Source organism: Oenanthe melanoleuca, chromosome 2, assembly GCF_029582105.1.
Source record: "Oenanthe melanoleuca isolate GR-GAL-2019-014 chromosome 2, OMel1.0, whole genome shotgun sequence".
Lineage (NCBI taxonomy): Eukaryota > Metazoa > Chordata > Aves > Passeriformes > Muscicapidae > Oenanthe > Oenanthe melanoleuca.
In genome coordinates this window covers 140,740,746-140,884,924 of record NC_079335.1, presented here as the reverse complement: position 1 = coordinate 140,884,924, position 144,179 = coordinate 140,740,746, and the positions used below count along the sequence as shown (strand labels likewise).

General features: G+C 40.3%; 1 protein-coding gene across 8 annotated transcripts; it reads left to right on the top strand.

Annotated features, from left to right (window-relative positions):
- The first annotated feature begins 42,281 nt into the window (after nt 1-42,281).
- On the top strand, nt 42,282-139,873 carry RBM33 (RNA binding motif protein 33). 8 transcript variants are annotated; one of them, XM_056483671.1, is made up of 19 exons: nt 42,282-42,550; nt 53,892-53,970; nt 59,430-59,478; nt 61,290-61,366; nt 63,929-64,229; nt 65,309-65,419; nt 70,901-71,072; nt 75,915-76,123; nt 77,853-78,162; nt 83,314-83,372; nt 99,133-99,292; nt 100,176-100,507; nt 100,996-101,235; nt 102,004-102,291; nt 109,931-110,569; nt 123,355-123,558; nt 124,968-125,156; nt 136,179-136,267; nt 136,448-139,873. In XM_056483671.1, exons 1-19 carry the CDS (start codon nt 42,523-42,525, stop codon nt 136,494-136,496), a joined length of 3,585 nt encoding a protein of 1,194 aa, XP_056339646.1. In that variant the 5' UTR covers nt 42,282-42,522; the 3' UTR covers nt 136,497-139,873. The 8 variants fall into 8 exon arrangements, with proteins under 8 accessions (XP_056339646.1, XP_056339654.1, XP_056339650.1 ...); XM_056483675.1 differs by having other exon boundaries at nt 42,311-42,550; nt 78,006-78,162; nt 123,358-123,558; XM_056483674.1 differs by having other exon boundaries at nt 42,311-42,550; nt 78,006-78,162.
- The last annotated feature ends 4,306 nt before the right edge of the window (nt 139,874-144,179 follow it).

Here is a 144,179-nt window from a genome sequence, read left to right as displayed (position 1 = left end):
ATGGATGGTATTTCCATAAGCCCTTGTTTTTGGCCTGACTTTGACTCCCAGAGAAGCTGATGGTAAATCTGCCATTGTATCCAAGAGGAACAGACTTGAGACAGCACTGAGCAAACTGAAGATCCCAGCCTTTGACTCAGGAGTGTAAATATTTTGCTTTTATGCACAGAGATTAGTAAATTCAGGGATGTTATTCAAAAGGCAGTTTGGTAGCTGCTTCACTGAGCAGCATCCATACAACTGAGCATACTTATCTCCCCCAGTTTTAAAAACTGCTGCTTGTCTTTAAGGGACAAGGACATAAACCACAAAGGCAGCTGCAGTCAGTGTCATAATCTCAGCACAAAGGAGACAAATGGTTCACAGACACATTATTCCCTTTGCACCCCTTGGGATGCTCCCCCCCAGGGGGATTCCTGGCTGTAGGGATGGGTGCTAGGAAATACCAACCCTGCTGCTGGCACAGCTGCCTGGCTCTCTGCAAAAGCTGCTGGAGTTGGTCACTCCTGTTGTTGATGTGCTGCTTTTAATGGGAAAGGAAAAGGGGAAAAGGTAAATCCCTGTTCATGTTCAGAGTCAGAAATATTGTTGTGTATTGAGAGAATTTAATCCACTCAGTAGAAAAGTGCCTGTATGAAAAGGTATCCAATAAAGATGTTCAGATGTGCTTAAATGAGTGGATTTGCAGAGTGGATTTTTCTGAGTTGTCTGTCCAACATATGCAGCAAAGATAGGAGAGCAACACTCCTTACCTTGCTATAGCAGGAGCCAGAGTGGTCACAAAAAGCTTAGATATCCACAGACACTGTTACCCATAAATGCACTCACTATTAGAGGAAGAAATGGGATTTGAGGCTGACATTCCAGTCAGTCAGAAGAATATGTCTGTGCTTTCCTGAAGCACTTCATTTGAGCAAAACAGCAATACAGATCCTTACCAAACTTCATCTGTATAATCTGCCTTGGCTAGGAAGCTCTTCTGCCTTATTGCTAAAAGTTGGAATTTGATAATTAGTTGAAGAAAAAAATAAATCTTGATCTTCTAAAGTTGGTTTGTTTTGGCGGGGGATTTTTGTTGTGGTTTTTTTTTTGGGGTGGCACATTTGGGTTGTTGGTGGTTGGTTGTTTTGATTTTGTTTTTTGTTTGTTTGTTTGAGACTTACCAGGATTCTCTATCTGGTCTAAAAAAATGCAATTATGAACTTGTCAAAGAATTCAATTCAGACTAATACCCTGACTTGAAATTTGTGTGTCTGGAGACTCTATCTGATGAACAGAAGTAGACATCAGCTGGCACAGTAATGTAAGGTGAAGAACACCATAGCAAAGTCATGGTGTGAAACTTGAAGGGGGGGATTACAAGGAGCATTTATATAGCAGCACTTTTATTACTTGGAGCTTTTCCCAAACAAGCTTGGTAACATCATGGCCAGCAGAATTGACATTCTGAAGAATTGACATTTTACTTAAATATTTTGCTCCTGCTGCAGGATCTGACCCTACAGTTACATTTAACCTGCCCAGAGCATTAGCTGAAGAGCAACCTTTCATGTCACACACTAGATTAAATCCTGTTCAGTGACTTCTCTGAGTGTCCAAGGCAGTATTAAGAAGTCCGTCCATCTCTATGCTGTGGTCTGACAGACACTTTCCCCAATGAGTTTTTGCAACAGAAATATTTTGCTGGGAAAAAAAAACCCCAAGAAGTCAAAGATTCAGAGTAAAGACTTGAGAGAAATCATCAGAAAACCCATATGACAAAAAGGGGTGGACAGTAGCAGAGGTTTGCAGCCTTTCTATCTCCTGTACAGTTTTGGAGAACAGTAGAAAAGAGGTAAGGTATTAATTTGAGAAATGGTTTGAGCTTATTTACTCTCATTCATGTTACATCTTGATAGATCCAGAGGAAGTCTAAGACCAGTCCACCAAAGTGACTTACATGAAATAGGATAGCTCCCTAATTTAACCTGTTTTAATGGAAGCCTCAGTGATATCTGCCCTTGGCAGAAGTGCACACTGCTGGAGCACCTGAAATGGGAAATATCTCCCCACCTGACACTGAGAAGCTGATCTATCTGAGCTGGACTGAGCTGGTTCTTGTTCCTTTCAGTTTCCTTATGCCTGTCCCATCAGACCTGCTGAAACAATCAGCCCAGGAGAGCCTGTTGCCCTGAGACATGAGTCAGAATCTTCACAAATCACTGCTCTGGCTACTGAAACCATCATCCATGGATTCATGAAGTCTTCTTATCATTCTGGAGACAAATGCTGGATTTTGAACTGGCACTTGAAATGATAACCACAGCTGGCATCAAAACCACAGGCACATGTGTGTCATCACCAAGTGTGACATCCACTCACAGCAGAGACAAGGAAACCTCTCCCAGTCAGAGCATGAGAGCAGGAAGAAGAGATGACAGGAATTACTGCTCTGCCCTCATAGGAACAGGAGATCAGAATCACCATAAGTTTATGTGAAAACTGGATTCCTTTTCAGTGTGGCCACTTTTTTCCTGTATGATCATCACAATTTTCTGTCAGCTTCCTGCTGAGGTGACAATTCTCATGCAATCCTGTTGGCCCCCACTTCCTTGGCTACATCTGCCTGCATTTACAGTGAGTTCAGGATCTTCTAGAAACAAGTTTCTTGGTGTTTGCTCCAGCACTCCCTCGAGTCAAAAACCTTGACTAAAATCCACAAAAACTGTCTGATGAATTCCTCTTCCTTAAAACCAGAGTTAATGCTACCATGACCCAGAAAGGGAAGAATTTGTCAGATCAAACAGCAGTGATCAGACATGGGGTAAGGGGGAAATTCACCCTTCAGATGCAGCGTGGAAGAACCATGTCAGGGGAATGTGGAGAGCAGCCCCTTTGGGAGTGAGTCAGACACAGAGCCTGCTCTGCTGGCTCCTATGGACACTGCTGGAAGTTGGACAGATGCAGGGCTGTACTGCCATCACTGAAAAGGGATTTCATTCACACCCTGGTATTTCCATGTCCTGAATTAAAAATGCAATGTTAGAGCACAGGAATGACAAAGTGGTGTTACATAACCCCAGAGTAAACTTTCTGGACAACACCCAATGACATTCTTCTGAAAAAAATTACAATTCAGGGAAAAAGCCTTGCCCAGTCCTTGGGTGTGATTCTGGGCAGAGCCAAGGTGCTGGTAGCAAGTGCTGCATCTTATATCTCACCCTGTCCTTAGCCTGCTCACTGACAGTCAGGTGGAGTTTTATCCTCTTGCTGTCCAAAGGCTCCAGACATTTCCATATGGTTTGAACTCCTGCCAATACTATAACTTGATTTTTTTTTTCCTGATGTCTGAATAATCTGGGGGTTTACTCTATGATTTTCTGCCTCTGAAAGTATTCCCTCCATTTATTGGAAGTACCTTGCCTGAGGTGCCCATGATGGCCAGCAGTTACCCTTCTTCATTTTGCTGTCACCTTTGTGTACCAATAGTATTTTTTTTCCTTCTGGATGGATGTTACCCCCAAGATTTGTTTCCATAAATCCTCATCAGAAGGAAGAAATTCTTCCCAAAATAGTTCTAGTGGGTACTTGTGTCCCTTGTCTCCAAGACACTGAGCCTATTCTTCATCTCCAACTCATATGGACCCTCCTCAAGAAAGGATCTGGAGCATCCCTGAGAGTTAGGGCATGCAGGGAATGAAGGAGGGGACAAGGAATGGGATAGTGGGGTTTGACTCACAAGCAATTTTTTTCTTTCTTTGTTTTCCACCCAGAAAAAGCAAACCCAAGCCCCCCAGCCCATGCTGTGCTATGGGATCCAGCCCAGTGGGCCAGCCTGGCTAACCTCCCATGAGGGGAGCATCAAAACATATGGAATCATTGGACCACAAAATCATGGAATGTTTGGTTAATAAGGGACCTTAGGGATCACCTAGGTCCCTTGCCATGGGCAGGGACACCTGTCTATAAAGATGCTTCCTTCCATCTCCATTTCCCTGTGAAATGCAGAGGGGCCAGCCTCAGTGTACACTTTGGTAAGAAAAGCTCTGTGAATAGAGAATCACCTCAAAATGAAATCCACAATAAAATCCAAAATGACAGCCACATGCCTTGTATTTGGTAAAACCTCGAGTTCAGACATTTATGCCACATGGAAATTTTGTGGATGGAAATCCTGGCCAAGCTACCTCCTACCCACTCTGCAGGGTTTGTATGATGGTTACAGGATTTGCCTCCAGAATTTTGGGGTTTGCTTGGGGGATTGTGCAGGTTAAGAGTGAAAGTATTTTTCTTTTACTGTAGGGACACTGCAGAGGACAGGGGCACCTTGCCCCTGCCTCCAGACTCTCTGGAGGCTGCTGCAGCCACAGGCTCTTGGCACAGCAAAGGCACTGTGGTGTTACTGCTGTTGTAGGGAAATAATGGCTACAGACTGCCTTGCTCAATTGGCAACAATGGGAAAGAAAAGCTTGGGTTTAAATAAAACCAGAGTTTAGCATCTCTGAGCTGGAGTTGCAGATGTGCCTAAATTCCCTGTAACTCCCTGACTCATCAAAGTCGTGCTGCCTTCAGCCTGAAAGAGCAAGGGGAAAAGACATCCCTGAGCAAAATTCTTTCCCTGAAATATGTTTATCCTTGCTCTCACCTGATCAGAGATCCTGATGCTGCTATCACCACCACCTGTGCATGTACAGGTGCTGCTGGAATGTGGAACGTGGATGGGGTTGACTCCACATCAACTTCACCTTGTGTGTAACCAAGGGTGGGCAGTGAGAATGAGTGTCAGCCTCAGCAGCCCAAAAAGGCTTTTATTCTCAGTGCTTCCTGATATCATAGACCTCCTCTGGCTCACTCTTTTTTTAACCTCCTCTGACATTTAGGGCTGGTCTATACAGGGGATTTAATTCAAATTGATTGAGGATGTGAATTTAGAGGGGAATAATTATTCTTGATTAACTCCCCATGTCGAAGTCTTCTTCCAAAATAAAAGTGCTTTATTTCAAATGGGTTTAATTGACTCCAAGAAAATCACTAGGTTGTTTTCTCTAAGAAAAAGAATAGATACAAAATGAAGAATACTTTCCCCCCCTCAATTTCTTGAAAAATGCAAGGACTTTTGAATGTTATGCAAGTTTTAACTGAAAATTGCTGTATGTTATTATGTATAATTTGCACCTCTGATAAACTGCACGCTGTAAAAATTATTGTTCCATGAAAATAATTACACAGCAGCCAACATAATTAGACAAGCAGCACAAAATCAGAGGCAGAAATGTAGGGCGATGCTGTGACTGGGAGAGCTGTTTATAGAGAGGCTGCTCTGAGGTGCATTTTATTCTGTCCACACATTCACACAGAGCCTGATTTACTGAAACCAAAACTGATTACTGAATGTAACAAGCCTCACAAAAACTTGATCAAAAAAAGGGTTCTCAGCCTTAGGATGAATTTTCCATTAAAAAAAAAAATTAAAAAAAAATAGCAAGACAGAAGATGAATCCCAGAATAATCAATACTTTTCTGGACAAAATCAGAAATTGGGGTGCCAAAAAATGTCCAGCAATACCAATAGTGGAGGCACTGATGCTGCTGCCTGTGGCATCCAGAAGGGAGAGCTGGAGTCAGGCAGGGTTCTGGTGTCACACATGGGCTCAGGCACTGATCTTTTACCACCCATATCATTGAACTCATCTCAAATATCACTATTTCAGAATATTTTATGGGACAGTGCAGGATGCAGTGAGCAGTTTAAGGTGAGGAATGTTAGCATGAGTCCAGACCCAACCCATGTCCTACCTTTGTTTATAGGGCAGGGAACTGGTCCCTGCCTTGCTGGGTACCAGCACAGACCTGCCCATATAACCCCCTCTTCCCAAATATGTGCTTTGTCTGGGTGCAGTCCAGCCTGCCCAGAAATGTTCTCCTGGAACTAAAAAGTTTGCCCTTATGAAATTGTCATCAGAGCTGCTTCATGTGATGCTTCCAAAAAATTGTTGCCATCAGCAAATCAGAATTTTCTGCATTAAAACAAGAGGAAAAAAACCTGACTTACCTAGAGCAACCAAAACTCTTGTGTGAATCAGTAGATGGGAAATCTTGTTCTGGGGCTTCCCAGGCATAGAAGCTACCACTACTGGCCAGTGGAAAACACAAATCAGGCTTTTTTCAGCTTCCTTTTTTCCACCCAGCAGCAATTTGCAGTGAAGCAGTGAGGGCCAGCAGCCCTGGATCCCAGCCCTGATTTCCAGAGCACAGAGGAACATGCTGGGATCAGGGTAGTACAGGGGTTACAGGATGGCTCATGTGGATAGAAACAGGCAGAGATCTGCAGAAACAGAGCCTAGAATTGAGACTTCTGCAATCACACCATGAGAAGTGGAAATCTTAATGCTCCCAGAAAATGTCTTTTCTTTGTTTTTCTGACATTACTTTCAGTATTGGGTTGCACTGTCCCTTCTCCTTTGCAAAGATGGAAGAACAATGAACAGGAGGTGATCATGCCACTCTTAAAATCTACTGTACATGTTACACATTTAACAGCTCAGCTGAGAAAAGAAAGCCTATTTCCATATTTATCTATTCTTTGTGTTCACTTCAATGTACATCATGAACCCCTACTCACACACACCAAGCCAAATCTTTCCCTTCTTCTTGAAGATCAACATCCTAATAAAATGCATTCTTTTAATTGCCCAGCCCATCAACCAAAACAGGTCATGGCCAGGTGTGTTTAACTGCCCATCTCACCATCCTGGTCACATTTCAGGTCCAGAATGAGAAACTGTTCAGCTTCTATGGCCCACAGCCCCCAGCTTGTGGGGGGAGGGAAGGTGGTGGGTGCAGGGGGAAAATTTCACTGTGGGGTGGAAATTGGTTGTGCCACATGCAGACATCTGAACTCAGCATCCCAGGGAAGATCTTCAGTGCCACTCTTTAGGCACAGCCCCACTAACCTCAGGGACTTTCAGCAGACTTTGGGCTCGCTGGGGCTGAGCCATTCTGAAAACAGGACTTCAGGATGCTTTTGTAAATTTTAGTCAAGGTGAATTTATACTGAAGTCTAAATCCACAGTTAATTACAGCGAAGAATAAATGGTTCTGAAGAGATTAGGGATGAGCTTTTGAAGGAGGCCTCTGAATTTTAAGTAACCAATTCTCTTTGAAAGTCACTGGATTTGGGCTTCTAACTCCCTTGCTCACTTTTGAAGATCCAAACCAAGGTTTAAAATTCATTCTGTTAACAAGCTAGCCAATATTTCTTTCCTGGGAAAGCAATCTTCTGTTATCCTAAAATTAAGACAACAGAGGGCTACATTTTTAGTTTTATTCTCCAAGGCTAATAATGAAACAATATAGAAATTGTGAAAAATAAACTACAGCAATTTAGATATTTAGTTTTCAAATCAGTTGACAGGCACAGCAAGGAAATGGTTTTGCCTCTGAAGAAATAAATGTAATAAAATACTGTTTAAATAATGTTTAAGTGATGTGATGAAAGATGGGTTCACGAACCCTCTGTTATGTTAACAATTAGCAGTGCAAGACACGGATTTTGTTTAAGAAATGTGTACTGCTAATAGTGGGGTCAACATATGAATAAACAAGAGTGGCACTATGCACTAGAGCCAGGCTCTATTAATATCTGCTTGGTTATCTGTACTGCTTTATTTATTGTACCAAGGTCTGCTGCAGTCAGTGCTGTGTGTCCAAGGCAGGTATGGGCAGCCATCCATACCCTTGGAGCTGGAACTGGATGATCTTTGAGGTCCCTTCAAACCCAAACCATCCTGTCATTTGTGCACTGGAGTGACTTTTTGCTCACAGTGAGGAAGGATCACAGGTTGCCCCAGTACTGAAGTCTGACCTGTGATGTTTGGGCCAGAAAAGTCCATGGGTTTGGGTTGATTGATGACCTGGGATCACCCCAGAAGATTTTTCTGGTACAGACTAACCAAGCAATGCCAGCCAAGCCCCTGCACTCTCCTCTCACATTCTCTTGTAAATTGTTAATCTCACTCACCATGAACTGGTCTCTTGGCCACAAGGGCACCCTGAGCATGGAGTTCTCACTGACAGGAGAGATAAACTCCTTGGAGTTGGACTTCAGAATACTCAGATGCCTTGGACAGCTTCCGATCCTCTCACTTCCAGCTGCCTTGGAAAGCTGCTGCCTCTTTCCAGACATGTCCTTGGACAGCTTGATCCTCAGTCCTCCTCAGTAATGGCTTGATAATCGACATAATTGCTAAATTAAGGCCTGAGAATCATGAGAAGGCTCTGCCATTTATAAGGAAGAAGCTTCCATCTTCTTATGCCTTATATACTCTCTTAAGCCTTTGAATTTACACTTGGGGATGATGGAAAGGTTTATTATCTGAGCCAACAACAATCCTCTTGCAGATTTGCTAAATGACCTAGCTCATCAAACACTTCCAGGGGTTTCTCTATTTACGTGTATGGAGGACAATCTGTGATTTCCATGCTGCAAAGCTCTGCTCCTGGAGGTTGGCAGGATAATGTCTTGGTCCAGGAAAACACAAATGACCCTCAGTTCCTACCATGGGCGGTGGAAGTTGAAGGTATCCAGCAACCACAGGAGCCCATGGATGGCAATGGGCAGTGTTTGGACCTCAGTGCAATGCCTGAGCAGGTAACAGTCTGTCTCTAGGTAGAGCATGTATTCTCTCTGTCATTCTTCCTTTTTCGTTCTCTGTCTTAATAATGCATGTAGCTCTGATTTATTTTTTATCAAGATTAACAATGGAACAATACCACTTCAAATATTAAAAAGGCAAAGAAATGTAGGTACTGAAAAGGAAGGAAAATACCTCAATTTCAAGCCTAAAGATTACTTTGGGTCCCAGAGGAAGCAGAAGCAATTTAGTGGCTGATACCCTTAGCAAGAAAAAAGGTTGTAAGATTAAGACCAACTGCTGTTTGGATAAGTGGTTGGTAATTGCACATATCAGCAATTATGTGCTGTCATATCATTTTTCTGCTACCTTACTCCTCTCTTGTGTCCCGTCAGGGTTTACTTGGAATGACCCTACATCTATGGTCCTCTTGGATTCACCTTCTTAATGTCATAGCACAGTGCCTCTCCAGTCCAAAGAAAAAGAAGTCATTATTACAGGAGGTGCCTGGTGGAGGTGCTCCTCTTCACTGATGTAGCTAGAGGCTACTGCTGTAATAACCAGGCTTCCAGGGAGAGAAAGGAAGAAAGAAAGGCCTCCTGAACCTGCAAAACCCCTCTTTGTCCTCCATCCTGGCAGTGGGAGAAGGGGGTGTGTGAGGGGAGAGGATGTCTGTGTGCAGGGCTCAGGTGCCACCCCACCCTGGAGGGTGCAGAATTCACTCCAGGTGACTTTGGGGGACTCAGGGGAGCTGGGTGCTCTGGGTCCTGCCTTGTCAGGGCAGCACAGGTTATATTGATTCCTCTTCACATGAAAAGGGGGAGCTTCTGTTCTGTACATGTAGGCTGCTTATAGCTCCTGCCCCGTTTTTGGGGGTAACAGGGGCTGGCCCTTGAGCTGAGCTCTGGGGCTCCCTTCTGCAGTTTGCCAGAGGCTTTGCACCACTCAGAAAAGCAAACACCATCAGAAACACCTTTTTCCTCACAGAAGTAACTGATTCCCCAGCAAAGTGTCAAAAGATAACAAAGTCTGTTCCAGCTAAACTCATCTGTTCATTGCCTGAGGGAAGCCTCCAGCTCATATGGCACCGGGTGCTCCCATGGAACAGAAAATATTTAGCTCACTAATCAGACTCAGGCAGGAGGTGTAAGTGTGGCTGCCTGCAGTGTGCCTACAGTGGGTCTGGAGAGGAGCTGGCCTTGCAGTGTCCCTTCCTGACCCTCAGTGATGCCTCTGGGGCCAGTGGCTGTACAGGGATGGAAAGCAGAGCAGGGTTTCACACCACACAAGAGAATGAACCCTGTCTCTGCAAGGGCCATCAGGGTGGGACCCCTGGGAAGGACCAGCAAACCCAGGTGCCAGGCTGTGGGAGATGCCAAGCCACAGCCAAATGCAGGAGTCTCAGCAGTGATAGTGAGCTGCTACCTCAGAGCTCATGGAAGAGCTAATACCCTTTGAAAAGCAGATAAAAGATTCATCAGCACAGATGAAGATATGAGGGCTTGGGCTTAGACAGCCTGCAGCTCCTGCCAAAAAAATTGTGTGGAAGGTAGAAACGAATTTAAAAGGTTGAGTGGGGGCCAGCAAGTCAATAACTGAATAATCCCACCCAGATAGGAAACCAAAGCATAAACAAGAGTCTCCACGTACTGACAAGTTAGCACTGGTTGCACTCTGGAAAGGATCCTAAAATAACAGAGATTCCTGTAGACAGAATAAACACATCTCTCAGTTGTCATCCTGAGCAGAGGGTAATTGCCTAGATGTCTGATTGACTCGCTGCTAGAACTAAATATGTACTTCTCTGACATGCTGTCACCTCCTTCACTGTGTGTCTGAGATTTTTCAGTAAAGCACATCAGGAATCAAAGCAAATGTCCACAAGGAAAGATGCATCTCGACCTTGAACTTTAATCACCAGCAAAGGGCTGAAAATGTATTTAAAAAGAAGTGAAGTTACTGCATTCCAGAGAGTGACATTTAATCTCAAAATTCCCTGGGGGTTTGTGCATGCATGACCCAACCCCCAAGACAGGAACAGGGCTCTGCAGCCCCAGTCTGGGCTGGGAGCTGGCACAGGTTCTTCCTGAGCTCCCCAGGCTCACCACAGCTCCCCCTCTGATCCCCATTCCTTCAGCATGGCTCTTCCCAGTTCACACTCCTGGTAGAGAAGGAGGATCCCAGTTCCCAAATTCATCCTCCTTCTAGTTTTAGCAGCTTTTTTACTCTGAACAAGAGTGTTTGATACCTTTTCAAAACCACTACAAGGCTCTCTGTTGGAGATTTCTGTCAATGGCTGAGCAGTCCTGTCCACCCTGCTCATGCTTTGCTGCATTCCCACCTCACAGCCAGTCTCTGATTCAGCTCTGTTAAACTTCTATTTACAGAAATGTAAGAGAACCTTAAAAGCCTTAACACTGGAATATTAATAGGAATATTCAGTAAGCCCTGGAAGCTGCAGGGGGCTGGACACAACTGTCAACACAATACTGATTTTCAGAAGTAAAGTGACCAAGCCAAATCCTAGGCTGGCCCAGCTCATGGGAAGGATGGTGTGCTGGTTTAGAATTCAATTCATAATAGATATGAAAAAATACTGTACTAAATGCAATGCAGTGTGAATTCATGAGGGCTGTTGACTTGGTATTACAGTCTAACATGTAACAGACTTGCATTTTACTTCATAATAATGACAGGTTGGGTACTGAATTCAACCAAAATTATCCTGGTATACCATATGTGAAAGAAAAATATTTTAAAACCACACCTTTAATGGTAACTACAAAAGAAAGCCATCAGTAATTGAAGGCAATTTTGAAAGAGTCCTGGTTCTAAGTCCTTGGTCTTTCATATTTTGCATCTGGAGAAAAAAAATCAGATCATCAGAGGGCACAGACTATATGTGGTTAAATGGAGCCCTGAGCAACCCCATCTAGTGGGTGGCATCCCTGCTCATAGCAGGACAGTTGGAACCAGATTTTCTTTAAGGTCCCTTCCAACCCAAAACGTTCTGGGATTCCATAATTAACAGCAAAAGGATAACCATGGATGTGGGTAACCTGCATCACTATCAACTGCAGCAGGTGAAATAACTCCTCACCAAACAAAGAATGCTGGGAGAACTTCCCTGCAGGCTGCACTGGAACCAGGCAAAACAGAAACCTGGGGAAATCTGCAGATGGGAAGGAGGAGGTCACACCACCTCCCACTGCAGGTCTGCTACTGTCCCTGCTGTGAAACTGCCTCCAGGAGAGCAGCCCAGCACTGCCATCAGGTGATGGAGCAGGAGAGGCTCTGAGAAGCTCTGCAAAGGAATCTGAAAACATCTGCAAAGGAATCGTGGCATGGGGTGGCTGGAAGGGCAGGTTCTCTTTTCTGCCCCCAAGAAAGGGACACAGGAAGAACAGGAGGGCTGAGGTACATGGTGAGGCAGGGAAAACCATGCACCCAAGAACAAGGCTATTTTCTCTATCCCTCTGCATTTGAGAATTCACCTTGGAGGGAACTGAATCCCAGGTCAGACTGAGGTTGTGAGGGTGGTTTACAAACCTGCCCCCTCCCCTCCAGCCTGTGCAGGAAAAAAGCATTTTCTAACAGAACTTTGACAGAGCAATCACTTTGTGAACACTGCAAATATATATATGAAGCAACTTATCTAATACATGTTCAAGATAGAAGTTTGAGATGTCAGAAAATTTTATCTGAAAAAAACAGGCATTCATGCACAAGAGGATAACTTGAAACTATCTACACATCTATTAAACTCCAAGCTTTAGGTAGATAGGGAAATCAAGCAGAAGCTAAAGCAGGGACACACATGTAAAATGATTTCTGAAGGCAGAACAGGACATCCCTAGAAGTACTGCTAAACTGAGTTTTGGGGGGGAAAGTGGCAATTACCCAGCCCAGGCCTCCTGCCCTCAATGCATGGCCCCAGGAGGGCAGTGATCAGCTGAGAGAGGCAAACGTGCCCCAGGGAATGGGATGGCAGGATGGCATCTCCACTGCAGCCAGCTCTTCTTCTGCCTTAATGACCTGCTCATCTTTCTCTTTTCTTTCAATTTGGGAATAACACAACAGCCCAGGGGGAGCTGGTTAGGAAGGTGTGCAGAGCAGGTAGGAAGAGTCCAGCCCAAGCAGAAGACAAGGTGCTCAGCTGGTGTTCCCTTGGTCTGATTTCATGCCACTGATGACAGGAAATGAGCCCAGTGATTTAAAACCAGGATAAATGAATCTTAGCTTGGGCCTACCTTAGAGCAAATTCCCTTTTCCTCCAAAATGGTATTTGTCATGAAGAACCTTCTCTCACAGAGACTGCAAAGCCAGAAGGCTTCCTCCATTCATTTACACATCAAAACTCAACAGATGATGAAGGAGAAGCAATTATTGGAGAAAGAAGTAGTAGTTCCCTTAGTAAAGTTCATTAATTCTCTTTTTTTCTCTGTAAAGTCTATGTTCAACAGAAACGTGATTATTCATATCCAGCACATTAATTTAAAGTGATTTAGCACAGCCAAAAAGAATGAAAAAATGCAATGTGAAAGAAATGTGTGGCAGTTCATAGGCAGGGAACCCCATCATTTCAGCTGGGCTGTGTCTGTCACACTGTTAGAGGAGAGGTTTGTGCACTGAGCAAGACCTTGAGGCAGTGCTCAACTGCAGGGTGCTGCTCCCCTGCCCTGGGCAGAGTTCAGCTCTGTCCCAGCAGCAAATTTGGCTGTTTCCAACTTCATCTTCATGATTGCTAAGGGGATGATGGCTGCTCTTTTTCACCCAGACCCATCTGCACAGAAGATGGATCCTGAAGATGATATTTTAAATTTCCATTTTCCCTTCAAGTGCCATTTGGATTGTTTTTTTCCCCTCTCCCACATTGTTTCACATTAGCTATATTCAACTGCAGGGAGTATCAGAAAATATTACCTCAGCCTGAGAATAGGTGTGCTCTCAAGTGACACTTTCCAATACTTCTGATTTATACCCTTTTCCTGCATTGATCTGTTGGGAGATTTCGTCAGCTATATCTGACATAAACACTGTATTATTCTGTATTGCATTATACCCTAGAAATCCACTCAAATCCCTTTGCTCCTCAAATTAAAGCAATATGCATTACAGTGTCCTGATTTCCTTCTATTCTTGCATTTGCATTTTTGTATCATGCTCTAGATTACTCATGTATATTTTGGCATAAGCATCTCCCTGCTCATTTAAGAATATTGCCTTTAATCTTCATTGTACCTTGAAGCACACGAAACCCTGGCCCCAAAGGGCACATGGAGGCTTTTGGTTCCCACAGTGGCTGAATTCCTGTGGGAGTTATTTAAAGCAAATGTTGCTGTTCAGAAGCCCAAGCCTTGTTCCAGGGCAATCCCATGGACACCCTCAGTGCCCTTCTGGTCTCACTGCTCCCCACAGCACACGAGGTTTGTGCCACACTGCAGATCACCATGGCTCTGGGAAGGGAATTCTCCTCCTTCCACAGTGGTGCAGACTGCAGCTCTTCAGCCAAAAGGTTTTAGTGGTGTGGCTGTGCATGAACTCCTCAGTGCTGTAACCATGCAGTTCACTTGCCTGCAGCTTCCTGGTGGCAGAAATGGAGCAGCAGCTGGAGGTTGTACTTTTGCTGCAAGAGAATGGGTTCACTGCATGGTTCTTATTCACTTTAAGTACCTTCTAACTATCAGAATAATCTATTACTGGATTTCTTACAAAACATAATTCTACCAGAGAACAGCTAATAATATATCACATACTCTGGCAGGATTTTTTTGATAGGTCTGCCTTACTTCCCAGATTTGTTTTGTAGGTCCAGTGTTTGCCCCAGTCAGATACTAATGGTTATACTGGAAATGTGTTCAGTCAGACACAGCCCTGAGCTCAGTAAAGCTACGACTTACAGAAAAGGCCAGGAAATTCTTTGAAAGAAGAGCTTCTGATTTTTCTGAGATAGGATACAGGCATGTTGGTCCAGAATTGCTCTGTATGATCACCAGTCTAGATAATCAGACACACTCTTTATGTTAGACTTTCCTGAGCTATAACATCCCCCAGAATGTGGACTGAAGCAAAGCTGGCAGGAAAAGAAGCCTGTAATTTAGGGACAAGTAATTCTTTCCATAAGTGGGAGGGAAAACTCAGGTTTTACTCTGGGTAATGATGAGACCATCATATCCAAAGCAATCCTATTGTTGTCTTCTCTTATTTTCAAACATCCAAGATGTCCAAGATTTGGTTTGAAGACCTGAGCACAACAGACTGCAGGCAATCACAGCAAAGGTGCCCTGACATGCTGGGTGGGCTCTCAAGAAGTATTTGAAAGCTGCAGTCCTTTACCAAGAGCAGTCCTTTATCAAGAAACCCACAGTGATAAGGAAGATCCATGTGCAAGCCATGACCATCTCAGTGAGCACTGAGATATGGGTCCAGTGTCAGCAAAAAAATGGAATATTGATCATTATACTTGGAAAACAGGAGCCTTTGTATAAGGCAAGGCAGAAGTTGAAGATAGTTTGACAAGAAAACCCCTGTAACCTGTATTCATAGGAGAAATGTGTCTGCACCTTCCACATCAGCACAGGAAACTTCCTTCTCCCCTTGTGTTTAGGCAATGCCCTCGTGCAGAGTCACTGATCAGTTGCATTGCTCCAGTAATGCAAAACTTTCCTTGGAGCACAGTCCAACATCATGGCTGGAGAACAGCATGTCCTAAAATCTCTCACAAAAATGCCCTTCCCTGGCCTTAACATTCAAGGCAAAAGTGCTGAAAATTAATAAAATTATATGTTCAAGCAGAAGAGACCAACCTCTGTTAATGTCCACAGGCAAGAAACAAAAAGGACAGACAAATAGAAGAGGGCAACGAAAACAGTTACATTGTGCCTACAAAAACAAGTAAAATACCATTGCATATTCATTAAGATTTGTTCAAAAGTTCAGAAAATTCCCTCCAGTAATGTAATGGGTGATAATTCAATTTATTTATGTTTTTAAGGCTTGAAGACTCGCTTTAATTTCCCTCAACTGTGCCTCTATTATTATTAATCTACTTATCTTCTAAAAAGATCGTCTAAACTACACTTCAATAGGGAATGTGATCTTTGGCCATGTAGGGCTTTGCAATTATCCAGTTCTGAATGAACTTGTTGTTGAAACATTTTTTAAGTCTAATGAAAACATTAGATCAATTCCTCGCAGTGATAGCTGTCATTAAATCAATAGTGTGTGTAAGTCCATTATACTGATATTTGACATGAGCTGCCGAAGGTCTGCTCACAATGAAACCATACTGAAGTGTGTCCTCTGCTAGGCATATTTTATGAGATAAAAATCTGTTAAGTCTACAGTAACTGAAACTTTTCTTTTTTAACTAAAATAAACAGAGATGTGAAATGTTGCTGTAACTCACACCAGGACCACCATGATCACACAGGTTTTGGAGCTGGTCCTTTTATCACAGCTGTGCTCTCAAATCAGTCAGAAAATCTTTTTATGATTGTTTATCTGTGTGTGTATTTGGCTTACAAAGAACAGGCAGAGCTTTCATAACAAAGCTCTGGTGGAGGACTTCATCCTATCCCCTCCAAAAGCAACAGCACTGTCACCAACTTCAGTGAAAGCTGGATGCTCCTCATGTCCCTGGGAAATGGACCAGGAAGAGTCTTCTGGCTGAGGATCCTCCCAAGGAGGAGCAGCATCTTACATCCCAGTGCAGCAGCCTGCAGGGGCAAGAAGCACAACCAGACCCATTTCTCCACAGGAAGGAGCAGTTTCATTGTATAAGCCATCATATTGTAAATGGAATGTACAAGCCATTATATTGTAATTGGGAAAGATAACTGAAGGACCTCTGGCTCTGTAGTTTAAAAATATTTTCCAGTGCCCTACAAATTCAATTTCCCACTCCTACCACGTGTGCTTCAGCAACAGCCTCAATGCAATCCTGTGAGACTGTCTCTCTGAGATGTCTCATGTCATACATTATGGACTCTGACCATGAAAGAAATATAAAACTTGAGAAAATGGCTAGCTGATGGAAATGAAGACTGCTGAGCCTGCCACTTCTCGAGATTTATAAACCCTACAATTCTTCAGTTGTAGAAGGTAACATTTGCTCACAGGCCAGGGAGCTGTGAGCACACAAGTGTAATAGGAACTAACAGCCAATGGCAGGCACTGACAACCTTCTGGCTCAAAAGATTGCTTTAAACTGAAAATCCAAACTAAATAATTTTGAGTATGCTAAAGATTTACCAAGAAGTGGGCAGAGGACCACTTAATCTTTGGAAATCTGGTCATTAGGAAATGTATTTTTTCACAAACAAATGCAATAATTGATAGGAAAAAACAATAGGAAAAAAACAATCCCACCTGAGGCATTCTCTGGGACTTTGGTTTCCATAATATTTGCAGCAGAAATCCCGTCCAGTGTGGAAGTGGAGGGAGCCCCGAGCAGACGGGTCCTGCCCTGCCCTGTGCGATGGCTCCCACTAATGGCAGCAAGGGAAAACTCGGGCACTCCCAGCCGAGCAGAGACAAAAACCCTCTGCAAACCCTCCTCCAACCCATTTCTGGTGTTTGGTTCTAAATGTCTAAGAGTACAGCTGCCAGCTAGACTTTCATGATTTTTTTCTATAGTCAGAATATTAGCATGACAGAAAATAATCTGGGTATTAGTCTCCTTGGATGGGTTTTATCTCAGCATCAGACACCTGCAATGGAGACTTCTGGAGATACAAGGGAGCAAGATCCAGGGTGTGATTCCCATTGATGGTCTGACTTATTTCAGGCATGGGATAAGTCATGAATTCGATTTTCCTGCTAACTTCTGTCTTGACTACACATGGAGCTGGTCCAGACAGGTGATGGAAATGGCCCCAGCATGACTGCCACACAGAAAACACCATCTTTGTGCTCAGCCAGTGAGAAAAACCACAGCTGAAATGAGGACACTATGTAGGATTCCCTTCTAGGAGGCCCAAACTGTGGGATCAGGGCCATGGGAGGGAGGTTCTTGTTTATGGCTGGGGAGAGTTTCAACCCCCTAGTCATGGGATCTTGGGATTTTGGTCAAGTCTGTGCTCCACTTCTGTAACAAGGAGAGAAAGTCCAAAAAGCTTGGGTGAGGACTGTAACCATGGAAGGAGATGGACAAATATATTTGTTTTACATTTCAGTTTTGAGCACAATAGAGATTATCAAAACAGCTGAGTAATTTTCTATTGGTAATGTTGCAGAGATATCTTTTTGCAATCAGATGCAGAGACCAGGTGCAGACTGTCCTTGGGTCCCACTTCTAAATCTCGGATACATTTTTATAGAGTGTCTGAGTCAAGGAATAAACATGAGAGGATTACAGCTAATCAGATAAGTATGTCTTTATTTAACTGTAACATCAAAAATTAAGCTTGCAGTATGTTCTTAAGAGATAGAGTCTTCAATCTAATTCAAAGATTTTTTGGAATGATTTTTTTTCCTTTTAATTAAATTGTGTTGATTTTATTTGACATTTGATTGCAAGCAAGCAGCCAGAATTTCTCCTTCACTGTCTGTCTCAAATCTGTGTGTAACATGTCACACTCAAAAGGCCACCCCACCTCTCCTGAACATTGCTGCTTTTAGGTTCTCTTTGGGTGACACAGATCAGCCCCTGGAACATTTCCCTCTGAGGAGCAGGATTCCTGTCCTGTGCAGGTAGCATGGTCTGCATTTGGCAGAGGAAGTGAACCTGCTGGCACAGGATGGGCTTTCCCATCCTTTTATGCTGGGATCAGCAACAAAGCAAACACCCAGGAAGATATTTTCAATAGCTTGTCCCCCTGCACTGGTCCACAGTGGGGCCAGACCAGCACAGGGGGCTGAAGAGATGTAATATTGCTCCTCTTCAGCAGCCTGTCCAAATCCAATGTGTTTTCTATTTCAGCTCCATGGATGAAAGCCTTAGGGCTTGTCTGGGGTCATTCCTCTGGTCTGGACCCAGTCACATACCTGCCATGGTGGCACAGTGGTGCAGGGGGAAAGGGAAAAGCTGTCACTCTTGATGGCAGTGCTCCTTGCAGGACCACAGTGGTGACCTGTGAGAAGATCCTCGTGTTCAAATCCACACATGTAACTGCAGAACCCAAGAAGGAAGCTACAGAGATACTCCATTTGTGTAGTCCTGGAAGATTAGAGAAAATATGGAGCTGCTGATGAATCAGTTGGGTGTCCTGGTAATGGAAGACATGGAGAAGGTGGAACTACTGGATGCCTTCTTTGCCCCAGCCTTTACTGCCTATGTCAGCTTTCAGGAGTCCCAGACCTCGAGATAAGAGAAGGAGTCAGGAGAAAGGAACAAGGAAATTCCCTTGGCCACAGAGGACTGGATTGGAGATCAGCTGTACCCACCTCACACCCATATATCCATGGGCCCTGATGCACACACAGGTGCTGAGGGAGCTGGCACATGTTGCTAAGCCACTCTCCACCATTTTTGAAAAGTCATGGAAAATGGGAGAGGTGCCAAATGACTGGAGGAAGGCAATATTACTCCACAATTTATAAAAGAGAGTAGCCAGTACTTTAAAGCAAGAACACCCAGGAAATTACTGGTCAGTCAGCCACACCTCCATCCCAGTAAAGGTATGGGAACAGGTCATTCTGGAGGCCTTACCAAGCATGTAGAAGAAAAGAATGTCATCAGGAGTAGTCAGCATGGATTCACTAAGGGGAAAGAAATTTTGTGGGAGCTGGGCCAGTTTAGTCTGCAGAAGACAAGACTGAGAGCAGATCTCATTTAGTTCATATCAACATCTCCAAGGTGGGGGCCAAGACAATGGTGCTGGACTCTTTGCAGTGGTGCCCAGCAACAGGATGAGGAGCAATGGCCATAAACTGAAACACAGGATGTTCCAGCTTAGCATGAAGAACTTCTTAACATTGAGGGTGGCAGTGCACTGGGAGAGCTCATGGAGCCTCCCTCTTTGGAGACATTCCAAACCCACCTGCACACATTCCTGTGTAACCTGCTCCAAGTGACCCTGCCTTGGCAGGGAAGTTGGACTGGATGACCTCCAGAGATCCCTTCCAACCCAAACAATTCTGTGATTCTGCCATATCTTAAAACAGAGTGAGAGTGCTTCAGAATAGGATAAAATAAATAATAAAAGAGTAAAAAAGAGGATGCTGTGCTCTACAGAAGTAATCACACAACTTTATTAAGGTTTCAAATCAGGATGTCAGAAGTTTGTAAACTGCTGGGAAAGAACCCTGTATCCACTCAGTTCCCCTCTCATTTGTTGCTGAAACTGGAAACTGCCCAGTGAACGAGGCAGGAAATTTGAGGAGGAAGGAGACATGGTGAAGGCAGCTGAATGGTGTCCTGGGGCACTGGCTGCTACCTCTGTCCCTGCTGAAGACTTTTTCTGAGAGACTGCCAAGTCATCCAAACCATACATTGAAAGCTGTGTCTCGGTAGCTGAGTCGGGTTTTGTTTTTTGAATGCATAAATTAATACCCCAAGTTCTGATTCACAAAACTGCTGAGCACTCGTTGCTGTGAAAGAAAACAAGGACATTGTCCTTCCAGCACATAAAATGCTAGAGAACGTGAAGTGTTCAGAAAAATCAGGTCATTAGGCATGCAAATTGGGTCATCAAAATTAGTGGATCTTTTTGACATTAATCTCTCTAGACTTCTTCCTGGGAAAACAGGGAGATCCCATACCCTACAGGAGAGTTGTGAACTAAATTAATTTAATGTTTGTTTCTCTACCAGCTCCCACTCCATCTGATGCTGATGCTGATGCTGTTTGCATGTGGGGTGGGTTGTTTCTTCCTCTTTCTCACTCACCACTGTCACTGAGGACATGGCTGTATGGCACAAAGCATCCCAAACCCTGGACTGACATGGAATGGGAGTCCTGCCCCAGCCCCTACAGGATGACTCTCACAGGATGATCCTACAGCCATCTCTGGTGATGGTGGTTCTATCTGGGCTGCTGGCCACTATGATTTTGAGCTCCCAAATTTTCACATTTGCTCATATTTGAGCATTGTTTCACATGTCCAGAGCATTCTTAGGGGCAGGATGACATGACAACTGCACAGCTTCAGGGCAGCATTCACAGAGCTTCCCAACAGCAAAAGCAACTTCAGACCACACTGGTTCCTCAAAGTGGTTCTGCTCCCCTCCCACTTAGACAAACCCAAGTCTATTAACCCTAAAGTAAAACACTGAAACTCCTACCACAGATGTTTAAAGTTAGAATTTCTCGGAACAAAGAGCTTATTCAGCTTGAAAAGCCTTACTACCCACGGAGAAGTGCTAATGTCTCAGCTCCAGCATCTGGGGGCTGTCTCAGCCAGTGCTCAGCCTGCCACCCCAAATCCTGCTGCCAGCAGAGGCTGCAGGGTGGGACCCCTCAAAACTGCCGTGCCTCCATCACCCACAGCTCTGTCAAGGGATTCAGGAGAGAGACATGGCTGCGTCTGAAGCCACAGTGATCATCAGGGAGGACTTATTTCAATATGTTCTTGAAACTATCTGATGTCAAGCTGGGTGTCCCAGGGGGCTGCGAGCTCCGTGTAGCTTGTTCTGCCATCTGTTTCCAAGGCAGCCACTCGTCTCTCCGCTCTGTGACCACAGATGGGGAGTTTTTCCCCCAGTGTGCATTCCTGTCAATACATGCCAAAGCCTTCCTGGCTGCAGCCAGGTGGAATCACCACCACGACAAGCACGCCTGGGAACAAGGGTGCTGCTGCACGGGCCTTCCCAAAAACCTTGGCTCACAGCATGCAGGTGAGCTCAATGAACAGAGCCAGCCTGCACCAGAGAGGTGCAAAAACCCCTCTGACCTGCAGGACACTGAGCAAAATCTCCAGCAGCAGAGCTCAAGAGGAGGTTGTGTGGCTCCATGCAGCCTCACTGCAGATTCGACCCTCCTGCTGGCTGGCTGTGGATGGTGCTTGTCCCAAATTACCAGCTGGCAACAGCAGCTCAGACACAGAAAATAATCCAAAGCCTCAACTGCTGCCTCCATGGAGATGCCTCATTTCTCAGTGCAGGCTTGGTGTGAGCTCAACTGAGCACAGTGTCCCCAGTGCCCCAGACTGCAAAGGAAACCTGCTCTGCTGACTGACCCTGCAGGGAAAAATCAAACACAGAGTGAGCACCAGGTCCCCCAATGGCCATAAGCAGCTATTGACCTCAGAAACAATAACAGTCCTTTTTTCCAGGGGTGATTATCACACCTTTTAATATTGAGCTGACACTTTTCCAGGGTAACTTGGGTCCATTTCTGAGCCTGTGGGCTGGAAGTTTTAAAGGGAGACTTTACAGACAGGAGACTGTAGATGGAAGTTTAGTTGAAAATTGGAAGACTTACAGAAAGGAGTGGGGGTTTGGTTGGGAAGGAAAGTTTTACAAAAAGGTCACAGATCACTCTCCACTTGTGATCCCTTTGGAACAGGTATTTCACCCAAGAAGAATAGAAACTGACAGTATTTATTTTCACTGGAAAGCAAATGTTTGTCCTGCTCTCACAGCACTTCTCCCATCACAAGGGTGGCAGCAGCCAGTGGCATTTCCCAGTGCAAGCAGCTCTGCTGTCCTGTGGGAAGACACAAATCAGCAGCAAAAGCAGAAAAGCATTTCCTTGCATATGAGGAAGCATTTCTGAGGTGGGTATGCCAGAAAGGCCTTCTGAAAATGAATAAAAAATATCATTTTTTACACCACTGATAGAAACATCTCTCCTTCATCCCCAGCCCTGCTCCCAGCAGCCAGAGGTGCTTAGCTCTCCTGCAAACCTGATTCAAAGCTCAGACCTAGTTGCTCCCTTGGGAGGCAGCATTTTGGGGGTACCAGCAGATGTTTGCATCTGTCACTTCTTAGGAAAGCCAAGCAGGACTCAGTGAACACAGAGCTCAACCAACCTTCCACCTTGGCAAAGCCTCAGGGGCTCCTGCTGCTCACACCTATTCTGAGCAGGCTCTGCAGAGGCAGCTGAGGGGGTCCCTGCTTCAGAGCACCACCAGGGATCAGGTATGAGCCCCAGGAATCATGAGGGACGTGGGGAGAGCCTGAGGTGCCACAGAGACACCAAAGGACCAACACTTCTCACCACAGATTTGTCCAGACAAATGCAACTTTTGACTGATGCCCAGTTCATCCATGTAGAGATTTCACCTTTGAAGCAGAATTAGGAACTAATTTATCAAGTGATGCAACGAAGTAAAAAAAAAAAATGAAACCACTTAAATAGAATACTCTGACTAGAGGAAAGGATAACTTTATTTGCAGATCTCGTCTCTACTTCCTCCATTAATTTACTTCTACTATAATTTAAGTTCACACATGCCTGTGAAACAACTCTAAGAACTCATAAAACTCTTTTCAAGCAAACAGATCAGTTATGCACATAAGTCTTTGAGGCATGTGAATCTCTGTATTTAAAGTAACTTCCAGAAGTGCTGTGCCTGCCATGAGCCCTCAGCAGGGTCTGCCTGCACACACTCATTCTGAGAGCCCACATATTGCACCTGCATGTCTGATGGCATGGCAAGGGGACAGCTGGCAGGGTCCCCTGGCTTGGGCATGCTTCAGCCATGGACCAAGCTCACCAGCATTTATGTGAGCACCCACACAGTCAAAATCTTCCTCCAGGTCTCTTACAACTGGGAAGCTGCCAGTGCTACATCTGCTTCTAGAAGCTGAGTCCTGTAACAAGTATTTGGACTCCAAAAAAGAGGGCCCCAGGAGGGAAAGGATTAGGCATAACCCTTAAAACAAATGAAGTCTTTGTGTTTTAATATCTGCATTCACATCTCAGCCTCTGTCAGGCTTTTCCCACAGTGCTTTGGAGGGTGAGCAGTCATGGCACCTTGGAGGGATCTGCTGGTTGAGGGAGCATGTCCTTACACAAACCTTCAAGAAGAGAAACACTTGCTCCTTTCTGCACCTGTATAATTCCCCAGATGGACACCCACTAGGGCTGCCAGATCTAAAATCTGAAAAATACGAGGTGCAGCAACCACAGCAGCTGGAGGAAGCTGTGGGGAACTACTTTCCATCATGTCATTAAAAAAATACATTGGAAATGGAAAAGAAGATGGAATTAAAGTAGAGGGGAAAAAAAAACAAAACCCACCAGAAAAGGAAGAATAAAAGCTGCAGAGAGCCCAGGGTAGAAAAGAAAGGGACAGATGCAACAGAAAACAGGAAAAACCTCCCATCAATTTCATTCCTGAAAATGAGTACTTTTAGAGAAAAATAACAATTTTGCTCTTAAAAATTTTTTAAGCAAAACCCAAAGAAAGAACTCCAAATGGACAAAAATGCTGGCCCTAATAAAAAACTCGTGATCTCCTCAATTTTTTAGGCAGATGACCAGCAAGATGACAACTTTTACAGATCGATCCTTAGGAAGCAGCTCTCCCCCCCGACTCCTGTCAAGGAGGACAAGGGATTAGCTCAGGCACTGAGGAGCTGACATAGTTAAACACTGCTGCTGGCAGATACAATCCAGTTTATAACTGAGGTTGTAAAAATACGCATGAAAGCAAATTCGTAGGAAAGAGGCTCTAATGAAGATGTATAGAAGGGCTGTAATGCCATGTAGCCTCTTGATAGCTAAGGCCCTGATCCTGCAAATTAAGCTAAGCGGCGAAGTTAATCAGATGCATAAGCATTTGCAACATCAGTGGTTTTTTTTCTTCCCCAAATGAGCTAAATTCAAAAAGCCTTGGTTTAAATTACAGGAAGATATTAGCAACATCAGTTCTTTATTAGGAACAGTTTATTCATTCAGGGTGTACAGTACGGAGCAACACGCCTGGCATGGTTAGCGATGCGTGAACCTGGAGGGGAAGAAATCCCTTTGCATTCCCTTCACAGCCAAGTTGCACAACAATTCAGGCTGCTGCCTCAGCAGCCAAATGGGCATTTTTCCAAGCCTAAAAGTCAGCAACCAACCCAAGTGTTAAGGCAGCTTTGTTCTCCTTAAAGCTGACCAGATATCCTTGGAAAACTCCCTTCTTCCTCCCCATCTTCTCCTCTTTCTCTAAAGTATCACAGTCATGATGTTCCACCCTAAATCAAGGGGTGAAAGCATCACATGGCATCACAGAGAGAGCAGCAAAACCTCTAGTTCATGGCAAAGCTATGGAAGTCCTGGTGAGGATGGCAAAACTAAAGCAATACACCTGGGGTATGAAGAGAAATAACACTCCAGGCTCTCAGCTCTTCTATCTCAGAAGTAAGTTTAAAGCTGTGGCAAACATGTTTGGTGGGGTGACATGGGAGACATCTTGTGCTTGTTTTCACAGCAGGGAATGAAGCAAGCAGCAAATCCTGCTATAATTTGCACACCTCAAGCAGATCACTGAAAACATCTCTTTTGTAGGATGCAGGACGTCTTGTTCAATGAGGGAGAAAAATTGTCAGAAGCTGAACAGGCAAAGGAGAGTGGGAATCTTGCTCCATGAGCAGGGCATCTTCATGATCACGATATAACCTGCTCAAGGCTGGGAGGCCAGGGGACCTTGTTGTCCCCTCAGCACATCCATCAGAACCCTGGTAAGGCTTTCTGAGTATGGTTTCTTATTGCAGTAAATTTTTAGAGAGGATAACAAAACTCATGAGACACTGCTGTGAGGTGGGCAGGGATCACCTTCTCCACACTGAAAGGCAGGGAAGGCTGGGGTGGGATGTTCAAGCCAAACCTTGATATACAGCAATCCTGTATAAAGGGTATAATTCTGTAAAACCTTTTGGAAAGAAATTACTTTATGTAGGAAGAAATAGAGCACCATGAGGAAAGAAAAAGAAAAGCAAACAAATGGCTTTTGATCTTCTGCAACACATCTTAAGAGGCTTAACTGAAAATTTCTAAACATATTTTCTCAGTATATATATCCTCTCCATTTTCTATTGTCTCTGGTAAGATTAATTTCTCACCCAAGCATTCCAGCAACCTCCTTGACTAATATTGCCTATTTAACAAATATTTTCATCCCACACTATGCTTGTACTTAATATTTTCATGCAAGTCTGTGCTGAATAGCCACAATCCACTTAGAAACCAAGAGTGCCTATAAAAATTTCACTGTGCAAGACCTGAAATTTCAGGGAAAGCCCCCAAATTCAGCAGTCACTTGTAGTCATCCATGACTTAAATTTTGCAACAAGAGCAAAGGATCTAACCTTGTCTTTGAACCTTGGTCTTGTACTGAGAAGCAAGATAGCAATGACAGGAGTAAAGCAGTTTTACTCACAAAGATACAATTTTTAGTTCCTCAGCCACAAATATATGGAAAACACTTTGGGTACATATAATTGTTCTTCCTTCCTTTTTTGGTCTTGGCTCTACGTATCTCCTATTGGTCTTTCCTGGAGATAAATACTGTGCCAGATGGACTTTTGTTCTGACCTAGCACACAACTTACACGGTTGTAGGACCAAGATCTAGCTTTCCAAAATCTTCCAGGTTTGGAAGCATTGAAAAATAGAAAAGGAAAAGGGAATGCCATCAATCTAGTAACAATTTTAAGTTCTGGTGGGTGGTGTTGTTACTATTATCATTATTATTATCACCATCATCATCATCATCATCATCATCCTCTACACTATTAATAATAATCAGAAAAGTATTAAGTAGTTACAGGGTGACAAGAAGAAAAACAAAAGAAAAGAAAGAAATCCCCAACCATTCATTTTATTTCCCACAAGTCAAAAAGAGACAATATTAGTACTAAATTTATTTTAAATTTTAGGAAGTGAAAATAAATGCTAAAAATTATTAGCTAAAACTAAATGCTGCTTCATTTCAAATCTGCAAGAGAAAACTGGTTATTTTTAAAATTTATTAAATATAATTAAATTAATTCCATTCATTCATGAGGCAACCTCTTCATTTCAGTTTAACCTCCCTGCATCACAGTGCCGGATGAAGGGGACTCAGAGGGAAAAGAAGAAGGAGCTTCCTGGAGTGCTTTGTGCTGAGCCTATTTTGGGTTGCATAGCAGCTGGTGGGCAACTGTGGGCAGCATCCATGAGCTATAGCAACGCTTGGGGTGAGGCTGGCAGCTGTGCCAGCCCTTGGATCAGCCCCCAAGCCCAGAAATGCAAAGACATCATGAAGCTGTTTTCCTCCCTTGTCTTGTGTTGAGCTTCCTGGGAGGCACGAGACAAAACCTGGCACTGACATCCTTCTTGATCTCTGTCAGCCAGAGCTTCCACGCCCAGACACATCCAGCCCATATGCACTCACAGAAATGAGTGTCAGAGAGCTCTTCTTGCAGTCAGGACCACAACAAACTCCACATGCACACCAGCTCTTGGAAGAACTGCTGGAATAAGACCAAAGTGGTAGGAAGGATGTTTAGGCCAACAAAGCCTGGCTTTCAAACTTGGAAAAGTTTGATAGCAGTGCTCCCTTAGCTTACTGCAGATCTCATTTGCTAAATTTAGGCACTAAATAGCATTGTTGACCTATTCTCTTTGCAGGATGCCTGGCATGGTGCAAAAGCACTTTCTGGGATAATCTGTTTAACACAACTCCACAGGTGCTGTGCACACTTTAAGGATACAACATGAGCTGGTACTTGTGCAATCACTGACATTTGCTCTTGAGCAGATTTGTATTGTCAGTGTAAATATAAAGGTGAGCAGGTTCTGGGAGGGACAATGCAAAGTCAGCACCGTTGGTACCAGAGCAGGCAGCACTTGCCCATGACAGGCAGCAAACATGCATTTCAGCACAGCTCCTGCTGGAAAGAGAGGAATGCAGCCATCAGTCCCTGGCTTCTGGCTAACTAAACACAAAATACTTGTCAACAAAAAAACTAACACAAGCAATCCTGTTTTTAAGTGGCTGCCAAAAGTAACATAGCCAAAACATAAAGCGGGTGAAAAATGCTGCATTTTCCCCTGCAGATTTCTGCCTGCAGAGAGCACTTGGCCACAGATTAACAAGGTCAGCAGCCTTTGCTCTGCAGCTGCAGCCCAACACCTGTCAGCTTAACCAGCTGGATTTGAAACCTTCCCCAAACCCACTGTCTCCATCTGGGAGCTGGCAGCCCCACTTGAGTTCAGGCTGGACTCATTCAGAGCCCAAGGCTGATGATAAATGTCCTTCCTTCCACTGGCATCTGCCACCTGGCACCTATGCTGAAGAGACACAGCACTTTGCTGGTATGTCACAGGTCTGTCCAAGGGCTCTCTGCTACTGCCACCACCCTGGGAGGTGACAACAGCAGCCAGGAGAACCAGGGAGCCTCAGCAGCAGAGTCCCCTGCCATCCCTGCCATGCCTGCCATGGAGCTCTGGCCAGGCAATATCATGGTGAGATTGGAATTGGAGCTCTCATGGCAAAGCAGCTGGTGTGAAATGACCTCACTGGAGACTTAGTACAGGATTTCTGGATGATGTAGTAAAGCTGATTGTAATGCTAATTGTCTTACAGGACCTGAGCATCCACCGTTGCAGGATCTGTCCCCTCCCCTTAAGGGAATTTGAATCCTGCTTTAAGTCATCAGTAAAAGTAGGATTTCACTAATTCCCAGCTGATTGTGTCACAGGAATGTTACACACACACCCACAGAGCAGTGTCTTCTCCAGAGAGATCTGGAGCAAGCATTTTGGGGCTGTGAGGAGGTTTGGGTGGCAGCTTGTGATGGCTTCAGCACTGGTTGCTGCAGTCACAGAATTACAGAACAGTCTGAGTTGGAAAGGACTCAGAAGGATGATGGAGTCCCACTCTCTAGTGAATGGCTGATAGAGGGATCGAGTCTGTGACCTTGCTAGCACCATGCTCTAACCAAGGGAGCTAATCTCAGTTTTGCTCAAGTATCTTATAAATTCTTATAATCCTTATAAATAATAAGCATAGTCCCCTCATCTCATGGCAGAGGTGAATGATGCTTCCAAAATAACCTTAAATGCTGCAGGTTGATCGTGCCTGGGCTGCCTGAAGCTTTTGCAGTACCTTATGCAACAGAACAATTCTCTTGCTTCAGTCTTTTGATTGACACTGGAAGGTTGAAAACACAAAGAGGAAATGGAAATTTCAGTTTTTCACCCCTGCTTTGGAAAGACTGGAGATGAAGACTTCATCTCAGCCATCTTTGCTTCCCATCAAAGCCAAATGAAAGGATGCTCCCACAGCTGCCACTCTGAAATCAGATCTCATGAACAGTCAACAAGCAAAGAGCCACACAGCCAGTTCTGCTCTTGTTTCTGGGATTGCCCACAGCTGTGGGGCAGGGACACTTGCCTCCCAAAACCCAGCTGCCACTGTTCTCTCTGGACAGCAGGACATGAAGTATCAGTCTGTACAGCAGGTGCTTCACAGTATCATATCCAAACACCTCCATATGGACATCTCTAGCCCTCAAGTGCCTCTCAATTTGTTCACTTTTCTTCTTTAAAGCAATGAAAGAAATGATGGGGTTTACTGGGTTTTTCCTAAGAGGTAAAGCTAAAGCTTGCTCCATATTGTTAAGCCAATTTTTAACTGTCTGGGAGCTACTGAGAAGAATTTACATAGTATTTTGTGATTTGAGGTTGAAAAGTGTTCCTGTCTTGAAATATTTTGTCTAAGCTTAGTTTCTTTGTCTAACTAGATCAGTAAATGAATGTGTGACCTGAACATAATGACTTCATTTTTAGATCAGTAAAAACTTCAAAGGAACATGTTCATTGCAGACTACAGAACTGTCCTAGAATATTCACTGAGATACTCTGCATCAGGAAACATATACATATTCATTAGTAGCTTTTATTTATCTTCAAAACACTACAGTTCTGAAACAACAAATCAAACAGAAGTCTAAAAAGCCTTTGTATTCAGCCAAGACTACTTGGGAAATGATTAGTATTACTGCAGTTGTACTGAGTAGACAGGGTGATTAATTAAGACATACTGGTTTGCTCTGGTGCACTCTATCCTCAGCAGAAGATCTGTCAAGTTATTGTGGTTTGTACAGAAGTTTTTTCCACATACCATTTCTCATGTTTTCTAAGATAAAAACAACTTAAGGTCTTCATGCTTTCAAATTTCTCAGGACTCTATTCATTGAAAGCAATGTCAAAAATCCTACACACCACAATCTTAATAGATTTAATTTGGAAATATATTTGCTACAATTTGAAAGTATCTTTCTGTTCTTTCAGTAAATAACCCCATAATTTGTTTTATGGGCCTTTGAGTCTGGGAACAACTGCCAGCAGTCTGTGTTCAGTGGAACAACAATCTTCTGGAGATTTGTGTTTGATTCGCCACAGAAATGAAATCTAACCTCCTAAGAGGGGAACAATGACCCAATAGTCCTGTATGAGGCTGAGAATTAGGGGAGAGGAATTCCATTTTGCCATAACATCAAACTTCTTGTGTGATCTTGGACAACATTCTGGTGAAGGTCTGTGCTGCCCTGCCTGGGAAGCAGCGTGACTGTGATGAATTGGTGTATCTGGAGCTTCATGGCACTGCTCTGCTCCTGGGTCCTGAGCCAGGTCCAAACGAGCCATGGGATCCCCCCACTGATCTGCATTGTAACCCTGGGAGTATCTCTGGTCATAGATCTGAAAAATCCAGAAAATGAGCTTTGATTCCTGTGACATTAGGCTTCAGCAATTGCTGAGGAAGCTCATATGTCTCTATAGGCCCTGAATTCTCCTGTAGTATTTTATTCTTAATTTTAAAATGGTAATGATAGTGGTGAGTGGTGAGATAGAGGAGAGCTTGGCCACCCTCTTTTGGGAGTAACAAGAGTTACAAGTAACAAGAGCTGGACCATTTATCCTGAGGACCTAAGGGTGTCTTCTGATGTCTTTCTTTACTGACACAGGTGTAGCCATTCTCTTAATAGAAAGACTAATTTGCTATTCAAATAATGGTCCTGTGGTGAGTAGTGTGACCTGAGATTGTGCAGACTGAATAAATGGCCTGTGAATACATCACAATAACACCATACTGATGTCTAACAGAAGGAAATCTGTATTTTTCCTAAACCAAACTGCAAAGAAATATAAGCAAATTTGACCCAGACTTCAAAGGCAGTGCACAAGATATTTCTTCTGTTTCTTGAGCTGATTTTGTCAGTAGCTGCTCAAAGTAGAATTGCATACTGATTCCTAATCTTCATCAAGTTCTGACCAAGGTGATGCTCTTATGAGATCTTTGTGTTAATTTCTCCTGCTGAGATTAGAATCTGCCTTGTCCTAGCTTTTGTGAGTGTCCCTACCTCAAAGAACTCACAGATTAAACATACAAAACAATAAAAGCAATATATTGGAAACATAGTAATAAGGATCATAAAGAAACAGAGGGGCAACTATGAGAAGTGAAATGGCCACTGTCACAGCACACCAACTCCCCAGAAAGCAAGTTGCATGGTTTATGTCCTACAGTAGGCACAGCCACTTGAGCATTGCACGAGGGTGCTCTGAGATAAGCACAGCAACTCTTCTACCCCTCACACACTCAATGAACAGTCCAAGGCTGCAGACTGCACTGGCACGAGCTGCTTTTTGCACCTCCTATTAAAACTGGCATTTCTTCAAAGGTATTCCACCTGGAAATTTCAGACATAACACTTTGTCTGAAAAAAGCTTCGAATGCCTTTTGGAGGTGGGTTTTTTCATTCTTCCCTCAAAGTTAAGAAGAACATTTCAGTCTCAATGGCAAATTTCAAAAGGGTTAATTGATATTCTTATCTTTTTTCCAACAAAGAGACATTACTGGATTCAGCCCAAATCCCTGTGTCCAGCAAAGCCTGAATTATCATCAGCAGCCTAACATGAGCTTAAGTTCTGATGTGCTTAGCTGGAGATATATTTTCTTCTTTTTACACCTTTCTTATTTTTCAACTCTTCTTATTCCACAAGTCCTTCAACTCCTTTTCCTTCATTTAGGTTCTCTGTAAGAGACTTCTCATGCCCTGCACTAGGAGGACATAAACAAAAGTATCATACTTTCAGCTTCTCTGGGTATACTTCTGAGCCTGGAAATTCCCTCTGCAATACAGGTCATCTCTGAATGGGAAAGCTTTAGCCTAGATTGATTCTGTCAAATACTCCATGGAAAATCCTATGACTATTCCAATTAAGATGGATAGTCTTCATACACCATCTAGCAGATGGAGCAAGACTCGATCTTTGAATTTACCAAAGGGCAAACATTATCAGATTGTCTGTGCTGAGGTAATGTGAAACTCTTCTACTTCAGTGAATTTGGGGCCAAGCTGTCAAAGCAAAGCAACCATGTGGAGCCTACTACAGAGCTTCCTGCAGTGAGCAGCTCGTTGGTTTCTTCAGGAGTCTTCCAGATGAGATGTTGGTGCTAAAGATTTGTACACACACACACACACACACATACACACACAAATCACTGCTTTGAGATAATGAAATCATTTAAAATTCCTTTGGATGGTAATACTGTGAAGAGTACACAACATACACATGGAGTATGGGAAGGAAATAAAAGCAGAGGAAGGTATCGTGTCTCGAAGAAGGTCATGGAAAAGGCTGGTAGTAAGACTCAGAACACAAAGCAGATGTTCTGGCTGAGGTTTTTGTTACAATAAAAGCCTTTCTTCTCATAGGGATCCCTCATCTTAGCATAATGCTGCAATAACTGCTGCAGCAGTCAGCCACCTTTTCCAGAACATAAACTGAGGAATTTTGGCAGGTATCAAATGATGTCTTCAGCACTAGCATGTGCAATGTCATGGCAATCAGCAATACTTGGCAATGCCCTTTGAAAAAATCTCTTGCATTAGATGGCCCATTCAGATGCACGCAACTTAAAAAACAGAAATAACAAAAGTAATAGCTGTAGAGTCACCCTGATGGAATGGACATTTTCACCAGAACTATTTTACCTGCAGGCAGGGTTTTTCTTTCAATTCTTGTTTAAAGAGTAAAGGACTTTTTCTTCATTATTTTCTCACATTATACAAGGTATCCTTATCACTGTTGGATGGTGAATGTAATGTTAACTATATATAATTTAATAAATTTATGCCCATATTGACACCAAAATAAAACCTGAGATTGCATCACACTGCTGTGATTTTATTATACTGTAAGTACAGTTTCAAACATAATAGGATTTATTCGTAGCATATTTACTCCGCTGAAGTGAGCATAAATATGTAAATATCTAAGGCTTAAACTGGGAATTGCCTACTGCTGCTTTCAAGTCATGCAGCACTCTCTGCACTCTAAATACAGGCTGACAGCAGAAACGGCAGAACTGCACTTCCAAGGAAAGTATTACAGAAGGATCAACCTTGCATATCATTACCTTACCCCTGACTCCTAATACAGGATGTCAGTGGACACACAGTTGCAGCTTGCACACTACTTTAATGGAACAACTACAGAGAGAGTGAGAGAGCACACATTGCTGATTGGGGCAGCTCCCTCTGGAGTGGGGTTTCAAGGAAGAAAAATCCCTTTTATAAGATACCATTCAAATGTACTAAGCAAAATAATTTCATGTTGAAATACATGTAAGTGAAGGGGTGTTGAATTTGTTCCCAGGTTGCCAGAGAAGAAGAGGACAGCAGAAGTGCCTGCGAAAAACACTCAGACAAAATCTTTTTCTGAGTGAAATAAACATGAAGTGTGTGGTGGGAAAGTTATTCTGCTGTGGATGCAGCTTCATTGGCTTCTCTGGAGGATGAGGCAGCAGAGACCTGTTTCAAAGACTTGCAGGCATGCGAGGTTACACCAATGTGAAGGAACTCCATGTGGGGTATATTATAGTGAAAGGACCCTGCTTATAGCTTTCTCAGAGGCAGAAAGCTCAAACAGTTTTCAAAGTTGCAAATAAATAAGTAAAAAGACACAGCAGAATTGCTCATGGGGCAATTACTGGAGGGTGGTTGGAGCAACAGAGAATAATACCAGCTCTGCAGCTGGAATTTCAGATCTAAGCAAATACCTGAGTGATTGACTTTAGCCATGTACATGTACATATTTTAATTCACACCTTTTCAATCGCTTATTGTCTCTGTGCCAGATAGTTTTTAAGAATGGGAATCAATTGCCCATAAAAGGTGTCATATTGTCAAGAATGGAAATGAAATCCCCTGGTTCCTGAACAAACAGACTCAAAGCAGCACTACAAACTTCTGCTCACCGCTGAGGCAATTTGCCTCTCGTGTAACCTGGAGGATATCTCTCATTATAATTGCTACTCAGTCCTGGTTTGAATTGCTCCAAGCTCTTCTAATACAATCTGATCCCTTCAGACTCTGCTTTACTGCCCTTGTTCAAGCATGAAGAATTCAAGCTGGAACAGGTGCAGAGCAGGATGATTAACAATCTGGGGAACAGGGGGTCTTTCACAAGCAGAGCTGCCAACGCTATCAATTTATGTGGTAGACAACTGCTTTGGGCAGTAACCTACTGGATTTCCAGTATGTGGCAGCTTAGGTTCTTGGATGCCTGGAAATTCAGGAGAATTTCACAGAGCATACACAAAGCAACTTGAGGTGGAACGAACAGCGAGTCTGATACGTCCCTGGTCCCAGAAGGGGCACAGAGTCAATTGGTGCTGTCACTTCTGGACTGGCAAGGACAGAGTGGTCCAAGGAGGGCTCTGCTCATGTACTGTGGTAAAGGCTGACTGATGTCTGGGCTTACATGAGGATGGGAATGAAAAACACTGGAAAGAAAGAAATTTCACTGTGCTAAAAGATAGTACCAGCATGGAAGTAAAAACAGGTATGGACTAGCCAGGGATACAGTCATACTGTAAACTGGAAGATGCCAGGTAATTCTGTACAGATGTTGTACAACAGCCTTCCTCTAGGGGAGGGGAAGGCAACAGCCCAGCTACTCCTAAAAAGAGCTTGAGCCTTTATGAAACAATTCTATTAAAAAAGTGTCTGTAACATTAGGGATTAAATCAGCTAAATCCAAAGATCCTGCCCTGTTTTCAACCATGCAGTGGCCCTTATGTGTGCTTTTCTCATAAAAAACATATGCCTCTCTCTTCTTCCTCTGGAATTTCCTCTGTTTTTCTCTACTGAGCATTAGAAGTAGTATTATTTTGTGTTTTCCAGTGTGTTCATCTTATTCTAAGTGCCACTCCTTTTCATTAGCCTTAATTTCTTTATATTTCTGCTTACATGTCTTTACATCACTTAAGTAAAAGATTAGAGAATTAGATATAATTTAGCTTAGTTGACAACACAGTTATTAAAATAACTGTCTTGAAGATATTTTTCCCTTATTTTTGTCTATTGTGCAACCACAATTTTTTCTAAACTCCACAATATAATCACAATTGTAACTCTTTGAAATAGTAAATGAATTAATCATTTTTATGGCCATGGGATCATGAAGCCCCTGGAAAATCTCTTGGAAATCAGAGGCTGTATTTCTACTTCATCTGAGAGCTGGTACATTGTGAATAAAAATGACATAAATCCTACTAATTTCACACAGTGAAGGCCACTGGTAACACTCCTCCCTACTACAACCTCCCTTACAAAAATCCATCTGAATCTTTAATACTAGGTCATGAAGAAAAAACAACCTAGAACTTAAAAAATAAGGTCTTTTCAATTAAAGATTTAAAAGCAGAAGGCACCTTATGTACCTTTTTCTTATCTTTCAGATAAAGACCTCTTGGGTAAGCTTGGTAAATCCTTATCTGCTAGATAAAGGGCCACTATGACGGGCCTTATCGCTTAATTAAATCCCAGTACTATGTACAATGAAGTCAATAATTTGTTATACAAGATAGCACTTCAACCTGTGCATTGGATAATGCATCTCTATCTGTTCCCTGTACCTCAGCCCACTGTAATGGGTCATGTTCCATAACCTGCTCCTGGGCTGCCAGGAATTCATTACAGAAAGAGTATCCAGCTTAACGTGGACAGGCTGTGATAAATAAATCTGTTGGATTAACTAGACAAATTAAAATCTCTAAATGATTTGATGCATAAGCCCTAATTCTATTATTCTTCCTTGTAAGGAATGTAGGTGAATGTAAAAAAATTGTGGATTTTGGACCAAATAAAATACTGGTTCTGCCATTGACTGAATCAGAAAAATAGTATAACCAAAGTTAATGTTAGAAGGTGTTGCAAAATCTGTGGACTAAATGTAGCTAGTGAAAAAACCACATGATAATGTCTAAATCCTGACCATCCTTGTGTTCATCAAGGTTCACATCACTCATTGCATTTACATCCACACATATCAAGATGAAAAGAGAAACTAATCAATAACAGCTCTAGCAACTATCACCGCATATCAACTGGAAAGGTCTTCCTGTATGTAAACCCAGTTCAAATGATTCTGTTTTCTACACAAATATATTTCCATAAAGCAGTCTAATACTTGCAAGCCTTCATTTCACTAATTGGCTTATTAGTGATGTGCTAGAGTGACCTGTTCGTGAGTCTGTTTGACAACAACACTTTTGTACACATGGAAAACCCATAAAATCAGGTGCATTGTATCTCTGAGTCTTTGAAGGACCCCATTGTAGCCTAAACCCATTACCCATTAGGCCCAGCAAGCACAGAAATGGCTTGGTTCTGTAGTAATGCACTGAAGTCCTCCAAGCCAGGAGTCTTTCCCTGGTAAATGTGGAAAATGTTGGACTCAAGATCTGCTAGCAGCACTAATCTTGCCCAGTACTATAAAAATAGAGACTCTATGGCTGGGATTTATTTCCCTTCACTTTGACCAAGAGAAGTCTCCCACGGCTAAAAACCACCATTCAGCTCACCTAATGTAACTGAGTGAAGAAGGTTACACAAGGAGCTTACTCTGACCTTTACACAACCAGAGGCTGAGAACATTATCCTCCCCTTAGGAAGAAGCCCTGAGGAGCATCTGAGCATGGAGCTGTACCAGTGCTGCAAGGCAATACGTCTGTCTGTGAAGGATGGGACATAAAATTCCCAGGTACTCAGTAAGACAAAAGGTCTAGATGAGGATGTGGTTCATGCTGAAGGTGCTGAGAGCTCTGGAGTGTGTTATCTTTACTAATTTATGCCAATGATGTGTTCAGACCTGCACGCTCAATGTTATGCAGAGACAATCCTAGCCACTGGGATAAACCATAAACTGACTCTAGATTATGCCACTCCAAAGCATCCCCATTAGGATTATTCTGTAAATTTAGCATCTCCACACATTTAAAGGGTTTATTGCTATCACATTCTGCTTTCATAAAGCTGAGGGTGCAAAAACTGCTTCCAGGAACTGCTGGTACTGATGCCTGGCTAAATATGCTCTAAGTTGCTCGAGCTGTGTGCAGGAGTTCCTGGATTTCACAGCTGGCTACTTCTAGCAAATTGTACTCCTTTCTGTGCATAGTCCCAGAGGATTTACCCATAAATGCATAGACATAGTTCTTGCATGTCTGGCAAACTCTTCTTGTATGCTTGCCAAGTTTTAAAGGGCAAGGAATCAACAGCTGATAATTTATGCCAGGAACATACAATGATCCAAACTCACCCCTCATGTAATTCTGGTAAAGACAGCAGAGTTCCAGGGGAGAAGTTGTTGGCTTAGCAAAGCAAATTTTCACTGACATTTGAGAAATACACAGTATCAATTAAAGCAGAGCTAATTATTGCTACTATTATTTGCATTGCAGTCGTTCCCAGAGGCTTTTAACGGGATTATAGCCTTCTGGCACGAGGAGTTTTAGGAACGTGAGCTCATATCTGGAAGTTCGTACAGGACTGCTGACATTTGGTACCTGTGTACAATGTGCAGAGGGGCTCCACAGAGCACCTCACAGGTGTGCTTTGCTCACAGGAACCTGAGCCACAGGAGCTCCCTGTGATGCTCTGAGGTTTCCTAGAGCCATCACATGCCCTTCTGCTCTTCTACAGCCTGGCCTGTGTCCAGAGAAAGCGAGTTCTTCCCAAAGCTGAGCATTTGGGCAAGACCAACATTGGCTCCTTGTCAGGAAGGCTTGGGAAACACTCCTAATCTTTATTTATTCTGATATGTTTATCATGGGGTACCACTCCCTTCACCTAAGAATGGGAGATCTTAGACATTATCCACTACATTGAGTCATTGTTGAAAGGAAGGACTGCCTTACATTTGTCAACTTTCACCCTGACTCATGTGCTGTCCCTGATCCTGGTGAAATGAAGCAAAGCTTAGTAAGATTTCCAGCATGCAGACTGAAAAAAAAACTAGAAATAAACACTGTAAAACATTTAACACTTGAATTTCCTTGGTGTTTCTTGATTTCTTTTCACTAGATTCCTAAAATAGATTGCAAACGCTAGGCCCAGAGCACTACCCAGGCTTCTGAGTGCTGCTCTCTGTTCAGAAGCCAAAGTACAGCACAAACCTCCCTGCAGCCAGTTGGAGCTGGTAAAAATTTATATATTTTACTCTACAAGAAAGTATGTGTTCTGTTGAGATTTTGATCTTTGGTGGTTAACCAGCTTTCTAGGGACTCCACACGTGACACATCAATAACACACTTGACACTTTGCTTGTTCAGGCCATTCCTCAGCTCACAAGCTCTCCTGTTCTCCACCCTCACAGCTGCTTAAGGGGTCCCAGGGTCACATTGCTCTGAAGAAATTACAGTTGAAATAAAATGCATCAAGTGGATTGCAGACTACAAGGCAGATAAACTGCAACAAGGGGATAAATATGTAACAAGAATGCAGGAGGAATCAGAAAGAAAAATTACAGGGAAACCAAAATTGGATACACACGAACACTGCCCACAGCTCTGAAACCACAGTTAGTCATGGGCTGTAACACACTCAGAAATGCTTCTGTTCAAAGTTTATCACCAGTGTTTTTCATAAACTTTGTTTTAATCTTCATACTACTCTCTTTCCTTAAGTAAGACATTTATTAGTTTTTAAGTCTTTGCAATTTCCTAATCTGCCTCTGTCCTTCCAGGGGATTGCCTCAAAGGGAAAGCACCTTTCACCAGTGTCTCTCTTTCAAGAAGTACTGCTGCTTCCTGTGACTGCAGTCACTGCCAACAGGTCACAGCTCAGGCCCAGTTACACTACAAGAGAGCAAATTTGTTTTTGCACCCCTCATTTGTACACTTTAAATGCAGAATTTCCTGTCAGGCATGACAGAACATTTGCTGCATCACAAGATGTTGCTGAAATAACCCAAGAAGTGTTTAGTGTCTGGTTTGGACTTGACCCAAAGCCAGGATTAACTTTGGATGGAAGATGGTACCTTCAGAGTAAGTGTCACTGAGAGGTTCAGCACAAGGAGGTTATGAGCCAAACCCATGACTGGATCACCCATCTTGGCCAGCCTGCCATGCTGTGAAAATTCAGTCTGGTTCTGCCAGACTAGAAAGCAAGCTCACAAAAAGGTAGCTGTGGTTCAAAAGTATATTTTGTCTATGAAATTAGGAACCATTTGCTATTGATAACACTGTTCTAAACACCTGAAATTTATTCCGAGTGTTTAATGGAATTAAATTTGGAAGGTACTGTACTGGATTTCTAATTGATTTTTAATCATTCTAGAGTGCAAAAACAAATAATGATTTAAATATAAACACAATTTTTAAAAAGATTATGTCTGCTCCAGAAATAAGTCACAAATTATTTTGAAACGAAAATGTTAACATCCAAACCCACTGTAAATAAAACTGATAATAACTATTAGTGTGGAAATAGGTTAATGTAGAGAAGTTAGCCTATAACAATTTTTACTGAGAGGTTTAAAAGAAGAAATTTGAGGCAGGAAATGCAAAGCCACCTGCTCCAGTAATGCAATGAGTGTAGAACCAGGATTACTGGATGTTGAGTTCCCTCTCTGTCATTTGCTTAATCCCCTTGCAAGACAATCTGTTGCATTCCTGACTGCAACAGGGTTTGCTTGGAAGACACACAGGCAGATATGTTATTTATGCAGAACTTCCAAAAGTATTTTTTAAACTGATGATGAATTAGTTCACATAAAATAATTTTAATTCTTGGTTCCAGAAGCTGTATGTTAACTTACCAAAAAGACACGAGCACATTTGCATTTTACAGCATGTTATTTTATAACATGGTGCAGGTAGTACAGAGAAAAATTTGTCGTTTTTTTAATACAGAATCCAGAGCAAGTATAGCTCCTGGAATTTGAAAATTCATAGAAAGTTCTGAGTGAAGGTGAGTAGAGTCACCATATCTATCTTTGTCATTATCATTTAGGTCCCTGTTCCACACCTGCTGAAGGTCAGACACCTGTGAAGGCCACTGTTTTTTCATACCAGAGCTGTGCAAAGTGGCTAAGGTGTTTGTATATTAACAAAATAATAGTTAAGTGTCCTATTATTCCTCTGTAACATTGGACTGGTCTGTTAAGAAGATAGTAAATTGGTTTCTGTTTGGACTGTCAGTCAAAAAAACATTGCTACTAAAATGAGAAAAAATATAGAGCATAAAATATCTATAAAATGCACTCTTCAACATATCTAAATTCCACAAAGCTACTCATTGTGAACTGTTTATGTTTAACAATTTCCCAGCATCCAACAAAAGGGATACAGAGAATTTTAACAAGAGAGCTTGTGAATTGTAGCAGGCTGCAGCTGAGCCTGGCTGAGTCTTGCCCCACACAGCCTTTAAAGGGTCCAGGAAACCTCTTCCCGTGCCAGGAAAACCTTTTGTATTGCAAACCAGCTTCAGGAAAAAACAGATCAATACCAAGAAGCAATTGGTGAACTCCTGGCCCCCCACTGAAATCATCGTGGGTTTTTACCATTGGTTGCTGTCTTCACTTATTGACTCTATGTCAGACAATCAGAGCTAGTCTGATGGACCACACATTAAATTATCAGCATGCATCACCTACCAATGGCCTGTTTCCCAAATTACAGACAGAATTTGGCTGAGTTTGTAGGACTACATAAAGAATAGCTGTATGGTTGTGAAGAAAACCTGAAAAATGAGATCAAATGCAATGTAGAGTCAAGTCTGCAGGGAGCACAGAACAAAGTGACATGAGAACTTCCCTATTCTCATAGCGAGGGTTTAATCAGATAACGCTGATAATTTAAATACTAACACTGTTAATTATTTCCATGAGGACTTGTCCACCTGGGAAAGTTTTGCCGTTTACTTGAACTAGTCTTGTTATAGTAGGCTCCATTAAACTGTTTTAGGTCAGATTTGGTTTCCTTACAAGTAGTATAACCTAGAAGTTTGTTTTATATCATGGCATAATTTATATTGCATTTAACCTGTCCTGTGCAGAATTCTAGATTCCCCTGTTAAAACTTGGAGAAATCAGGAAGGAAAAGTTGAAAGAAAAACTTATTGGTAATTACTTTTGGTAATTACTTTTCTGATCAGTGATCCTAAGTGATACACTCACTGGGTCCTTTGGAAATGAGGGGGAGCAAGTAGCCAAGCAGCCAGGAAGGGATTCCCAGCTGGCAGTGAACTAAACTGAGCATGCTGTAACATTGAACCTGTAAAGAGAGAACTTGGGTGAGGTTTGAGTGGGGAAGCAAGAACCACATGATCTGAACTTCTTCAGTTCAATTAATACATGGGTTAACTTCCCTGCATGCTCAAGCCTTGATAGGGGACCACAGATCTACCTAACACACCCTGACCTATGCCCTTCATGGTGTATTTAATTCATTAACTCATGAGGTTTTTTGTCACCCATGAGGCAGCTGGTGGTGGTTCAAGCTGGACTTGTGACCCCTCAATACAGCCCAACGTGTCCAGTTTGGGACCATCCATTCAGGAATGACTCTGGAATCGGAGCGGCTCCACAGAAAGGCGAGGAAGTCGGGGAAGGGTCTGGAGCCGGGGAAGGATCTGGGGCAGGGGAAGGGTCTGGGGCCCGGGAAGGGTCTGGGGCCCGGGAAGGATCTGGGCCCGGGAAGGATCTGGGCCGGGGGAAGGGTCTGGGGCAGGGGAAGGGTCTGGGGCCCGGGAAGGGTCTGGGCCGGGGAAGGGTCTGGGGCCCGGGAAGGATCTGGGGCCGGGCCTGGTGAGAAGCAGCCGCGGGAGCTGCGGGTGCTCGGCCTGAACAGGAGACTGGGCCGGGACCTCATCACGCTCTACACCCACTGAAAGGAGGGTGTAGCCAGCGGAGAGTCCATCTCATTTCTAATGCAATCCGCGATAGGACAAGAGGAAATAGTCTTAAACTGCACCGGGGGAGGAAGTTTAGGTTGCACAAAAAGGCCGGTTAGAGATTGGAGTGGGCTGCCCAGGGTGGTGGAGGAGTCACTGCTCCTGGAAGAGTTTAAGGCAAGACTGGACGTGGCACTAAGTGCTGTGGTGTAATCGGTATGCTGACGTTCCACCATGGGCTGGACTCGATGATCTCAGAGGTCTTTCCCAACCTAACCGAGTCCGTGATTCAGTGTGAGCTGCGCATTTCAGAAGCGGTACAAGGAGTCACCCACGTCCACAAGAGACACGTACAGACCCCCGGCAGGGAGCCTCTCCCTCGCATTCCCGCTGCTTGGCCAGGCCAAGAAACCTGCCGCCCCTCTCGCAGCCGGGACAGCGCGCCCTGCCCGTGTCCCGTGCCGTGCCCCGCCCCGGCCGCCATTCCGCCCTCACGCCGCCCCCGCGCACGCGCCCCGCCCGCCCCTCGGCCGCGCACGCGCGCCGCCCTCCCGCTCCGCGCACGCGCGCAGGGCGCCGGCCTGACCAACCAGCGGCGCGCGCCGCCTGCCCGCCCCCGCCGAGGAGGAGGGAGCGAGGTCCGCCGCCGTCCCGGCATGCAGCGCGGCGGCGACGGCGGTGGCGGCCGCCATGTTGTGCTAGTTTGTTGTTCTCGGGCGGCGGGAGCGGGGCCCGCCGGGCGCTGAATCCGAGCCCTTCCCGGCCCGTTGCCCGTGTCCTTCGCCGCGACACCGGCACCCGCCGCTCCGGCGGGCGGCACGGCGGCGCTGCCGCGACCCGCCGCTGCCGCCTGGGCCGGGCGCAGAGCCATGGCTGCCGCGCTGGGAGGAGGCGCAGGTGGGTGCTGGGGGCCGCCTCGGAGCGGCGGGGCCGCTCGAGGCGGCGTGCGGGGAGCCGCGGGCTCTGCGGGGCCCGCCCGGGGCGGAGGCGCCGCCGCTGCCCGGGCCGGGCTGGGAGCGGCGCGTCCCGCGTGGTCGAGGCTGGGGGAGCAGGAGCGGCCCTGGCTCGGCAGGGTCCCGGGCCGGGAGCGGCCCTGGCTCGGCAGGGTCCCGGGGCCGGGAGCGGCCCTGGCTCGGCAGGGTCCCGGGCCAGGAGCGGCCCTGGCTCGGCAGGGTCCCGGGCCGGGAGCGGCCCTGGCTCGGCAGGGTCCCGGGCCGGGAGCGGCCCTGGCTCGGCAGGGTCCCGGGGCAGGAGCGGCCCTGGCTCGGCAGGGTCCCGGGGCAGGAGCGGCCCTGGCTCGGCAGGGTCCCGGGCCGGGAGCGGCCCTGGCTCGGCAGGGTCCCGGGCCGGGAGCGGCCCTGGCTCGGCAGGGTCCCGGCAGCGCCGCTCCGGGTCCCGTCGTGCCGCGGTGGGAGCTGCTGTGGCCGCTCGGCCGGGACAGGCCCCGGAGGGACAGCGGCCTCGCCGCGTGTGCGGGGCCTTCGGGGGACGTGGGTGTGTTTTATTGAAATGTATTCCAGAATCACAGGAGCAGATAGATTGAAAAAAAAACTCTGAGACCATCCAGTCCAACCGGACATTACCGTATCAACTAAACCATGGTACTAAGTGACGCGTCCAGTCTTTTCTTAAACACCTTTAGGGATGGTGGGTATTTTTTCCCACAGTTTTTGCAGGTACAGGTGTATGCTTGAGAAACATGTCTGTAATCTGCGGTGTAGTTATAATTTCACAGACTGTTCAGAAGTAGAAGATCTCACTTGAAAAGTGTAAAATGAAGTCGGTGCTTGACTTTAAGACATTGAGGTGTTCGGTCCACTGTGCTTCTGCATGACTACGGGCACCTCTACACGTGGCATTTTAATAGACAGTTTAAAACCCTCTGTGGTTCTGACTAAGCAAACTTTAATATGAGAATATTTGGTTGGGTGATTAAAAGAAAGTCTTTCGAGGGTCTCTCCGGAGTATTCAGGAGAGGTACAGTTAAGAGGATATGTGTGTTTTCTGTGCTTGCTTTCACTGGAAGTAGCAGTTTTTGATGAAGACTGATCAGAGTGCTAAGGTGACCTCCTTGTCCTTGTCTGTACAAGAGTTTTTGGTGATTCAGTCTCTGTAAGTTGTTGCCGAGGAGGAGAGGGGTGGATGGTTCAGTGCTTATTCAGCTGCGGGGTCTGACTGCTCCATGGTTGGTTTGATGATAACAAGGCAAAACATAATGACGTTTTTATAGTAAGACTTGCCATACATAGAGGTAAATATGCCAAAGATATTCCCAAATTTAGGAGTTGAATTTGAGAAGAAGACTAGGAAGAACAGCACTACAGGTAAAATAACAAATAGTTTAATACCTTGAACATTTTTATAATAGTATTAAATATACTGCATTATTGGAGTTACTTTTAAAAAATCTTAGTGCTAATTTCTGTGGTTCGGATCTGTGGTTCCACTTGTGAGGTGGAAATAAGGCTGCCATTCATGTACTAGGTGGAAGTTTTTGTGGTATTTAAGGATAAAGTAATTTAAAGAAATTATCACTTTTGAAGCATTTTAGTTCTTTTCTTTAAAACTGCTTCAAGTTGAGTGAAGTGCTTTCAAGGGCGTGTGCTGCAGCAGAAGGCCTTCAACAGTGGTGAAACTGCAATTTCAAGGCTGATTTTTGTTGTTGTTGTGGAGTTCCATTTGTGTCCAAGGGTGAATTGGGATCCCTTTGTTCTAAGTGGGCACAAGCAGTTGTTTGTTCATGGTTCACACTGTGCTCATCAGTAAATGGTGGCCACTTAAAGATGATCCCTGCCCCATTTAGACAGTGTTTGTTTAGTCTTGGTGATCACTGTGCAACACTTGCTGAGTGTAGGAACCCACAGGTCACACACTTATGTCCATGTGACTACTCAGGGAAAATTCCTGGTTGAGGTTGTTAAATACACATTTCAAGCCCAGTCAAGAAAGCCTAGAACTTACAGAAGTGGATTATGCATGTATTTTTAGAAAGGGGCTGCTGCCTAAAGTCAGTAGTGGTATCATGTGAAAGAAGCTCTGAACTAAGTGGTTTTGTTAATTAAAAGTTTTAACTGTAGGAACTAATGTTTGGTATTTCATTTTTGAATTATTGGGGTGAGGGAAAGACTTTAAAATACAGACATAACAGCACCCCGCTGTTTCCTTAAAAAAAAAAGGGCTAATGATTGGTAAAATAGTACAAAATAGGTATTGGAAATATAAATTAATGTGAATTTGAAGACATTGTAGCATTACAGCTGACAAAATTAGATAGTTTTGGCTTTGAAGATGCAGATTTAAAGTTTAAGTCCTCTGTAAGGGTGTGTTACTGAGAATGAAATGTGAAATGTCTTTGTTGGCTGAACCTTTACATGTATTTGATGGAAGTAAGGTGATTTGGCTATTGAATAGCATGAATGGACTCACTGGTCATTTCTAATCTTTAAAACTTTGAGAAAATACTGGCATGATTCTTAAGAATAAAGCATTCACAAGTACTTTTGTGACCGGATGTGTTGATGCAGCAAAGCTTTCTAAGGATGAGAGTTAAGGCTCTTTTGGTGTTAGGTTTCACAAACTAGAAAGTTTTGAAGTGATGGTCTGGGACGTCTTTGGGAGTAATTCATAGCTGTATAATAGCTGGCAAATTCTTTAGCTAATCAGCCTGATTCAACCTGCTTCTAATTCTAGAATGGCTGCATGTTGGAACATGAAAAGTAGAGGTGGGTGTGCGAGTGATAAGGGACCTTGAGGGCTCATTGATAAGGCAATGCTTCCCAAACTTTGTTCCAGTTTTACTTACAAAAGCAGAAGCAGAGGAAACACTGAATATTGAGTAACATGATCTTAAAGGGTGAGTAGAGAGAGGATGGGGCTTTCTCTTCATGAGGAGAAGACAAGGGATAATGGCTGTGAATTGTACCAGGAGAGGCTTCACTTGCTACAAGAAAGACTTTTAACAGGGAGAATAATCAGTCACTAGAAAAATTTCCTCAGAGGCATGATGGAACTTCTGTTACTGGAGGCTTTGAGGATATGTAGATAAATTATCTCATCTAGGCTCCCTTTTTCATGGGAGACCAGGTGGTATTGGAGGGTTCCTTCAAACCTGGACTGTTATGTGATTTATTGATATAAGATAACAACCATTTTGTATAGCTGCTGAATTTTTTTGTTGATTTTTAATGCAGTCAGTGTGCAGCTAGTCTTATTTTAGAAGAGATGTTTGCAGGTTAAACAACAGACCATGTTCAAAACAAAGCAAGGAGCACTTTTTCATTGTCTGCCATACTACAATAAGGGAAAATTTTTGTAAATTTTCTTCTTTTCAAATTAGTTTACTTCTGATGAATGACAATAGCCTAGGAGACTTTGGGTGGAGATGTCCTTGGGTTGTGAGTCATGACATGGGATGGGGTGGAGGAGGAGTTAGGATGGGTACCATTGACATTTGTGTCCCTTCCTGCTGGAAGACCTGTACCTAGGGTAGCAGAATGGTGTTTCTTTACCTCTGAGGCTGTCATCAGCTGCATTTCATTTGAGCATGTATGAGGTTTGCTGTTGCAGTCAGCAGCGTGAGGACTTTAAAAACCTCTTGTGAAGCAGTTGATAAAAAGTGGAGAAAAGCTGATACTGCTAGCACAGCATGTGTGGTACGTTCTGTGTGTTGTGGGTCACTGTCCAAGGATGTGGTAAAAATTGCCCAGTGTGACAGATTCAGTTGAACTTGCTGTACTTTGGGCTATCCATGGACTGGAAATAGATTCTGATTTCTGCCTGTGTACACTAAAACTCCACGTCCTAAAGGCCTATAGAGCTTACAGTTCATGAAATAATACGCTCAGGGGTGTGCCAGGAATTAGTGCCCTCGTGTTGTACTTAGTATTGTACTAAGAACTAGTGCCAGAAAACAATGCTACAGAGAGATGTCCTTTACACACAGCAATTTTTAATCTCTCTGCTATTTTGACAAGGTTTCAGTCTTCTGAATGTTTTCTCTTTTCAGGTCATCTGCAATAAGCATAGCCTTAGTATCAGTTGTTTTTACAAAAGCCAGGCCAAACTTCTTTGTATCAAATATTAAATCTCAGATTTTAGGTCACATGGAATTTGTTGTCCAGAATAATTTAAGATGGTGGCTGTCACAGGCTTGACCAAAAAACTTCAAGTAAATGATGTGATTCATCCTGTGTTATATTGTGCTGTAATGCAGCCTCAGTGTTAACTAGAACTTTTGGTTGCTGTGAAAGATGCTGGAGAGTTTTTGAGAGTTGCAGTTTCTCATCAGCATCCAAATCCATTTGGGAACCAAACTCATGTGGATTTTATTAAAACTCTTGGCCTTCCTTTTCTGTTCAGCATTTGTAAAACAAGGACTATGGCACTTTTGGATTTCCAGAGCAAATATATTTTCTAGTTCAATCAGACTTTGAAAGTAATTATATTTTATTTGAAAGTAATTTTTTTTTGTGACTTGGTAGTTTTGGGTTTAGATGTAGTTTATTAATTAAAAAAGAAAAGGAAGAAAAAAAAACCCCTATTTATTTCAAGCATTGATTAGAAAATTTCAGTTCCAGACAGCATATCATAATTACTTCTGATCTTGCATATTGCTAGTGACTTGCTTTGCATACCAACTCTAAAAAAAAGTTGGTTTTAAGAAGATAAAAATAATTTCTCTTACTTTCCATTTTGCTTTATTTCTTTGAGGAAGCTAAACCTTATCTGTAGAAATAATTTGGAAACAAAACATTAAATACACTAATTGAGGAACGTGGTAGGCAATTGTTAGGTTTGTTGTACTTAGTCACCAAGTACTTTAGGCTTCTGTGAGTAATTGTTTACCAATATCAAGACTGTTCCTGAACAGATAAACTGAACTGTTTATGTTTGACTGTATTTTATTTGTATATAACGTGGTAGTAAGACTGAACATGATTTTTGTGATGTGTAGAGAAGTTGATTTTTTTTATAAGTGGGACTGGATTCGTGTTTGGCTTCATGAGGGCTTTGGTTTGTGGCACAGACTTGAATTCAGAAATTCCTGTTGACCTTGTAGGTTTTTTGCTGCCAGATGCTGTCAGGATTTGTTACCAGAAGTTTTTGTTCAACTGGTGTTAATAGCACAGACTATGCTACAGATACAGACATCCCTCGTGAAACCTGTTATTTTGTATAGCAAAAGATACCAAAATTCAGTTCGCTGTTTAGCTGTTTTTACATGGTGTACTCAGGTAAAAATCCCGTGTGCTGTGTAACCTTTAGCAATGAAATATGAAGAAAAATATTTTGTAGAAATAAGCTATTATATAAAGACAGTCTGGTACAATGTTTTTAATCTGGAATCTTGCTCTTGAAATGCTGCTAAGTTGTCATATTTAGTGTTTTGTATGGGATAGTGCAAGATGGGCTTGTTATATTCATTTCTCTATTCTCTATTTGAAGAACAGAGAAATGGTGTTTTTTCATGTGGTGAATGGCTTTTTCTCCTCTAATTTTCTTTTTTTTTTTTTCTTTTACTAGCTTCCTTACCTATCATAGAATCATATTTGGTTTATTTTTATTTTGCCCCAAAGCAGCGCGTTTTAGTTACTTCATTGAAAAATGTGTTGGATAAAGAGTGTGTAGAACATTTGAGCCATTGAACTATAGGATTATTGTGGCATCTCCATCTTGTTTTGGATAAGGAGAAGTCTTCAGTGCCATTTCAGTGCCTAAAACTACAATAATAAGCTTTGTGTTCATGAAAGTGTAATGTTGAAGCAAATCAGAACACAGAATTTTGTAATGTTCAGGTTTGTGAGACAGCATTTGCTTAGTGTTCCAGAAAGCTTTCAGGTGTGGGTCTGGGAGGAATAAAAATGCAGTTGTCAAATGTTTTTCTTACTCCAGAAGTCTTGGCCATCTCATTGCAGTGAAGTATTCCATCGTAGCAACAGTTGCTATGTGTGACTACCTTTTTAGGCTGTTAGTACCATTTTAAGATGTTAAGAGCTCTGCAGTGTTCTGCTGATTCACCTCCTACGCTTGTGAGACTTGACTGTGCAGCTTAAGACTTCCATTTTACACCGAAAAATTAGTGAAGGTTTTATTGGAGGAGTGCTCACAGAGTGAGAAACTGCCATCAGCAGAGCCAGAAAAGAAATGAGGCTTGTATTTTGGATTTCTGGTGTGGATGATCTGTTCTCATTGAACAGAAGAAAAGATACCAGTTTTGGCCATAATGTACCATAAAACCAGAACATAAGCTGTATGGAACAACCTGTATCACTGCTGGTGCAGCACAGAAACCTTTAGTGTGAGGCCCAAATGTGTTTGTGTGTATTGTACTTTACAACTGGCCAGAGCCTTGCATGGCAGGCTGCTGTAACAAATCAGCATCCTGAAACTTCCCTGCCACTGTGATCAAGGTGGTTTCCTTAGAACTGCAGTAGGAAGAGCCAAGTGGTGAATTGGTTTGGTTTTCCCCTCTATAACTGTTCTGCTTCCTTACTCAGTTAATGCTTTTTGGTGTTCGATAGGTCTGCTTTGGTTTGCTGTGGGTTTTTTTTTTTGTTTTAGTTTCCTGTTTTGCCTGGCAATTAGAGGGGGCTTAGTGTGTTTAGAGATCACCTATCAGCATCTTCCAGTTGGTACCCAGCTGATGCACAAACATCACCTTGGTGAGCTTTGCCATGGGAGGAAGAGCTGTGGCCAGCTCCTGGTGTGTCTTAGCAACAGTTGCTGTGTAGGGCTGCAGCGAGGCTGCTAGAAGAGATACAGAACTTCTCCCCTGCCATAGACATTTTAATGCTTTAAAAGTTTATGTTCATGGATTTCCACCATCCATTTTTTCCTTACTGTTTTCCACACAGTAGTATTCAGAATTATTTTTAAAAAACTTAAACTTTGGCTGTTGCTGACAGTGTTGTGTACTCTGCTGATGCTGAGTGGTTTTATTTCTGTGCAAGTTAATGTTTTACAGGCATTTAACCACCCATGACACAAACTTGATTTAGAAGTTTCTCAAGGAGGAGCAGCTATAAATGTTACATTGATTATTATTTACTGGTGTTTTGTAATGTTATTGCCTAGACAGGTGGAAGAAAAATAAAAGTCTGTGTGGTTTCAGAAATGGACAGAAAATGATGCCTCCTGAGGTCTATTAGGTATCACATTGCAGGAGCAAGGCTCAGTCCATTTCAGAGCTGCTGTCTCACAAGTAAAGGTAGCACAGAATGCTATTTGTAGATATGTGACTGTTGTGACCTCCTTTTCTAAAGAAAAGCTACAACCTGCTCTGGTGGGCTCTGACATTCCTTAATGTCAAAATGGCATAATTTGTAATGCTCATTTTCAGTGTCAGCTGTCACAGAACAAATAAGCATAAAAAAGAAAAGCTGTCTCCTTCTGTCCTGAAGATGTTTGTATCATATGTTGAGATGGAGAGAGAAGAGATGGGCACAGGGAGGTGAATGTGGAGCAGATATTGCAAGCTGTGGTCACTACAGGCAGATGGACCAGTCATTTTTGAGGATTTTGTGTGCATCCTGCTAGAGGGCAGAGGAAAAGAGTTTTGCTGGATGTAATTCAGCTTTGAATTTTGGTAGAAGTTGCTCATAAGTAGGGAATAGGGTGTGAGAAATTTGGAGGGTTTGGAAGAGCTAGAGGGTAGAGGTTCATGATGTTGGCTGAGTGGTGAGAGTTCAGGTCCACACTAGAAACCTTCCAGGATCTAGGACCTTCCTTTGTTATAGTTCCTTCACTAGCAGCAATAATTGGTTGAAATTTTTATGGCTGTGTAACTTTGATATCTGGATTAGAAAAGTCAACTGTAAGTTGTATCAAAAAGTGTTTTCACTGTCATGTGGAGAAAAGAAGGGTTTGGTGTATAATTTTGTGTTGTCTAGATTTAAACCTGGCTGATGTGAAGGTCCATCTCTGGAAGGATTATGTGCTAAGAGCTCAGATCTTCAAGTGCTCATGATTTATAGTACAACTTAAGTGCTAAAGGGGTGCCTGGTATGAAAAAGTGTATCTTGCAAGCAGGCATAGCTTATAAAGAATTTACTGTCTTCCTGATGGTGGTCATTGTCTTGAGCTGTGTTAGGCAATATGTGGACACTTGTTATTTGGGCTGCTGCCAAACCATTTGCTTTACCTTAAAAAATAATCTTTGGTGGTGGTTACATCAAGTCAGTGGATTACTGTAATCCAGCTGTAAGAACAGTGCCAGTGCAGGATATTTGTGCCCTTAAAATGTCAGTGCACTAAGACAGTCACTGCAGCAAGGTTTTGAATGACCATAAAGAGAGCAGTGTGGCCTTTTTTTTTTTTTTCCCCCCAAGACCACAGAATTAGTTAATTTAGTGTTCAAGAGGAAATACTTGTGCATTTCTTTGGCTTTCCTCTGAGAGTGAAATAGGAATTGGAAGAGGAGGTTGCAATATGTCAATGTTTGAGCAGAGAAATGTAAAACAACTCTTTTCAATGGTTTTAGTTCACATAAATGAATTAAAATATAAAATGTTAATAAAAATATAGACATATCTGTTGATAGTAAAGTGGAGAACCTGATGAAGGAGAATTTTTTAAATCTACTGTTTCAAAATAAAAGAGTTGCCACACTTGTCTCATGTTGCATCATAATTCATACCGAGCACTCTTTCTTTCTTAACTATTTATGATTGAAATTTCTGGTTTGAATGTTCTTAATATAGTGATGTTGCAAGATCTGGATTTTCTCTTTTTAATGTTTTTACCTTCTTTTAAACTTCCATCAATCACTGATATTTTGATAAGATAAAGTGAGAGGTGAGTAGGTTTGTCATTGCACATGGGAAATACTCCTTAAGGATACTGGGGTGAGTTTTAAGAGCTGAAGACAGATTTGGTTTTGGAGATTTATTAAAAAAACCAACCAAACAAAAAACCCAGATGAATAAAATAGTTCTTCCTTGGCAGTGTACTTGGTGAAAGAGTTGAATGCATATAGACTCAGGAGGATGAGTGGATTTATGGCATCTTAGTGATCCCAAATTGGAGTGTCACTGCAAGGACTGGTTTGCTTGACCTCCTGTATTTTGCAGACCATTAAACTGCAGCAAGTTTCCCTCTGTGTTGAGCATAACTTTTATTTTCCTACTTGTTTGATTCTTACCAAAGTTGTTAAAATGCGGGAAAAGAGAGTGAATCTAGGTGTGCATTCTCGGGCTGTAGTCAGAGAAGAGGAGAGTGGAGGTTGAGCATACGTGAGGATATGTACTTCCAGTTTCCAGGTGACAAGACATGTCTGAACAGAGCAAATGTCCTTTGCATATTCTTGCAGAGAAACTGAAGCTTTTATATTTTTAAATAGCAAAATTGTCATTTGCAAACTAAGCTATGCAAGAGGAAGTGGTGGGCTAAATTAGGGTATTTGTTGAGAGAAATATGGAACAGCAGTTGTTTCTTGGAAGGCAAGTGCATATTTAGGTACAGAGTATCATCTGCTTCAGTGACTTCTGTCAGTTTTACTGCCCCAGTTGGGATGACTGATGGTCCTTCCACCTTATTTCTATGTTCTGTGTCTTGTTGCTGGTGCTGACCTGACGTTTACTCCTGTTTTCAAAGTGCCTTTGCAGGCTCAGTGTCAGTGGATGAATTTGTGGCCTCCAAGGCAAGCCAAGATTTGGCATGATATTACCTTCACCTCCATTGCACCTCAGTTTCATGCATTTTTGGGGAACTGCTGTTTCTGGAATGACCTTTATTGGCAGAATTTGCCAGTGATTTAGCTCATGCTCTGGTGATCCTTGTCACAACAGTGAGAAGAGGCAGAGCTGTGTAGTACATTCTGGGTTTTTTTTATTGTTGAATGAAGATGTCAGTTGATAGTGGCTGACCATGAGACAGAAGCGTGCCCAGGTGGCCAAGAAGGCCCTCTTGGTTTGTGTGTGTGGCCAGCATGGCAAAGGCTGTGTCACCCCTTTTTGCTCAATACTGATAATGCCACATCTCAAATCCTGTGTTCAGTTTTGGGCCTCTCACTACAAGAAAGACCCTGAGGTGCTGGAGTGTGTCCAGAGGAGGGCAGGGAAGTTAGAGCAGGGTCTGGAGCACAGGTCTGATAAAGAGCAGCTGAGGGAGCTGGAGGGGTCAGCCTGAAGAAATGAGGCTCAGGGGGACCTTATTGCTCTCTACACCCACCTGAGAATGAATCGTGATTTTAAAGAGTTAAGATTTTGACTAAGGGTTAGAAGCAATTCATATTGATCAGAGTGTAAGTTAGATAAACAAATGAGAGGTTAATGGTTATTAGATGCTTAAGCTAGAGATAATAGAGGTATTGGTTGCCATTATGAGCTTGTTTCAGTTTTGTTTATAGAAGGAGATGGAGTAAGTGAACTGTTACAAGAGCAGATTGAAACCAGTAGAACAATGACTAGCACCTGGACTTTATACCAATCAATCACAAAGCAGCAGGGGACCTTGGATTGTGCCAGAGGGTCATGGAGACCTGATGAAGAAATTCCTTACTTTGTCCTTCAAGACCACTGACCCAATTCGAGATGACCAACCCAGTTCAAGAGAAGAATTGTGCACACGTGAAGGACTATTGGCCTCATTTTAATACAGAGCAGGGATGGGAGGTGCTGGGGTTATGCATATATATTGTATGGAAAACCTTGGGAAATAAATAGAGGGCAAGGAACCTTGTGTAGGTCTGCCATGTCTGTAGGGGACTGCCCCTGTGCAGCCTGCTGGCATCTTAATAAACAAACCACTCTCTAACTTTAACTAGTTGGAGAGTCTTTGTCCGTGAGGAGCCAAGGGGGTCTGTCTCTTTCTGAGGTAGCAAGGGACAGGATGAGAGGAAGTGGCCTCAAGTTGTGCTAAGAGAAGTTTAGATTGGATGTTTGAAAGCACTGTAAAGCTTTGGAACAGGCTTCCCAGGGGAGTGGAGTCATCATCCCTGGAAGGGTTCAGAAAACATGTGGATATGGCGCTTGAGGACATGGTTTAATGGTGAGCATGGTGGTGGAGCTGGGTTGATGTTGAACCTGGCAATCTTACAGGTCTTTTCCAGCCTTAATGATTGTATAATTATATGCTGGTATTCATCTCTTCGTGTTAGTTGAAAAGTAGAAGATGATATTTTTGCATCTTCTGAGCAACATGCACATCCCCACACCCACCCAGAAAATCCCATCTGTGTGGTTGCTTTGGCAACCTTTCATTCCAGTAAGAATTATTTAATATAGTCACCTTTTTTTTACAGATGATGACTTTGATCAGTTTGATAAGCCTGGTGCAGAAAGGTCTTGGAGAAGAAGAGCTGGTGATGACGACTGGGACAGGTAGGTAGAATATTTTCATGTTCAGTTTGTGTATACTGAATTGCATTGTTCTGTTTTCCCATTCTGGCATTTTGTACTCTAACATTTAGTGCAGTGCACATTTAGATTCAAATGAAGATGTTGGTTGTTCTGCATGTGTCAGCCAGTGCTAGATCGTGCCAAACGTGCTTGCCTTGAGGAATATAAAGCATTGTGAAGAGATGCCATTTAAAATTGGATAAATACAAAGTATTTGCAGCATGTAATTTTGCAATTAATGTTTTGGTTTTGCTTTTAAATATTTAGTAGACCTAGGTGATTTAAATAGAATTTGCTAGTACTTGAATTTACCCAACTTAATTTTTAAAATATTTTTTACTTGTTGTTTAAATTCTTATCCTCAAACTTCTTCAGTTTTAAATTGGGGAAGAGGAGGAGAGCTTAGGCATGGGCTTTTTCAACAATATGACCGTTTTAAATATTCAGAAGTGTGTGAGCTCTGGGTTATTTTGGGGGAGAATGTGTGTTCTTTTATGAGACAGGAATCAAGCTACACTGACTCTTTCTGGGAGAAAGCTTTTCTCTTATTTCTGTTATTTTTCTGTGATTCCTTTTTAGTAATATGCTTGTTCAGACTTGCCCAGTGGTTTTCACTCTAAAAGGGAGAAAAAAATATTCCAAATAGATTTCTGTCTTCTCTAATAATCACTCAAGTGATTGTAGTAAACAAATTTTACTGTAAGTAGTTTTCCACTGAGCTGAGCCCTTGGAATATATCAACTGCTCTACATTTATTGTCATTCCAGAGGCATTAGTTTCCTCTTCCTTGGCTTTCTGCTAGGTTGAGTGGATAGCTTTCATTGCTTCAGGAGACGAGTCTGTGACTGAGGGATTTGGACAGTAGCTCTGGTATGTACAGGGTGTTCTGCTGTGTGCAGTGAGCAGTGTCTGCTCTCTGTCAGGCCAGTACAGCTGTTAGAGGGTTGGATGCTGCAGTGCACCAAGGGGCTGCCCTGGGGTTTGAGAGTGTAATTAAAATAATTTGCCCAGGCTGGGTCACTCTTGTGATGCCTTCCATCCCCAGAATTGGCTGTTCAGAAGCCTTAAAATCAGTATTACAGGCAGAATGTTTTGTATTAGAATATTTTCTGAACTTTTGGCCTTTGTTGCATGAATGGATGAGCTCTTAGCTGCTGACTGGTTACATTTGGGTTTAGCTGCCCAACTCATCACTTGAGAAAATTTGGAAGAGTCAAGCAGCTGTTGCATCAGGAGTTGGAAGCTTTTACCCAGTGATAAACTCCTTGTTCAGAGCTGGTTTTAAAGGGGCTTGAGAGTATTTTCACCAAGCTGAGACTTTGAAGTATACAAGGATTTAGTTTTAGAAAAAAGTTTTGGTTTATGTGTTTTCTATTAGCTGTATTTAATTAAAGAGAGATGATCAAAAATTCAGTAGTGAAATTGTGAGGGGAGTGGTTTCAGGTGCAGAGCAGAGGATTCTAGAATTTCATCTTGCTGATTATTTCAGAAATTTTATTTTACAACATGCAAATAAAATATTATTTGCATGTGATGGAATATTTTTTTGGTTAATATTATTCTATTCAAATTGCTAAGCTGTCTTTGTAAATACTGAGTTTTATGGGTGTCTTGACAATTATAAATGCCGTACAGGGGTATGTTGCCTAATGTAATTACTTGAGAGTTTTACCTACTGGCCTAATTTAGTATAGGACATAGTTTCTTAAAGGTGGAAAAAAAGCTGGATGAACACAGTCTGTGTTTTAATCCTTTATGGCTTGTTTTCAACTGAAGCATCATTGGCGTGGGGGAGAGATGGAGTTCTGCTAGTCACACATCTTCATCAACCATGAGCTCTTACTGTGTTGTTACTTGACTGAGCCCCATTCCCCAGTCACTTAAATAATTTTGAATTTTCAGGTCTCTGTCCTTTCTCAAACCCTGGAGGGTGTTAAGTGAGAGTTGGAAGGCCCCAGTTATTTGGGAGTACAAATGTGACATTGTTCTTGGAGAATTCTTCCCATTTTTTACAAATTCTTTTCCTGAAACATTTGTGTCCTTGCTACTCCTCATGTTTAATGAGGCATGCTTATGAAATTGGAGACTTAAAAGGGCCAGTCTGACGTGTTTATCATGTTAATTTGTACATTTATCTCATTAAGTAGCTCAAAACTTGGGTTTGGGAAGAAACCTGCATTCTGGTGCTCTCCTTCAAGGTGACAGGATGGATTTAGTAGCTGATTTTTGCTGAAATTCACTTGTTCAGACCCTTCTTTGAGATTACTGATTTCTCTGTGCTGGCTGAAAACTTACCACTTTTTATTGTCTGCTATTTTTTGCTGGTTTTTTTTTTTTTTTTTTTTTTTTTTTTTTTTTTTTTTGTTTGGTTTTGTTTTGTTTTGTTTTTTTTTCTCATTTGAGAAAGCTAAATTTATTCAGTGAAGAAAACATTGGGTATTGGGAGTTGGGGAAGAGGAGGAAAATCTGTCTCTTTCATGTAAGAGCAGCAACCCCAAAATTATCTTAACCCAAAATTTCCTAGTATTTTGTGTCTTGATGATAGCAAGGGTGAGATGCTTTTGGTGCTAGCATAGGTGTGTACTTTTATTCCAGTTTAATTTATTTTATGTGGATTTGAGTGGAAATTGCAGCCATTCATTTTTGTCTGTTTCTCTCAGCTCTCCTAAGATCTGTTAGTGTCTGGAGGTTTTCTGTTTGTTTGCTTTGTTTTTTAGTAGTCAGATTTAGTCCTTGTGGTCCCTCTTTTTTCTATAGACAACTTCAGATTTGGCAACTTCAAAGGAGCTTGAGATAGTCCCACTTTACTGTGCAGTTTTTTCACTATTACTTTGTTTATTCATAAAGTTACTCATGGTAGTTTTTCTTCTTCTAATTTATCAATGAAAAGACTGTATTACATTGAATATTTTAATAGGTTTTGAAGGGCACCCTGTGAACTACTTTTTGCTTCTGATACAAATTTCGTTTATATCCCAGTGTTAATTTTTTTACTATCAATAGGCCAGAGTTTCCAAAAATCTAGAATGTGTTTACAATTAATTCTAGAGATAAAATATTAATTTTTTTCTAAGTAGCCACATCAAGGATTCTTTTTAGTAACGTTGTAAATAGGTCTAGGTATGTTTAGATAATTAATTTAATCCTTCACTTTCTTTTGCAGTCCTTTCCTTAACTTGAATTTCTTGCTACCTGAGCTTGGTTTTTGTCTTATATGCTCTTGCCATCTCCTGGAGTTTCTCTAGTGCAGTTTTATTAAAAGCTGTCAGTGATGGACCATAGTGCTGGGAAATATTTTCAAACATTTTGGTGCATTTATCAGATTACTGACAGTTAAAAAGATTATTGATATTTTTTTATATTTTAGAGACAAAATTGAAGTAGGAAATTCCTCTGCAACCATATCTGTTACATAGAATTTCCTGTCTCTGAAAGAAAAGGCTGAAATTCTAGTCAGTTTGCTCTTTGGAATGTGTGATGTGTCTTACCTCCCAGTTTTTGTTTAATATTACATTGAGCACAAAATGATTACTATTAGTTAATGTTCAGTCATTCCTGTAACTATTTGTGATGAATATCAGTGTATAAGTTCTGTTTACTGGTGCTAATATCTTATTTAGGGCTTATTTGGCGTATCATTTGTTCTTTGCTAGCCCACAAGATTTTTACAACCCTCACTCCCCCTTCCCTTCAATATTATCTGTACAGTAATTTGCTCTGAAAAAGATTGGTGCATCTGCAAAACCAACTGATTTGTTTTGGGATTGGCTCCCCATTTTCAAGTATTTGCCATGTAGTCCTAAGGAACTCTTACACAAATTCCTTTTCAGTTTATATAGGCCATTCTCACTTGGGATGATTTGATTTTTATATACTATCCAAGGCATGGTGGTTTTTTTTTTCTTTGTTTTTTTTAAGGTGTGCAAGTAGAAATAGTCTCAAAGTACAGCTCATATTTCAAATCACTGGCATCTCCTTTTAGTACTGATGCACATATTCTAATACATGCTTTTGTCAGTGACAAGTGTTTATTATAGAAGGGGAATCTGGTCATCCCTGCCAGTAGATAATTCTTTCACTGAAGGAAGAATGAAATTAAGCAATTTTTCTAAAGTTTAGCTCACCTGGAATGTGGTTCCTTGTATTGAATCCTATTTATGGGGCAGTTGCACTGTGATGGCAGGAGTGTTGTAAGCCAGTATTTCTGTGCTTCCTGAATTCTTGGGCACAAATAAAAAACTGATGAAGCATGAATTTGATTTTTTTTCACCCTGCAAATGTGTGTTTGACCTTACTCTGAACTTGAGAAGAAGGGAATAAAATATTTATGAAAGATCAAGGCTTAAATCTGGCCTTCAGGAAGTATCCAGGTGAATCATGATTTTAAAGAGTTAAGATTTTGACTAAGGATAGAAGCAGTTTCCATGACCAAGATGTAAGGTAGGTAGGTTAATGATTACTAGGTGCTTAAGCTAGAGCTAAATGTTATATTGTTTGCTGTTATGAGTTTGTGTGTAGGAGAAAGTGGAGTAAGTGAACCGTTAGAAAAACAGACCGAAACCGGTAAGAACAATGGCCAGCACCTGGGCTGTGTATCAATTAATCACAAAGCAGGGGGCCTTGCATCATGCCAGAGAGTCACAGAGACCTGATGAAGACTCTCCTGACTTCATCCTTTGAGACCACTGACCCATTTCGAGACCACCGAGCCAATTCAGGAAAAGAATTGCGCACACGTGCAGGACTAACAGCCTCATTTTAATATTGCATGGGGATGGGAGTGCTGGGGTTGTGCATATGCATTGTATGGAAGATCTTGGGAAATAAATAGAGGTCAAGGAACCTTGTTTGGGGCAGTCATGCCCTTTGGTGACTTCCATGCTGCCTGCCAGTGAATAAGCATACCACTAACTTTAATTACTTAGCGGGTCTTTGGCCGTGATCATACCGGTTTTAACGATTCCCAGCTCCTTGCTGAGGTGCAGCTTGGGACACATGGGGACCTGTGGACTGAGTCCTGCCCACAGGATGCTCCTGTCTCGTGTCCTCCCTGCGGAGCTGGAAATCAGCAATTTGGAGAAAATGGGTTTGCAACAATGTGTCCAAATGGCCTTGGAGGAGTGATCTAGAATGGCTGTATTTTGGCTGACTGTGCTGTGCTTGGCTAGGTTACTCTACTGGGTTTAGTTGATGGGATATGGGAAGGAGAGGATATAGAAATGAAATGACTGTGCAACAGCAGACATTTTTAATATATGTGGTTTGTTTTTTTCACTGAAAATACATACCTTTTATTCCCTGAATGCTTTGCTAAAATAGGCTTTGTGGTGGCTGGACAGCAGTTCTTGAGGCAGTTTCTTAAGGCATATGCCCTGTAAGGTTTTTGGTTTTGTTTTTCTGAAAGTCAGATTCTTAAATTTAAATTTGTTACTGTTTTACAGTGAACTTGATGACGACTTGCTTGGAGAGGATTTGCTAACTGGAAAAAAGGTGAGATGTGCATTAAAGTGAATTGTTGCAGATATTAAAATGTGAATATTGTTCAGCTTAGCCTGTTCAGGTGTTTGGTTTGACCTCATGTATTTTACAGTCACTTCCCCAAAGCCTGACAGGAACCTGAGGTCTGCCTTACTGCCAGAGCATTCTGCACCCAGGGCTTTGTTTCCTTTTGTGCAATATCTCAAAGTGTGGCTTTTAAAATAAAACTTAGAGATTTTTTTTTTTCCCAAGCCAGTTAGGTCTCCTTAATGCTGATTAGCATGATGGAGAATTTAATCCAAGTGCCAGTTTCCTTGCTATTAAAAATCATTTCTCAAAATACTAGCAGTATTTACCACAGAGGAAATAAAAAAGCTGTCAGTGTTCAGTGTGAAAGTTCACCCTCAGTGTGCACAATCTGCTGCCTTGCTGTCTGATGAGCAGGCAGAGGATTCCCCCTTTTAAAGTGAGGGGAAAAACATGGGAGCAGCTAAAACTGGGGAACATAAACAAGTTTTCCCCATGTCTGCTATAGACTTTTCCTGTTGATACCTATTTCCAGGATTGACCTGTAAAAAGAGCCATCTTTGGATTTTCCAGATATCAGTAGGAGAAGACAGGACTTCTCTTTGTGAAATCAGATTGACTGGTCACTTCTTTCTGTATTTTATCTTCTAAATGAACTAATTTTGAAAGTAGTTTTTGAAGTTTTAGTTGGAGATGAATAGGTTGTTAAGAAACTCAACTCTATTAAGAATTGAATTTTATTTATTATGGTTTTTTATAACTATCCTCTATATGTTGGAAGTTAGCTTCTTGAAATTATTACAGCTTCTGTAAGCATTCCCTATTAAAGATAGGAAATTCCTTATTCTCATTTGCTGGTTTGAAGAGAATAAAATTCCAGAGTGTAATTATTTGAGATGTTTGTTACACAGTTACCAAAACCAGAAGCAGTTAACATTGAATGGGCGTGATAAAGCTATTTACTTATCTTTAAAAATTATATATATGAATACTAACCAGTACTTGTTTCTCTAGTGTGTTATGTTTTTTTGTGCTTTTTCTATTCTTCTTTTTAGTTTACCATGTTGCAGGGCAGTATCCATGGGACTCATGTGGTGGGGTAATAATGGATTTCTCAGAAAGTTTTCCCTGAGTTATTTAGGCTAATCTTCCTTCTACTTAATCTCATCCCAGTACTTTGAGATAAATCTGTCATTGTGTAACCTTTCTAGACCTATTACTTTAGGGGTTGGAAGTGTTGCTCAGAACTGCAGTTCTCTCCCTAGGGGGTAATTAAAAAAAACCCAAACGTTAGCAACTGAAAGTTGTTTAATTTGACAGATCGGGAGGAGACACAGTATTTTCTTCTAATTTTTTTCTTCATAATAATTATTTTTCAGTTTTCTTTATCATATCCTTTCCTCCAGTATCGTGTCTCTTTTCTCTAGAAGTTGCTGTTCATGCATTTTCTTGACTTGCCTAGTGCATCAAGGTCACAAGGCTGTGTACAAGAGCTAACCTTTCTTCCTTCCTGGTCTGTCTTAAGTGGCTTAATCTTTGGCTGTATTTGAGACTGGATCAGTAAAAAAGAAGTGCTGTTAGGCAAATTTGAGTTTTGAAAATTTCTGTAGGATTGTCAAAGATGTGTTTTAAGATTTACAAACTTGTGTTTTGTGTTTTTTCTCATGGAATTAATTAATTTCTTCAAAAATATGGTCTTAGTTTGGGATGTATTCTTCATTAAGAATATTTAGTGTTCAGTGCTTAGTTAAAAGTTTGTATTTTTATGTTCATGATTGACTTTTTTTGAAACCTAGAATCAGTCAGACTTGTCAGATGAAGAGCTGAATGATGATCTTCTGCAAAGTGACAATGAAGAGGAGCAAGAATTTCGGTATTTCTTTTTTGAATCTTATTTTTGGTTACTCAAAGCTATGAATGACTCCTATTGTTAATAACTACTAAAGTTATTGGCATATGTTTAAAATAGTTTTGCTTTTTACCTAGCCAGCTGCTTAGCGATGTATATGTAATGTACTCAGTAATGTTGTTAACATTCCAGTAAAATTATTTTTTATTTTAATCTAACAAATTTATTCAAATCTCTTAAAAGCTAATAAGAAGAAATTGTGTCATCTGCTGCATATAGATTTAATCATAAGCACTTACAGAGCTTTCTTTACTACCTCAGTATTGCTTACTGTGGTAAGCTTCCTTTTCCTGATGCCAAGATGATTTTTTGCTGATTCTTTTATATACCATTTATATCACTTTTATGTAGCCTCAGTACTCTTAGCATGCATACTTGTAATTCCTAAAATATGATCATTTAGCATAATCCTAGTATTCTGTTAGGCCAGGAGACCAAACATCCATTGTAGTTGGAGGCTGGAAAACCCCACGCTACCTTGAGAGAAACCAAGGCCCTCTCTGGAATCCATCCTGTAAACAAGAGATTTGGCCCATCCAGGGGGGAATTCCTTGGGGTGGGAGGATATCACACTGTCCATTCAAGCCTCTCATTGGGGCATCTTCATGAGATATGTGCTGATTTGTAAGATCTATAAAATGGTATATGCAGTTTGTGTGTGTGCATGTTGGCACATTCCCCTTTGGTGAAGTGATGCACTATAAGGATCCTTACTAAATACCAAGGTAAAAACCCTTTATTTCTTAACTGTGTCTGGCTCTTAAATTTTAGGATCAAGGGAAAGGCATCACTCCTATATAGTCCTTTTCTGCCTTCTTTCTTTTGAAAATCTTACTTCCCAAGATTCCAAGGAGGGAAATTTGTGACTTAAATATTTGTGTACAATTACATAGCAGAAAATTTTGAACAGACTTAATAGACTGGAGTAGATATTCCATGGGAGTTTACTGAGGATCCTGCCCTGTGAATACCCTGTGGTAATACAGCTCTTCAGCTGAATTATGGGCATTACAAGTCAAAATGAGTGTGTTGTTTTTACTTTTCAAACTGGACTGAAGAAGGAGAGAAGATGTTTGTGATGCCAAAGTGATGGCAGTGCCATTGCTGCTTTTGATGGCCTATTGTTCCAGCTTTCCCTTACTGCATGCTGTGCAGGGCATGTCATCTGAAGGGCTGTGAATATATGTATAACATACATAGGTGTATCTCCATCTCAGATCTCCTGTCTTTAGCTGTAATTAGGATAAGAACTCCTGGCCTTATGTTGAACTGATGTGGATGTGATAAAATGCACCACCATCAGTTTCTTCATTGGCTACCATTTTCTTCTTTTCAGGAGTGAGGGTTGGACTATTCCAGTTACAGTTTTTGGCTGTTTTTTTTGCTGTATGTCCTCCTTGAGACCTGTGGGTAGGAGGGATGGTTGTATGACCAAACACAGCTGTGATAAATTACCTCAAATGTGATAATATTGCTCAGTGGAAGCAGTTTTCTGCAGACAAGTTTTACATATTTAGCAGTTTTATTGCCAGAGAGAGCCTTTCCCTTCCCCTTATGTTTCCAGTCAACCTCATGCTTCTCTAGTTGGGAGGATGATGGTAATCCTGCATAATGTCTTCACTTTTGTGTTAAATCTTCTCCTTCTAAGAGATGCATATATCTCAAAGCTGCCTGAATCTTGTTCCCCTAAACTTAGGAAAATGGAGAATAATAGCAATGTTATTTAAAAAAAAAAAAAGAAAAATTGTGTTTTTTATACTTGGAGCTCTCAAATCAAGAACTAGTCTGCTGTTGGTTATTTGTTTTTTTTTTGTGTTGATGGCATTAACTTTTGTAAATAGTAAACTCTTTGCTTTGCTTTGCCTGACTGCAGGTTACAAACTTGCCAGTTTTTGAGTTTTTGTATCTGTTTTGTTTTGTTTTTTTTTTTTTTTTTTTTTTTTTTTTTTTTTTTTTTTTTTTGTTGTTGTTGTTTTTTTTTGTTTTTTTTTTTTTTTGGTGTCTGTGCTGGTTAAGAATGTCTTAATCATTTTAATTACAGTTCTTGACTATTTATTTTATTTAAGTAGAACATTCAATCTATCATAAAAATGCAAGTTTGAATTCAAGATCATGAAGAATGAACATGTTAATACATTAAGTAAAAAGTATTTTACTGGAGCATTCTGAAAGATTGGGAATACAGATGCAGTTATAGTAATTTTGTGTATTTTTTTTTTTTTTTTTCCTGTTAGTCTTGGAATAAAACTTGAATCTGGTCTGCTTTGGTTACCAAGCAGGACTTTTGCCAGCTTGACCTGCTAAACCATCTGGTTGGTTTGATTCCCCTGGTCAAATAGCCTGCAGCTGGTGATAAGCTGCATTTTAGTATGCATTATGAGAACATGGCATGGAGTCAAATAGTGAATGGGGTATAATTCTATCCACCAACTTGGAGATTTTATGTTTGCTGGCTTTATTTTGCTAAATCTTTGTGAGTAGTTTCCAGTTAGACTTCAGCCTCTGAATTTCCCCCCTGTCCCACAGCTCTCCAGGTGTCACAGTGAGCCTCAATGCCACATCTGGCATCCTGACATCATACGAACTCTCGGAGTCCATCAACGATCCCTCACTGGAACATGAGTCCGAGTATGACCAAGGGGAAGATGAAATTGGTTATGACAAATCTGAAGCACCTGAAGAATATGCCTCTGAGTATGCAGAGGAAGGACATTATGAAGGCAATGATCCTGAACTGACAGAAGACCAAATAGAATATGGGGAAGAGCCTGGAGAAGAAGATGAAGTGCTAGACCTTGAAATCAATGAACCCCTAGATGAATTTCCAGTGAGTTTCCTTCTATTGTATCTTCAAAGATAACATTGCTTCACGTGCATAGGGTTTTAGACTGATTTAAAATCTGTTTACCTCCCTAGGGAGGAGGGGAAATTAGACCTATTATCACTGTCTGCCAGTTTCTTTATCTAGGCTGTGACAAAGTTTGTGTTGACAGCTTGTTTGGCGGTAGGTAATGCTCCTTTGTCATGCTGGAAAGCAGTTGAGAATCATGACCTTGAGGATTGTATCCTTAAGGAAGAAAACAGCTTTGTGTGGTGGAGGTACCCTGCCAATTGTTAGAAGTACTTAATGCAAAAGCTTTTATCCAGGCTTTAGACAAGATCTGATAAAGTCCTTCGAAGGTGAAAAGATTATTGACCTGCTAAAGACATCTTTAAGGTGCTAATATCCCAAAGTGATTGATGTCCTGCTTGTTCATCCTTTTTGTAACTGAGAGCTGTCTAAACCTGAATAAAGAGATTGGAGGTTAGTTCAGAAAATGTCACCTGCATAATTCGATATAATTTAAGCAGTGTAAGTGCATTAAGAACATGCACTGGCTTTAATTGCTAATGAAATGATTTAATCTTAATTAAACTGTTGGTGATCAGTGAGGTGTTTGAAAATACAAGCAAACTTAAGCAAGATTTTGCCTTTTTTTTTTGTTCATAATTTTTTAGAGTTGAACCTACTCATATATGTAAGCACTTGCAGAATGCTTTAAGAATGTTTATGTATGATGGGGTAAAATCTGATGTTAATGTATATGTGCTGTTGATGGGTGTTTCCTGTAAGAAAGTCCTGTTGTGTTTGCTTCATAAATTTATAATCACTGTAAATCAGGATGCAGATGTATAGAAGTAGTTGGGGCAAACAATATTAAGTGGGATCTTTATGATGACATTGCTGGGATATGAATGGAAGCTGTTTTGGTTTGGATAGTATTGAAATTATTGTCCATTATATGCTGTATGTTGCCATACTGAGAGGTGCAGTGCTTCTCTTCCACTCTGGAAGCTGTAGCAATGCAGTCAAACCACCTATTCAGTTAGCCTTGTGTCTTTTCACCTTCCTGTTTACTGCTTTAGGATGAAGATTACATGCAATCATATAATGAGCAAGCAATGGAAGAACAAGGAGAGTATGCAGCTGATGAGGAGTTGGAAGAATCCCAGACAATGGCTAATGAATCAGAAGAGGTATGCCATAAATTTAATGGAAACTTTAACTAGTTCTGCTACAATTTGATTTTGTAGAATTGTACATGCTGCTGGGTAAGAATTTATGCAACTTTGTCAATGTTGAATTTATGGTAGAATTCTATGTATAAAATAAATTGTGATAGCATCTATATTGTCAAATACATCAGATTTCTTCTTCCCCTTGGGATTAAAATCATAAGAGATGTTAATTTAGTCTTGGCTTCAACATTAGAAACTTCAGGGGCCCTTTTGGGTAGGAAATAACGGTAATACTGTAGTCTGTTAAATCTCCAAGAGCCATGGTGCTTCTCTTTACCAGGTGGATCACTGGTGCTGTTGGGATGTAAATACAGTTCTTAGGTATCTTTGGTATATCCCTTTGTGGAGGAGTGTAAGTGTGGAAGGTTTGGTATTTTAGGCAGGCAAAGGTGAGATTGTTGTTTTGAAAGTTGTGTTGAGACTGCAATTCCTGTGAGATTTATCTTTGATGAGAAAAATGGATGAGTTCCTGCATTTGCAGTAAGAAAGCTTGTGCCAAAGTCTGCCAAGTATGCATTCACTAATTATAGCCTGGCAATGATGCCTAAAGGTTTTTTAGCTTATGTATTTTTCATATATTTATAGCCTTGTAGGTTTTTAATATATGTATAACTTTCAGTATTTTTCCTGCCCTCTCTCACAGTTTAACAAATCTTTACTTTACATTCTTGAAATTCTGTTCAGTCTTATTTTTAAGAAGAGAATTCCTGACAAGGACATGTTATATTGTACCAGAACCTAAGAGGCATAACAAAAAAATAGGGCAAAGAAGCCTCTGGACCAGCTGGCCCAGAGCTGGATTAGTGGGGTAGTTGATTTCCTATTGGATGTACTGGCTATATGTGCTAATTAATTAACCTTACAAAAATTACAGAAATCCTGTGTCATGCATGTGCCATGCCATATTTTGTTCATCTGCAAGCTTTCATAAAAGAATTGCTTTTTTTTATCTTGCCACTTTAACTCTCTTGCAAGGTTTTTCCCTTTTGTTATTAGGCAAGAATGTGACAACTGTTTTTAATTTGCAGCAAGTTTTTGATGTAAGATTTTTTTTCCTTTCCCCACCAGGAATCTGCTTTAATATTACTTTTATTCCAGTTCTTAATTAAATAGGATTGAATGGATTACCTGCTGAGAAGTGTAGTCAGAGTATATTTCCTCTTTGGAGCTTTAACTCATCAGGAAATTAATTCCTCAAAGACACAGCAGCATTAATGTATGAAGTTCTGACAACTGGGTGTGCTGTGATGCTCCAATTGTATCAAACCTATCTTGGTAAAACAACATTTTTTGGTAGGTGGAGATCTGCATTGAAAGGGACCACCTGCATCGTTCAGCCTTCACTGTTGAAAGCATAACATCTTGCACCAATACACATAGTTAATTTCCTACTTCCCAAGTAATAAATCTACCCTTCAAAAGAACTGTGAAATCCTTGAACACTTTTTATTCCTTCGCTGAATTGGTGATACACACTTTTTTTTTGGTGTTTTGGAGGTGACCTGATGCATTTATGGTGTCTGCAGCCACAGTCTGAGATGATGGACACAACGCACATCATGTAAAATTACATAGCTGGGATTCATTGCCAAACTTACTGCTGTAAAAAAGCACAGCTTCATTTTGAGAGTATGAACTCTAGAGTGAGAATTCTCTTAATATTCACATTGTCTAAATTTGTCCCATTCAGAATTAAATTTGTTTCATTCAAATGGTGCCATCAGTGTGAGTTTTTAATTAATTTTGTAAATTGAGCTTTTATAGAATTTGTTCATCCTATAAGGTGAATGTTTTGGCCATACCTTCAGTCACTCTACATTTTATCTTTATTCTGATGGTTTGTAGATTGTCACAGGTTTCCTTTTTCCAACATAGTACAATCTTTTTGTTCATGTATTGTTTTGTATGGATCTTGCTTCCATTTGGCAGTAGGCTCACAGTTGCACTCTCTAAAGAATATCATAATGACAGAGAACCTTTTTAAAGTATTCACTTCTGTTCATTACATAGTTAGATGCCTGCCTCCAGCTCTGAAGAGTTTTGTTCTTTATTCTAGTGTTATATATCAGCACTTTTCCTTAAATCTCATAACATTCTATACTTGTAAGCAAGGCTAAGGGTTGGTGTTCTGCAACACGACAGTGGATCTGTAATGGATGTGGTACAAACAAAGAGCATTATTATCTTGTGGTTGAAATTTGCCATCTGAATAACAGAGGGGGTGTTGGGTGGTGTTTTAAGTGGTTACCACATTAAAACCAACTAAAGCCTCTTATTATATTGATGGAGAAATCTTTTGGTAAACCTAGAGAAAAGCCAACTGGCTGGTGAATTGGAAAATGATGGGGGGAGATTGGGGAATAAGGGAGGTGAGACAATTGTTACAAGTAGCACTCACGTGGGAGAAGTGAGGAATAGTCAGGTAATAGTCACCACCTTTTTTATGGCTTGTTTGTAAAAATTCTTTGTTTCACCTTTAATTTAGTTGGTTTTGCACAACTTAGGAATCTCTGGCACAAAGCTCTCCTGAACACTGGGAGGATCATGCTGTCAGTGTTTCTGCTGCTTCCCGTGAGCTGTGTCTGTTGCCATTCCTGCAGCAGCCTGTGAGCTGTTCAGGGCAGGAGCACTCCCTCCTTCTCCACAGCAGATCATAAACCCAGCGTGAGGAGCTCTGCTCAGTGGCTGGGATGTAGGGAATAGTTATTTAATGAGGATGGCAGGAACCTCTGACCTCGTGGCAGAAGAAGGATCGTTCTGTTTCTATGTAAGGGTCAGCAAAGCTCTTTGGTAGCTTTGTGCAAGGTGTCATAGTGGGAAGTGTAAAGCTGCCTTTGAGGACAGCTGCTGAGAAGCCTGGGCTGCTGAGTCCAGTCCAGTGACCTCAGGTGGCCATTCAAGGACTGCTTATACATATGCAGAGATACTAACAATTAGCAGTACTAAAGCCATTCCTGTAAGTAATATGTCTTAATTCTGTGTCTGCAGTTGTCTTTTTGAAACATAGAATCCATTCATGCTGTAATCTTGGCAAAACAGCTCCTTCTGTTCTACTGGAAGCTGGAAAAGGTCATGTAGGAATCTTGCATTTTACAGCTGCAGAAGAAACTGCAGGGGAAGGGTGTGTGCTCCTACCCTGCTCAGCCAGCCTTTCCTGCAACTGTATGGAGAGATTGTGTGGCTGTCAGACATGTTTGTGTCTCCATTGCATAAATCCATAAAAGCAGAGTTTCTACAGGGAATTTTAAACTAGCATTTCATTAAAACTTAGCAGAAGTTTTCAGGACAGTGTAGACTTTGTTACCCTTTCTAGTCCTGATTCTGAAGTGTGAGCTACACATAGACTTGCATGATTAAGTTTAACACCCATAGATGAGATTATTTGACTGAGATCACTCTTTGATTATTCAAAACCAGAATTCCAATGTAGCTTTTGAGGGCCATGGACTTAGAGAGTGGATGTGTCTGGGGTTTATGCTTTAGAGTAAAACAGGAGGCTCAGTGTAGTGTAAGCATGTCTTGCCAAACAGATTTTCCAGTTCTGACTTCCAAATCCTGTTCCTGAAGGGAAAGTTTCTAAAAAGAAGAGCAAGACAGTAAAATTATGGGGTTTGTGATATTTATAAATAAGCACAGGTTTGATAGAGATACTGCTGCACCTTGCTCTTTTGGGAGTCCCTCTTTTAAAAGTAACATGCCAGCCCTGTCTATCGGTGTTGTTTGTTTTCATTAAACCATGTTAGCATCTCTTTCCTTGCTAACATCCCTCCTCTGTTCCACAAGTATCAACTGCTTGCCCTCAAAGGTATTTTGATTATATGTGGATATGTTAATTAGGCCAGTGGTGCTCAGTTTGGGTTTGCTTTTGAGGTTTGGATTTCTTTCACTCTTGAAGGTTGTTTTTTTTTTTCTCCTGCTTTGCCTGCTGTTTTTACCTGCTTTTTTTTAAATACGATAAAGTTGTTACACCAAAATAAATGTATTTGTAACGTGAAAGCCTTAAAGCCTTTTGTAAAAATTGACTCTTTCTTAGCTATGTCTTTAAGCAGTTTTGTGAGGTCAGGAAATGCACTGCTTAAAGGTTTGTCTGGAATGGATAAAACACATCTTGGGATCAGTAACCCACTGAAGCCCTATAGCTAAGTATACAGTTCATTTATTCAGCAGACCAAAGCTGGAGCTTTGAACTTGAGTTCATAAGGTTTGTGGTCTTCTTAAAGCAGAAGCTGTCTAGCCAGGTCACTCTGTCTCTGATCTTGCTTCCCACATTTCTTTTTGGTTATGGATTAAGTTAGGCTGCTGGATAAGGAAATTTGCAATCTCTTGCACAATTATGCCATTAATTCTTTCCTGATTTGTGATTTAATATCTGTCCACCTGACTGTCACACTTGCTGTGCCTTTCTCGTATAAATTTCTGCACTGATCTGGTTAATTAGAAGATTAAACCATTTTTGCATGTTAGATTTGGCTCATTTTTTAACTGTCCTCAAGCAGCATAAAATTTATGATGTATTTAGTGGCTTTGCATAGAATTAAAATGCATGTGCAGGCTGTAAGAGCTGAACAAGTAGGTTTGTACAAGAAATAATCAAATACACAGTAGCCAAAAATTTTTATGGAGAATCACATGGTATTAGAACGTTTCTAGTTTTCAGCTGTAGAAATCCAGTATAACTTGTGTAATGCTCTGGCCTGCATGGGAAAATGAATTTTTTTTAAAGTTTCTATTAATTTGAAGGAGAGGGATCCATTTTCATTTTGAACATTGTTTTATTTAAATAAATGTTCTCTGTTTTAGAGAGAACTGAAAAGTAAATTCTGGAAACATTCCAGTAGCATCCAGAATACAAATTTAGTATTTTCAAATTTATCCAGTCTCATTCTCATTCTCCCTATCAATTACTGAATTGAAACTTGAAGGTATTTGAGGAGTAAAGTAAATGCATACATAGCTAGAGGAATGGGATTGAGATGCAACGTTATCTTTGTTGTTGATTGGGTTTTTTTAACAGCATGGTATTGACAGTTGTTAAAAGATGAAAAAAAATTAGGATTTTACTGTTCCTGTTATTTGTTCCTGTTATTTTGAACCAAGGTTTGTATCATAGTCAATTCAGTAATAAAATGTCAATCTGTGTGCAGAAGTACCTACTAATCAGATGGAGGTTCTAACTGGCGTTTCAATATTCCCTTAAATATTGCAGCAGATTTATTTTCTAAGTAGATTTTACTTTGTTATTTATTATATAGTACATATATTTTTATTTAAAAAAACTAAACATCAAGCTCTTAAGTGTTCACTGAGTTATATATGAGCACAATGTATAATGCCAGCAAAATTTATAGAGGGGGCTTTTAAGGAAAGATTTGCTTTTGATACTGTTTACAAGAGACGTGGTTTTTTGAGTCTGCATGTCCTTTGGTTTTTGTTATTTAGGCAGCTATTGGATCTCTGGAACTTCAAGAAGAAACAAAAGAAGAATCTGATGAAGAGGAGGATGATGATGAAGAGTCTGGACGATTACGTTTCAAAACTGAACGGAAAGAAGGAACGATCATCAGGCTCTCAGATGTGACAAGAGAAAGGAGAAACATTCCAGAAACTTTGGGTGAGATTTTTGTGGCAATGAATTGTTTTGCAGAGCTGTAATGAATGATAGTAAAGAGCAAAGGGTATTTTAGTTGAAGTGAATTCCAAATGTGTTTGCAGCCATAAGACTGTATTTCTACAAATCACATAGAGACTGTGTCTTGTTTATATAAAAGTTGCTGGTGGCTTTGCTAAACAGAATATTTCAAAAACAAGAGGGCACTTAAATAACTAAATTTCTACACATAATTGCAAGGTAAGTGACAACTGCATTTGTTTTCATATATCTGTGGATTTATTCCTTAATTTAATATAGAAACAAGACCAGCCAATGGGGAGAAAACCTATAGTGGAGCTTGACTTTAAAGGAAATGTGATTTGAATTAGACTTTTAAGTGGTGATCTGAGATGTAGCTCTTTGAAATGAATGTTTGGCAAAAACACAATATTGCTGTTGTGAAATTGTTTCTATTCATACTAGTTTTTCTTAATAATCTGTTGATGGAGACCAGATAACTGACCATGTGGTAGAAGGTTAAACCACAGAAAATTCTGTTTGCATATAAATACTTGCTTCCTTTTAAGATTATAGAGCAAATTTTTACAGCTGCTATGGTTAAAAAATGAAATTTCATTGCAGACCTACATCTCCTTACTCTAAAATATGAACATAGTTCAGAAAACACTTAAAGAGGAATTAACATTTCAGTTGAAGTTACAAACGTAATTTCCATCCTGTCACATTTTGGTGACCTTTTGTGACAGCTTGTCTCTATTGGAGGAGTGCATTCTTACTTACTGATTAAAGATGTCATTTGAAACCATTTTATTACCAGCAATAGTGAAATTAATCTTGACACTTAGAGACACTAGAAAAATAATTGCTGATTCACTGCATTAACTGTGTGTGTGAGAACTGTACCATCAAGATTAGACCAAGTGGAAAAAGGGTAGAAAGATATAAAAAAGATGGTAAAAAAGATGTAAAAATACAGTGTTCTCAGTAATGTAGCTAAGATATTTCCTAAACATTTTTTTTCATTCTAGATAAGTTAAAGAATGGTTTTTCAAAGTTCTGAAGAGGGGTATTGTAGGACAGCTTTGCAATTGATTTTTGACAATACCAAGTCTGTCACCTTTGATAAGAAATACATATCTTCTTTTAGTGCATGTAGGTGATGTCTTCTCAGAGTAGTAATTGTCATTATTCTCATGGTGTAGTTACCTGTTAAGGGATGTGGAGAGGAAAAATGTCTTTAGTATTACCAAATTAAAGTATTCCCTCTGTATCTGATCAAAAATACACAACCCAAACCCCCAGACTTACGCAGAGCCAATTTCCAAGTGCTAACAAAGGTCAGTTGGATGTGGTAGTAATTCTTGTTATGCCCTGCTTAGTTGGCTTATGTTCACTGTGGTGCCTCGTGGCTGAGATTTCAGGCTGGGCTAGGAAATTAAAATGAGTGTTTCAAATTTGTCCAGTTGCTCTGTATCCAGAAGCACAGAGTATAATCAGTTTGCAGATCTGGATGATGAGGAGAAAAGAAATGACATCATACTGCATGTCTATATAAATGAGTGTGTATTTGTAGTTATGCATGAGTTCTTAGCCAAGGGAGAAGCTGTATTTATGTGAATACCTGGCTGTGCTTTGGAAGAGCCCAGGGAGGGAAAGAGAATCTCTTCTTCCAGTGCTCATCACTTCTTTTCTTGAGCAGTCTGAGGTTGCTTTCAGGGAAGCAGGGACTGTTTTTGTTGCTTCCCTCCTTGCAAAACCATCTCCCATGCTATCTCCTCTGCTTGATATCTGTGTGTAGGACACAATGCTGTCTAATTCAATATGCAGCCCCTTGCATAATAGAACTGACTCTATTTTGCTGTGTGGTGATGTGTAGCTACATGCAGCACTTGAGGTGCTCATGGTATCAGTCTTAACTTTTGGAGGAAGGTTCTGAACCTGCACTTCATTGTCTAAGCAAAATTCTTCGCAGGTAGGACAGTTGCTCTCAGTGGCATGTTGTGGGGGAAGTGTGCTCAATGTTGATGTAATCTTTTTATTTTTAAAATCCAGTGGTTATGTTGTACTTCTGTGGTCACAGATGTAGTATGAATGTGAATTTATGTGTGGTTTTGTTTGGGATATTTTTTTTCCAAAGTTGATGCTCCATGTGTTCCCTAGTCTGGCTGAAAAACTGAGCGTGTGGACTGTGCCTTTAAGGTCATGGCCTGAAAAGTTTGAGAAATTTTGTGCAGAGTGGGGAAGAAAATAATTTATGTATTTTAAAGAGAGTGATTTTGCACATCCAGAGTTGATAGACTTGACTTTGTATGGATGCTGTCAGCCCTTCCCCAAGCTTAATCAGCACAGTGCTCTGGAGTAATTTTGATTGGAACAGCCCATTCTTTCTTCCAAAGTTGTTTCTATTTGGTGTCTCTGAATGTTTGCTCAAGAGGCTGAGAGACTTGGCCACAGTCTTGCTTTTTAGGAAGCGTAGTTCTGTTCCCAGGTTCATTAAAAATTGCTTTCCTCAGGTGTGATTTCTAAGCTATTTATTAGGAACTCGGTTCTTATCTTACTTGACCATCAGTGGTGGGTACTTGTTGCAGTGACTGAACTTTATTTTCAGGCTAGAGCCTTGCTGAGTTCAGGGTTGTAGTGTGGAAGATGTCAGAGAAAGTGGCCCTGCCTTTCCTAATCCTGGGAAAACAAAACAACTGTCCAAGCAGCAGCACTGCCGGGGTGCCCTGCCGGACTTGGATCGTTTCTGAATAAAGGAAAGGGAGTTACTCTTTTGCAACATAGTGGCACTATGTCACCCCATGGATATATGGGACATTGCAGTCTCTTTCAGGCAGATGAGGTCAAAGCCCACTTTGGCCCTTCCATGTTAGTGGGTTTCTGAAGAAACACAACTTGCTGCAGGTGTGGAGGAGTTTTGCACTCAGAGCTCAGTTTTTCCCATCTAACTGCCTTTTCACATTTTTTGATCTCTGTCAGCCAGTGATGGCTATGGCGGTTGCTTTACTTGCATCTGATGCTTTTGATTGCCTTGGGCAAGAGTACATTTCTCTTAATTTTTGTCAGAAATGCATATTTGATACCTAAGACTTGGGGGACTGTGATTCCTTCCCTTTCAGAATGCTTAGAATAAGATTTTCCTGATAGCCTGATTGTCTTGGGCTCTGCTGTGCAGGTGCCTTGAGGGCAAAGGTAGCATTTCATAGGAGTATTTAAGGCTTTATGCCATTCAGTTGTGGTGTCAGAGTGGAGAGAGAAGGAGGTAGAGAAACTTGTCTCGTCACCAATGTGCAGAAATGAAATAGGAAACTCTAGCAGATCTTTGGTTTTCAGAAGTCTGCCATGTATGCTGTGTTCTTACAGGCCACCAGCAAGTTCAGAACTTTTAAAAATTGAAAAGCTCCTGCTTTGTGAAGGAGCTGAATACTTCTGAAAACTAGGACATGCAAATTTTCAGTCTTTGCAGCTCAGTCATGCCGGTAGTTTTTGTAGCCAAGTAAGAACTACTGCCGCAGAGGGAATGCTCAGTGCTCGCCCTTTTCTGCCCTTCTGTCAATCCTCAACTTCAAAGACTACTAGAGATTACTTATGAAGATGTTTAAGATGGTGTTTTAAGTGGCTTTGGCCTTTAGACTCACAAGAAATTGTAAGAGTTTTCTAATTGATTTAGTTATGTATTCTTGGGAGAGGATATGTAGAGGTATGGAGACATAGTAATGTCTCCTGCCAGATGCTAATTACTTTAATTCTGTTATTCAGATATTATGGCCCCTGTGTGTAGTATTGACAAGTAAATACCATATTAATTCAAAATATGCTTCTGTTTTCAGGAGCGTGTTTGTTTTTAGTAGTTTAATTTGCCTTGTTAGAAGCAGAAATCAGCATTAGGGGTAACAAAGGATCTGACTAGCATGTGGCAAGAGATTCAGCTGCATGTTTTGAGTTAGTTTATTACCCCTTGTAAGTGATTGAAACCTGGTGAATGGTTCTGCTTATGCTTCCATGGTGTGTTTCCTGAAGTCTGTTGTAGACCTTTTCTGTGTTTTCAAGTGATTTCATTACCTGGGTCTATTACTGCATCATTTCTTGCTTAATGTTGTCAGCATTGTCCAAAGTTTCAAGCAGATTTGTCATCTTTGCTGAGTACTATGAGTTCTCTGGTGTTTACCTGTGATGTGAGTTGGGTGGGTGTTATCAGCAGCCATGTGTTTGACTTGAGCTGAGCATAGATTTTAACATGTGCTCTCTCTTCAGCGGAATTACTACTTGTGAAGTACAGCTGGTTCTTAAACCATAAAATAAAAATCAAGTATACAACAAAATAAAAATTAAGTGGTTAAGTACTAGAAACACTTCAGCAAGCAGAATGTCATTCTTTGGAATAGGTCAATGTGCAGAAGAGTCTGATAAATCAGTTTATATGGAAGACACAACAGACCCTTTACTGTAAAGTTTACTGAAAATTCACTATCTTGCCTGACATCTGCAAATAAGGATATGTTAAATATAACAAAACTTTGAGAGGCACCACAGTCTCCTGGGAGCAGAAGGCAGATTTCAGTACCATCTTCAAAAAGAAAACAACCAAACCTTTTTGTTCATGTTTGTTTCATTTATCTGCTGCTTTTTGCCTGTGCAAAAGACATGAGTATCTGTGCGTTTTCCTTTTAAAGATGTCTTTAATGAAATGTTAACATGCCACCTAAAGGAGATCAAAGTGCCTGCAAATTTTATGTTAGTTGCAGGGATTCTTCTACCGTTCTGGCAGTGTTTTATTTGTCATTGTGTTTTCCACCTTTTCAGCACAAAGCTAAAATATTTTCCCCTTTTCTCTCTCAACAGAGCTTTCTGCAGAAGCCCAAGCAGCATTACGGGAATTTGAAGAGAGGGAAAGGCAGCTTAAGCAAGGCCGATACGGCTCCAGAAGAGGAGGGAGAAGAGGAGGCTCAGTTATGTGCCATGGAATGGGAGAACAAAGGAGAGACAATAATGATAGGGGAAGAATGAAGGATCACAGGCCTGCACTGCTGCCAAACCAGCCATCAGCAATGGTACCTTTTAATCCCTAGTATTCTTTGAGCATCCTTGCAGGAAATTGTGGAAAAATGCATTTTAAATCATGAATCTTTGCAAAGGTGGAATATTTGTTCCAGTGTAGACCTTCTGCTCTTTCGGGGCATTGTTAGGCAGTATGGGTTTTGTGTGGTGTGATGATTGTAAAGGATGTGCATTGTGCTGTTACTGGCTTCATCTTGAGCAGTCTCAAGACCTCCACATGAAAAGTTAATTTTTTCTGATGAGGCACAGTTAGACTTATTCGCTGGTTTGCATGAGAATGGAGAAAAACTGAGTTTCTCTAAGAAGTCTACATGCAACATGGAAACGTGTTCAGTCCCACATTATTCATAATAATGCAGTTTAAAAACTACAATTCTGTAAAATACTTCTTGGGTTCTGTCGAGGTAATTTTTTTTGCTAATACTTCTTTCAAGAATCTATTTGCATATAAGCTATGCTACTATGGAGGTAAATGAAACCCTAGGACAGTAATTCAGCAATTCACTACTAGACAAGTTAATATTTTGGGATTTCAAGTAAAATTTAGCTTTGTTACTACTTTCTTTTTCTCTGCTGTGCTTTGTATCACAATATAAAAGACTTTTTCCATCAAAAAAACCTTACAAAAGCCAAAACCAAGCAGCAAGTGATCAAGAAATTAACACTTATTTTTGTTCACTATCATAAAATATACTGGAAGCTGAGATTGTAGAACAAGGTCTGTGTATGTCTTTGCAGGACAAGGTCATCTGTTAAACAGAGATGATTTTTTCCAACAGCAGTAAGTAGGTGCTGGTCACTGGCAGGAATTGGTGGATATCTCAGTTCTTGAGAGCCCTGCAGTAGTATATTTTGTGCTTTTTAAGCAGTGGAGGTTAATAATTTTTTTTCCTGTTTTGCTGCAGTCCTTGCAAGCTATTTTGATTTTAAATCTAAGCATTATTGTGCTCATCACAGTATCTTGTGCATACCATGTAGCTGCTTTGCTTTATGTGTGCTGCTGAAAGAAACCATGTCACACCTTTGCTGCTAAAAGGTTACCTCCAGTTATCTTCTTGCACTGCCATTTGGAAGGTACTGGACTAGGACTGAGGTCTAGTAACAGTGACTTGAGAGGCAGAAGAATGTCTCCAAAAAGAGACACAATATTTTTTTATTAGCACTGATTTTGGCCATTTGTTTTTAAGAGTTAAGCAGCAAGAGACTTTCTTCTACGTTCGGAGAGATACCTTTAAAAGGTATTTTCAAATGAGTTTTTTGTTCAAGCAGTATGGATAGGTGTGCTGTACTGATGTTGAAGAGTGTTTGAATTTGTGCTCTACTGATATCTGAATTTGTATGTTGACTTTTGTTAGTGCTAGATCTGTTATGTCAGAGAGGCTGTTCTATACATGAGAGAAAAGGTAGGGGATTTGTTTTGATACTAGGACTCAGATTTCTAGTGATCTTCACATAAACTTATAAAAAGTGAGTGAATGTGTGTGCATTCCCTGTGCTTTTTTGCTCTTTGCTGTCCCCTTCTTCATATGAATGTTTTTGATTGCTCCTTTGCTTTCCTATGCTGGTGGTTTTTAGTGGTTCCAGTTGATTATAGGGAAAAGAAGTTTCTCTGTTCATAATTGGCCTTAATTGTTCTCCAGAGATGTCTTGGTTTTGTGCTCATTTATGTCAGGATATTTTAACTTTAAAGCCTAGTGACTCTGTTCTTTTGTCTGACTTTAGACTCACTCACAGAGGTTAATTCCAACACACCAGCAACCTGTTATGAGTCTGTTCCAGCAGCAACAGCAGCAGCAGCAGCAACAACAACAACAGCAACAGCAGCAACAACAACAGCAGCAGCAGCAACAGTTACAATCTCTGCTTCCTTTACAGCATCAGCATCATTCTTCTCCTCCTCCAGGGCTACATATGCCCCCTCAGATAGAAACACCTCGAATAATGATGACTCCTCCTCCAGTGACACCTCAGCAACCGAAGAACATACACATAAATCCACATTTCAAGGGGACGGTAGTGACGCCTGTGCAAGGTGAGCTTTCTGAGCAGCTTCCCAGTCATGCAGGCGTGACTCATCTCATTTTTTGCCAGAGATGGAACAATTTGTTTGTTTATCACTTCATGGAAATGTGCTTCAGGCTTCTGTTTTCTTCTTGAAGCTTGAAACAAATGTTTTGCCTGAAGTAAGACATAATGTTGTTGGACTGTGACCAACTGAACAAGCAAAGCCTTTTCATCTTTTATCATGTTTGCTATTCTAATGTAAAGCCTGAGAAGAGCAGTAAAAATGGAAACTGAAAAGAGGATGTGATTTTTCAAAAAACAGTAATTGTCAATTTTCAAAACTAGGAAAGTACTACAATTGGTGAATTTCTCAGGACCATCTACCTGTTTGGTGAGAGGGTACTGAGGTACTCCTTGCAATGTAATTGCTCTGTGAAAGATACCAGTTGCTGTCCTTATTTGAAAAGATGCATGCCCTCAATTCTCCTTTCAGACTGACTTCTGTAATTGTTTTGATTTGCAAATATGCAAATATGTCTTTTCTCTAAGTTAACACAAACATTTGGACTACACTTCTGAGGGTAGCTCTCAGCAAAGCTGTTCATGTTACTGCTTATTGAGAAAGTGTTTAATCCCAAAGAGGGTTAGAAAAAGAGACACCTGCATAGTCCTGATTACATTGGGACAAGACAGACTAAATAAATAAATATTTATACATATTTACCATTAGGTTTTCTGTATTTTCCCCTCCTTCATGTCAGCAGAACTCTTAGCCAGTGCTATCTTTGCTTCGTTGATTTGACCAATGAAAAGTAGGGATTTGGCAGGGTAGAATATTGCCAGTATATGGAGGTCTGTTGTTCTTCTCACAGATGGCTTTGTAGTAGCTGTGTCAGAGAGCTTATTTTGCTTTTCCCTGTGGTGCTTCCAACCAAATTATGCATCAGGACAGATTATCTGGAAACACTCCAAAAGAACCTTTACTTGTGGATTTGTACCTTCTGTGCATTTTTCTAGCACTACCAAAGTAAGTTACTGTTTAATGAGAAGCAAAAATTGGTTTTAGGCAATTCTAGATGCCTTTGCTCTCTCTGTGAAACAGTATCAGATTTTTCTATCTAGGTAAGCAAACGTGATTGTAATCCTGGGAATGGCTACTGCGGGTTTGTCCTTTTGCCAAATGTCGAAAGTATCGTGGTGTATTTTCTTTCTTCTGTTTGAGGAGGGTTTTTTTCACATTACTGGGCAGCTTTAGGCTCTTCTCGGCTTTACCACTATGTCTGTGTCACTGTAGCTGTTGGTCTCTTGCTTGATCTTGTTCATAGTCTGTTTTTCAGTCTTCATGCACATCCTCATTTCCAGAAAGTTGTGTACCTCCTGCAGGTTCGGAAATCTTCAGTATTGAATTTGTAAGGAGGAGGGTGGTTCTTGGTTTTTTTTAGCTCTTTCATCTGCTGATTTTATGTGCACATTCATTTCTTGACTTGTAAAAGTCCAGATGTTCTCTTAGATTGAGCAGCCCTGGAGAATGAGTGATCGATTGTTGAATGGTGTTAAAACCTGCATTCAGCAAGGACATTCTTTGCTCTATGTATTGATAGCAGCTGCTTCATATGAAATCCCTTTGTGCCATTCATTTCACTGAAAGAGTCCTTGGCAAGACTACTGAATTTTTCTGCTAATAGGTCTGCAGCATACTATTAAATACAATGTTTTAAGTCGCTGTAGAAATTTAATCTTCTTGATTAGAGAGCATGTATTGGAAGCTGAGTCTCCTGCAGTGACTGAGTAGTGGCCATCTCAGTCTTAATCTGTTACATGAAAGTAAATGCACACATAAGGAAAATGTGAAAATGTATTGAAAATGTATTGGAAATTAGCATAATTCTAAAAATTTCAATGGTATTTGCATATTAAGGTGAATTTTAAAGCAGTCACTGCAGGCAAAGGGTAGATAGAAATTCCAGTGTAGGGAGTGCTGTTCCAAACTTCCTCTTAAAAAGTCTTCCTTTAATCCATCTACTTGAAGCCCCAGTAGGCAGAGACTGATTTTTGACAACAAAAGGATGTATTTCACTTAGAGCATCATTTCTTTCAGGATAACAGGAAGGATGAAAGATCAGATTGACTTGGTGTTCTTGATGATGTCCTGCCCCTTCTTGGCTGAACATATTTCCAGATATGTGAGGGGCTTTACACATTGGGGAATACAGTCAGATAGGTGCAAAGTTTATTGGGATTCTGTTGTTGAAAATGTGATGCCTGGAAGCTAAAAATGCCATGTCTGGAAGTGCATGATATGCACACTTAGGTTCTGGTAATTTTAATGGTGTGCTGTCATGTTTTAGTGTAGACTGGCATTTTTTCCTCTCTAATTTTATGGCAGGATAAAGCTCACACTCTTCTAATTGTCAGCACCAGAGACACTTTTCCTAACTGCAGATGATAGAAATACAGTTTTTAAACATCTTTTTGGTTTGAGTTAGTCTTGAAATGCATCGACTGTATCAGTATTTTCTAAAATAGACTCAAACCTCCTGTAAATTGTTACGAAATTTTCATGTGAATAAAATACCATGTACAGCAGTTCTAGTCGAGAACTACTTCAGCCTGAAAAGGAGTAGAAGCACTGTTGAGGAATCCTATCATTGGCTTATTCCTTTGATGTTTCAAAGGCAAATCTCTTCACAGTAGCCACCATCTCCCTGCCCAGCCTTGAATTCTGATTTGGAAAAATAGTTACTTTCAAGTCTGTTTTGTTTCAGATGAATTGGTACTATTTTTAGTCTTTGAAGCTCCATAAATGATTAAGGACTTGGTCTATAAAATCTCTAAAAGCTGATCCTCTGTGGATACCTGCTGCAGGTACTGTGCAGTTGGTGTTCATCTGTGCCTCCTGTGGCATTTGAATCCCATACCTTTTAGCTTTTCTCATAGTTTTCTCTTTTCTTTGTGTCCTGTTCTGCAAATTAGTTTTGAGTTGTAGGGAGTAATTTTTGCTGAATTGTGTCCAAACTTGGCTATGATCAATTTATTAGTGCTGAAGGACTGTACACAGATGTGCTATGAAATACTGATTTAACCTATGATAATAGGTGTTGCAGTTTTTCTCCTTAAATGTTTATACCACATGTAACTATTTCAGGGATACCGTGGTGCTGCCAAAATTGACATGAACTAATGAGCAGTTTATGGCAGCTCAGTATGCCATTTACCTTTTGAAAACTGTTTGGTGTCTTGGGAAAAATCACATTGTAATTCTCCTGAATTATCAGTGTGGGAATTGCTTCTTCATCTTTTCAAGTATAGCATTGGAATTTATAGCAAGAAGCAATTTAATTTTCTTAAAATAGTGTCTTACGCCATGCTGTGTCTTATTTTTGAAACATACTTTTCACACCTATGTAATATTTGCCATCAAGAAAATGAGGGTTTGAGACTTCTTTGCTTCTTAAGGAAGTGTCCAAGGATTGAAAGGGCTCAGAGTTTGAACTACTATCTTCCATGATTATGAAATTAATTTGTTTAAAATATATAAATATATGACTTTATATGCTACTGCTGGAGGCAGGATACTGAAATAGACTCTAGTGCTCTGTTCAATTGACTTTTCTGTACATTTCCCACCTTATGCTATTTTTCTCAGTGCCTCTTTGACCTGTAATACCTGAACTATTTTAGGACTAGGTCTGTCAAGAGCATCCTATCAGTATTTTTTTCCATGTGGCCATGGCTGTTTGATACTGACAGGTGTTCATTAGAAGCCAAGATGAAACTATTCCAGTCATTTTCTCGTGTAATGTGATACAAAGTTTGCCCACAGTCCTCCCGTGCTGAAAGACTGCTGCAATTAGTTTACCCCATCAGTCTCTGAACCAGCAAACCACAAGTACTTAAGAAAAGTGGATAGAAGCCAGACATAGACATGAACTGAAAAAAAACCCCGCTAATGCATTAGTTCATGTGCCTTGGTTACCAAGGGAAAAGGGATTTTTGAGGCATCTTAGCAGACTTCTTTGTTGGGAAATGCATCCAACCTCTCTCTCAAACTAGCAGCATTTCTTAATATCTTTCCTGCTCTGTAACACAGTAGCTGTCTGCAAAGTCAGTGCTTAACCCTGCCTGGAAAATGTTTCCGTATCATTTTCAGAAGTGCTAAAAACAAACTGGAGAAGAAACTTCCTAAAAGCTTTTAGTAAATGAGCAAACACGTTGTGTGGTTTGAAATGCTTTATTTAACTTCTCTAGGCCTTTTGTTTAACATGGAAATGTTAAATGTTTTTAACCACTTAGACAACTCTGATAGGAAATAAAAAGTGCACTGGAAAATGGGAAAGCTGTCTTTACACAGTAAAGTATTTGAGATTCAAATATAGGTTCAGTTCCCAAGGTGATCCAGCTGTAGCACTTTGTGCATTTTTGCCATAACATTAACTGAATGTTTTGGGAAACAGCTTTTTGTGACTAGCCTTTCAAAGTGCAGGATTTGTAAGGACAAATCATTAATTTTCATCCCCCTGAAGTACTTGTCTTAGAGGTTGTTTTTTCAGGAAAGGTCTCCTAATTCTTCTTGGTATCTCTATGCAATCCCAGTCATCTGAGATCAGCAGATCTGTGATCACAGTTGCCCACACCACTGTGGTGGCAAGGACAGACTAAGTAGTTTTTGTGTGCTGTTAATTGCAGCTGCCTGCCTCATTTTACCCTCATGAGCAGTGGTTTTATACCAGCTAGTCTCTCATATTCATCTTCTTGTGTAGCTTGGTGGTGAGACTGGGAGATGCCTAGAGGAAATGTTGAGTGGCGTGAAGTTGAGAAGGCAAATTAATCATGTACCCTTCTATTTGAAACATGAAATTATTGTTAGTGTCTCTGTCAGCTTTGTCTAAGAGATGTCTTTGGCTGAATAACTATTCTAGTTTGCCTTCCTGCAACAAGAAGCAATTTAATTCTGGAAAATGCAGAACTAAATTATGTAAATTAACTAGGAGAAGCTTAATTGCCCTGTTGCATGTTGCAGGGGAGGGAACGGTTGCTCAAAGTTAATTGTAGGAACTGTGACATATGAGAGTAAAAGTAGCAGATTTTAATAATGGCTTTTTGTTGCAACTCCTTTTGGAAATAACTACACCAACTGTTAGGTAAAACAAATGGTGTTAAAAGGTGTTTCTTGTTTCAGTGCCCTTGCTGCCAGTTCCCGCCCAACCAAGACCTGCTGTAGGACCCCAGAGATTTCCTGTGAGTAGCAGCTGTTTCTTCTTCTCTGATATGGATGAGCATACATTTGCAAGGAAATATTAATATAGCAAATAAAAGCTGTTCTAGTGAAATATAATTTTAAGGATTTGTAAATATTGACAATACACTCTGCAGTTGAAAATGTTTGTTAAAAGCTTAAGGTCAATGGATTTTTGAGAGTAGAATTAATTCTGTTTAACTGTAAAATTGTTGAACCAGTCTCTCCAGTGGGAAAGGCATGAATGCATCTTGTCTTAAGGAATATGGGCTTCATTTTATTACTCGACTCTTTCTGTATAAATAGAATTCTTATTTTATTTGATATAGTAAAAGGCTATTTGAAATAATCCCTAAGCTTAAAAAGCAGTAATATGTATTATTGTAAAATGCAGCAATCATTTTTATCATTACTAAAGGTATTTCAACAGCCTTATCTTTTTTATATAAAAAATAGAACTGGCATTGCATGACCTTGCTTTCTTTTATGTTTCTGATTTTGAAAACAAACAAGACACTTAGCTGCTTCACTAGGCTAATTTCACTTGATAATTTTTTTAACTCCATGAATGGAAGGAGAGTGCATACTTCTAGAACTGTTATCATCATTTCAGTTTTGTTATCCTAAATTTCTAGTTAAGTGTTTAGCAGAGTATTAAAATAAGCAAAATAGCTAGGATGCAATATTACCTGAAGTATTTTCAAGAAAAAAACCTGTATATTATGCTTTCCAAATATATAAAACACAAAAACAGCCTTGTTGATGTGTGTGGTGTTGAGGGAGGAAAATAGATGTCTGAACTTCTGTATAGTATCACAAAGTAGATTACTGACATAGAGATCAGATGTGCTGGAAAGAAGTAGATTTCAGAAACCTGCTGTGACTTTTGATTGCTCAGTATGGACCTAGTTTTTAATACAGAATATTTTGCATACAGGATGTATAACTGAGGAATTGTGATGTCTGGATTTTGCAGAGAAACAGTCCTTACATTGCTGCATTCCTTCTGTGACATCTTAAAAAAATTAAGCTGAAACTACAGTTTCATTAAGTAATTTCATGTTATATTTTATCTTCAGTGAAATATTTTTGAGCTTTTTAAAATTAAAAATATTGTGATTTTTAGAGGAAATAGTTTTCTTCAGACTTTAGAACCTTATTTACATTTTGAAAGTAATTTTAATTGTTATTTTTTTATGAAAACAAGTGTCTTACATTTGTTTTTCTTTGATGCTAAGTTGATTCACCAATAAACACAATTTGGGATGGAAAAGAAGTTAAAGGATAAGGAATATCTGTAAAGACATTGTAATTGGCATCTTTGAAGTGTGTTTACATCAGTGTAGAAAAATTGGGAATTAATTTTTTTTAATTGAGTGCGAAATTAGATTTTAGTTCTGTTCACTTTTGGGGTTGCAAGTTGAGAAGTATTGCAAACTTAACTAACCTATATGCAGCAGTTTTTAAAAGGGAATAAAGGAAATGGAACATTTTTGGTAGGACTCCTGCTCCTTTTGCCTGGAGGAAAAACTTGACTGCTTGCTGCCTTTTTTATTTGTATAAGCAATGCACCAGATAAGAGCCAGTGTAATTAAATTTTCATCAAGAGGAGGAGGAGGATCTGGCACTGTCATTTGGTTACCCTGGCTGGTTTTTTTTCTACTTCAGCAGTAACATGCTGCATGACCCTGAGAAAGTTGCTTCATCTTTCCACAGCTCACTGAGTTATAAAGTGGACTTCCCTTATGAAGTACTTTATAAATTTTGCATAGGTTATCAGTCATATTAGGATTAGGAATTAAGTGTCACTGTGTACATATCTCATGTTTGTTTTATTAAATGTAGTATGTTAGCTCTTGAGCTGAAGACAAATTTACTTTCTGGCTAACGTTTTATCTTGCAGAACTACCTTTTTTGCTGTTACATGTCAGATGCCTTTGTGCTGTTATAATTCACTTGTTTATGTATAAATGTTGACTTAAAGCAAGGCAGCAATGGTTAGACAATTTTGACAAGCCATTTGAAAAAGATCAGAGACTTACTCCAGACTACATTCTGCTTTTTCTTCATTGTGTAAAGAATCTCTGGATATGCAATAACTTGAATGTGCTCTTGTTTTCAGGATTGCATAATCAAAGGATAATAGTTAACTGATTTTTTCTGATTGCTTTGCTCCTAAAAGATAATGGGGTTAGAACTAAATATTTGCAGTCTGCTTTCCCCTTGAACTTTGAACTGGATGGTTTCTTGTACCTGAATGTGGCAGAGGTGGAAACATGAGAAGTAATTAAATTCTTGCAAGAAGAGACCAAATGTGGGCAATGCCATAACTGAAGGAAAAATTTGTCCCTGACTTTCTATCTAATGTAGGGGAGAAACCTCTCAGTGCAAAGTGAGCTCCAGATATGGGAAGAACTTCAATCAGAGCTAATCAATTGCCAGTCATAAATCTATTGGAAACCAGGTGTTGTTAATTTAGGGCTGATGAAATGACTTGTAACCATGTAATGGTTAATTCTTACAACCTTCTGCAGAAGGATGTAATTGAAGGGTTGAACAAAGTTGTAATGAGCATGTTAACATATGGTGTGAGACCTAAATTATAGGAAATAATGTAGTGCTATGTCAGGCTAGTGTTGATCAGGACTGAACCTGCTTAGAGTGGGGGCTGATTAAATTCCCTTAACCTTGAATCTCAATTTTAATATTTCAGGGTAGCTCGTGGTGCAATTATTTCTTTCTTAAAACTTAACTCTTGGAATGCTTAGAGAGGGAGTACTGGAAAAGATGCAAGGGAATGAATCTGTGTTGCCTACTAGAGTTACTTTAACACTGACAGTAATCTTGATTGCTTGATTCAAGTTGTCTTATCTGTTACTCTGTAAGCATTTGAGGTGACTTGGTGTGAATGGTAGTTAAAGGGTATGTGCAACTGATAAGGACTGAATGAATGGTGGATGTGAGGTGTCACAACTGAGAAATATGGTGAACTTGTGGGATCTGGGAGTTAAGGATGTGAGTTCTGTTTGTCTGAATTGTACAGTACTCGTGGCTGTAGCTCACAGTAATCCTGTCTTCAAGCATGGTTTGAATTAACCTGGACCTGTGCAAGTGCCAAGTGCATGTTTTCTTTAAACAGTTTAAAGAATAGATTAAATAACCTCTTTGGTAGAGTCCTTCTGATGGTCTGGCTTTATCATCTGCCTTTGTTTGAAGTGGTTAGAGGCCTTTTCCAGAGTTCCTGTCCCAGTGTCACAGTTAGTATTTCACAATGATCTGCTTTGGGGACTGATCCATTTGAAGGAATGTCACCGAAGACTTTATTCACAGACTGCTCTTACGGCTCTTCTGAACTTTTCATGTGTTTTCTGACCAATTTACTCATTCTTGTGGATGCTTCAGTGAAGTGAAAGGAGCTGGAGGGTTTTATATTACACAAGAGGGACCACTATAATTCCTGTCCTTCATCCAGTGTTTGTTATTTGGGCTAATTTCTCTTTGAATTTCTGTGTTCTGTGAAGAAAGATGGGGTAAAACAAGAGAAGAGGAAATAAAATAGAAAATGGAAGAGGTATTTCTAAACACTTTATATTATATAAAGGCTGCAGCTAGCTGACTATTTCCAGAGCATTAGTGAGTATGAAGCTGGAAGTTAAGGGATTAAAAAATCTGGATCATCAACTTATCTGAGTCCACCAGCACATTCCATGTCTAAAGTACTTCAGTGTTTGCCTGAAGAAAAATTTAAAGAAGCTTTTAGCTTCAAACATCATTTATTTAACTTAATGAACACAGAAGTAATAATACTGCATGACACGTGTGCAGTATTTTATGGACATACAGAAGTGAAAGAAGTGTTGTCATGCCCACATTAGGATGGAACATGGCAGAGGGAAAGTATCAGTGTTCTTCAGTCAGAAATTGTGAGGTATCCCCAGCATCCAGATTTGTGGCTTGAGTGCGGGGCATTTGGAGAGAAGAGGAAGTTGCAGAGAGCCTGCCTCCCACTGCTAAAGGCAGAAGAGAGGGATTCCTCAGGTCTAAGGTCATTCCCCTCTGTCCCTGCCCTGGATCCTCCTCTAAAGCTGCTGCAGAGAGAGCAGAGCCTGTTAATGGAGCTGTATGCCTTTGGCCAGGAAAACTTTCAGGAGCCTGGGATAAATTCTCATTTAGCTGTTGTCCTTAAGCTATCACCTTGGGTGTGATGTGAACTGGGCAGGTGTCCAGCCCACAAACACCTTTAATCAACTTGAGTTGCAGAGATGAAGTTGGGAACAGTCTGAAGTGGCACTAAGCACAAGATGAAGTGGCATCAGTGTCTACCTGACTGATTTGTTCCAGAAAGGCTTTGCTATTTTTTAATGCATGAATCTTCTCTTTTGATGGGACACCTTAGTGCACTGGAAGAGTGTCTCAGATAACTTTTGGTTTCATGTCTGAAGAAGCTAAATCGTAAAACATATGTCTTAGTATTTTTAAGACTTTATTAGGGTGATTTATCCTCAGGCCCTTGTGAATAGCCTATGTTGTTTGTCTTTTTTTTTCTCAGGAGTTTGGACATTATTTGTTTTTGGAACTTAGACCTTGTTTTTAAAATAATCTTTATCTCAAATACATTTTTTTCCCTTTAAGAGCAAATACCTTAGTAAACTTTTTTCATGTTCTCATTTAACATGCTTCCATTTGATCTCCAGCACATCAGGTGGTGGTGTCTCAAATGGATGCTGTGAAAGTTAGTTGATTCGTTTTGATTCATTTTTTGCACCATTTCTGAAAACAGTAGTTTTATTTCTGGGCTTTCAAGTGTTCTTTGTGTTCCAAACACTGTTTTTTAACATTTCTTAACAATTTAATCTGTGAGGGATTTTTAAACAAGTGACCAGTCATTGCTCAAAACAGAAGTTGCTGTCCTTCATGGTCAATTGCTTGAAACAGTTGTTTTTAAAAAAACCTATGTATTAGTGCTGTACAAATTAATTATAAAAGGTACATTAGAATACAGCTTACTTTTTTTTTCCCAGGTGATCCTTGGACTGACATGGATCACACCACCATCATTTTATCAAATATGGGTTGGGTTAATGGTGTTACAGCAAGCCTGTGTCTATGGCACCACCTCTTAGAGGATATAGAGGCAGGAATTTCCAGTGCTTTTGAGAACAAAACTCCTTGCAAAAGTGTTTGCTGTGAGTTAGGGGAAATGCAAATAGGGAGGAAATTTTCCCCCCATTGTTTCAAATTCAATCATGAGTTGCTACATGTGAGTAAGGGGTTTTTAGGAATTGTTATTTATGTGGGCTTATATTCTGCAGTACTCATAGTAAGGAAAAATTATAAACAGTCCTGCATCTGACCACAGGCAGTCATTTAAAACTGATATTTAGTAACCAGTACACAATACATGTTTGCAGCTGCATGTATGGAGACAAACTGTTAATGGAAATACGAAGCCAGTTGTGAAAATGATTCTCTACTTCCTCACAATTATTTTGCTTTAGCTATGGCTTCACTATAATGAGTAGCAGTAAATGAAATTTTCCCTCTATCGCTGTGTAGTAGTGGCAGATCACAGGTAGTGTAGAAAGCATTTTGTTTTCATTTAACAGAATACATGGTATCAGGTGGTGTTGATTGACATTTCTTGGATACTGCTTTACACAGCATTTCATGCAAATCATGTTTGAATGAGACTGCTGCATCAAATTACATTTCTTTCAGATTATAGCCCTTGCAGATGTGAGACACGGCTTGTTCAGCAGCTAGCAAAAGGCTTTGGTTTTTAACAGGTACTGTTTTCACAACTTGACTGCAAAGCTCTGTAATTATAGCACTTAAGGTAGTGAAGGAATGATGGGCACTTTCTCTTATCAGATCTATAAGTAGTAGCAAGCAAATGCAGCATGAGATCGCTCCAGCTGTCAAGTATTGTCAGGCTGCCATAGAGGGAATGCAGTTTAAAATGCAGGTGACATAATACCCAACATCCTCCATTTGCTAGTGGGCTTCTGATTAATCACGATTACCATACATTATCATACCATCAAATTTAATCATATCAATGAATTCCCATCTGCAGGAGGAGCAGCAGCAGCTAAACATGATGGTAACAGCTATTAAATAAGAGAGAAATGGCTGGTATCTAAATGCAGTAACCCTTTAACTTGTCATGTTGGCTCCAGTGTGCATGTGCTCTGTAGACAGTAAAATGGAGCAGAAAACTTGTGCATTTATATTTTGTACTTAGTGCCACTTACCTTTCTGTTAGGTGATGGCTGTTTAGCACAGCCAAAGAAAACTGGTATTGTAGATTTTTTTTTTTACCCTGTGTTAATGACAGTAAATTTTCTTCAATCTCAGCTTAGTACTTGCTGAACACAGAATCACTGAATGGTTGAGGTTGACAGGGACCTCTGGAGGTCACCTGGTCCATCCCTCTGCTCAAGCAGGGCCACCTGAAGCCAGTTGCCCAGGACCACGTGCAGATGGCTTTTGAATATTTCCAAGGATGGTGCAAGTGCTCAGGCACCCTTACAGTAAAAAAGTTTCTGTTTATCTAGTTATGTAGGTTGTACTTTGGTTTTTCTGTATTTCTATGAATGAAATGTGAAGCGTTAAAAAAAACCACTTTAAGCAAAGCACAGTTTTTTATCAACGCAAGGAGGGAAAAATACTATGCATATGCTATTCTGCCATAAATTAAACAATGTTAAAGAGTTACTTTGCAAAAATCAAGACTTGTAAAGAAATCCAATTAAAATATGCAGTCTGCTGAGTACAATACAGTAAGAGTAATCTAGAGCTTAAACAGTGAATAGAGAACTAAAACGTGTCTATTATAATACTAGAGAGTATTAGATGATAGTAATCTTAAGCTGTTTCACTGAGATGAGAAAATGTACTTTAAAATATAACTCAGTACATTTGTGTCATCACAATACGAAAAAGAATAAATTTATAAACTGGTGTTTATTCACTTTCTGTGCTTTCAGTTCTTGCTAATTCTTTAGAATGTGAAAGTGAAAATGCTCAATTTTATTATAAAGCAGTAAGTCACTACTGTAACAATAAAATAAGGCAAATCAGAGATTTATTATGAGTTGACTATAGGATACCCAAAATGATTAAAATGTTCTGGCCTTTTTACCCAATGCATAAATAGTACCTGCAGGCATACTAGGGACTCTTGAGTAGATAAAGTTCTAACATCAATGTGATTCTAAAGTCAGATATGAACAACGCATCAAAAATGAGATATCCCAACAGAACTAAAAATCCTCAGTCCAGCAATTTGATTACTGAATAATCAGGTCCTTTTCATAGTCCAGGTTAGCAGCAATTCTCTTATCTGTTTTCTGTAAAGCTGGCTGCTTCTTGACTTTTTTTGTAGCAACCTGACTATGTTTTGTTAAAGGGGGAAGTATTATCCCCAGGTCACATTGAAGTTCCGTGATTGTTTTTAAATAAATTGTAACTGCAACTTCAAGATTGGAGTGTAATGTAGAAATCTTGAATTTGATATTCATGATCCAGTTTAGTTGTAGCTTCAAGAATTGTTAGTGAATTGCTGACCACCAAGATACACATAAACATCATGATATTTCTGTGGAGTAGTTTCTGCAGAGTCCGAGGGAAAGATCTTATCTCATTAGTTCTGACAACAGGAGTTCCTGATTTTTTACACATCCATAAAACTGTTAGCTTTCATCCTGAAAACTTTGCAGAAGGATTTGATTTTTACTAAATGATTATGAAATCCCCATCTTTCAAGGGAGAGTTAATTGTTCTAAATGACAGTCTTCTCCCCAATTTGTTTGTATTGTGCTTAATCTTAAAAGTTAGAGGGCATTGATGTACAAAAACAATTATGCACTCTTCTACACCTCACTCCTGCAGAAGATTGCAAACTTAAGTGAAACTGAATCTTCTAGATGAATTAGTTTAAGAATTTAATGATAAGAGATTCCTTAGGTTTGTGAGTTCAGAGGTTTGGGTTTTACTCTTCCTTCAGTCTGTGCAAGTTGCAGCAGCTTGTGTGTCCCACTGTTTCTCAGTATGGTCTGTCTCTGCTGGGGGCACTCTTCTTTCGTCCATACAAAATCGATGGATGGGAGTGTGGGGTTTTTGCATGTTCAGCACTTTCAATTAGGAATTTAAATCTAGAATTGGGATCTCATTACCAGTACATTTTCTATGTCTGTATTTCATTAAGGACTCTCTGAAGCAGAAGTTCTCCTGTGGAGAAGTGGTTGCTTATGGGCCCGTCTGCTTTGTTGCTTCTCTTAGAAATAGCATTTGCAATATGAACGTGTTCCTGCTGGATGTATTGTGGGGATGCCCTGAAACTTGCTGAAAAGGGACACTTTTAGTATAAGATAGTTCTCATTTTTAGCTTTGGTCTCCTGAACTGTTAGGGATTGTCAGTCTGCTGGGAATACCCACCTCTCTCTGTATTGCCTGGGTTACTTACTTTAGCTATTTGATCATGAGTTGGCTTAAATAACAGAGGATTCCATGCCTTTCTTCACTTTTACTGGTTTACCATGTTGGCTGAATTCTATTTTGCTACCCTAAACATTGAAATAGGGCATTGATTTCCCTTACAGATGGTCTGTACTTCTGCCTAAGTCTCCCAACACTTTCTTATCTCTTGGAGTTGTGTAGTGTCAAAGAGGAGCTTGTCCAAGTTGCATGGTGCATTTTAATATTAAAAATTTCTTTCAGCTCAGTTGAAAATATCAAGCCATTCTCTCTGACTCGGTCTGCCTGTAGTGCCAGGATATGTGCAGTCCACAGACTTGAATCAGTGCTTGGCTATCTGTGTACAATCTTCCCCTCAGAAGTTATATTCTAGCAACTTTGAAAAGACTCATATATGCATAACATAAAACTGTTGTCTGGACTTTTGTGGGCACTCTGAACTTTTTTGTTCATGATTGGCATGAATTCAAGGTGTGTCTTTTGTATTAGGTGAGCTTATCCTAAATCTTTTGAGAAAACCGTGGTGCTTGCTAGGTTTAGTTCACCTTGATGGACTTATGTGATTGCCATAGACATCAGAGGAACAATAGTGAATCACTGAAACTGTATTTAAAAAGTATAAAAAATCATTTTATTACAATAAATTTCCATGAGTCATTCCTTTCTGTATGCTTTGCAAACTAAAACAATATACTGTGAAACTTGAAGACCCATGTTTTGTGGAAGATACTGATGCATATTTCTACTTGCAAATTTTTGAACCTTATCCAAGATATATGAGCTGGGTTTCCTACACAAGAGGATGAAAAGTGAGTTCCTTGCACAGAAGGTAGGTAGTTTAGGAAAGCTTTTTAAAAAGTCTAGGGGCTGCTGAAATAAGAGGATTAACATCTTGTGACAGATGGCTATAGTTTTAATTGTCACAGGTTATAGTGGTCATTATTCTTTGCATTTAAACCATATAAGAAGAATTAACTGAGTGGCCCTGCTTAACTGTCAATGGGGTTCTCCTAGCTCTTTGCATTTTAAGTGAGATTAATAAATGAAAACATGTTGTACAGGCAGGGTGTATTTTATTGAAAGATTCATGAAGTTTCAATGACATTGTTAAGGTATTTAATTAGTCTCATGAAAAAAGTGGAGTGACCCTTTTAGAGAAGCTGATAAATCATATAATAGCTGTTAGATCCTCTTTATTCCTTGCTTTATAAGATTAACTTTGTGCTAAGCAATTTATGCTAAGTTTTCCCTTTTATTGGTAACCAAAGTTATCTATGCTTCATGAATAGATTATTGGAGATAACATCATGTAATTAACAAGAGATGCAGAAAAGTAAAAGTACAATTTGTGTAAGAATTGTATGAGAGAAAATGTTAATTTCTTAACTAGGAAGGATATTTAAAGGGATAAAAGGAAGGCAAAATAGTGCAGTTCTTTGAAAGGATTAAAGTAACCTTATCTCGTGTTCTTTCAGAAGGTGGGATTGCACGAGTGTGTGAAAGTCATGTTCAATGAGCTATTCACAACTCTAATGAATTGTAGACGCAAGTTTGTATCGCCTTTTTTTTTCCAAAAGTGATTGATAAGGTGTAGGTTATGCCTTAGCTATACTGAATAATTGAAATTAGTAAAAGGGGAAATTGTACAACCTGCAGTTACTCAGAGTTGTATAAATATGTCAGTCTGAAGTGCAGTAAATTATGGTGTGTGTGGGAGGAAGAGTGGGTACATCTTTTTGTAAGAGTAAACAGCACAGAATCAAAGATTTAAAACAAAATACCTGCCAGTAGCACTTCACTGTGGTGTTGTCTTCTCCTTTGAAGTATTTCTGAAATGTCTGTGTTTGTTCTCTTAAGAAATCAACACAGAATCCAATTTCCAGTGTAATTTCCTTCTAGACCTCAGGTGTTATATTCTTATGCACCACCTTTTTTTCTTCTTGAATTTTCAAAATAAAATTTCATGAGGGTAAATCAATTTATGGAGTTCAGAGCTTTCCTTAAAAACAGGAAAAGATACAGACAGCTGCTGGGTCGCTCTTATGGACATTTGGTAGCTGTCATGGTAACCATTTCTGTATGCATGTGAACCAACCTTGTGGAATCTCACTGGGAAGACACATAAATTTTTGTCCTTGTCCTTTGTGTTAAGAGTTGGCCCCAATGTTGGACTGAGATGTAAAACCTTGGAACTGCGGCTGATCATATGAATTTACAATTTTCTTTTGTTAGGTTGGAACCTGTTAGCTTAAAAATAGGTGTTCTGAACACTGAGTAAGGAAGTTTCCTGAAAGATTTAATAATGGTGAAGTAATAGTTAAAATGTTTTTTGCAGGGACTCTTAGCTGCTGTGTGTACTGAATAGTTGGGTGTAATTTAAAACTGTCCGGATAGCAAAACCATGAAAAATGGGAGTAACTACTGTGCATATAAAGATTTATTATGCATCTATGTTACAGTATGCTTATTTTATCAAAAACAGACCATTATGAAACCTGGCTTTTGCACCTGCTCTTCATTAATTTTTGAAGTTAAATAGCTCTGAGTGGTCTTTTCTACCAAATACCAGAGGGCACTTGGGGGTTATTAGCAACAAATAGTTGCTGAATGTAGAGTTTAATGTTTGTGGTAAAATAATCCACTACTAAAATAGTAGTTTAACTACTGTTAGGCGCAAAAAAACCCCAAAAAACCCACCAGAAAAACCAAGCCCACCTTCAAAAGTTTAAGCAATGGAGAACTGTTACAGTATTTTGTACTGGTTTTAGGGTGCTTAGAATTTGACATAAGTAAAAGTTGAAGTGGTAGTATGGTTGTATTTGTGTTGAATTGGAAAAAAAAAGTCATGTCATTTGAGAATAATAGATAAAACATAATTTAGAAAAGTACCTATTATAGTTTATATCTTTTCTTTTTTAAAAAAGGTTCATATGTGTCTGGAGGAAGTTGAACATTAGAGTATTAGTTTCATATGTAGTGTGTGATATGAATCAATCACACAATCGAATTCCTATTGGAATTATCCTGGTTGCTTTTTCAGAAGAAAAATCTCAGTAATTTAACATATGAAAATATAAGCTTCCCCCTCCCTGTTTTTCTGTTACTTAGGGCAGAAGTTTTTGTCTTTATGGATATAGAAGCAAAGCTGATTTAGGAAGGAAGTGGAGGTCAGTCTCTCATGAGTGTAAGAAGGAAAAGAATCAAACTAATTTTTCTTTTTTAGAAGCAAACATTGGTAATTCGTTTTTCAGCAAATAACAAATGTCTTTGCAATTAATTTTGCATGATTGGCCTTTGGTTATCTGCCAAGAAATGTGATCAGTCATAATTTAGTAGTTTTTCAAAATGTCATATACATAAATGTCATATACATTTGATTGCTCAGCAATCAAATAAGTAGGTATTTGTTAGCGAACCTGGAATTTTAAAAAGTGGAAAAAACCCCAGAGTTCTAACTGCTAGGGATGAAAAAAGAGAGGCCAATAGGAAGAGTTCCAAACTTCAGATACTACCTTCTTGCTCTTTCTTGGACTGTTCTTAGAGTTATTTTCACCCAAACTTGTGTAGCAGCGTGTACTTATATGACATATACTATTAACTAGAGAAAAAAAAATCTTAATGTATCTTAGTGAGCATTTGTTGGAATTTTTTGACACCAGCTTTTAGATAAGAGTTGGATACCTGTTATTTTGTGTTAAACCCATGCAGATATTTAGAGGACGCTAAATGTTTTGCTTCTTAAGATGGATGGACACCTTTGGTGCAGAAGATCACAGGGGGCTTGAAATCAGCATTGTTATTATTTTTAACAGTAAAATGTCTTGCTGGTTATTGGTTCATGTATTTTTTTTTGTAAATAAACTATAATACCACTTTTTTAAAAAGTGTGAGCTTTCTTAGACCTAAAATGACCTTGTATTACTCAATTGTAAAACTTACTTAAAGCTTATTTCATAAAGATTTGTTTCTTTATTATGTGAAATATACAGCTGCTCTCAGTGTGTGTAATACTAATAGGCTTCAGTGGCCTAAACCAAGATGTGCTGGCCTCATTTTGAATCCTTTCAGCTGAAATTTTCAAAATACTTTCATTGCAAGACTGAAATAGTGGAAAAATACTCTTGTGCCCAAGTGAGTTATTTAGAAATGTTTTTTTATTGCTCAGTTTCCAAGGAAGAAAATTGAATTTGGCTGCAACTGAGGATGTTTCAGTACGTAAGGGCTGTGTGAAATTCAACAGGACTTTCCATGCATTTGCAATTCAGGGCTGCCTTAGGAGGAGATAAATCTGGGCATAATAATGAGGGTACAGGTTGGCAGGAGAGGGAAGGCTGGTACAAATAATTGTTTATTTAAAATAAACATACTGGATTTTTTTCAACCTGTGCCTGCTGCTTCTATGGCAGGAAGAGGAGGGGAGATGGCCTGGTGTAGGTGTACAGGCAAGGAAAATGGGCTGAGTGAAGTAAGTAGGAGATCTTGACCAGCTGCCACAACACAAGACCACCAGCTTGGAGTCTGGAAGCTGGGAAGCTGGATCCATGCTGGGATTAGGAACCAGTGGGCAGAGTGAAAGACACGATGGGAGTCAGAGAATGTATCTGAAGGAGTGAGAGACCTTCACTCCAGGACCAGCAGAACAAATAGGCAAATCGGGCAGGAAATTAATACTGAGGAAGATGCTTGAGACTGGGTTACAAATGTGGTTGAGAAGCAGAGATGGCTCCTTATTTTGAAACCTAAGCCTGTTGCCTTTCAGTCTAGCACTAAAACTGAAGTTTGGGAGTGAGAGGAGAGATTGGTAAGGATCTGTTACCTCGAGCAGGGCAGAATACATAGAGATTGCAAGAAATAGGTAGAGGAGCTGTGATCACTGCTCTGCCATTTGGTGCTTGGAACCAAGCCCAGACAGATCATTGTTGCTGCCAGTTCTTCAGCTCGGGTGGCAGATACGTGACACTTAAGATTTATTAGTCCAGGTTTCAGTAAGTTTCCACATAATTTGTTTTTTGCTGGCTATTTTACAAATGACTAAGATAAGTGTGGGCGTATGTCTATGGAAAAATATGAGGAATTTGAGACCTGCTGAGTTAAGCTCTCTGAAAATGGGGAAAAAAGATTGTCAAGACCCAAGATGCAAGATGAGCATGTGACTACGTGCTGTAACTCAGGTGCAAGATTAAAACCATCTTGTGTGCAACTGCCCTGTTGAACTAGGTTCTCCCATGCTCCTGTTGCAATGACCTTATGCATTATCCACTGGTAAACTAATGACTAAATAGCTAAAAATGAGTTTGCTGGGTGCCTCCCTCAAGGATGTGTAGCATGTGGAAGAGCTGTGTATTCTCTGGGATTGCTGTAAGAGCAATACTTTGAGAAGTAGGCTTTTATCACCAAGGCTTGCGAAATGAGGAGTGCATCTAACCTTAGTTTGAAAGTAGCTCTGGCAGCTCCTGTGTGCAGTGATGCTGGAGGTGTGCTTAGGGAGTGAAGGGTCAGGATCCTCAAGGTTTGTGTTCAGTTGATCTTTTGGCAGGCAGCCGGTGCTGCTCCACTCAGCATGAGGGAAGGGCAGTGCAATTGAACATCCTTGTTCAGCTAAACCTGAAAAGGTCTTTATGGACCAGGTAAATTCCACTTTATTCTATCTCAAACAATTCTTTCTTGCTCCAACTGCTGTTGTTTGCAGACAGCAAATTCAAAGGTAGTAGTCAGTTCCAAGGTGGCAGGAATGACGTATTTTAACTCTTTGCTTGCAGAAGTGTGGAGTTCCTCCTACAAACAGTGTGTGTTATGAGGGCTGTCATGCTTGGGTGTAATATAATGTCTTTTCACTGAATGAAATACGCACAGGAGACTAGCTGACTGGAAGCACTGGCAAGGGGATATAGACCCTTTAATCTCTAGGAATGTTAATGTATTTACAGTTGATGGCTGTATAATGATACAAAATAAGTAGTCACAGTTTTGGTCCCAAATAACAAGTCTTAGTATCTCACATATCCCCATTCAGGTGTTTCAGGAAGGCCACAGATTTAATAATGGTTCTGATCCTTGGTGCCTCTCACCTACTTGGGCCTTGCCAGTCAGCTGTATTGTGCTGGTAGAAGGCTGTAAAACAGCTCTGTCTTGTGCTGCTTTGATAGTGAGTATGCTCCAGGGTCATTGTTGCTGTGTGAGAAATTCTTATCCTAAAATTCCAGTCTTCATGCAGTACAAATATGGTAGGGTGAGACTGTGCATACCCTTGATGAGGGCAACGCAAGAGATAAAAGATAAGCTGCTGCAGCTTAGTTGTTTGGCCCTTTCCTGATGATGATACTTCAGTCTAGTAGGGAGTTTTTGGTCTGCAGTCTGTTTTGAAAAGCTTGTCTTGAGCAATACAAGTTTTAACCTTCAAGGTGAGCATCACATGTAGATCCCATCACTGATTTCACAATCTTTATTAAGAGGAAAGCAAGGATGTTCACAGATTACTTTCATTACCTACTTAATTTACTCAATAAGGAAGTGGTTGAGAATATCATTTATGCGAAGCAAAGCTTTCTCTGTATATCAGAGGTTGCCAATGTATTTTGTCAACTTTTGATATTAAAAAAAATTCTGGTGTGAATTACTCAATTAAGTGTGTCTTCTGCAGAGTTCAGCTTTTGTAATAGCATACTGCTTCCTGCAATATGCAAGGCATTAAGAAAAGAAAAAAATCCAATGCCTTACTGGAGGAAAGAAGATTGTATACTATTATAATGCTTCAAATGCTAAACTGTGAATAGACAGAAATGTTACTCTCCTCTTAATTCTTTTAGAAAGATGATTTCTTCAATTTTCTGGATGCCATAAATGGTCTGTCTTCCCCCACCCTTTTTTTTTTTTTTTTTGTAAAGCTGCTCCCTTCTGTAGCTTACAATGTGCTAAATTGATGATGAAGAATAGTACGGTTTATGAAGATAAATGTCAGGAATGTCTTCTAAAGTAGACATTCAGATTTTTTTGGATTAATGGGAAAGAAGGTCAATAATTGCATGGATTTCAATAAGCTTGAGAAGAAATGGCGTTCCTGTGGTGCTAGTGATTATTAAACATTGTGAATTCATTTCAAGATACTGTACTGGGGTTTAATATATCTTCCATTGTGAAGGAATGACTCAGTGAGGGCTGTCAGTTTGTACAGGTGATAGGAGATAATTCATGCAGCAATTGTATTTTTAAGAGAAAAAAGTTATAGCAGACAATACGTAAGTTTCTGTATGGTAGCCTTAATTTGAATTCTGCCTTATGAAACAGGGCCCTCCAGACTTCCAGCAGCACGCGCCTGGACCAGTTCCGACCAACTTCTCCCAAGCCCCGAGGCTGCCAATCCAGGACCAGTGGAGAGGGCCACCCCCACCCCCTCCACCACTCCCTCCTCCACCTCCTCAGGACAGAGATCCTTTCTTCTTAGCAGGTGAGCATTTCAATCCCATTACCAGTTAGTTAACACCCACCTTTTTAGAGTGACTCTGCACTGTGACTGTGTTTCCCACAACTTGCAAGTGTTCAGAGGAAACCTGAAGGCTGGAAGATCCCATTTGATCTAGACAGGCTGGTAGATGCCAGAAATTCTAGTTGTCTAGTATACTTTTTACTTCTTTTGATGTGCATTTTTACCTTTTTTTAAAAACGTCTTCACCTGTAGCTACCATGATATTTAGATACAAAAATAATTAACATCTAAGTGATTGTTGGGATGAAGTTGTTGCATTTTGTTATATTGTGGATAACAAGCTCTCCATACACTTGGGTTTCCTCTTGTAACTCTTTAAACCTCCTGGACTGTGTGTAAGAAATTTGTTAAGGTTAGATGAAATGGTACAGCCTAGCAAACAAAAGAGAGGGCAAGTGCATGTTTATATTTTACCATATATGTGTAATGTGTGTATATATATAATACTTTGCAGGTATTTACACATGTACAATATATAAAAATGTGCTAAATACCTGGTCAACAAATGGTGCCAATGCTTTATGAGTCTTCTGTGGTTTTAATCGCTGAAATCCTTCATTGATTTTATTAAAGTAGAGTTTCCAAAAGGTATTGCTGATTCCAGCAAAGTACCAGTTGTGCTGGTCTTTCAAGGAAGGATCAATTCCTTTTATACACAAGTGACAGGAGCAAGAGAAGGATAGCCTTGGGGGTAGGTAGCTCTTATAATTAAAACATCCCATACAGTTTTGCGTTCTGCAAATTTCAGGGCTACTTTCTGAAACAGACTAGATAGCGCTTTGTTTCCAAAACATGTTTGTGTCCCGGGGAGGTTGTCATTTAATCAATTCTCTGGTTCCCACAGATCCGAGGTTCCCAGGTCATCCCTTGTTCGAGCAGCGCAGCCCCCCGCCGCCTCCGCCTCCCCCGCTCCTGAACAGCGCCCACCCCGTTCCTACGCAGAGCCCGCTGCCCTTCAGCCCGCCCGGGCCCGCCTTTAGCCAGCAGGGCCAGCAGCCCGTGTACCCCCGGGAGCGGCCGGTGCGGCCCAGCATGCAGCCGCAGGGCCCGGTGGGGATCCTGCACTTCAACCAGCCGGGCTCTGCGGCCCCGCGGCCCTTCATCCCCCCGCGGCAGCAGTTCCTGCAGGCGCCGGGACAGCCCTTCCTGTCCCCGCACACGCAGCCCAGCATGCAGGTACGGGCCGGGCAGGGTGAGCCGGAGCCATCGGCACAGCAGGGCCGCCGGCATGGTCCTGTGCTGCTGCTGTGCTGGGAGAGACAGATGGATCTTCTCCCTGCTGCAGTGGCGCTCGGTGCCGGTGTCGCCGGTGTCGTGCCGGGCCCTGGCCCGGGGCCGCGCGGGGCGGCAGCGCCCTCTGCCGGCACTGGGCTCCGGCTGGGCGGGGAGCGGGGCAGCGCTTTGGGGATGTGCAGAAAGCCAGATAGCGTCATTAGAAAACGGTGTACAGGACAGGAACCCTTGATTTCGGCTTGGTTTTACTTGAACTGTTGCCTTACTGTGCAACGAACTTACACTGCTTCTCTTGGTCTATTTTTTCCTCTGTATGATTTTAGTTCAGCATGGTTCATAGCTGCTTACAGTTCTAAGGTCTTGGGAGGCTGGAGTGGCTTTTTGGGAGTTTGTTACCTTGAAACTAAAGTATTTTGTTTTTTCATGTGAAGGGTCCCATGCATCCTCCATTACAGCCTCAGCCACAACCTCAGCCTCAGCAGCACCATCACCAGCAGCCTCAGCAGCATCATCACCAGCAGCAGCAGCAGCATCACCATCTCCAAGGGCCCCCGCAGCCCTTGATGCCCATGAACCAGCCACAGTTCAGGCCTCACATGCAACCCACACAGCAGCAGCCAAATAACAGGATGCAGTGTCAGCCACGACAGGGTCCAATGAAGCCAAGGCATGTAAGTACCATGTATATCAGTGTCCTGCATGACTAGCAGGCATGTAAGCATAGGTTTCAAAACTCACCAACGTGGATTTTCACTTCTATTTATTCCCTTCCTGCTCTTTCCCCTACTTTTACCATTTCTTGCTCATTTTCTGCCTCGATCATTTTATAATCTGCATTGAAAAATACCATGGGTATATTTCTTTTCTCCTCCCGTCTTCAGTGTTGTTTTTGATTTGGGTCCAATAGAAGATGTTGCAGTTGCCCAAGCAGTAGCAGTGAAGGGGTTATGAAAGATAGATTTGCTTTATAAGGCTTTAAAACTGCTGGTAGTCTGATTGTTTGGGAGCCCAGTTCTGTGACACTTTTGATTTGAAGGCCTATCTGTTGATCAGTGTTCTGGTCCAGATAATACCTTTTCTGTCTTGTGAGTTTCCTCCAATGCAGCATATTCTGCTGCTTGGTAGGTTGGGTAGCACAACAGCCTGAAGCAGTGCTCAAGAAAATATAACTATAGTTTAGCATAATTGCTTCAATTAGGAAAGGAAATGACACAGTGAATCCAATTTCTGAGAATGGTGTTAAACAAGTGAATTTAAGTCTTTAAAATGTTATTAAAATGTTCTCATTTCTGTATTTTTTTTCCTGACATTAAAAATATTTTGCCTCTTAACAAAGCTTGTTTCCCCAAACTGAACTAAATCAGGAAGATATGAAACCAAAACCACTTCAGCCTGGTTTGTGGTGGAAGTCAGCAGTTTCTTTCCTTTCTGCTTCTCAGAGTACCCCATCACAGAACATTGTCAAGCGTTCGAATCAGCAGCTGCAGTCGAGCGCTGCCAGGAACAGCAACCTGCGCGAGCTGCCCATCGCCCCGTCCCACGCCATGGACATGAGCAGCAGCCGGCGCAGCTCCGCCCCGGCTGCTCAGGTCAAACCCATCACCAGCACCGTGCCTGCCACCAGGTCTGCCACTGCTGCTGCCAACTCCCAGGGAAGGCCTGAGATGAAAGCTAAACCAATCACTCCAGTGGGCCAGGCAAAGTCAGAAGGAAAATCTGAACCAGAGGTAAGGGATTTTTTTTTTTTTTTCTTAAACAAAAGACCAAAAAAACAAACAACAAGAAACAAAGTTCCCACCTTTAAAAAACTTTTCTGGTTTGATTTATGAACTGAAAGCATGCTTAATAAATTATTCACCAGATATTTTTTGGTGCCACTAGAGGCCTCCCTTCTGAATTGCACTTTTCTCTTCTGTTGCAACAGCAGAAATAGTCTCCATTGACATAAAAGGTCTGGAAGGTTTGAAAGGCTATGGTGAATTTGTTTTGCAGGAGGAATTGTCATTTCTACCAGGAAAAGGCAGATTTTGAGTAAAGTTGTTTAGTGATACAAGTCTCTGAAATACTCTTTTTCCCTATTTTTATCTTTGGGAATTATAATTTATTTTCAGGTGATTGTATTCTACAAAGAAAGTCTCTTCTTTGTCATTTTCTGTGATGTTGTATGGCTCAAAGGAAAAAAGAAGGCTATTTGGAGAGCTGTTTTCTTCATGCTGTTTTCCTTTAGGCTGTTTAGTCTCTACTAGGCCTTGAGCATTCATGCAGGAGATCATAGCTGTGCTGTCCGTGGCACTTCTTGCTTTTGAAAATCTCTTTTTTATGAAACCTTTTCATGTAAGGGTAAAGAGGAGATGCTTTTAAGCTTTCTGTTTTGGAGAAAGTGATGCTGTTTGCTCTGCTGGTATGCCGCACAATTGAAAAAATCAGATGCCAGTGTTTTCAGCTCCACTGGATCGTGTCATGTGAACAGATGAGCATTTCCCAGCACAGATCTCCTGGAAGCTAGAGAAGACTCTCCATGAGCTCTGTTACTTTGAGAGATAGGGTAGGAATGGACTGATGGTGTTCTTTATCCTGAGCATGATGGCTACATGCACCCTGTGTGCTTTGTCAGGCTATTCTGTGAAGAACTGTAAATCTTTATAGTTACAGTTAACCATGAATCTTGTCTCAAGAACCAGCTTTTCTTCAACAGCAGTTGAGAGCTTTAATTGTGATAATGGTGTCTTCCTTTTGAGCTGCTCATGATTAGTTTTTCATCTCGTTCTTGAATTAGGGATGGTCATAACTAATTTTCACAAATGAGGCACAAAAGAAACCCAAAGCTGTCAGTGTTTGACCTCCTGTGCACTTGCTTTTCAATGCAAATGAAAAAAATTAATCCTTTCTTTAGCTTTCAATTTTCACCTTTTTTGGAAAAAATATTTAAGTAATCTCTTTCCTCTCAATTCAGTCTTTTAGAACAATCTCAGTCACAGAAAATACAGTGCCTCTTAGAGAAGCCTTGTGTTTCAGACAATTAGTAAGGTAAGACTTGAAAAATCAGCCACAGGCCTCCCCATCTAAAACATCTTGAAGTTATTCTGTAGTGTAGTCATATGAAAATTAAGGCAGTAGTTCTGAAGTACCTCTGGCAGTATTTAGAAAAAGAAAAAAATATTGTAATTTTTTTTTTTTTAATTAAATGAATTAGAAACCTAAGCAAACAACCCCAAAGCAGTCATCTTGTTGTCTCCATTTTACATTTTAAACATACTCTAGCCTTTGGTTATCAAACCAACTAATCTAACCTGTGAGAATTCTTGGTGTATTACATATAAAGCTTTCTTTTTATTTCTCTGTCAAAACTCATTGAAAAAATTTGAATACCTGTTTCATGCAAGTTTTTGCTAAGCAGGATAAAAAACCAGGGTTGTCTTGGTAAAAATGAATTCTCCTAGTAAAAGCCTTGTAGATAAATTTGGCAAGCACTAGGAGAGTGTAACTGTGCACACAGAACCTTCTCCTTCCAAAGCACACCTGGAACAGAGCCTGGTGCTGCAAACAGTGTAATAGCAGTTGTCCCATTTCTGCTGTGCCTCTGCAGTGGTCTTGTTCACTGCTGCTGCTTGTCACTCTTACAGATGGGAATGCTGCACTAAAAATGTTCATTTACAAGCATTTAATAATATTCTTCACTGTTTTTGTAACATAGGTTATTACGTATCTCTCTTTAGGCAGATTGTAATGTTTTGCAGACTTTTTTGTGTTTTTCTTGTAATTAGCTGACTTCATCCTGTCTTTTGCTTTTGATGACAGTGAGAAAGAGTTAAGTTCTGTCACCTTTTCTAGCTGTGTGGCACATAACTGAATTGGGCAGGTTATTTTGCAAGTGTCTTCAACTGGAAAATTAAGACTTTTCTTTGCATCTTTCTTCCTAAAGAGTCAGTGGCTGTATTTATGAGTAGCCTATCATTCAGGAAGCACCAAAAAAAAAAAAAAAATAGAAGTATTGGCTGTCAGAGGTTTTGCTCACCCTAAATATAGATATTTGAAAGGTTTGCAACATGAGCGACTAGAAGATTAAAAACTGTATATTAATGGAATGCTTGTGCTCCTGTGAGGCTGCGAAATACTGGCCTTAAATGCCTGTTCAGAATAGCTTTTACTCCCCAGGATTTAAATTGTATATCCTCAGTCTGAAACATCATTTTGTCATTGAAATAGCAAAGTCTGGATGATGTGGGCCTAATTCTGCTCCTGTTGAAGTCAGCTTAGGATAAGAGGAATTAAGGCAGTATTAAGCATTTTTGAGTTTAAAGAAGAGGGAGAATGGAGAAAGATGATGTGTCTTTAGGAGAAATGGATATTTGAGCTCAGAACAAGAGGGAAATTAGTAGAGCATTGCATAAGTCATTGGTGTTCTGATATTAGTACTTTCATTGGGAATAATGTCCTTGATGTACTGAAAGAACACCTTCATATTCCATTCTTCCAAATCCAGGAAATTGTGAATTTAAGTTGTTGGATGTTTTGTTGCTGTCTTTTCTAACAACGCTTGCAATACGGAAAATAGTTGCTGCATTAAATTACTAGTTCAAATGTATCTGAATATTTTAATCTTTTTGGAAATGAACTACCTGAAAAATTGTAAATGTTTAAACTAGAATTTTCTCCAGTTTAAATATTTTTGTAATGATGTCTCCTGTCTTGTGCTTAGAAGAGTGTTATCACAGTTTTTGTTTCCAGTTGGAAATTAGCAAGAGGCCATTGTGCTTCTTGAAGTAATTTGTAACCTTACTCTTCATTCTCTCCCTGTTGTCCAAAATGTACAGCACCTCTGTTCTGTAGGGTGTCTCATATCTTCCTAGGTTCAGGAGCTGGTGTTATTAACAATATGAAGTGTGTATACATAGGTACCCTTTAATTCACGTATCTTGTGGGTTTGAACACAAAAAGCCAAATTATGCAATTTGGATCTGGCTGCACCTTTTGCAAACAGTTGCCATGTATTTTTAGACAGATTATTCTAGCCTCTTATGTTTTTAGTGTTACAGCTTAAAAAAATAAAGACAAGTCTGCTGGATAGATTTGTGTTTATGCCACAGATGAAACCATTTTGATTGCTCTGTTCTTGCATGCATTTTACTGAGACACGTACGTGATCCTGGTTGCATGATTGCTTTTTTGTTCTTTGGGAGCCAACCAGAACATTAATGGTGTCTGTTTCTTATGACTATGCATGTAGTTCTGATAGTTGGCAGTTAATCCTGCTGACCTCTGAAAAGGCATAGATTTGTTTTTAATTCACTACATGAAAAGCAAGCTGCTGGTACTAGGACTTAAATTGCAGTAGAAAGTTTAATTCCTTGATTCAGAGCATGTCCTTGGTGTCTTTTCCTGAGTCAACAGTGCCATTCTAGGTTCCCCATAAGAAGGATGTGGGACTGCTGCTTCCTTCTCTTGCTGGTGCTCTTCTGCTAGATTCAGGAAAGCAGCCTGTAATGTTTTCTTTTGATGTTTTCCATCAAAACAGCCTTGGACCTTAAGGCAGAAGAACCTACAGCTAAGGCTCAGTCTTCCTTCAAACCCCAGTGAAATGCATTGTGTTAAAGCTGTTCAAAGATGGATGAGAATTTCCACTTAAAAAAAAAAGGCAAAGAAAACAAACTCAAAACCTGGCAGAAAAAAGCCCCCCCCACAAAACCAAGTGCATGTCTGGCCTTTTGTACTCTGCAGCCTCCTGTAGAAGGAGGAACCATATACATGAACAATGTACCATTTCTTTATGTTGTGAAGTTTTCTACCTAAAACATGTGAAGCTTAATAGTTTATCTAGGGTGTGGTTAGCTAGAAAACCGCTCGGAAGATCACGCGGTGTACGAGGAGTTAGGGCCCCTCCCTCTCCACAGCGTTAGCCGATCACAGTCGGCATGGTAGAGTGACGTAAGCACCTGTCGGGTACTTAAGCCGGTGCCCGTCAATCAATAAACGCACTTTGCCATCCACCATATTGGTGTAGTGTGCAATTTGTCGTGGCCAGTTTGTAGTTTCGCCGCGGTCTCCCTCCGGACCAGGTCGCCCTTGCTTTGCGTCACCAACGCGAAGCAACATAGTGGTGCCGAAACCCCCGGGACACCACACGGGCGCCGAACCCCGTCCGCAACACTAGGGAAAAGGCTGTTCCATTTTTTTCTGCTTTTTCACCTACAGACAATGTTGCTTCCAGACACAGATGTGAAAATTATACTGGTTTGAACTTCGAAGGATGTGTACTTTCTCCCAGTTGATTCTGTAGGCAAAATGCTTGCTTGCCTTGCCTTTCTCCCCTTTTCCTTGGCAATATTATTACTTGTTGGAGAAGTCTGTACTGAGTTTACTGAACTAATGGGATGGAAATCATTAGCAATAGGCATTGTGTTCTGTGTTCATCTTGACCCTGTCTTGCCTGTTCCATATGCTGAATGTCCTTGTGACACACTATAGCTCATTTATATGCTGTACATCACATATATACCCCCACTCTTGAGGATGGTATATATAAGGTGCTCTTAAAGCTGAGGAGGAGGGATTTGACTGCCCATTTTCATCATCAGTCTGTACTGTTAGACCACTGTACAACTGATGTCGTACAAACATGATTTCTAGTGGAGATACTTCTGTTAACCATCACAGGACCTTTATATTACCTTCCTCTAGCTGCAAGGGTTTTTGTTTAGAATTTAACTGTATTGGTAACTTGCTTTTGAAGGATATAGGTCTACCTCTAGCCTGTTAACAGACTGATCTGCAGTTGTCATATAACTGTCTTGATGCTTGATTTTAACCTTTAAGAAGGGATTAGCTTCCTAGGATCATTACTAATTTCCTGAGTTAAGTTCCAGAAAGGAAAGGAAGGTTTCAGATTGTTTGAGATTAAGTTGCCTGAATATTCTACTAAGTATTCTTCAGACTTCATGTGTGTTGGTAATAGAGTTTGTCAGTCATCTTTCTGTGTGTTATTCTGGCATAGTTGGAATCAGTGTATCTGTCCAAGGGCTGTTGCAGGGATGTATTAGTCAGAGTCTCTTGGGATGTTCATTCCTTGTCTGCTGGCAGGACTCATTTGAGTGTGCTGCAAAGTGTAACCTTTGAGTTGGTGTTCTGAGCCTACCACATCGTGATCTGCATCTCTCAAGCCCTTCAGAACCTGTTAGGTGAAAAAATGAGCAAATCCCTCATAATGAAGGGCACTGGTAGAAATGATGGTCTCCTGAAGACTCATGCTGCAGTGTTCTGATAGAACATAAGGGCAAAAAAAATTACAGGGCTGCCTCCAAAAGTAAACTTGGTATTGGCTCATGGCATACATCAGGCTTGTTTAGATAAATTGTAGAATACTGTGATCTAAGCCCAAGCAGGTGAATAAACTAATACATTAAGTGAAACAAGTTTTCACTCTGACCAATTGTAGTAATTGTGATAGTGTCTCTGAAAACGACTGAAAATTTTATTAATTGCATCAGGATCTGCATAAAAGCACATCTTCCTCCTAGCCAGAGCATACATGTTTTCTCATCTTTTGCAAGCTATTTTTAATTGTCTTAATCTTTCTCTGTATTTTTTAAGGGTCATATTCTATATTTTTTGCTACAGTCCAGCATCTCCAGTTGTCAGTACAAGATGAAATATTTGGGCTTCGTCCTGTAAAAGTATGTTTCTGTGCCATCTATCAACACAGAGCTCTAATTTAGTTGTCACCGTGATTATTAATCACCACCATTATTTTCCATGAAGTATAGATGTGCATCTCAGTAGATGTAGCGTTCTCATGCAAAGAACTGTGTTAGACCTCATCCATAAACTACAACTCATACTTCAAAAATAAATAAAAATTGTAAAAATGCAATTTGGTTAGTCTTATTTAGCCTTTGTTTAGATTTCTGATTAGATACTAATTAGGTGCTTGTAATTGGACTTCTAATCTGAGACAATGAGCTGGTGTTTGGTAACTGTGAGAATAATTCCTGTCAATACCTGCTCAGGGAGGAAGCAACTACAGCTGAAGGAAACAAGCATCCAGGATTTGTGCATCTGGCTGCTGTGAGTGCAAGTCTGACTCTGCTGGGCTTTCACATCCATGAGCCAGCATTATGGCTGAATCTGTTCTGGTGGATGTTTTCTTGGGTTGGGGAGGATTCTGGATTAAAAGCACTTGAATATTAAAAAAAAACCTTCAAGTCACACATTTGGGTCACTTATGTTCAAAAAATGGCAGTTGTGTCAAAAACAGTTTGCACTCAGTTGCTGCAAGATACGTAAAGGTTCATCATGGATTCCCAGTTTTTGAGAAATATTTTAACACTCTTAATTCATTAATTTACCAGCATGCAAAGTATCGATACTTGAAGAGGCTGTGTTAGGAATGATTAATACATTTTGAGTAGAATGTTGTGCTCATTGCCATTTGTAAGCATTCTCTGCAAGTCTTAATATTTCAAATGGGTAAAAAGAGAGAAATAATAAAGTATGCTTCCTAATTTTGAAAAATATGTGATTTTATTGCAAGAGCCATTTAATTTCTTTTCCAGGATGATGAGAATCTGCATTTTCTTGACTCTTGTCCATTTTTATACAGCTTTTCATAAGAACCTGTTCTGCCAGAGTTGAAGAATCTTTAGAAAGGTTATTTGATGGTGTGTAGTACTTTCAGAGGGGCCCAGGGCTGGAATATTAAAGGCATTCTCTATATACCATTAATATTCCAACACTGCGTTTGGCAACATTTTGATTCTGAAGAGAGTGCATGAGTTCAAGGTCAGAGAGATTGACTTGTGCTGTTCATTATAACCAATTATTGTGTGACAAATGAGTTTGAGATCAGGCTTAAAATTCTGTGAGAAAAATCAATAGTTCTAATCAGGGCCTTTCAGGTCATTTACCACCCTACCTTTTGTTACTTTGTCAGAAAAGAGCAAGATAAAACCTGTGTGACAGTGGGTTGCCTCTGTATTGTTACCTTCTGTTTGAAACATATTTTGATATCTTGAATTATATTAATAGTTTAATTGGTTTTGGAAACTTTTAAATTAGTACCAATTTGTAAAACTTTTTTTATTATTTTTATTTTTTAGTATTCTGACCAGATTTCTCAAGTGGTATTAAAGCTTTTCTGTCTAGGAAGTGGTATATCAAGGCCTAAAACAGATTTGGGCTGTTTGTCTGTAATGAATAGCAAATAAACCTTAGCAGCACGTACCCTCCACTAATAGCCTCGCCTTGGTATCAGGGAAAATTCAAAAAGCTCTTCAGAGTTACAGCTTTACATCTGAAGCAATTTCATGCTTTTTTGACCCAGCTGGGCATCTGTTTAGAATTTTGTAAATTCATTTGTTTTTTCCTTTGTAGTATCCAGACGAAGATGAAGAAACGCGGTTGTATCGTTTGAAGATAGAGGAGCAGAAGCGGCTGAGAGAGGAGATCCTGAAGCAGAAGGAGCTGAGACGGCAGCAGCAGGCTGGGGCCAGGAAGAGAGAGTTGCTGGAGAGACTTGCACAGCAGCAGCAGCAGCAGCAGCCTTGCTCCCAGCAGTCCTACATGCAGCACGAGGAGGACTCCTCGGAGTTCCCCACCAACGGCAGCCCCTACATACCCCACTCCGGCCTGCAGACCCGGCACAACGTGAAAAACAGACTCCTTGTTAGAAAGCAAGACGCGGTAGTTGCCAACATCCACCCCAAACCCACAGACTTCCCCCAGGGCGCAGGGGACGGGCCGTACCAAGGACAGCAGATGAAGCCAGTGAAGCAGCTGAGGCAGACCAGAACAGTTCCTGCCAGTCAGCCTCAGGCAGCACAGAAAGCGTTGCAGAGCAAACCTGCTGCAGCGGCGCTGCCCACGGCCGCCGCGGCTCGAGTGGCCTCCGTCCCCGCGCGGCCCCAGGAGCAGAAGCCGGGCGTGAAAAGGACTGTGATGCAGCGGACAAACAGTGCTAGTGATGGGCCCCATGGCGGCAGCAAAGTCAGGGTCATTAAGTTGTCAGGAGGGGTAAGTTTACAAGGCTCATCTCATCTGTGTGTCTCCTCGTGGTTTGTTTCTGTGTGTTTGGCTCTGTGTAATCCCAAAATAAAAAATGGGCCTGAGCTGGTGAGGGAAGTAAGAGGTTTAGCCTGCCTAATAGTCTATATATTATATTTTCAGAACTGTAATTTCTTAGCAGTTATTAAACAGTTAGTTTTTCCTGTAATGCTATACTGCCAGGCAGTTACCAAAGAAATCATATTGAAATGCTCCTTTCTTTTAAGTTGTAACTTGGAGTCTGAAATCTAAAAGACTGCTCAATTGAGCTCCTTTTGCTTAGGGTTGATAGGTCTGATAATTTCTGAGAGAAAAGAATTTAGGTGACTGTATTAATTAAGGTTTCGTTAGAAAGGACCTGCTTATTTGGTAAGTGAGGCCACCTAATTCAGTTGTGTGCAGATGTTGATATTAACATGGTTTCTACTCAGGGGAAGATGGTTTTTACTTTCTTGGGAAGCAGGTTATGAAACTAATGTAAGCACTATGTTGCAGGGGAATGTTTTCTGTTAGAGGCTGGGTTTAAAACGTTGCCATTTCACTTCTGCATCTAAATGAGATTTTCTTATCTCTTGATGAGGAGTCTTTTATCTGCAGTGTGTCCCTTGAGCACTGGTGTGGAGGACTCAGGATTGTCTTGAGGACAGTGTACCTATTTAAAATCTGGGGTTTTAGTGAGAAAGTGTCTCGACCAAATTTCTTTTGTCTTAATGAAAATTTGTTAGGGCTCTAAAGAAACTTAAGATGAGGGGACATAGAGATCATGTTGTTGGTGATTGAAGTCTATCCTTGGATTTATGCTGAAGAGGAGAGAATGATGTGATGTAACAGCACATCAGAGGTGTTTTTCTGGAAGAATGCTTTAAAATTATTTGGGGAATTTAACAGGAGAAACAAAACAGTGTGTAACAGGGACTGGACAAGGCTTTGGAGACTAGGCTTTACTCTGTAAAAATGGGGGAGGAAATCGAAATGCCAGTGTCTTAACTACTTTTTATTAATGTTTTTCTACAGTTCATAAAACTTAATTGCACTCAGAACTGTGAATTGTGTAATGAGTGTATGGTCTTTCCAAATACTAGTACAGGGCATTATTGACTACATAGACATCTTGCACATCAGGTTGTTGTCAGTTCTAATTCCTCAGACATGGTGACTTAAGTACAGAAGAATAAAGTACTGGAAGCTGAAAGAAATTAATTCTGTTGAGCTAAAAATATTTATATATAAGTATGTCTGCAGGAATCCCAGTGGCCTGCAAGAGGTATGACAGGTTTGTGATTCATGCATAATTGAATAAAGCAGTCATGCACAACTTTTATTATGTGGTGAAACAAAACAATGCCAGTCACAACTTAGAGTTCCTCTTAACAAATAGTTATCAGTGCCCACAGCAGCATTCACAATGAAATAGTTTTTATCACAGTGCTCTATCGCAGAAGACCATGAATGATTTGTTTCAGATAAGTCTGATGGTAAGCAAGAGCAATTAGCTTAATTAAATGCATATGTAACTCCTCTTTCATTGTGTACAAAAGCAGATTTATTTTGGCCTCCTTAACTCCCAGATATTGAGGTTTCAGGAAGGTGAAGCAGGTTTTTACATGTAGCCTTTGTCACTGTTGTCATGTTGGCATGGACTTCTTAAGTTTCCTTCCAGCTGTGGGAGACTGAAAGAGAGCATTGCAGTTAGGTGTTAACACTGATCAAGATAGTGTATCAATTTTTAGTCAGTCAATGAGAAACTGAATCTGTGAGTGTATTTCTTTGACTGTAGAAGGAGAAAAATTCAAATTGAGCAGCAGGGCAGACAATTTTGTAGTCCATTTTTAAGAGGATTTAAAAGAAGAGTTAAAATGTGCTTGGACTCCAAATACTATCACAATTGGAGATCACATAGTTTCCACTGCTTTAGTCCTGCTACATGCTTTGTTTTTTTTACTATAACTTTCGCCTGAGCACTGAATGCAAAACAGAAGCCAGATCTCATATTCCCTAGCAGGAATTTTTCTCCTTAGCAGGTAATGGTGCTTCCTTGTACTCCCTGCCTTTGGTTAAAGGGTTGCTGGTATCTCTTACCTGTGTGCACTGTCTCAGTCCTGCAGCTAAACATCCCTGCCCTTGCTCTCTCTCTGTAATTACTTGTACTCATTTCCTGTCTTGGCTTCTTTTCTGCAGAGATGTTTTGAATAAGTTGTTGAATAATTTGTATAAGTGAGATGACTCATGATTAGACAAAATGCAGGTTGTCATTTGAAGCTTACTGGGTTTGAGTGAAGACCTGTCAAGTGTCTCTGTTGCAGCTGTGCACAGCACCATTGGGGAGCTCTCAGCTGAAGGAGCAGCTCGAGTCTAGAGCTGTACTAACTCCCTAGACCAAGCTGGCCTAAACCAGAAACTAGTAACAAGGACTGTTACTAATTCAGTAGGGCCAGCTGTAGAAGCAGGATTCAGTGGTTTGGTGTTGCTGATGGTGTATTTTGTGTAACAGCTAAGCAGTGTGGTGTGTTGGTGAGAACTGTGGAGTACAGATACTGTCAGAAGAGAATGGCTTCTTTTCTTGAGGGCAGTGTCTCTACCAGGCTGAGCATTTGTCTGTTTGTGTTGCTGGGCACAGTAGTGCTACTGAAGATCTCTGACCTGCAGGTGGAAAAACCCCTTGGGTCCTTAGGAAGATAAAATGGTCTTGCATCTCCTTCCACAATATTCTTTTGTGAGAAGATTTTACTTTTGGAATTTTAAGAATTACCATGTAAATTCCAGTAATACTTTAACTTGTTCAGTTTTCCTGATGCATAAGATGCCCTAATTTATGACTTCTCATTCTTCAGGAAAATGAAAGTAGAAAATGATTCAGCAATTCCAGTATGTCAGACTAAGTCTGTGTATCAAGGTGACACATTAGGTACTGTCAGTAATGATTTTGTCTGTTGATGCTTTTTTATTTTTTTAAATAAATCCCACCCTTCACCTCCCCCCCCAATACTGATTTGCCTATCCCTTTCTAATATACATGTAATATATGCAGGAATGCCAGTAAAGTGAATAGTTTTCCATTTTAATTGCTCCTTTAAATGTTATGTTCCTGGAAAATTAGGCAGGGTTTAGCACATGGACTTGAAATTTTCTTGTTGCTGGTTTGGTTTTGGATTGAGTTTTTTGGGGGAAGGGGGTTGGTTTTGGGGGACTTGGGTTTTTTTTTTGTTGCTTTGTTTTTGGTTTTGTTCTTGGTTTTATTTTTTCTGAGGAGCCCAGATATCTTTTGATGGATCCAGTGTGCTTTGTTTTTATGGCATTTCCTCAGAACTGTCCTTTTCAGATACAAGAGCTCAGTGTATTCACTGAGAATTCATACTTGTAAATTTTACTAATAAAGCATCTCAGACTTGCTGAACTTGCTGAGGAGCCTGAAGTCAATCCTAAAGTTAGTTGTAAGTATAAAGTCAATGAGAATGTAGGAAAGAAACACCTTAATAAATCACTTCAAAATGTGATCATAAAATTACAGAAAATAAGGTGTCTTGAAGGTGGGGATGAACTCTGTAGTACTCCTGACAGATTTGTCCAGCCTTTTTCTGAGATCTCATTATTGAAGATTTCCTGGGTCATCTATATCAAGTGTGTACATTTACGAGAATTTTTTCAGTGACAAAATCATATTTTCTTGCTGTAATTTTGAATTTCTGACTATTAGTATTATACTTGAAGGGAAATGGGAAAGAATTTCTCTCTTTGTGCCTGTCTTTTTAAAGATATCTTAACTGTTTCTGAGCTCTAATATCTTTCATTCTCTCTTGATGAGTCATGTTTTCTAATACCTTGGCTATTTGTGGTGCTCTTTTGGCTCTCTGTCATCAATCTGTTAAGAGTTCTAGTACCAAATGCAGTTGAGTTCCTTAAGTCAATATATTGAGAGTTGTTTTAGTCCTGGAAGAACAGGTTTGTACCAGCTATAACCTTAGATATCTTAAGATCATATAAAATATGTGCTGAACATGTTTTCTATTTAGTTGGTGGTTCTGTGGTAAATTACAATATCTTAAAATCTCTGTATCATTGTCATCTTATGTTGTTGTTGAATGATTTTTCTCTTAGCCAGAAAATGTCCTGCCATGCTCAGAGAGCTGTGTGTCTGTCCCAAAGACCTGAAAATGCTGGTTCTTATGCTGCACCAAGAACACACCAATCTTTGTCTCTGTGGAAGGCTGCACAATGAGGGTTTTTTCATAAATACATATATAGATAAAAATACATTAAAATCTTGGTGTTCCCTGTTGCATTACAAGCAGTAGTTTATAAGTGATCCTAATTCCTGAAATACTTCATACGAAAAGCTTGAAAAAAGGGCTGGCAAGTTCTTCTGTTTGAAAAGCCTGTCACAAAAAAAAGTTATTGGATTGCAAAAACAAGATGAAAATGGAAGATGGACAACTTCAACCGTATTTCAAGCAACTGGGAAGTGTGAAATGGAGTTCTAAATAAGGAAAAAAATATGATGATTGAGATGATTCTTGTTTGATAATGTAATATTATCAACCAACTTTGTTAAATGTTTGTACATGTTTCTACTTGCATGTATGTGTTCAAGATTAATTAAAAATATTTGACTTGAAAGTTCTTTAGTGCCTTTCATCTGAATATGTCAGGAATTGCAAACACTAAGAACTGTGGCATTTGTATGGGAAGTTCATGAGGGAGCCCTTTCCCCAATCCTTGACCAAGGAACTCTTGCCCTGTAGGGTCCTATAAGTTTTTAAGAAAGGGGAGAATGGCTTTGGTGTTTGTGTGTATCCCACGGTTTGAAGGAGGCATGGACAGTGCCCACTAGGAGTGGCTGAGGAGCTGCAGGAGCCCTTTTTGAGTGCCCAGGTACCATGGCAAAATGGGCAAGACCTCTGAAGCAGCATTAATGTAAATGCTGTTGAAGAAAGACTCTGCGTGCCGCAACCTGCAAGATTTCACTCTGGAAATATTTCACAAATGGATATTAGTTTCTTAATTGTGAGAAACTGTTGAAGTGTGTCCAGGGGAGGCCAAAAAGTTGGTAACAGGGACTGGAGCACCTCCCCTCAAAAGACAGGCTGAGAAGGCTGGGGCTGTACTTCCTGGAGAAGAGAAGGCTCCAAGGAGACCTTATAGAACCTTCCCAAAGGGGCTGCAAGAGAGCTGAAGAGGGACTTCTTACCAGGGCATGGATAGGACAAGGGGACTTCACACTGAAGAAGGGTGTATTTACATTGGATATTGGGAAGAAGTTTTTTCCTGTGAGCCCGATGAGAAACTGGAGCAGGTTGCCCAGAGAAGCTGTGGATGCCCCATTCTGGAAGTGTTGAAGGCCAGATTGGATGGGGCTTTGAGCAGCCTGGTCTAGGGGAAGGTGTCCCTACCCATGGCAGGAACAATGAGTACTAGACTGTGTCCTCCCAGACCTCCAGTGAGGATGGTCCCTATAGGGACAGACTGTTTCATGGACTGAGGCCAAGAGGTGGGTTGTGCTGTACTCTTTAGGGCATATTTGATTACTGGGAAAAGGAAATAAAGGGGCATGTGTGGGCACACTTAGCGAGTGAGAATTAAAGTGACAGCCAAACCAGACACAGGTAATTCATTTTATGGGCTTCTCATAAAATGCATGAAAAGAGAATGAGATATTTACTTTAATTGAATCTGAGTTTGCTATGGACAACTTAGATCTAGAACTGCAGTAAAGTATTTTCTATTGCAGACTGCAGAACAGGTTTCTCCTTTTCCTCAGGAGACTTTTAAATTGTATGTTGAAGAAGAGTGCAGCTTGCTCCTGAACACCCAGAAAGCACAGCCGTTTGTTGCTTGTCACTCTTGTTAAGTCTCAAAGGACAGTTTCTCTGCCATCATAAATGTTACAGTGCAGAATTTGTATTTGTGGGATGTTGGTGTTACACTGTATCTTGGAGCCCTGTTTCCTGATAAAGACAGCTGTGACACCACTAAAGTGCTTTACAAAGAGAAAGAATCAGATTTCATATGAAAATGCAGCCTGTTTACTTGGGAGGTTAGCTTGAAGAGTTGTACAGTTTAACATTTTGAGAAGTCATATCCCTCTGTTGAAAAGTTGGACCAGTTGGAATAGGCCTTTAGTGCACAGGTTTGGCTCTTGAGTCAGGAATGTTTGTGGTGGGAGGGAGTGGGGGTTGTCTTAATAAAGACTGACCAGGAGCTTTGGGCAGGACACAAGAGGGATTTAACTTGCCAGTAGTTTTAAGCTTCAAGGAACATGAACTAGAAAGGCCAGACACAGCACGAGAAGGGAAGTTCTAGCTGTACAGGTTCCTGGTATCCAGTACTGCCTTTCTGTGCTATAACTGGTGTCCAGCTGGGAAATGCTCCTCCAGGAGCTCTGGGCCATCACAAGTTTTTCTGGGCCATCACAAGTATCACTGATGTTTTCCAGCCAGAGCTGTTTCTCTGGGTCTTTGTCTGCATGTCCAGGCTTTGTGCAAAATTCCCTGTACAAAACTAATCTGACTGGCAGCTGAAAAGCAAACCAGGAAACTTTGCTTAAAACATTGTTTATATGTGGTATATATCTTACAGGCAACACAAAAATGAAGGTGTTTCTGGGACTATTAGACATGTCTATTCCGGAACCTTGATTTTGCTGTAGGTTTGACATATAGTTTTTATTATTTTTTTTTCATAATGAGTGGGTGGTTACTAAAAACCATGTGGTTGTGATTCAGCGTGATTTAAGCTGTGCTTTTGTCACTCCCAGTGAAACTTCATGCAGCATGGGTATGGCTGGGACTCTCTTTGGTCAGTCCTTTTCCATGCCTTAGTTCTCCTTTGAGGCAGATGAGGAGATACTTCAGTTAGGAGTTGTGTTAGTACGTGGGATTAAATGGAATTAGGGGTTTCTTCTGTAAGACCTGTTCTTCTTGCTGTTCTGACTTTTCATACCCCATTAGGCACAGAAGATACTCATCACATCATGGCTCACTGATGCGAAGGGAACTATTTCTGCATTTTATTTATTTATTTATTACTGGGTCTGGGTGCTCTGGCTTGGGTTAAGTTCGGCCTATACAAAAATTTTAGGCTTGGAAAAATAACCCCTAAATCACTAACCAGCATCAGAAATCTTTTTTTCTCTGGTGTGAGCTGGGAATGATTTGGCTCTTTCACCACTTTTGTAGTCTGATGTAACTTACTGCCGTGTGTACTTTGAGTCAAAACTAGCCCATTAATATGCCTTAAACCAGTTGTTAATGATGAGTTGTCTATTGATAGAGTGGCATTTTCTAGCCTGATGGGAGAGCAGTTTTAACTACTGCAGTTCTTAAAAAAAAACAAAAACCAAAAGAACCTTTTAAAGGTCCTAGAAGGCCTGGAAAAAAAAAGGTCTCCAGGTGTTTCTCATTGGCATTTGACAGATTGAAAACAGATCGTCAACTGTTCAGAAACAGTTCTTGGTCATGTCACTCGGTTGTGGGATATTTGGCAAGTGATTAGGCTTCCTATTCCCAGGGCCCCAGTCTGTCAGCCAGCTGTATCAAAGTGGTAAAGCATTTGGAGCACCAGGCAAAGAGAAATAGCTCATTACTAGGGGTTTGCTTTTAATACATGTTCCTGATAACTGCATTGAAAAAATACTCCTATATATTAGATGAAAGTCACTGTTCTGTGTGGTTTTTGCTTTGCATTTCTTTCTCCTTGTTAGGTGGGGATCACAGCTGTCTTTGTAGATGTCTGTCTCTTCTGCCAAGGTCTGTTACAGTATCAATTTAAATACAAGTTTACCTGTGAAAACCTATATAGCTCATGAATAGTCATTTCTCTTGTCCTGAAAGTAAAGATGAATTTAATAACTGAAAGGATGTTTTTCTTCCCCAATTACTGTGATACTTCAAAGGTACTAATTTCTAGAAATATTGACTTACACAGCTAACAGATGAGAGGTTTCTCCTTTCTTACCAGAAATCAATCACAGTACAGTTTTGCACTGAGATTTCCCTACAAGATTTAAGTCTTCATCGTGCTACAGAGAATTTGAGTTGCAATGCATCTCAGAAAAGCTGACAGCATTTTGCTTCTCGGTGTTATTTTTACACAAATCAACCAGAGTTTATTTATTCCCTTATCCGGCATGCGCATCCCTTTGCTATTGGACAATTTTGAATTAGCTTTACAAAGATTACATGGATAGACCCAGCATTGTGGTAGTTAATAGAAACCTGTGCAGTGAGGTCTGTGGGCTGCAAGATCACTAACAGTGCCAATGACAGTGAAGTATGGCCTTATCGAAAGGAGAATTCATAAGAGGCTGCCCTGGGACACCGCACCACTGTCCTTCTGTGTATCCTGACAATGTTATCTGTCCTCTCAGTACGGAGTATCAAATGTCTGTCACGAGTACAGAAATTAATTTAATGTCACCTGAAGACATGCAATTAATCTTTTAGAGGTTTTCATAATACCTTTACAGAAAGAGTTGCCAGTTTGGCGGATTTGGATTTTGGGGTTTAGCAGAAGATAAGGAAAATTAATTTTTCATCAGGGTTAATACAAGCTAGCAGGGCCACAAAGGCTGAGAAAAATGGTTTGGGAATTTGTCAAGTGTTGTCACTCTAGAATAATGCTGCTTAACGTCTGATAGGTGTAATCAAGAGTTGAGATTTCTATAGAAGGGGATTAATCAATTTGCTCACTACAGAATGCAAGTTGGTGATACCATTCCTTCATGGGGTTTAAGAATGAAAATAAGATTTGATCTGTCAAATTGCAAGCAGCTCTGACAGTATCAATAGGCATTTTTATCAGTACATTTTAAAGCATTTGTTATAAATAAATTTGTCCTGGTAATGTTGGTGGCAAATAAACTTCATCTTCATCATAAAACTGTTGTAATGATTATGACAGAGGGCTCCAGCTTGCTAAATTCAAGCAGTCCTTCATCAAATTCTGCTTTTAGAAGATTTGTGATCTCCTGTTTGACAGAATTCTTTCTATGTTGCTCAAAACACAACACTGACTATATATAGATCTGTATAGTGAAAGGCTGATGAAAAACAGCCTTGATAGGTATCAGTGAATTGGTTCTAAAAGTCATGGCCATTGAAAGGCATCAGTTCTTTTTGTTAGTCTAGTTTCAGGTCAAACTGTAGATTCTTCCAGAGCAGAGGTTTGAAAAACATTCACCATGTAAATCGAATCCTTTTACCTCAATCTTTTGAGCTTTGTTTATATACACACAGTATTTGAAATTAACCTGTTTTGGCACTCACAATATTTCAGTACTTGAAATTTGAAAGAAACTTTTTATACTTTCCCCTCAACAGAACTCCTGCAACTTAAATAAAGGCATTTTCATTACTCCAGCTTTAATTGAGTAATAGAAAAGTTTCTTTTAGGAGAACTCTTTCCTGGCTAGATCTTAGGAATGCAGACCCTTTGTAAAAACCGGAAATTTGGAGCTCGAAACTCTGGATGATTTATAATATTGAAATTAGGGAGTAGACAGTAAGAGGAAAACATTCTTTCTTCATTGATTTACAGACAAAGAATGAACATTCATTTTCTGCACAGGACTTTAGAGGAAATTTGAAGTATAAAATCAGAGCTTGTATCATTCAGTCCCACATCTCTGTGGTCGACTAAGGTGTTCTACCCGGTCAGCATTTTGTACATCAAATTATGTTAGACACGCTATGATGATGAATGAATAAAAAATTTAATGCAGCCCTATTGTAAAGTACTCTTGGAAAGAAAATTTTGAAATGGAAAGGCTGAAAATTTTAATACCTCCCTCTGTTGCTGGATATTTAAATCTGGGGAGGGCAGTGATGTACACTGATGAAAAATAACAATACAGAAATTGTTTTTAGGAAGAGCAAAAGTTGATTCAAGATGAGCTAGACCTGAGATGTTTTAAGTAGAAGAGATGTTAGCAATTTAGCTTCTGTGGTTTAGATGTCATTTGGGGTAGCTACTGCAGTAGCTTCAGTGGACTTACCTGCTTGCCTGTAATTTGCTGTGTGTTTTGATGCCAGTTCGTTGTACAGCTCACAAGGGATCATCAGGAGTCAGCGCATGTACAGTCATCTTTACAACTGTATGTCCTTCCCTCCCAAGTGTCAGTGTTTTCCTGTGAGCATGTGACCTGTCAGTAACGTTCTGAGGTTTTGTAGCTTTAAGTTCAGAAGTTAAAAAGCTCTTTTCAGGTGTTTTACTTGACTTGGTTCTTAATTGTACCTTGAAAAGCCACTCATTGTTCTCTTGTTTAGAAGTTTAAAGAATGATGGTGGTGGTGAGAGTAATTTGCTGCTACATAGGTTGTTCATTTTGGCTGGAACAGTGTTTGTCCTTGCACTGTCATGTCTTTAACCAGTGAAAAAGGGATTGCTGCTAAAATGCTTCTTCTGTGTTGTTTTGCTTGTTGGCATATGTCACTTAGCAATCATGTTTGGTTTTTAGTTCTTAAGAAAACAGCCAGGTTTTATCTTCAGTTGAAGCCAGGCTGCCTGGAACAGGAACAAATGCCTTGCTGACTTGCTCAGCTCTGTTAGGCCTGGAGCACTGTGTCACTGACTCACAGACCTCTCTTGAGAAGCAGTGCTGCAGTTTTGTCTCTGCTTCCCCTCTTCGAGACATCTCAAAACCAGTAAATGTTCAGAGCAGTAATGTAAAACAAGGGATTGATCCAATTGCCTTTCCTTCTTTTCGCAGGAGCAAGCAAAGCTTGTTCCATATCCTTTCTTCATTGTTTCTGTAGGTTTTCTTATTTCTGAAATGGTTCAATTCATTAAAAAGTTCAGAGCTTTCCACCTTTTGAGACTCTGGCAGAAGCATCTTGGTAGCAGCAAGGACCCATGGTGGCATTTGAGACCACAGCAGGGAACAAACTGTCAGATTTTTCATCAGTGCAAACCAATGTTGTGTGCTAATGCCTTTGACTCTGTTTCAGTTCTCTGTTCAGTTTATACAGTTTTATTTGGTGATAATTGAGCTTGGTAGTTAAATATTGGGTGGTTGTTGGCCATCCTAGACTTTTATGTGAAATGGTTATTTGCTTTTGAAGTTTCAGTAATGAGCATGTTGGATGTGTTTTGTACCTGAGGGCTTTGCTCTCAGATGCTCTTCCGATGTGCTGAGATCGTTTTTTGGTTTGGAAAGAAATGGTTACAAATATTTATGGTTCTCACAGCAGGCATTTAGCAGAGATTAGATTTTAACTCCCAGTTATTGCATTTAAATTCCTCCTAGAATTTTTTTGTTCCTTTTAGTTTCATCATCTTCTAGCTGCTGTAGGGTTGAATGAAAGAAATTATCTGATCAAGGAATAGAGCTTATGGTGGTGCTGATATCAGAATTAATACTAAAATGAGGATTTAATTCTGTTAAGGTTTTGTGCATATGTTTCAGTTTTTCAGGAGTTCTCTTGCTTTTATATTTTTGAATACAAATTAAAGAGAAACTGAATGGAAAGCTTTATAATTTCTCACTAATTGTTGCTCTCAAAGGTTTATATACAAAACTTTCAGTGAAGACTTGGTGCCATTCAGTTCAGTAGAGGAAAAAACGTGTTTGTGATTAGAGGTGGAAAAGACAGATTCAGATTTCTATTGCTTTGCCATTTTGGACACTGTGGACAAATGCAATGATGAGCTTTAGGATAATATTCCCTGTGGCAGATTGTGCTTTTGAGCTGTAGTACGAGGAGGTTTGAAGCTCATTTATCATGAGATTTAAGGACTTGGGTTCTTTAGAAGTTATGGCCTGCATATACTTTAAAATGTGGAGGCCTTGATTTAGAGATGTAAATAGTGAACTCCTGAACTTGCAAATATGAGACTGACCTACTTGCCACAGACTATTTCCTATCAAATCTTCACTGAGGCTTAGTAACCAGTCCTCAATAGGTGTTTCTTTTGCTTTTCTTTAATGTAGAGAGGTACTAGTTTGTATTCTCCATGAAAATAATCTTACTGTTAGACCATAAGTCTGTTCAAGAATCACCTATTTGTGGAAAGAAAAATCTGAAGTGTTTGGGTGGACGCAGTGGAAGGGAATAATTTCTCTCTCAGTGCTTTAAGCTTGTGGTTTTACTGTGCCTGATTGCACCAAGAGATGTAAGGGCAAGAGTTGCCTTGGAGAGAGAGACACTGAGATGGTGTTTCACTGTGTTTATGATAACAAACACATATAATAAGAGCTTTGTAAGGCAAACAAAAAAAAAACACCTTGAGGAGCTGTTCCAAGTACAGTGTCTGAGGAAGGGGGCTGGGATAGAAGTTGGCAGAATGCGTATGCATTTCAAAATAAATACCAGTTTTTAGCTAAAGAGAGGTTGGAGGTTTAAAGATGAACAGAGCATTTGCCTGGTTATTCCAGCCTCTGCAGTTCTTTGCTCCTCCTTTTGCAATGTGTCTGTCTCTCTTTGTATTAAAAAAAAGAAAAGAACAATAATAAAAAAATAACATACACCATGGTTCACATGTAACCTGGAAGGAAGAATGATTTGGAAAGAGGAGTGAAAACATCTTGTTCCTTTGTATATGAGAAGACATGATTGGCCATTATAATTATAATAAAGCCTGAACAAAGTCAACTGTTCTTCAGGTAGCACGGATTTATTTTAGGCTGAGGTGCAATTTCCAGCAGTTTGCTTTAGCAGGCAGAGCCCTGGACGCTCTGAGCGAGCTGGAATGTGGCAGGAGTCTGCTCAGGGCGAGGGTATGCAGTGCCTGGTCACTGAGCCGCTGTTGTGTTGTTGATTTCAGCAGGGGGGAGAGGATGCTGGCTTTTTTCACCCAGAGGGCCAACCCCAGCGGCCTCAGCAACCCCCGGAGCCGAAACAGCAGCCAGTGCGGAAGGTCACATTGACAAAGGGAATGCAGCAGCACCAACAGCAGCAGCAGGCACAGATCCATTCACCAGCTCCTCAAGGAGTCAAAAACATCCAGGGAATCCATCAACCTAAAAAGGTGATTTTTAGATGCATATTGCTGCTAGAAGTTTCACTGTCTAGCGTGTTACTCTATTAATAACCAGCATTCTGTTTGTCAATTGCTAGCGCAGGGCTGCATGACCCAGGAGATGCATAATTGCATATAAAGCTTTTAATCTGGAGAGACTTGTTTGTACCCAGCACAGACTGGCAGTGCCTGCAGGTTGCTTCATTTGCTGACGTTCTGGCCAGCTCAGCACTCCCTGGGGAAGTGCATGTGTCCCGAGACAGCTACTGGAGGGGATGGTAACCAACGTGTTTTCTGGCTTAAAAGCCAAGTGGTTTTTTGAAGTTGTGTTTAAGATTTTATTTTAGTTGTTTCCTGCATATGTAGGAGCACACAGCAACTTTTTCAGGATGCTCTTTGCTGGATCCCCAAAGCTGGTATCACTCAGAACAGTTGGTGATCTTGTAACTTGATTTTTGCACTCATCATGCACTGGTAGGAGGCAGGGAAGGGTCAGGGTGGCAGTGGCATGTGCCTTCTCAGCATTTGCAAGCTGGCACAGTCCTTGAAACTAACTGGCATTTTGGCTTTTAAGTTAGTTGTTGGTTTTGAACTGTTGGCCATAATCTTCCTACTTCACATATGGATAAAGTTTAGTTGCTGATGTTGAAGGGTATGAAAAGTTATTGCCCATCGTGGGCTTTCCAAGTAGGCATCAGGAAACTGTTGAATGTTGACTCAGTGTTAAGTGTTAACTCTGTTTAATGTTTTGTTACTCTGTTTCATTGTTATTTTCACACTCTCTGACTGTTCAACATTTAATTTGCAATACATAAATCCATGCATTTCCTGCTCCAGAGTACAGGAGAGAGGAATGAAAAATGTTACTTTAACATTATTTAGCCTTACGTAAATAAAACTCGGTTCTGGTAACAGATCAAGAGTTGGTAGCAGTAGGGATTGAAAGTGCTTGAAGCACTTTGCTCATCTTGTGAGTACATTAAATTTAACTATGGGTTAAGAATAGATAAAGGAGAGGGATCACCTGTTGGGTCTTTTGTCCAGACTCAAAATGTGGGAGCTGAGCACATGCTGCTGATGTGATCAGTGTTGAAAACCAGGCTGTCTGTTTTTGCAGATCTGAGATCTTCCACTGCTTGATTGATCAATTTGTGCTAGAGCTGAGGCTTCTAGGATGAATAAAGTATATATGTCAGTATATAACTTGTTATGCTGCTAAAAGAGGTTTGTATAAGCAGTGGATGAATATGTTAATAAATGGCCTTTCCAATCAGCAAACAGCAACAAGCTGTTTTAAATCAACGTATACTTTAATCAAGTCTTCAAGTAAATAGCCAACTTTTATATCCTCTGTCAAGTGCAGCAAGCAGAGTCAGTGGGTAAGTAAATCAAAATACTGTTACTTTTGTTGTTGGCAGGTCATTATGCACGGCAGAGGCAGAGGAGTAGCAGGCCAGATGGGCCGAGGACGCTTGATGCCAAATAAACAGAACCTGCGAGTGGTGGAGTGCAAACCTCAGCCCTGTATTGTGTCAGTTGAAGGGCTTTCTTCATCAACTACTGATGTCCAACTGAAAAACCTGCTGATGTCAGTGGGACCCATTCAGGTAGGTCAACCTTGGTTTATCATTTTTGTGCCAAAAGGCTTTCATTCCGGAAAGCTCAGTTAATTCCCTGACACTAAATACAATGCGTGTTTATTGGTAATTTATGTCTGAAGGCACCCCCACCCACACGAGCTACACCTGCTAGCAAAGACAAGCACGTGATGATATTGCAGCACAGGAGGCACGGTAGGATTTTGCTAACCATCACATTCCTGCTGCAAAATTCTCCTTCATTTTGGAGTTTCTGTGCTGTGTTATTTACCTAGGCAATACAAGCCTGTCCATTCTGTGAGGTTGTTAAAGCCAGATGGTCATATCAAAGCAAATGTATTTTGGGTGCTGTCCTTGTTTATTGTTGACTTGCACCTACTGTTCTTTTTGACATTTACCTTTTCCTGTCACTGCAGTCCTGTACAAGCACCTAATGACCCAGTGGACATTTTATACTGTGTAGCATCCTCTACTTTTTCAGGTGAAAACACTGTCTTCTTTGGAGGATTTTATTGATCCTTAATTTTTTAGAAGGTTCTCTTCAATAGGGACCTGTGAGCAAGGTTATGATATGCACACACTGTTGTGTCTGCTCTGCAGCTTCTGTTCACAAACTGCCTGATGTGTCAGTTAAATGACTTGAGGAAAGCAGGAGGTTTTCAAAGCAGTGAAAGGCTTAGGAGGCCCTGTCTGATTTATTGTTACTGCATTTAAAAATCAGTCAATGAATAATGAAAAATACAGGTGAGAAAAATATTTCTATTTTGACAGGAACAACATTTTCAGACAAATTCAATGCATGAATTGGAGGTGTTCTGTGAGACTTCTTTATTACTAGGATCATCTATCTGTTGCAAAACACACCACTCTCCTAAAGATGAACACTCTGCCTCACTTGTTCCTAATTTAGTAAATGGAATAATGCTGAATTATTTACGTCATCAATTCAGAGAGGTTTAATTTGTTTGGGAGAGCAAAACTATCCTTGCAAAATACTTTGTGCCTTCGTGTTCTCTAGTACTCTTGGAAATTATTCATACAGCTCCAAAGCACATTTATTCAGTGTTTACTTGCTAAATCTTGCATGAGAATATTAGAAGGAGATTAATAGAAACTCTGCAAGGAAATCTCACAATTGAGAGAAGTTATTGAGAATGTGCTAAAAAATTTATTCAGTACTCGCTGTTTCATAGCAAAGTCCAAACCCGGTCTCTCAATTCAATGTCACAGGCCAATTTAGAAGGATGTACTTACAGGAGAAAAAACAATGACTAATTTTCTAGTGGGATTTGATGCATATCTATGCCCTCCAGAACTTGTATTCTTGCAGCAGCATCAACTGTACCTTTGGAAATTATGCTTTCTGAATCATCATCCATTTTCACCATACAAGAAATCTAGAAGTAGTACTACTTGAACAATATGCTTGAATTTAGCTAATCATGCAGAATGCTCTTGTGCTAATTCTGCACTTGAATTTCAAGTCTGACTTGTAGAAGGCTAGAAATCTCCTGGTTTGTTTGAGACTAAATGATGTTTCACAACTATGAATGGTGAGATATGCAGGAAAAAAGTGATATGTTTGTAAGAAGAATATGAGACTGGTTCCACCATCTGTAATACTTAGCTTTTTGATTTTGTTTTTTAATGGTACCATAAGAAGCGGCACCACAGAAGTGTTAATGCGCCAAATGAGGAAGATGCAGCAACAATTTAAGTGACTTGTAGGACAGGAATGGGAAACACAATGCTTGAAAATCTGCATTATTGCTATCAACAGCAATTAGTTTTATACAGGTGGTGGTAGATTTTCAAAGAGGTCAATATCCTGAAGTTACACGAGTGGATTTTCTCCTGACTGTAAATTCATGTTTTAACTGTTGTTTGTGCTCAGTGCTGTATAAAATCCTCTGCAGGTGGGAGGGTTGGGAGGCTCTGATAGCAAAGGGATACTCAATTATTTCCTCATTCTTCCTTTAATAGGTGTTTCATGTAAGGGATTTTGCAGGGTGGAATGCTGAAGTGAGCTGCTGAAGAGAGCCCAGCAGTGGCTGGAAGGGCTCTTTCCATGCAGGCTTTGGGGGTTCCTGTGTGAGGACAGGGTGTGTGAGAGGCAGGGACCAGAGCAAACAGATCTTGGGTAGTGCAGAGCTCTAGTCCTCTAAGGTGGAGTGTTGGAGCTTGATAGACTGAAATAGGAGGGATTTGGAGAAATGGCAGCAGTGAGAAAATAGCAAGGTGTGAAATTCTAGCTGCTTTTGTTAAAATTAGGCAAGGTGCCCTGGTTTTTAGCTGGAGCTGAAGAAATACTAAGAAGAGGGAAAAGTGAGTCAGTTCTATCTGACTCAGTCTTTAAGATGTAGAATATCCTGTCTTCAGCTGTTGACTACATCCACCAAAATTTTCCTTAAGGAACTGAACTCTTTTGAGATCGAGATTTTAATTTTATTTATCTCCAGGGGAAATAAGTGTGTTGAACTCATGCTTAGTTTTTTGCAATTATAAAGGAAATTTAAATCAAAACTTAAGGAGTTTTCTTCATATCTGGATAGTATCTTGAAATGTCCAACCCCCAAATCCCTGGTTAAAGGTAAGGATTCACAGCTGTGGGACATATATCTCTGATGTTAAACAAGCACCTTTCTTCAAAGCAAGTTGCAAACACAGCTCAGAAATCTGAGTATCTTGTTTATCAAGTTCTGCTGCAATCAGGATGTGAATATGGGAGTGGCTGCACTGAGAGCTTGCAGAGAGGAGGAAGAAATACTTCCAAGGATCTTCTTTTTATTTGACAAGAAGAATAGACCCATGAGCACTTGTCCCACCTGGTAGAGGACCTGTGCTTAATCTTCTCCTTTCATGCTGAGGCATCTGTAAAGCAACTGATCCCCCACCAGTTCTCATTTCCAAATATCCTCAATTTATTACAGTGTGATCATCCTGTGTGTCTTTCCTCAGAAAGTGAATCTTTGCTGGCATAACAGTTTTAAGTTATGGGAAAAGTCTATAATCTGTCAATGGAGTTAACATGGATGAAGAGATTACTTTTCTGGGTCCGAAAGACTTGGGGTTTTATTTTTAGCTTTTTCTTGTCAGTATCGTTCTTGAGGTACAAGTACCTTGCACAGACCTTGAAAACTTCCCTCAGTTTATGATGCTCCAAGCTTTGCCATCAACTTTCGTTGAGGTATTCTGTGAGTCACAGCTTGGGAATAACTGGGCATGCCTGAGACAGGATGGGGGAAACTTGGAGCTGAAGTTGGAAATTTAGCATTTTTCCCTTCCCATACCCTAGAAATGAGGAAAATTATCTTTTCCCATGTATAACCTTTCAAATAACTTTGCCTGATCACTGAAAACTTTTTAATTCTCATCCCTACTTCACTAAAGGTGCTCTACTATTAATACAGGAAAATAAAATATCATTAGATTCTCTTAACATTGAATATATTAAAAGCTTTTGGGGTCCAGGAACATCCTCTTTGTTACAGCTGCCTTTTACAACTCAAACATGATGAAATTAGCAGAAGCACTCCCTTCAGCATAACACTTTGCTGTCATAATCTTTCTGGAGAGGATAAGCTTTCAGAAGCAAATAATGTACCTGAAGTAAAATCTCATTGCTGATTCTAAAATAATGATGTGTTATAAATAAAATCATGTATTCCAGAGTGTTGGAAAGTACAGAGGATTTCTGAGCACATCACTAAGCTAAAGCCTCCTGAGGATGGTGGTGGAGCAGTGACATTCAATGCACATCCATCTGGAACCACTTGATAAAGTAGATTACTAATAAGTTGCAAAGGTCATGAGAAACAGCACTTGTGGGTTTTTTTGTTTGTTTTTGGGTTTGGTTTGTGGGGTTTTTTTGTTGTTGTTTTTTTTTTTTTTTTTTTCTCTTTAATGTTTATACTGTCTAAAGAGACATGCCTCATCTAGTTATTGCCACCCTCAGATGAATTTTTTTAGGATGGTGGCAGGTAGAGTAGACCATTTTTTAGAGCTCCAGATAATTTGATTGCAGAGGGAATTGCTTTGTGGAGGGGTTTCATCATCATCTTTAATCATGTTTTCTTACATCACATAGATGCAAAAATAAAACATCAGTGCAAAATCTCAGTGTTTGTGAAGATTTAAGATCATAAATTCTGATGCTTTAAAAAAGAGAAAAAAGGAAAGATACATGGTTGTATATCAGAGGTAATAAGAATGTTGGAATTGTAGGTGTACTTTGAATAGTTCTTACAGATAAGGTTTTTACTCTGCTAACGCTGTCATTTCTGATCTGGGAAAGGAAAAGCAATTCCAGTGCTGATGTGCCTGGCTTTGCTTTCTTGGAGTGACAGTGCTACCTAGTGCTCAGCTGGTGTAAAGGCAGCCACAGCCAGCCCCCTGCCCTGGCTGCATTCCAAAGTGCTGCATTTGTCTGAGTTCACAGAGGCAGAGGTGGAAATGCCGTGGATGCACACACGCAGAACATGGGTGCTCTTGCAGGTCAGCAGGGGGATTCTCCTCTGGCATAAGGTGCTCAGGCTGGTGTGAGGAACACCTTGGTCTTTTTAGTTTTGAAAGCATTTTCAGCTGTTGCAGAAGCAATGGGAAAAGATATGGCCAGTCCTGCTCTCTCCTTGGGGCTGGGGGAAATGAAGAGCAGCTCCTGCTCCTTGTTTGTCCAGTTCAGCCTTGCTGTAGAGCTGTGTGTGAGTGAGAGATGCCCAGCTCAGGGACAGAACAGCCTTTCCCTTATGACACCTTGCAAATGGAAGAAGAAAGCTGAATACTTTTGAAGGCAGATAGTAGGAAGTCGGAGGTGGCAGAAAAGCAGGAAGGGGGAACAGAAGGTGGAAGAAATCAATTGCAACAGCTGAGGGTGAAATAAAAATATTCTGTCCCAGCCTCTCTGCCTGCTGCTAGTGGCTGGGAAGTGTCACGTCCAGGAAAGGTGCTTCAGGTGTTGGGAGACTCTGAGGACAATGAAAACATGTCTGCATTTATTGATGGGAGGGAAGAAAAAATAGAATCTGATCTTTCTGTTCAGAAGGTGCCTGCTGTGCTGCTATTTAACTTGTTGCAGAGCAGTTTGGGTCACACACTAGAGGTGATGTTGGTTGGGGAAGTTTGCTTTCTTTTTGCATAGACTTGATTTTTAGCAGCTTTATGTGAGCTGCCACTCCTAATCCCAGACCTACTGATAAACTGCTGGATAGTCCATTTACTTCAGTGAGAGAAATTAGTTAAAGGAGGAAACTCATTTCCCATGTGTCTCCTATAGTTGAAGTGAGTGCTTGCTCCAGTCTCATTCCTACCTGCTTGGTTTCCATCTCCCAGTGCTCTGTTATCTCCCTTTTAACTTCATACTCTGTGTAACCTTTGAGAGTTTTGGTGTCAAAGGTGTTTGCATTCTGCAAACAGTCTCTTCCTTTGTACTTGAGGATGTCCTGCTGTTTGTCTCAGGGCCCTTGGTTTTGCAGTGAATCTTTACTAGAGATTAATATGCTGCTGTGATCATACTGGCTATTTTGATATTGTGCAAGTTAGTGCAAATTTAATTACAGAGCTTGGATAGAGGAGAAATTTGAGGGCAGTGTAGATCTTCAGGCTTAAGGAAATATATTCAGAGGGAATGGTCCTTTTATGATATTCATGCTTTAGTCACTGGCTGGTAATAGTTCAGTTGCAGAAAAAGCCAGAGCTGCTGATTATTTTTTAAGTTGTTGAGTTAAGTATGTTTTAAAACAGCTTGTAAGCAAGCTCTCAATAAAAAGTATGATTATGAAATACTGGGTTTCTTGAACTTCCTATTCAGCCTAAGATCTGCATCTTCCCATGGCAGTTCCTAAGCAGAAAAAGGAGGCAGTCAAGATCAGTATGAGCTCTTTGCTTTCTAAATCCCTTCCATGTAAAATACTCTTCTTCACTCTGAACCAGCTTTTTATTTTTAATGCTAGAAATATGTCAGGATGTAATCTCTGTTCTCCAGAGTCAGACAGGAACATGCTCAGAATACCTGTGACCTCAGGCTGCTATCAGGAAGTGCTGCATGGTAGATCTGTACAGCCAAATCTGTAAAGTAACCAGTCATTTGAAATCCCTTGGAAGTTATTGTATGTATTGTCAATCCTTTCCACCTGAGTGGATCCCAGAAGAGGTTTTCATCCTCTGGTGAACATCTGACTGGGTCAACTCAAAGAGAAGATGTGAATGAAGTTGTTTTCTCAGAGCTGTGACGTTTGGGAGGATTGTGGTATTTCAGTTTAGGGGCTCATGATGGGAGATTCTGGTGTTGCACAGTGTGGCAATAGGGAAGTCTCCTGTGGAGGGACAGTGAGGGCCCTCCCATTAAATGAGTGGTGCTTGCTAGAACCAGCTGGTCTCCAGAGGCAGTGCTGCATCCTGCCCTGCCTCCCACCACTGGCCTTGCAACATCTGTAGGTCACAGAATAAAACTAAACTCAGATCAAATTGAGGTATCATGCTTTTGGGAAACAACCATTTTGTTGTTACAATGAAGATCATAAGACCAAGGATTGCTGCAGGAGTATTTGTTCTTTGAAAATGAGAGAGCAGCTGTCATTAGTCCTGTGTGGTGCCTGTAGCTGCTTTGTGGTGCTGCCCCAGGTCTGAAACCAACATACTGAATTCCTCTTGAGAAATATATATTGAATTTGCAGGACCATGTTTTTGTACTGAGGTTCTGCAGGGGTGGCCTCTGTGAGAAGCTGCCTAAAGGTTCCCCTGTGTCTGATAGAGCCAATGCCAACCAGCTCCAGGAGGGACCCATCACTGGCCTAGGCTGACCCCATCAGCAGTGGTGGTTGTGCCTCTGGGTAACCTGTTTTCAAAAGGGAAGAGGGGCTATTGAATATTATCACTGAAAAAAAAACAGCTGCCAAATTATTCAAAAAGGATGAAAATAATTAAATTAAACTAGCAAGGTAACATGATTAAGAGTTGCAAAATGAATTTTTGGATGTATTTTCCTAGCTTGTGTGTTTGGAATCAACAAAAGCAGAAGCTGATGCAGTAAGTCTTTGAGATAATGCCTTGTATATTTTGAGCTAATAAAATACCACAGAGTACAAAAGGAATGTTTTTTTCTGGCAGCTGTTAACACCATCTAATTGTAGGATCAGCTCTAAACTTCAAATCACCTCGAATTTGAAAAGACAGAAATAATGCAGTAGGATGAACATGCAGTAATTTTGCTTCAGTTTCTGCTGAATTTCTTAATTTCTATGCCCAGCCAATAGCCTGTCTGCTTAGGACCTACACCTGTGGTAAATGTGTTGTGTGCCTTATAATCAATGTTCATAAAACATAAAACTCAGAGCTTATTTAGTTAAGTGAGTAAGAAGGTATTGTCCCAAAATCAGAACATAAATAAATCATTTTTAGCTGGATGCATGATGTTCACACTTGCAAGTCATGATAGATGAAGATTTGTTTGAAAACATGGCAAAGATGGTGGCATTTCAGGCTGTGGTCACATCTTCTGGGTAACTTAGCTTAGTAATTGTCTCTTGTTAAAACAAAACCAGAAGGTTTTTTTTAAATCTATACCCAAAGGAGGTGTATATGCCTCATGTACCTTAACAAACATGAAGGGATTATTCATAATTTTTGCTGACAGTCTGAGCACAGCAGAGGCTGAGAATTTAAGTTAAACCCATTTAAATTATTTTTTTTTTCAGACAGTTTCCAACTGGAGCAGTAATGTTTGTGTAGCATTAGTTTATCCTTTGTTTTGCAGTCCTTAATTCTTAAATCTAGTTATGTGTAACTGCAGCAATTGAGATGATGCTGCCTTACCCAGGCTGGGTTATGGGTTATGTTTAGGTAGTTCAGTGAAGGATCAGATGGGTTGGATTTTATTTCCAAAATTGTATTGACCAGTGTAATTAAATCTGATAAAGATGCTTTTGAGTAAACTTACCCAAGAACTGATGCCTTGTTGCCAAAGCAGTTGAGTATTAAAATGCATTTAGTGTTTTGTGTTTTTATTGCTTTTTTTTTTTTTTTTTTTTTTTACTTTGGAAAATAAAGCAGTAATACAGTGTAAGAACACAGTACCCAAACTAGTCAGTCAATAAGCTTATTAATTCATAAGAAGGTATAAATGAGTTATCTATAATAATATTTAGATGCTTTGCCTAATTTTGTTAATAAGTCTGCACAAAACCAGAATGTCTTCCTTTAGTCAATTTTTTTACATGCTAATTACTGAGAAACTTGTTAATAATTCATCATCATGCTTGTATAAACTGCAAAATCAAATTTTGCTTTTGTGCCTCTCAAGAATATTAATGCAATAATAGCTCAGTTCTTGTGGGAAAAGCCACCAAACAGAGCTTCTCTTCTTCAGCTGATCAGAGCAGGGGTCTGGAGCATAAAACATTGGGAGAATCTGCTGTGGTAGTTGAGTGAGACCTGAGGAGGATCAGCTGGCAGCAGGAGAGCGGGGAGGTGGATCTGGAGAGGGGAGGGAAGCAGTGGCAGCAGGACATGCAGGGTGCAGCTGGAAGGATGCACCCCTGAATTCTTGTACAGGTCCTCTTGTTGAACTGTTCACTGAAATATTCATCCTTCTGGTGATTCAAACAGGTTTTTCTCCTATTAGAAGTGTTGACTTCTGTGAAAGGAACAGATTTTTTGTTTGGTTGGGTTTTTTTTAGTTTTTTAGAAATTCAGAGATACCTTTGTTGTCAATTCTTTCCAAATCTTATTTAAGGTCTGTGTTTAATTTTTAGTCTTCAAAGCATAGTCCTCAGTGACAGGATATACTTAGATCATGGTTCTTTCTTTCTTTCTAAGCAAGAAAAGTGGTGTCAAGAAAATGTGTGTTAAGATCTAGTTCTATAAATCATAAAAAAGTGAGATCAGTAAGGGAGGAGAACACAAACTTCAGCATCTGTCACTTATTCCTCCAGATAAACCTGCAGGTGCATTGAGCTTTATCCAGGTCTTTCACTGCTGCTTTCTGCAGCGTGACTGCATTCTTGTTGGCAAAATGTACTTAACTGTGTCAAGAGCATTCTGATTCAGAAAGAAATAAAAATCATCTGCTGAGGCAATTTTTAAGAGCTAAATCCTATTTCTCAGAAACAGAGACGTTGCAGTGATTTAGCTATACCTTTTCATCATAGCAGCTTTCCAAAAACTATAAAATGCAAATTAACCTGCTGATGCTTATCAGATTTGCTGAATCCTTTAACTTTTACTCAGCTTTCACTTTGAAATCACAGGCTGGTGGAAATACTAAACATCTGTGATTTTCCTGAAGAGAGGAAAGTTTCCTGTCAGTTACAAGAAGTTGCAAAATTAATTGCTTCAAAATCACAGATAGGTAAGTTACAGAAAGTGGCAAAGCTGAATTGTCAGGCTTAGATACAAAGAAACATGACTTATCAGGTGCCATGGCTCTTGTTAAATACACATCTTACCAAGAGAGTCTTAAGTGTTCAAAAAAGATAAAAGTATTTTAAGAATAGAAGAATTTTAATAGTAAATTTCATTTTGGCATTTGACATCTTGCTTAAAAAGCTCCATTAGATTGAATGGACAGGGAACAGATTAGAACAGATTACTAAGAGATACCAAAGTATGTCACCATCAAAATATATTTAGTGGGGTTCTGTGTTGTTCCCCAGGGAATCGTTGCTTTCTCTAAAGATCTGTGGTACTTTTTTAACAGTCTAGATGATGGTAGAGAATTTTTGAAGGTATAGTTTAAAAGCCTGAAGACTGACCATCAGAGGGCTGGAATCATCCAAGTGTGGGGGATGCAGCTGAATTCCAGGCAAAATGCAGGAATAAAGAATTATGTTCATACTTGTCCATCAGGAGGTCATAATCTAGAAAAATTTTGAGCTGTCCATATATATATGTGTGTGTGTGTGTAGATATCTAAATCTCAGTATTAAACTTTATGTAGAAGCTCAGAGAAAAGTAGAATGTTAATAATTCTTTATTCTGCATCCAAAGCCATAAGAGCAACTGGAAGCTGAATCAGAGCAATTCTGTCTTTAATGTGCTGCAGCATAGGCTATTAAACATCCTGAACTTTCTGTGAGATGTTGGAATCACTGTGTGATGCTGAATACTTACTGGGTGTTCTCACTCACTGTTGGATATGTAACTGTTTAATGTGTAAAGCTTCATCTTGAATTTCTCAAGTGTCTTTTGGAAAAATATTCTGTTATAACTGAAGGGCTAACTCACAGCATAAAGTTTAATCTTCCTAAATGTGATAACACCTCTTTAACAAGGCCACAGAACTCTCTCTGGGATCAGCCTGCCCTGGACTTGCTGCTGCAAGCAGGGAATAAGGCCATGAGTTCTCCAGAGCCCTGGCTGAGGTGTGCTGTCATTTTGGAGAGCTCAGTGCCATGTAGAGGGTTTGTCACAGTTCAAGTGTTGTGAACTGCTGCTCTCATGGTATGGGAGGCACGACTCAGATGGGGAGATGTGTGTTGTATGGAGGACTTGAATATGGTGACCTAATCCATCTCAGTGGGGTTTTGTGGCGGTATCTGTCAAAAGCTGGCCACTTGTTTTATAAAAACAGTGTGAGGATATGCAGTTGAGAGAACTTACCACTTTTTCTGTTTCTGCCCTGTTTAACCTTTGGAAAACCCTGATCCCTTAATGTACATCAGGTAAATGACTCCAGGTGCATGTGTGGGCAGTTGAGCCCTGACCAGTTGAATCCTTCTTACTTGGTGGGAGTTTGGCTGTGGGGCTTGGCTTATCTGCATGGATTGAATTGAAGAGTTGTCACCTTTGCTTTACAAGTGCTGATCTGGGTTTTCCAGGTGGTACAGTTACTTAATGCACCAACTCAAACACCAATATCTGGGACCCTGACTGCAGTCTCAGAAGTCTCCAGTCTGTTCTCTTATTTATAAAGAAATATGTTTCTGAATAAAGAAATACAACAACATTTCAGTGGGTTTCATGCAAAATAAGGGGCTATTGTGAAGTGGATCTCGAAGTGAATATTAAAAATATGTTTTGTTTTATTTGTCTCTACAGAGTTTACAGATGCTCCCTCAACAACGGAAAGCCATAGCAAAATTCAAGGAGCCAGCACATGCTTTAGCATTTCAACAGAAATTCCACAGGTAAATAATTAAGCATTGCTGCTGCCCCTGGTTCCTTCCCTCCTTTCAGAAGATAAAATCAGTCTCCTCTGGCTCAGGGTTTCTTTAATCCAATCAAGCATCTCTCGATAAGTGACCTTCATAGAAGCTCCATGCCAGAATCAGTCTGAGCACATTTAACTTTCTTTTAACTTTTAACAGGCACATGATAGATCTGTCCCACATCAACGTGGCACTGATTGTGGAGTGATGTCTTCAAAGAGAAGCCCCTGCCCCTGCCTCAGTGTAGTGTGGAGCTACAGACTCACAGTGGGAAGTGCATTGGGCTGGGAGCCCTGTCAGCTCAGTCTGTAACTGCTCTGTTGAACTACAGCAAGCACCAAGGTGACCTCCAGGAGAGGTGAATTCCAGAGGATCTGCAAAGGTGGAATTTCTGTTCGGTTTCTTCACATTCTGTTGTAACCACATGGAATTCTAGAATTTTTTTTTTTCAAAGTGCTTTCAATGCATGTAGACATTGTTCTTCAAGTTCCTACTGTGTGATCACAGTGACTTGAGAGAGAACGATTACAGCGAAAGATTTAAAAAACTTTCTCCATAGCAAAGAATATTTGATAATGGTTGCTCTTATCTTCAGTGCAAGGTATTTGAATGAAAACTCATTTTTCTAAACAAATTAGTTGCATTGTATACCTGAGAGCACAGAAGGTATTCTTGCATAGATTTGAACATGGTCTGCTTTGCTGAATAGCAGTTTGCTGAGAAGCTTTGGAGGTGACACTGGAAAACTGTAGTTTTGATCTTTGTAAATAAGTCTGTCTTTGCATTTTTCTGTTCCAACATAGACTTCCATCTTCTCTTTCCAACTCCACTTATTCCATGAAACCCTGTGTAGGAGGAATAACACTGCTGTATTTTCCCTTGGTTTTTAAAAACGAGGATCTTCGTCCTTCAGTAGCATTGTGGGATAGTGAACTCCGAGTTGTAATTAGGTTGTTTTAAATAATTCTGCCAGATGCAAGGAAAAAGAAATATTTGGTGGGTCACTTCAAAAATGTTATTCAGGAAGAGTGGTGCATTCCTGATAGTTCTTTTGGGCTAGTGTTTCCTGGTTGCCTCATGCTTTATTTTGATCAGGCTTTTTTTTTTTTTTTGAGATTTGTTTTGTGATTAATGATGAACAGTAAGAAACCCATAACTGAAAGGACTTGTTTTGATGTGGTGTTCCTGATACATAAAGGACTATAAGGACATTGTGAATCTCCTGGTGAATGTGTCAGTTCCCAAAAATGCCATGCAAACATTAAGGAGCTTATATTTTATTCAAAGTAAAATTCGTAATATTTCCTTTTGGTTAGAACCATCCAGACGGGGTTGCCAAAGGAACAATTTTTTCAGTTACTTCTGAATAAACTTATTAAAATGTCATCTTTATATTGGATTCCAGTTTTTATGAACATTTCCTTAGTTTTTAGACCATGATGTTTTGCTTCATGCTTTATTTTAAAAATACTCTTAAGCACTCCACCTAGTTTTTGAAGGGGGGAGGGACTTACAGAAGTGTAGGTTTGTTACCTGAGTGACTGCAGAAAAACACTATGGGTGTGAAATAAAAGAGCTGCAAATGGGGTCCAAAATAGGCATGCCAAGCTGGAAGGGATGAGCTAAGCAAATTTATAGGATTTATAGTACCTTTTTTTAATAGTATCTTTTTTTTTTTTTTTTTTTTATGATTTAATGGCACAGATACTTAATTGGCTTTCTTCCATTTTGATCCAGATTTTCAATTAAGTAAAAGTTACCAAAAATATTGAGGGAACAAATACTGTCAAAAGTCTTGTAAGTAGACCTGCTCTCTGTTCATTGAAATAATACAGAGTAACATGGTGCTTAGGAAATACTCTTTAAGTCCATTTGAAACTTAGTGACAGGACACAGTAGCAGAATGAGAATCTTTTCATGGAAGCAAGATTTACACCCACCTGTATGATTCATGTATAATGTTTAGTGACAGCCACAGTTGCTGTACATGAGGTGCTGTTAGTGCTTTGGGGTAGAGCCAAACCCAGGACAGAGCATGAGCTGCAGGTAGGAAGTGCCCAGTGGGACCAACCCCAAAGACCTGCAGATTGATCAGCCCCAGGCTGTTTAACTCCTCACACCATCAGCCCTGGGACCCCTACACTGCCTCCTCAGGTTATGTCACTTTTATTCTTAAGAAATAGCTGCTTTTCTTTGAAACAAAGCATTGAACAGTTGCTCATCCCACTGTTAGGGAGCAGACAAGGAGACATCTCAGAGTGGAGTTACAGTAGTGCATGTCTGGAAATCTGGGATAGATGCAAACAGCAGACAGGCCAGCAGCTGAGTTCAGCAGTAGGAACATCTGCAGTTGATCAGCTGTCCTGTCAGAAGCAAACATTATTGGGGTTAGAGGGTTTCTTGGAGCCTAAGAATATGGGTTTGATTCAAAAGTCAAAGAAGTTTGTAGAAATGCTCCTGCTTTGGGTTTTGAATCCATCCCAAAGAGCCTGAGGTTCAGCCAACTTAAGTTTTTAAAATTTTTATTCAGTTGGGCTTTTAATTTTTTTTTTTGAGACAAATGTGTGGCTTTGGAATAAAGATACAAAATGGCCTCATATCTATTTAAATGAAGGAGTGATGTGAGCAATGTCTGTTTAATGAGTAGATGCATCCTTTTTAACAGCAGTTGCAGATTATTGCTTGTGCAATAGGCAGAGTATGGGTGGATTGCTGGAGGTTAATTCAGCTGCTTACTGCAGTACCTGGGTACCTTCCTTCATGTGAACATACCATATGTATGTATGTCTATATTTGTTTTATTATACACATACATACATACCCACACCCTGTGTTGTCACCATATCTAATATCCTAAAAAACTCAGTAGCAAAAGTAGCAGTTAGGTGAGTCATTTTTTAAAATGTTTGTGTTCTCTTACTTCTCAAATCCTAACTTAAAAGTGGATTTCTTGGCATTGATTGGTTTGGATGAAACAGCTCCTTTAGATCCATTTGTTGTCTCCTCCCAAAAAAGCCAAAGGAAGTAGAAGTAAAGCTAGACAGACGTGTTCTTGATGTGTTCTCTTCCAGCACAGAGTTAAATCTGAGCATTTTAAGTTAACTTTCCTGGAAGATCTGTTGCAACCATTATCTTGTTCTTTCTTTGTAGTGAATTCACAATATGATGCAAAATGGAAAAAAAAGAGAAGGCATTTAATGTAGTATGTAAATATTGAACTTTTAAAATTAAAATGCTACTCAGAGTGCTTACAGTCAACCACATCTTAGCTATTTGTTAGTTTTTTGTGTTGTCTTATCTAAATTTAAATGGATATGGTTCCATAAATGTTAATGTGTTTTTGTGTATATCTTCAAATTTTTATAAAGATGCTAGTAAGTCAATACATATATCCTGATCTGTGTATTATTTGTTCAGTTTTTATTAGCATAATTTTATAATTATTTAAATAGGCAACTCCAGTAGGTGGTTATATGAAGTCAGCTTTTTTTTTTTTTTTCTAATTACTTCATTTCCATCTTGTACCACTGGAAAATTCACTTTATAACTATTCATATTTTGCCTTGACTAAAATACTGAATTACCCATATGATCTGTGGTATTTTAGTAGAATGTTCTACTTTTTTTTTTAATTAAAAAAAAACCCCTAAAACAACTCTGTCCTTTAACTTCTGAGGGGAAATGCAGTGCACTGTCAGACCAAGGCACGGGGTCTCTCTGGGTTTGTTCCATTGTGCTGTTTGCAGGTACAAATCAGGTCTGTGGTGTAATACTGTCCTCAAAAGTTGGGGCCGTTTTGGTTTTGCTGTTTTGGTTTCACAGTTCTGGTTTCACACCTGGGCCAGGTTGGTGGCATGGCAGTGTTACAGTGCCACACTGGGCACACTCAGGGTCCTTGCTGCAGGCAGGGCACCAGGACAGGTCTGTAGCATTTCCATAGCCAGAGGGATGCTGTCCTCAGCCTCACATATCCCCAGTGTGCCTTTGGGAAGGAGGAGTGGATACAAGCACCCCCTCTGCAGTATCCTTGGCTATCTGGTTTGTCCCCCAGGTTAAGTCTGAAGATTCGCTTCAGGTTTGCTTTAAAATGCCAAGCAGACTGAGCATTTTAATTCACTGATGTTAGGTTTCCACTGCAAGGATACAGATGAGAGTAAAACTGAAGGTTATTTGAGAATATTCTTGGAGGTCCTCATAGAGTTGGTTTTTTTTTTTACATCAGCTACTGGGGATAAGAAAATACATTTTACTTGGTGCTATTTTTTTTTCTTTTTTTTTTAAACATAGTATCTTTTATCTGTGTAGCTTGAAATGATGCAGTTTCCCTGGAAGCTGCTGCAGGCACTTCCTGCCATTTGCACTCAGTAGCTGTGTGTCTGTATGTGTGTGTGCTTGTGTCACCCTTGTAGCTGGGGTGAGAGGGGAGTGGGAGGCTATGGGGTTTCTTCTTTTGAGGGTTTTTTTGGCCTGGTTTTTTTTGTTCTTTTGTTTTTTGGGGTTTTTTTGTCTGCTGGGGATTACCCTGGATTTATCCTCTGGCATAGTATTGTGATGTTCCTGTCCTTTGTGTAGTACTGTGTCTGTGATGCAAGTCGTGGTACTTTGAAGGTAGATATTTGGCTTCACCTGGTCACTGTCAAAAAGGCATTTTTTGTTCAGAGAGACATAAACCTTTTTTTAATTCGGTTTTTTTGTGCTTTTGTTTTTGGTTTTTTTTTTTTAACATCTTGGTAGATGAGGAAGTAAATGTAAAGGAAACAAATCCTGAGCAGATTGCAGAAAGTTAGCTGTATTATAAAGGTAATTTAGGGTAACATAGTGCTTTTGTTTCAATGTTACCTTAAATGATGCCTTACCCTCTAGTTAATTCATAAACATAATACTTGAAAGTATTTTATCTTAAATTAGTATCAAATCCTAAGGATTTTCTGTAAGGTTTTTTTGTAACCTGATTTTTAATCATGGAGATAACTTACTGTCCACATGAGCACAGGGGCTTGTGTACAAAACCAGATTCATATTGGATCCTTGAGTATGCCAACTTCTGGTATAATATGGTTGGGAAGGATCATTTTGTTCTTTATAACGCTGCTCTTGGCAGGGTTGGGTTTTTAATTTGAAACAAATAAACTCCCTTTTCTACATCTCTGCTTATTTTGATGGAAAGTATGGTCCTTATTGCACTAAAGAAAACCTCAGGTGGAAAGTTAATCTCGGGGTCTTTTAGGTGCCTGTGTTGCTCTCTGCTTTCTTGGTTGGATGCACTGGTTTTTCTAACTAACTGGAAATGGGCTTTATGGATACACTTTTTCAACAGGTTACACTGCTTTTATTTCATGTAACAGCACTTGTGTTCAGTGGTTTTTACCATCTAAACTTTAAAACAGTATTGCAGATTACAAATAGTTCTGTAAAAGAACCTGTGTACAGTTAAATGTAGCTGTATTGCAATGTTGTGTGTAGTCACTTGGAAGATCAAACACTGCTGTATTGATGTTATGTTTGTTCAGGATTTTCTTTGTGTGCATCTAATGGATTTTAATATGCATGGTATTTTTTCCTAGTGTCTGTCAGGCTGAGTTTGGAACCTTACAGTTTTATTTCTATTTTCAGAATAACAAAACCATTTGTTTGCAGGTTTTCTTTTTCAGATGATGAAACTTCTTTCAGTGGTTTAACTTCTAATTAACAGACATTTTCACTTACAGATCCAGCAGAGACCAGACACTAACACTTATTTATTTGCAGCTCATCTTCTGTACCATTGCATATAATTTTATTTATAAAGGAGCCCTTGGATTAAGTCAACATTCTTTTTAGTGTGGTACCCTTTGCTTCTCTGCTATTCTTTTTCTCATTTCCATCACATTTGCCCCCATTTTTCCATTTCCACAAGGATATTTGTATCCTTGTTATGTTCCTGCACTTTTCACTGTTCATTTCTTTGGATTTTTTTTTTTCCCTGAGTTCAATGCATTCAATCTTTTGCTCTGTCTTCTGTTCTTCCAGCTCTTTTGACAGTACTTGAACCCCAGATGTCCTGCCCTGAAATCCACCATGCTGTACTTTTCTTTGCAGACTCTGGTGCCTGAAGCTGAGGTTGCTTTGGTGCAGGTATCACCCCTTAGGCCTTGCTGCCCGTCCCAGAGCACTGGAGAAGCATCACTTAACATTTTTGCTTTGCAGTTTTACCCATGGGGGAATGTAGACATTTCCTTTACATGCTTGAGCATTTAGTCAGGCTAAACAGGATTAACAACTATTTTATCCTTTTCACTTTTTCAGGAGCTCTGTTCTTGAATTCAGTGATAGTAATAGCACTTTTTGTTATTGCCACCTAGAAATACCAACACTGTCGACACGATTCTGCCTCCTATTACTATTACTGAATGTGATCCTTCCTAACCTGTAAAGTCCTAAGCAGTGTATACTTATATATACATATATCTACATTTGGGTATTTTGAGAATCATTTCAAATGTACTGCTCTAATCTGGATTGCAGAGTTTGTTTATTAGCAGTTCAGGATATAAATTCAGCAGCCGACTGTATCATACTGACTGCACTGGGAGTGCATCTGCCTCATGTTTTCTACAGCATCATCTGCACAAGGTGTGCACTGCTGATTGCTTGAGTGTAATACTGGACTATACCAAACCCTCCACGTGCATAAGAGATCTTTGTCATACCTATTTAAGTTAATGTAAAAATGGAAACACAAAGATGATCTCATGTATAAATTTTTTTACATGTAATTCCATGTTTGAAATGTGAACATGTAAATATATTTATTGTACCTAAAATATGTCAATAAAATTTGATCTTTATAATTTCCTGCGTTGTTGTTTGATGTACAACTTCAAACACGTCAAAAAAAGTTTCATGCACTGGATTATTTTACCATTTTTATTATGGTATCATCTCTGGGCTTACTTTTACATCAGCAGCCTAGCACAGGGTTCTTCCCCAGCTGTACAAACGTGCCCCAGATGAAAACAAAAGTGACTGAGGGTGGAAGGAACTTGTGCTTGTGTGGCTGGTTCAAAGGGTCTGGAAGATAAGACAGGTCTCTTAAAAAGAGGTAATATACATACAAGAGGAAAGCTGCTGAATGTTAAAGCTTTTTAGCTATACTGACATGTCTAATAAAAGATCTCTAATTTCAAATATTACTTAGTTCATGACATAAAGAGGAGCTCTTGGCAAGCTCAGTTTGGTCACCATCATTTATTTGCTGAGTACAATTATATCATCATAAATGGAGGCTAATTCCACTGGCCTGTTGTAGATGGAGAAAGGAAGTCAGAATCAGCTGTCTCACACTTCATAGGGTTTATTAGTAGTTTATTAACATTATTCACAAAGTTGAATGTAAAAATCCTAGCATCACATGAGATCCAGTGTATCCATTTCCAGAGAAGCTTTGCTAGATCTCAAGAGAACATCATTACATGGGGCAGACTAATGACACCCCAGGCTGGTTTTTCTGCTGGTAGCCTGATGGAGGATACACAGCAACCAGCAGCACAGTGACCTTAGAAGGTCATCAGGGTTAAAAAATTGCCTCTGACTCAGTGATTTAAATGGGGAGCCACATAAGGATAGCCATCTTTGTCATCAGAGTTCCAGCTTTGTTTTCAACCTGTGATTTTGTCAGGTGTGAGCAGTAGGAGCACACTGTAAACACCTGACTGCAGCATCACCTCTTCCACATCTCATCCTCCAGAGAAGGCTCCAAACCAATGTAAACCTCATCAAAATCCCTAAAAACCTGAACTTAATGAGTCCTGTTTCTTCACTTCCTTGTACCTCCTTTCCCTGTCCTTCAGTCTGGGGCAGGAATTTGTGTTTTAGTGAAGCTGAAGCACCACTGGGCATCAGCTCCCTTCCA

Coding starts and splice junctions, on each gene's coding strand:
- RBM33 (XM_056483671.1), top strand. CDS start 42,523: ATGGCTGCCGCGCTGGGAGGAGGCGCAG. Junction 83,373..99,132: donor TAGGACCCCAGAGATTTCCT/GTGAGTAGCAGC, acceptor CTTATGAAACAG/GGCCCTCCAGACTTCCAGCA. Junction 110,570..123,354: donor TCATTAAGTTGTCAGGAGGG/GTAAGTTTACAA, acceptor TGTTGATTTCAG/CAGGGGGGAGAGGATGCTGG.